This window comes from Channa argus, chromosome 10 (assembly GCF_033026475.1).
Source record: "Channa argus isolate prfri chromosome 10, Channa argus male v1.0, whole genome shotgun sequence".
In the NCBI taxonomy this organism is placed as follows: domain Eukaryota; kingdom Metazoa; phylum Chordata; class Actinopteri; order Anabantiformes; family Channidae; genus Channa; species Channa argus.
In genome coordinates, this window is record NC_090206.1 from 8,683,617 (window position 1) to 8,800,030 (window position 116,414).

Genomic DNA, 116,414 nt, shown 5'->3' on the forward strand with positions numbered 1-116,414 from the left:
GGAGGCGGTTCACGTATGACAATCAGAGATTTTGAGAGATGGGAAATGCTTCGTGTGCACGTGCTTCTCTCTCTGTCCTCCTCGGTTCGAGAAGTGAGCCACCATTGGTCAGTTGTCCTGCAGGGATGCTTGCCAAGCTTATCAGCCTGTTACAAATCAGGCAGAGAAATTGCAGCAGGAACATCTCTGCCTTTTCTCTCTGCTCCTGCTCACCAGGACCACTCAAGGGGATTGAAGCGCTAAGAACACAGCACAAATCTTCACTTCCTTCTTTGCCTTGTATCTACCTCTGATTTTTTTATTCTGCTCAAGCCTAAGAAAAGTCGCACGTCCATTTTCTGTTCAATGCTGAACTTTTTTAAAAACTCTTTTTGTGCATTTTAAGCAGCATGTTATATTATAGTTATTGCAATTTTCAACATGTTATCTAGCATTAGCTATTCCAACTTTTGCATAATCCATTTCTGAAATGGCTCAAAGGTTAAATATCCTTTTGCAGTGCGTCTCCTCTCCCTCATCTACATTTGGAATTTATGGCTGTAGTGAATTTACAGATAACATGCAAACTCAGCGTGGGTGTCGATTTTGGCCGCATTTTCCTAAACACATGATGAAAGTAAACCCAAAACATCTAAGTAGGTTGTGTGAAAACAGCTGTTGGGAATTTAATTTGCATTTGTGGGTCAAATTTGGTATTGATGTATTTTCCTTTTTCATGTAGATAATTGGGCACATGAAGGAGGTGGATAAGATGCAGAGATACTGACAGAAGCCTCATCAGCTAAAAAAATGTTGCATCTTGTGGGATAAAAAGCAAACCAAGGATAGAGTCTTGTCATTGGCTGTAATAATACTGCATTAAAGACAGAAGTTTCTTTTTCATATTGTGCATTGGAAACAGTTTCAAGCTCTGGTTTCACATTTTAGAAAATATTGAGAGATTATACAGAATACTCATATACTGTATAGATCAATATAAAGCTAACCTCACCCCTCTCATACATAATTCACAAGTAAATGGGGTTCAAATCCTTTGAAAGTAATTTTTAGTGATATGGCCACAGATTCACTATGTTCAGAGTGGGGCAGGTTTTATGGTATAGAATTTAGCCACGATTAGGATAATTTTAAATACTACCGCCTTTTTTGACATTTTTGACAAGTGGTTCCTAACCTGAGGTTTGGACCCTAAAGAGTCATGAGATAAGGCTAAACTTCCCCTGGTTAAGGTCAGAGGATCAAAACATCATACAGCTAAGTGTTAAAAGATGTTATAAGTTTTAAATGCAAAAGAATTCTTGCTCAGACAGCTGTAGTATTTCTAAATACTTTTAATTAAGAAATTAAGTAGTCAGATAAGGAACATAACACTACTTGAACTGCTCAATGCTCAGTAGCATTGCAGTGAGCAACATTGCTTCACCATAACTAAACCATAAAGCTTGGCAACCACTGTTTGTATTTTAACTCTGTGACAGTTCGGGGGAGGCATGGAAAAGCCAGTAGCAGTGTTTTTTTTTATGTATTTATTTATTTTATTTTCTCTTTTTATGTGTGAAGGAACTTCACTGCACTGCACAGAGCCCTGACCTCAGCCCCATCCAAGAGCTTTGGGATAAACTGGAACACCAACAGTGAGCCAGGCCTTATCGCTCACATCAGAAGCTGACCTCACTAATGCTCTTGTGGCTGGAGGGGAGCAAATCCCCTCTAAACTGTATTGGTAAGCCTTCTCAGAGGACTGGAGCAGCATATTATAGAGTTTTGGAATGAGATGTTATACCTTACAGCATGCACACTGACTGCACACATTTGGCCAGTCAATTACGTTTTCAGAGTGTTAATGAATACACGCATTGTTCGTCTTCTTGTTCTGGTTCTTAGTCTTCAGAACATGTTTTGCAGCCCCTCTGTGAGAGAGCGTAAGTAAGCACCATTTCCATATTTCTGATTCCACTAATAGACTACCTTGCTATCACCAAATTACCCCATGCTGCACACCCAGCCAACTAGTCTAAGTGAATTACTTAATGCCCAAAAATATTGCCACTCCCTCCATACTCAATGTGTGTGTGTGTGTGTGTGTGTGTGTGTGGAGAGGGAGTTTGTGCATGGAACTTAATGACTTTTTCACCTCTCGCACATGCCTTGAAGACACATTTCAGTTTACATTTGCGGTATTGAATTCATAATTGCTTGTTGGCCATATAACTTCCTGTATAATGAAATGCTTTCATAATAATCAATAAAGGAAATAGAGCAGGTCCATTTAAATGTTGTGGCAATCGGAGAAACCCATCAAGCTGAACCGCTACTTTCAGTGCTGCAGTGTGTTACCATATCAGGGAGTGTTGCATGTAGAGGAGATGGGTAGTGGATTCCATTTTAAAAATCTCCACTTGGGGACCACTATCTTTCTTTCCTGAGTGATGACATGCAAGGGGGGAGGAAGGATGGATGTCTATCTGCAGTGTTGGAACTAGTCTGGGCCCTTAGGTGCCCCCTCGCCCAATCTCTCTAGCCAGCTCACAGTGGATTGTGCTTACTCTCATTTAGTCAGGCCTATTTGTCTTCTGTCTAAAGCCCGACCTGCTCCAAAGATGTAATTCCATAAAAGCATGCAATCAATACGCCAGTAACCGTACAGTCATCTATCATTTTTAATAAAAAAAAAAAAAAAAAAAAAAGGGAAAAGCAAACAGGGAATATTATGTGTGTCTCACTGTGTATGTGTGAGTGCATGCATGTTTCAATAGTTTTGTGTTTAGGCACCAATATTGCAAATGAGCCAAAGTGGGGCAGGTCAAAGATGCTGGCTCAACCATGTGTGCTGGCACATACACAGGTGCACAGGAGAGCTCTGTCCACTGGATGGCACTGTTAAAAGTTCTAAGCTGTGGCAACAATCAATTCATGTATGGTGTACTGTGTCAAAAACGAGGAAATATTAATTTCTTTGCTCCTGGAAATCTTAACATTTCCAGGAAAGATATAAATACAATATCCACACACAGACACACACACCCGCACGTTCGGGCCTCATTAATCTCCTCTGTAACAGGACTCTATCCTCTGGCTCCAATATTACAGTAAATGGTGATGCTTATCTGCAAGCAGCCCTGCCCTTGAAATAGGTGCTGTTCCATTCCCAGCTAATTCCACAGCCATTAAATGGTTGGCACATTTTTCACAGCTATATAAATTGCTTTAAGCTGCAGCTTACTCTCAGCACATTGAAATACAAACACGGATGTTCTCTCTTTTTTATCTCACTCTGCCCTCTGTCTTCTTAATACTTCCAAACCTACCCCACCTCCCATGCACACATACCTTCCCATCCTTCTTCGCACCCCTCCCAGGCTCCCCTCCCGTATCCTTACAAGTGAAATGAGCATGGATTGACTTCTAGCTTGCAGCAAGGTTGAGGTAATAGCTTATTAGCAGCCAATAAACATCAGTCATTTCCATTTAGGGTAACACTCCAGTGTTGTTCATAATCACTAAGACATGGATAAGGCTGAAAATCAATGACACATTTTACAGTGTCCCCGGTGTGGGGTTTGATCTACCAGATCAAGGAAGTGAGGGGATGCTGTTTCTCATCCAAACATACACAGATGCATTAATGAATCAACAACATTAATGGCTAAACCTCATAGACTACATCAACAAGACACAGAAAACATATTACAGTTAAATTTTGTTTAACTTTACTGTGAAATAGTGCTGGACTAATCTACTGTATTCCTCAGACTCTAGTCCAACTCCGCTAATGTGCTCTGAAGCCAGTAAATCTGGATCCAGAAAATGCCTGAAGGCGGCCTGTCCTCCAAAGAATGGGGGTGTAGATCAGACATTCACATCACACCCCTGCCCATCCAGACCTGACAGCAGGACACCTGCAGCCTCACTGATGAGGGGATGAAATACTCCTCCCCTCCGCACTCTCACATTCTCTCATCCATCCATTTTATATTCCTCTCTCCCTGTGTGCCCACAGCCACAGAGCAGCTGGCTAGTTATTTGTGACCTGCCAGTCTGCGGGTGTAACAAGGTTTCGACGCAATTAAGAATACATTTCCCAGGTACCAACACAACAAATCACAAGCTTGAGTCCCTGGATAAACACACACATAAACTTAGCCTCACTAGTCACACAAATCAAACCGCGCACATAAGGCAACATGAAATAACTAATCATTGTTGGAGAAGAAAAGGCAATTATTAATCGATTCCATTTGTGTTTGGCTGAAAGGGGTTCAAACAGTCCCATTCTTTAGAGGAAATATTTGCTGTGGCAGTACGGCTCGGCTGGCGTAATCACCGCCTATTATGTGTGTTGATTTGAAAGTAAGAAGGAAAGTGGTCAAATACATCACAGACACCCATTAATGTGTCAATTCGCTGACAGAGAAACAATCTATTGTACACGATAAATTCTAAACATGCACAGAAGCAACGTGAACTTTTTTCAACGTGTTGATTTTACAGTCTCGGTGGAAGAAGCGAGGCCGAAAGGAGTAAAGAGGTTTTTTTTTTTGGTTTAACGGGGAAATGGTACTCTGTCACACTGGAATTACAACCCAGAGTGTTCTCATCCGGACTGCCCTTTAAAACGAGGAGCAGCAAAATGCAAACAAGCCAAAACACAGGGTAATTCACACTCATCAGATCATTCTTTATAGCTTTACATTTATTCAGGAAAGTTTGACAGCTTTGCTACTCGTGTTATCTGAGTAAGGATCCAAACAGGGCAGGCTTATTTCATGTTGCAGACATAAACATACTATAACGCTTCAGTCCACTCGTGATTTCACTAAGTGAAGCTCCTCTAATAAATGGGCATGAGTATGAGTAAGTAGTATTCATACTTTAGCTCCAGCTGGAAAATAGCTATGTTTATGTAGATTTAAATGATCACACTGGGGAGCATTAATGAATTTTGAGGAAGCATTGTAAATCCATGTAACAGTCAAAGCCAAGAGAACAGTATTGATATCCTAGTCATTTCTTTACATTAAAAACCATTGAGAAGGCAAATCCAAACACTTTCATGCACAGCAAACTTACAGAAGCTGAGATGTGCTGGACAGCATACTTTAAGCACACTCTGTTAAAAAGCCTGCACAAAACATTCAAGCTGAATTCCAGCTGAGATAATGTCTAATACCATTTGGCAACAGTACACTATCAGCAAACATACTGTAATTAACTGAATCACCACCTTGCAGTTGTGTGCCTCCACTAACAAGTCAAGCCGCAGTCAATCCAAAATCATCCATGAGTCCAAATGGACATTTGTGTAATAAAAATCTCTTCAGGTATTCCTGAGATACTGTGCTGATGAGAATAGGAAGGTCACGAGGACACGGTGAGCTTGAAGTCTGACCATTGACCAAAACATCCTAATCAATTCATCCTCGCGTCCAAGTGAATTGTTTTTTACTAACTTTTAGGAAAATTCTCTCGACGTGACAGAATGAGATGGACAGACAAACCAAAAATAAACATATGGGAGAAAGCTTCTAATCACAGCATTACAGCAGTATTACAGCAAGGTATGTGCACCGTTTCATCATTTAATATGTACCAGGTCATTTAAATTTTGATATAGTTCCATGCCCTCTAAATGCAAATTTAAAACCCATTTATTCCCTTGTACCCACCCGTAGGTGCTTGTGTAAGTGTTTCATTGATGCCCCGCATGCTGAAAATAATTACACTTTCATTTCAGAGGTGTAATTTAAAACATTAACACACATTTATTAGTGGTCCATGCCAATAAAAGATGCTAATTTTATGTGGATAATGTGTCATATCCTTTTTTTTCACTCACTCAAATGTGTTTGTCTGGAGCTCATCACTTAGCATATGAACATATCAATATCAAATCTAGCTACTGTCAGCAGAGCGCAATAATTGCTACAAGCACAAATAATGAAGCACAGAAACCCTTGTCAGTTTGCAGAAATACAGAAATCTATAAACATCAATATGATATCCAGCGTACACATCATCCAGATGACAGGTATTATTAACACAGATCATACGTGAATACCTGCTGCACAACAGATTTTTAACAGATGCTGATGTGTCACATCATAATTTGCTTTTGGTTGATTAAACTTTCCATCATTTCTGTTAATTGCAGGAAGGGTGATTTCTTCTTATGCTCGTCTGTTTCCTGGTCAGCAATTTTCTGGAGTCTACTAAATTAAAGTATTAAGAAAATCATAAATTCATTCCTTTATTGTTTTTAAGAAAATGCACACTAAAATGCTTTTAGATTTCACAGCCTGCAGTGAAAGATCCCTCTGATTGCTGATTACACATTGTGCGTCATGCAGTTTGAATAAGCAAGTTTCCTTGGTTTTAAATGTTTTTAGATAGAAGCTAAAAATTCTCCATTCTATAATGTGAGCAATACACCACTTGCACTGTACAGACAAAATGCTGAAGCCCAGGAAAGAGCACATTGGTCATATACACGGACCTGAGAAGGTTTGGGGTGCATCACGCCGAACATTTAGACCTGATGTGGTTTGATACTGTAAGAAACACATAATAAGGAAGCATGCATCATTTGTGTATGCTTTGTAGTTTTATATGTACAAATGTGTCTTTCTCAAAATCGGTGTGGTGGAGGGGGGGGCAAGTTCGACATGTGCAAATTGAATTCTGCCCAAACGTGACAGTGATAAAGTGTTGTTCATAGCAACTGTGATTGCCGCTATCTTCACTCCTGTCCAGGAGTATTACAGCAGGCCTCGCCGCTCCACATGCCTCCACCCCAGCCTCTCTTAGCTCATCTATTAATGACAGCATTGGAAAATCAAATTCATACTGGATACATGTTTTATCTGCTAGAGCTGGCTAAAGATTGAGTTGGTGTTTATGTGTCTCCATCTGTCGCGCTGCGTGTTTTCCTCCCTTTTTGTTTCTCCTTGTAAGATCAGGTCTCCTTAGCCCTCAGGCCAGCTTTTAATAATAGGATAAGGTGCAGAAAATTGATCTGGCTTCACAGGCACAAGCTTTTAGGATTATGTCAATAATAAAAAAAAATTTGGCCTTTCTCTATTCAGCGTTTCTTTTCAGTCTAGCAGAGAACCTCTGTGTTGCACTATAACACTCTTTGTGGCTTATACCTTTTAAAAGTTAAAAAAAATGGAGGAGGAGGACAGTGCTAGGAAAGGAGAAGGAGGTGTGGTTACCTAGGGAGACAAAAAAAAAACATAGCACTGATTTCTCAGCAGAGCTACTTTTCTCCTACAGGGTGTGAAAGAGCGTTAGAGAAGTGAAGTAATTTAGTGTTGGGGGGACAGAAGTCAAAAGTAAAGAGGGATGGAGGGCAGGTCCTGGCGAGAGGAGTGAAATGTTGAATACAGAAGTGATTGATCAAATGGAGAAAGTAGAAAAGTGGAAGCACGGAAAACATGGTTGCAGCTTACATGTGTTGAACAGCAGTGCTGGATGCCCTCCTTAGGTGCTGAAAATAGTGCAGCTGAGGAAACATTTCAATGCCTGCTCTTCAAACAAACACTTGAAAAGGTAACGTGGAAAATATATGGCTCCCCATATCCAGTTCCTTGGAAATCAATGCCCTCTGATGTTTGGGTAACAACAAATAGTACTCTGTCTCCCGTAAAAGGCTATGGGAGATCCTTCTTTTGACGATCTCTGCTGCTTTTTCTTTTCTGTGGGCTTTTTTTTTTTGCTTTTTCGCTTTTGGTATTCTGGACGCAGAAGCACTCAGGCCCAAGCTTCCTCCTGTGATATGTGCTGTACTGCTCTCATTTCTCTTTTCCTCCGCGCCTCCACATCTCACTAAATGGCAGGCAAACACAGTCAAGACTCAGCTGGTTGGCTAACTCCTTCAGTTCACACCAACAATGGCTGGCAGTGGGAGACGGAGCTGCTTCGATGGATATAGGCCCCTATAAACTAGAATCATTTCTCTCCCTTCCTCTCTCTATACGTCTGTTGTTGTTTTTTTTTTTTGTTCTCTCTTAGCACAGAGTGCTGCTGCTTTCAGAGTCAGAGTGATGTAAGAGTGAACTTGTACTGACCTCTCTACTGGTAATAAGGATGGAGTGACAGAGCCTTCATCATGACGCAAGCCGACATTGAGGGAAAGGAAGATAGACTGTGTGGATGTGTTTACGTGTGTGTGGAGGGTGGGTTTACATGGTTTTACTAAAAATTGGTGGCAGCAGCAGTCCCTTCTCGGTTTATGAAGGTTGAGCAAAACGTCTCTAAATTTCATCACTTTCAGCAAAAGGGGACAAAACAAAGAGAAATCAACCTCTTGGCTTCTGGTAACTTGTGAGGCTTAGGGGGAAAGTCACACCAGAGCAGCAAGCATCCTGGGTAATTCTTGATAAATATGGTTGCCATGGTGAAGTCCAGCCAGTCCTTTCCTATCTCTGCAATCTGACATTAGAGCACTCTGAGCTTCAGGGGCCTCTGGTGAGAAAAAAAGCTACTTAACATTAACAGAAGGCCCTTGAATGTGCCACTGTGCTTTTCACCTTAATTTGACTGAGCTGCATTCTGCTGTTTGTTGTAATGCACAGATCAAACATAGTGCACACAGACCTGGCGGCCGAGGGAGCTAAGCCTGCATTTACTTTAGGTCAACAAAGGAAAATATTTTGTGTGTTTACATGTCCTCTCTAAAGGCCTCCTGCCCTTGAGCCATTAGAGTAAAATGGGTGAACACAACAGAAACAGCACTTTCCATTTCCTTAATATGATTACTAGTAACTAAGACTCAGCCATATTCTCAGATGATGAAATGAGATTGAAAATCACAGAGTATCTGTGTTTGGCTGGATACGTTGGAAAAAGCCGGCGGTTGCAGAAGCTTTACTTGGAAACAGCCAACCGCGCACTTCCTATGTGAAATCCTTCCGACTGAGGTCCCGTTATCACTGTAAGGTCGAAGGCACCTGTGGGCAGAGCCACAGCGCACAGTTTCTGCTTGGTCCCTGTGTTTGTGTTAAGACAAAATGACTAACGTTAAGTTAAAGTCAAACTGAGACATTGTCATATAAAATCCATAACAGAGAATGTGAAGATGACGTCACACCTTCTCGCCATGTTGAGCTGGAGATTGTGTTTAGATTTTACTGACTCTGAAAAGTGTTGCCACCGTTGGTCAGCAGGCACATACAAAACGAAAACCTCATCTCTTTCATTCTCCATCAAATATGAACGATTTAAACTATTTTTAAGACAAATCAAATCCAATGTTTATAGGTAATCCACTGTAACCACCTGGCGTGTCCCCACCTCCAAAAGTTAACACAGTTTACATTCTTTATTTAGTAATTTTGGAGTATTTTGCGCTCATATGGAGTCTGACATTTCTTTTATTTGTTTAATTAATATTACAGTAAGATTTTTTAAAATCACTTCAAAAAGAAGCTCCTGACCCTTGGGCCCGTGGTGTGGCTTTAGCTCTATTCATAGTAACATAACATCAATTGAGAAAGACAGAAAAATGAAAACATAAACCGCAATTTATTTGTGAATTAAAATAACATGAGAGCAGCCAAGTTGTGACTAGGACATAACTCTTGTTGTGGTTGAATCAGAGGAATGTAACCTGTCCCTTGCTGCCATTAAAGTACATAAAGAAAACTATTTGAGAATGTCTGGTATGTTGTATCAGCCTCTTCTACAAGAAAGCTCATAAGAATACATTTCAAAACGTCCAAGTCTTCTGTCAACTGTCTGACAGCTAAAGCTTCAGCCAAAAGAAAGACAAGCTCAATGAAAACTGGAATTCTCCATTTGTGGATCAGTGTTTGTTACTCTATGTCGATTTTGACCTGGCCTGGCCTGAGTTTGACCCTCCTCTTACTCCAGTTCCGGTGACAGGAGTCTAAATGGCACACACAGCCATAATCATAAACAGTCACACACGTCTGCATGGCAGGACACGATGAAAGCTTTTATCATACACTCCCAGTGTCCGGCAGTAAAGAAAGTAAATGAGCGGGGCTGACCTTTTCAGAAACACTAAATACCTGAGGCTTGCTTATGCACATGCTTTTGGCCTTATTTGTGTGGGAGTCAGGGAGTAAAAAGTAAAGGAGAGTGAGAGAGTGGACACGGTTTTCACCGGTGTTGCAACCATCAGCGCCAATACACATCAAGCCTAAAGCAGCCGAGTCCTGATGTCATGGATGACCTTTAGACGATCAGACCTGCCACTTTATTTACGGCTCAGCCCAGGAAGAGGCACAGACACACACATCTCTACCGCCCTTTAAAAGAGTCTTTCTTCATTCTTTTGTAGTGTTTTTTCAAAGCAACAAAAGCAACAAAGTTGTTTTATCAGTTTGCAGCATTAATCAAATCTCTACTTTAAGGGTAGCAAAACAAATCAATTTATTGAGGGGGAAAAAAATGAAGGAATAAGAATATCAAAACCTGGATTAATTGCGTGCAGTTTTATTCCGGCATAGGTGATAAGCACACTGTTTTCCAATGCACTTCACTCAAGCAACTCTTTCAGTTCAGTAGCTACAGAGATGCACTGCTATGAGCGAACTTCCAGGGAGCTTTCTGTAATGCTCATAGGAGACACACGATGGGTCTGTTGATGTGAGACTATGGTGCATCTGCAAAAAGTCCATGAACACTACACAGCCTACGGAGAATGAGAGAGTGAAGATGAAAAGAGGCGGAAATCAGTAGGAGGAACAAAATAGTCGTGTTTTTTCCTCCTGAAAATAGCATGTGTTGGGTGAGTGACGCAGTGGCCTTTGAGATCGGGATACATCTCCCCTGAGAATGTGAGGAAACAGAGAAGGAGGTGGATGAGGATCAGAGGAGCTGTGCTCTGCAGCCTAACTTGTTGACAGGTCATTGCTTTGGCAGGCTCAGAGTTGCACATTGTTTCATCCCCATTTCAGCCTAATCACAAACATCCTGACAAGCGATTTCATTTTCTCATTTCCAAAAATCTTGCAAGAGAAACAAAGCCTGATATTCATTTTATCTTCCCTCTTTACATATCCAGAGCCTCAACTAGCCTTGATTGAAAATCCCGTTAGAACTGCTGCAACCAAGAAACTTGTAAAGAGCCATGAAAGTGAGAGAACTCATTAACGATGTGAGATTGCAGTACTATTTAATCACAACCATGAGAGATGAAGACAAAAACAACAGTTTTCTTGCTGCACATACTGCACATACTAAAACATGATAGAAACTACAGCTACTCTTGGAGATCTACACAGTCATAAGAAAGTGTTAATTTGATCCACTTTAAGATCTGAAGCAAATGTCCCTGAGGTCTTGTTGATGCATAGAAATCCATATTCCAATAGTTATTTGTGTACATCACTGATAAAAGTGGTCTACTGTTTAGAGCCTGCTATTGTATGCTAACGTATTTGGCATTTTCCCCCGTTACTCATCACTTAACTAACCACAATAAAGGACGTTACCCACTATGCATCTCTCTCCTGCCCACCCACCTCCTTCTGTCAGTCATTACTATAAGCTATACACAGCAGTGTTTACCGCATATGACATCAGCTGTGATAGCAGTGAAATTGATTGGTATTTCAAGCTCTATAGTAGGTTCCTGTGGGTAATTTATGTGACTTTCCACCAGCCAATTTTGATCAAGTGGATGCTGTCAGGACCAGGGGAGGACAGCTGCAGAATTTAGAGTAGCTAACTGATGACCTGCAAGTGATACACTGTCTTGCATATATATTGTATTGTACTGTATATGTCAACTTTTATTTAATGAAAGTTGCGCGTAGTTCTGGGAACGGGAAACTAAAACTCAGCAGCCTTAGGGTCTGGTGGTGTAGCTACTCGCTGGATGAGAGATTTGGCAATTACACCATATTTACAGGTGGGTGCAAAAGTTTGGATCCCCTTATTTTAAAATGTCAGACTTTTTGTTCCATCAGGTTAGTACTGAAGACACATTCAGCTAGTACAAATGTTCTGTTAGCAAAAATAAATTTTATCAATCCCTTTTTAATCGAATTGTTTCATTATCATTAATTATTTTTAAATGAAATAATTTAATTTAAAGTATTATGTAACGGTACATAACAGAGTGACAAAAATGTACCTATTACTACCATGTGTCAGACCAAACTCTAGACTTGATTCAAACTTTTTTTTAAATAATATGAGACAGACTTCTTTTCAAAGTATAGAGAAAATTATATTTTACAACCAAAAACATAGCATCCCACTTGAACACAATCTTGTGGATAAAGCAGAATAAGAACAGGGTTGGATTAGGGGGTGATACTTAAACCCTGATAAACCAAGAGATTTATCAAAAATTCCACTATAGCACCTGGGAACAGTCAGTGCTGCAGCAACTAGCTTGCAAATGTATTTTTAAAAGCCAATCTGGTGCCTGGTGATGTATGTTGTAGGGTGTGTTCCTTTGTTCACTAACTCCCCCTGGCAAAAAAAAAAAAAACGTGTTGAGATGAAAGTGAAACTCTCAGTGAACTTTTAAGAATTTCCTATTCATTATGTTCCACTGTTCCTCTGAATATTTACTACAGCCAAGAAACATATTGTCAAAATAATATATCACTGACTAATCCTCAGTGTGTTAGGCTACAGTACACAATAAACCTTAATTCTGTGCAAATTAGCTGACAGCAAGTTGAAATTTCAGCAAATGCAAAAAAACAAATAGACAAATAGTATCCATTAACAGTGAGAATAGTGTAAACAGCTTGACAGTGTGAGCCTTACTGTAGTTTTCTATTTTACAACATTACATTTTTTCATGGCCAGTGTATATTCTGCTTAGGTCTGAAATATTAGTGTGGCACTGTGATGGTGGTATTCTGTGTGACCTGTGGTGGTCTGACACACTTTAGTGCCTTTTAGAAATGGTTATCTGAAGTTTAGACAGTTGAGCATGAATAATTTAAGTCAGTAAGTAAACAACCTAATAAATAAATAAAGTAAAATCAAACTTACTCTTGGTTTAACTAAATCCCTACTGATCTGTACCCAGGACAAGGCAGATAGTACAGCTGACGTGCGGCATTGAGGAGCGGAGCCCGACTAGACATTTGAAAGCCCAGGAGTTTTCGCAATGAGTCTAACAGCACGAAAAGTCTGTTTGGTAGTCTTGCCATAGACTGGTCTGCCAGATCCAGTGTGAGTGTGTATGTGGCTGGGACATAAATTCACCACCTCCCACAAGTCCATCTTTTCTTCCTCCACCAGTTCAACTTTTTGCAGTCTAACTTTCACATGCTGAAGACTGTTTTGCACATAAACTAGTTAAGATGACCTGGCAAATAGTGCTGTGCATTACAAACATGAAAACTGTTAAAAAAAAATGTTGTGAATACATGTTTTAAAAAGGGATTTAGGCCAGTAGAAAAAGTCTGAACATACAGTTCAATGATTGGTCACATTGACACATGAGAGGTTACTAATAGTAAAACACTGGAATTTCATCATTTAAAAAAAAAAAAATTGCTAACAGACTGGTCTTTCTCAGTAGTAGGAGGCATGAGATGCAAAGGCACAGTCCCTCAGCAGCTTCCCACCAACAAATACTGTCAAGTGTGATTGCTGGTGTACCAAGCTGGCAAAAATCCAAGCCAAATCCATCCATACATCCATCCATCCATCTGAACCCTTTATCCTGTTTAGGTCGTGTGGGACACGAGCTTATCCCAGCTGTCCTAGGGCGAGAGGCGGGTACAACCTAGACAGGTCTTTCATCCATCTAAGGGCCAACACAGAGTGTGAGACAACCATTCACACTCACATTCATGCCTGGGGGCAATTTTAAGTAACCATTTAAACTAACATGCATGTCTTTAGACTGTGGGAAGAAACCCCAGCACCCGGTAGAAACTCACGCTAGCATGGAAAGAACATGCAAACTCCACACAGAAAGAGTCCAAGTGAGGACCTTCTGTGAAGTGACAGAGCTAACCACTCCATCTCCGTGCTGCACAAATGCCCAAGAGATAAACTCAGATTTAAATAGACTTATTAGAAACTGTCAGGGCACTAAAACTGAAGTCAATGTAAACTTAAAAAAACCTTGCAGTTCCAGAATCAGATTCTTGTGCAGACTTTTTTTTGTCTGTTTTCATCTCTGTGAGGAAAGTTACGGAGCCCCCAAAGGTGTAGAGCACATAGTTTGTTCAAGTTTGCAATTTGACTGTGATTTACATGACTGCATTAGAAAGAGAATTTTTCAGATCCTGAATTCCAGTGGTGGGATTCATTAAGTATCCCAACATTTCCCAGTGTTCTGTATGTAAAATAGCCCCACACTCATATTTAAGTGAGGTGATTTCACATGCAGGTGCACAGCTTTAGCCTTATTTGAAACGTGTGCTTAAATATCACACACACTTCACAAAATCAAAATCATAAACATCATATAAACTGGAGAGTGTTTGCATCAGACGCTGTATGTCTCTCTATCTCTAGTGGAAGACCAACAGTGTCAGTTATGTACATATTGGTGTTTATGGTTTAATGTGCTTTTACAGTATATGTGTGAAGATTCAGGAGGTGAGAGTGAGAGAGTGTGTGTAAACATCCATATGGACAAATGTATGTGGCCATGTGGACCATGGAGAAGGCCTAGGAGCAGGTAATTACTGCACTGTGGTGAAACATCATTATTCACTCATCTGCCCACTAGCACCATCTGTCCTGCTGAGCACCACCTCATACACAATCAGCACCACACCAAGGACAACTCCACCCACACACACCATCCATCTCCTCGAGCACTGGCTTATAGGACAGTGCTCATCACTTCACCTTCCTCTCCATCTCTATCACTCTTAGACACCGTTTTTCCACGCATGACACTAGTAGGTTATTCTATTGCTCATTAAGTAATTGAATTGAGGACTGTTTCCATGTATCATTTAAGAAGCAAAGCCATATTCCAATTTCGCTGTTTCACCCTTTAGTGTGAACAAGTCCAGATGAGATGATGAGCGGTCAGCCTGTAAATCGGCAAGGATATATTACAGTTAGTCTTGGTGGACCCCAAATATTTTCCAAGAAAATATGTGGTTTAATATGTTAACAAAAATGAGACGGGATTAATATAAGTGGGCAGAGGCAGCACAGGCGGCCAAGACAAAGTGGCAACTTTGACTTCAGGAGCAAAGTGGGCAGTAAGAGGAAGACCACAACTCAAAGTCTGCAAAATACTCTTGCATGTAGGGAAAGTTTGCAATTAAAACTGTGAGATGACTAAATACATCCTAATGATGTGCCTTATTATGACTGTCCATTACTCTCCACTTGCTCCCCATGCTCTAGAAGGAAAAGGGAACTTTAATAGCAATTTGCAGTAATGCACCATGTCATAATTCTGACTCTGTCCACTTGCTGCATCGATGGCCGGTGTAATTGCTGTTTTACTCATTGCTGATGGATTAGAACGTAAAGTAACAACAGAGGAACAATCATTTCAAGGAGATGTATGGGTGGGCTCACAGAGTGAGTGAGTCAGTATGTGTGTGTGTGTATGTGGATGGAGGTGGGGGGGTGTAGGCGGATAGATAAAGACAGGAGGCATCAAGCTGCAAATCTTGATTGCTTCTGGGAATTTATCCCATTTCCCGACCTTGTTCACCCAGTGTCATTCTGATGTACTATGTGAACAAACCCACACACACACACACACACACACACACACACACACACACACACACACACACGTGCATGCACGTACACAAGCAGACCCACATAGACATCAGATACAAAAGAATTCTTTACCATCATGAATTGTGTCCTAATTCAAACTCATCTGATCATTTTGCTGGTAATCCAGTCATATGTTGGTATGGTCAGAGGACGGAGATGATACATTTTTAAAGTGTGTTTCCACAAGTACATTTTCCTTGCTCAAAGCCTTGAACTAAAGGCTAGTTGGAGCTTTTAAGTTGCTTCCCTGTCAAATAAATTTGATTACCAAGGCCGTCCTGCTTTGCTGTTTGCCCAACGTCAGAAGTGAAGGGAAAAAAGCATCAGAACAAAAAGCCATTGCAGTCATAAAATGCCATGCATTCAACCATCAAGGCCTCATAAACAGCAATACTATTTTTCAGGATAGTGTAGCTGCACCAACATTGATAAAAGACAGCTATGCAGAGTCTGGTCGTTCATCACTGCCAAACATAAAACAGTAAAGCAGTTCTGTAAGAAAAGACTCCGAAGCCTTAAAGAACATCACAGTGACTCAATTATTACCTTCTTTTTCAATCAACTTTAAATATTCCACCTGAAAAGTGCTGTGCTCGATTAGATTTTATCACAGTACAGGTAATTTCTTCTTACACAATGAAACTGAACAATCCGCAGGTTGTCTTGACCAAGTCTGGACTAATAACCTGGCAATCCATCCCCACTTTGTCCTGACAGACCCAGACGATTAATGCTGCTTTAAAATCTACAGCTAGGTAAATAAATAAGAGGCCAGGGTAAATTAAAACTCTGATGCAATTACACCACCACTTCCAGTTAACCCCCTGGCAATTAACAAGCTGTCAGGAGGGATGGATAGGACTGTGCATGGCAGTGCGGGAATGTGTGTTTGTGAGAGTGTGCGCGTGTTTATGTGAGTGTGTGTGTACCCAGCTGGCCATATAACACCCCACTGCTGCTGATGCAAACTCAATATGCTTAATTAAACTACACAGAAACTCTATCTCCATACTGAGAAGAATCAGTAGGGCGCCAGCACAAGTGAAAAGTATTACTTCTGGAAAGGTTAAAGGTCATGAAACGAACTGGGTTAAGACATGTATAAGAATTTCTGATAGCTGCATGATAAAAATACACAGAGAATGGGACAGTGTGTGCTTTGGAACAACAAGATCACAAGTGCAATTTTAGATCCAACAATGAGTTAAAAATCACAACAATGCCCTGATGTTACAGCAATAGTCTTTTGCAAGACATCAAAGGCTGCGGCCATTTGGCTCAAAAGATGGGGAGAATGAGCAAAAAAGAGTGAAATAAACACAGAGGGGAGATGAGAACAAGGTCTTGGCTTGGTTTCAGAGAGTCTTCAGTTTGTGTGTTTGTATGTGCACGCGCTTGTGTGTGTATGTGTACCTCCATCCCTAGGGCCAAGCTTTAAGGAGCCATTAAAAGCCAGATACGAGCCAGGCTGACCTGCTTGCACTCCTAACGATTTTTGATGCCACTGGAAAGAAAGCAAAACATATCATCCCCCCTCACAGCCATATTGCTATCATAGCACTTTAATGAAAAAAAATGCAGGGTACTGTCCCAGAGGTCCCAGACAGATAGAAAGGTTACAGTCTAGTGTTTACGGGGAATTAGAGAGAGAGAGAGGGGGGGGGGGGGGGGGCTCATAGGACACAAAAGATGACATAGGACAACACTAGCTTCCTTAGGGAAGTCCTACACCATATTTGACCTCCTCAGACCAATGTTTAACACCACCCAAACCAATGTCAAATGCCACTGGACAGACACACTGGGTGTACCATCTGAACACACACTAACATGCAATCAGTCTTGAGTACAGACATGCAGGGCGGAGAAGATAAATCATGAATCAAGTGTAGCACAAGCTATTTGCAAACCTCCTTCCTGCATAGAAGGTGGGCAAACACAAAAAGAAAGCTCTGCTTTGTAATGTGCAAACATTTTAACACATACACACAGACACGCAAACACACACACACACACACATACACACACACACACACACACACACACACACACACACACAAATTCGCTGAACCCAGTCTCCCGTCCAATCAAAGCAAAGCTAATTACTGTGTTTCAGTGGTGTTATTCCAGCGTGGAAGTACCTCGCCTGTTGATGGCGTCTAGGCTTAAATTACTGCTTTAATTACTGATGCTAATGTTTTCCCTGCTATTAAACATTTATGCAAAGTGGCATCCGGAGATGTTCAATCCTTATCTCCACGGATCCCCAGGGGCTAAGGAACTGGAGGGGAGTGGTGAGGAGGACAAGGACTGAGGTGGGAAAGTGCCATCGCTGCAGTTCCGCCTGTGACTCTACGGTGGTGCGCTGTAAAACACCAGGGTCTATATATATATATATATATATATATATATATATATATATATATATATATATATATATATATATATATATATATATATATATATATGTGTGTGTGGTACTAAGGGAATTTGACACAGAGGGTGGAAGAGCACAAACTATCTGTGGGTGTTGGCTTCAGTTGAGGGCAGCGAGAGAAAATGTGGAAGGGAGGCAGGGAAATAGACAAGAAAGAGGAAGTGGAATGGCACTTATTGTACATCATGTTGGTAAAGAAGGGTCACGTGGGACAGACCGAGGGAATAAAAGCACAGAAAACCAGTTAGAGAAACAAAAACATAATTACAGTAAGCCTGTTATTAGCACAGTAAATGCTAATCAGAGTTTCACAGACAACCTATCTTGGCAGTCGGTCTCCCGCAGTGATACTCTGACTAAATCAATAACTCTACGATTCAATTACTATCCCCTACTGTTCGCTATACTCATCAGTGTATCTGTCTTTTTCTTTGCATCTGCATAAGAAATGCAGACAACTAATTTATCGAGGGGACTTTGTTGCTCAGAAAAGCAAGAAAAGTGAGTCCTGTGGCAAGTTTGACAATCTTGATAAAGCCCTCAGACAATTCTCAGGATCCTCTGAGAACAACAAACCAAAAAAATCAGTGTTGTCTTCTGAATAAAATATAAAAACCCTTGGGACAAACTACTTGCATGGATATCTGTATGTAACGGCTGAGTAAAACGGCTAAAACACAACATAAATGCTGAATTTACCAGTGTCCTCTCAATAACCTCTCAATCGTTTCATTTTGTTTGGATCGTTTTTTTAACGAATTCACCTTTTGTTTTTAATTTTTTCTTTTTATTTTTTAGTTCTATGGGTTTAGGGGTGCAGATGTCTCTGCTAACAAAATGTTAACAGCAGGATTATTATCATTTGAAACAAAGCAGGAGAGAGACATTCTGTATTTGAAGATACCTAGGCAACTATGAGCCTTGCAGCTTCTGGCTCTGTAGAGATGCTTATGTTGGTCACCTAAAATGGCAATAACTAACTTATCCATAAGTTTTTCTTGTAACAATCATCCATTCGTAATTTGTAATGCAAAGCTTTGACTTATGATCGTCACTATCCAGTCTGTATTGCCCACATGATTTCTTCTCCGCATGTGAAAAAAGCAATTTGAATGGAACACAACAAATCACAACCAAGCAGTTTGAAGAAATTATATGACGTGACTGTTGCACAAACACCTATATGTTGTTCTTCTTCTTCTACACGTTAGTGCAGATTAACCCTGCAATAATAATACTTCCAATATAAATTCTGGGATAAATTCCCACATTAAAGGTTGATATCTAAACTTAGGAACTTGAGGTAAATGTGTGTTATGATCAGCGGGACACACAGTGGAGAGTACCCTTAGAGTCTAAATACCTGGCTAATGGGAACTACAGTCCCCATGTAAACTACAGCTCTCATGTGAGAGCTACTGTGAGCAGTTTGGACAATATGACTAATAATACAGTGTGACAATGTTATACGGCTGCAGCCAGAAACAGCTGAGGAGCAGAAAAGTGATTTTAGGGTGAGACAGACTTCCATCAGGGAGACCCTTGGCAGTGGCAGCGTCATTCACTACAGAGAGAGTAAAGCGCCGGCCATGTTTCGGCTTCAGTGTGTGGTCAAACAACCAAACAAGAGAAGTTCTCTACATTCCTAAAACTACAGAGTGTTGTTATAAATAAATATGCCAGTGGTTATCATAAAGTAGACAGAATGAGTCAGCTGCCACAAAAAGATCCAAGCTGCAAGTGTTTGGAGAATAACGTAACCAGGGTGGCACCATTTCTTGTTAATAAAAGTGTCAAGCCCGTACAGATGCAGTACACCTTAAATCCCATTTTTTCCTCCTTAATGCTTGCTGTACAAAGTATGGTATTGGTGTTGATGATAACAGCCTGGGTTTTACTTGCTATTGGAAACATCATTAACACGACTATGACTCACAATTTGCTTAAATCTGACCTTAACACCAGGAGTGTATCATCAATACAAAAATCTTAAAATTGAGGCCAGTAATGTGAACATTAGCTGCTAAAAAGCTAAACTGAGTTGGTAAAAAAATTCCGTAAACATCATACAACCTATTCAATATCAAGATGATAGCATGTTTTTTGTGAGTCACTCAAAAATAGGGTCTAATTCGTAATTTTAAGCCCCAGGATATATTCTACAGAGGTAAGAGGGAATTCTTTTTTTTTTTTTTTTTACAATAAATGCATAGCTCTTAATTAAAATATAAACATGCCACACAGCAGTGTATGATTGCACATCACAGATTCTATGTGCTACATTAAAGAATTTATTGTTAATCTGAAGCTGGAGTTAAATGTTGACATTGACATTCAGGGTATGTTAAGATAATTAGAAGTATAACCATATAATTATGAAATCATTTAAACATACCTCCCACTCCCCACAGGGAGTATTCAGACAGGTGCATGCTAAGAAACCTTTCAATTCCTCCATCATCCTCTTCATCACCTCCCTGATCCTTCACTGTTTCTCTGCCCAAACAGCAGAATTCTTCAAATCTTGCTGCTTGTAGTTTCCCAATTGAGAGTGCAGTTTCATTTTGTGGAACACATCTTCACATCAGTCTGTGTGTACACTTACAATGACATGAGCACAAATGTACAGTATGTGGTAGCATGACAGATAATAGAGTTCCACTATCTGTATTTCAGGCCCAATGAAAATGGAAAATTGCACTGACAAAAAGGAAGATGCTTTTGCAGTAAGTACTGAAAACAGAAGAAGCAACAGGACAAGACAAATCCTGTCCAGTCTGGTCCAGTTCCTTCTTTTGTTGTATTGGCACAGAGTCCATTCTATACTCGGCTCTGCACAGCTTGGGAAAAGAACAGCATCTTCTGCTCCCTCTGTCTTAGCAGTGCTGGGTCATAACACAGTATGTTTGCATCAGATGAGAAGAGTTAGATTGTGTGTAAAGGCATGCAAATGTGTGTCTATATGTGCACAACGTAAAGTTAAAAACATGCTTCATAGGTTTATGTTCACTGCCTGCAATATCTTTCTTATCTAGTTTTACTTGTTAGATTGTTTAACCCCCTCTGTATGATTAAATTGGAATATGCTGTGATAATACATTATGGCTTTTTGTTGCTTTGTGTTCTAATGCTTGCTGAGTCCCTGCAGCCTCGTGAATCTAAACGGCCAAGACATGGATCACTGGAAAAGGAGAAAGATGGAAAAATTTAACTTACGCCAATACTACACAATCTGTCTCTTTCCATCAACTAATTCTTAGTGAACCAATGAGGTGGATTTTGCAGACCCTCAATTTTATTAATTAGAATTCCTTGAGGAGGTTCCCAACCCTAGTCTTCAGGGACCTATGACTTGTTTATTTATGAAACTATCCCTAACTAATTAGTGTCCTACCCACTGCATTTTACCTGGATCAGGTGTGTTCAGTCAATCAGAAGTTGGAAGATACCTATTTGCTTTGCCCTCCCCCACCCCACCCTAATCTATTGTAAGATGGTATCTTCCAGCTTCTTCCTGCTGGGATGGTTGGAAAACAAGCAGAGTCAGGGGTATGAATATCTGCACCAGGGCAAACATAAAAGAATCCCAGTCAGTGGGTGCTATAAGTGGACATATTGTGAGAAAGAGTGAATGAAAAAGTGAAAGTGGAATATTAAGTGAGTTATTCTATGTGTAAGGAATATAGTGTGAAAAATAATTATTCAGCCAGGCTTCTGTGCATTGGCCAGCTCTAAATCCCTCCACTGGTACTCATTATCTCTCAGCTATACACACACACACACACACACACACACACACACACACATACGTAGACAAAGACTAAGCGTTTGTATTTTCTATATATTTCTCAGCGCAACACGTAGGTTTTTCTCTGTTATTCTCTAGAGTCATGTTTTCAGTGGGAGTGTAGTCTCTCAGGAGAAAGCAAAAGTTCACAAAACAACACCAAATAAAGGAGCTAAAAATCTGGGATAACAGTTTAAGTACAAACGAGATAACAGAGACACCTCAGGTGCAAGCAAACAGAATCTAAGGCTTCTACAGAGGGAATAGAAGTTAGAATACATTTTCAAATTTCAGTATAAGCATGATTCTGTTAGAGGATAACAGCTGTGTTTCTACAGACATTTTCCTCACAAAGCAAATCAAAATCCGCCAGATGTACTTCAGAGGACATTTTTGTCCAATGCACACACCCACATGGCTATACAGTGCAACAAGCTACAGAATGTGGACTAGTGGATCTGTTATCCCCTCCCCCTCCCTGGTTTACCTTATCTAATGATTTCTGGTAACCCCAGGTAAATGTCACCAGGGGAATGGACTTCTTTTAGTGTAGCTGGATCCATATCTACTGTATCACAAATGTAAGGAAAGATACACACGCGTGTGTGTGTGTGTGAGTGTCAGACAGTGACCTCCTGCAGCCCTGAGCTGAAAGTGCATCCTCAGCAAGAACCACAAGCATGGTGTGAGAAGCCTAGTCTGCAGAATGCCCGTAGTTTACACACACACACACACACACACACACACACACACACACACACACAGGCTCAAGATTTAGAGCATTAAATAACACATAGGCCTGACTGCCTCTACACACACACACACACACGCACAACAAACACATATTGCACTGTTGAAGGGCCTGTGCTTTCACTTTCTCAGCAACATTTACCTCTGCTTTATTTCAGGTGATAAACCCCCCCACCCCCCACGATATAACTCAAAAGAAGGACAGTATGTAAATGCAGCCATGAAAATGAAAACTGGGCTCCTGCAGAATTTCAACTGCCCCCAAAAGAATCGCAGTTCTCAAGGAGATATATAACAACTACTCTTCTATGTCAGCCTCCGCCTGCTTGATTATGCAAAATGCATGCAAATGAGTTTATTTATTGGAGGCTCTTCTAATTGAGCATTAACACTGTGGACAACTGTTGTTGACTCATCATTTTGACTTTGACTATGGCAGAATTTAATGATGCCTGTGTTCATCAAATATTCTTCATGGGAATGCCCCAGCTCCATGATTCAAGATAAGTGTTGCAATGTATGTTCTTTTTAAGAAACTTGGCTGTGCTGTCTCAGCGGAACAAAAAAAGGTCACAGCATTTTGGTATGCACTGACATCACTGGCTCCTCCTTACTTCCATCTGCATTAGGTTTGGGTGTGGGCATCTCGAGGACTCAGTGTTTGTTTCCAGCAGCATATGTCACTTTGCCAACTGGAAAATGTAAAACCATGCAGCCGATGAACTCATAAAAATCCGCTCCCACAGGTGTTCTATAAAGTTGTTGTTGCACAGGCTGAGCGTTTTATACTAGAAGGTAACCTTCCATCAAAACACCAACAGTCCCACTGAGATTCACAAGGACAAGGAGGTCACAAGAGGAGCCAATAAACGATGTCTTATCTTTAGGTGAATGGTCAAATAAAATCTGCTCAGCAGCATAGATTTTGTGATTTCATGCGGTCATGACCTATGTGTTTACACCTTTAAAATTTTATTCTTATCCCTGATTGGTTATATAAGGTCTTATTTTACACTCCAAATTATCTGAGTAGATTATGAGGGGCTTTGTAATATATCTGCCTTTCACTGTAGCCTCCTGTTACAGGATTTATTAAATCAACTACTCAGTCACAAGATGACACAGCCCAATAAAAGTTTTCAGGCCCGTTTAATGCACAGACTACCAGAGGGTGAAACCAGCTGAATCTGTCTTTTCCATCTGACACCCTTCAACCTCCTGGCCTGCTGTCGACATAATAAGAGAAGGATGAGGTCAGAAAACAGCTTAACAACAGGAGCCGGCCCTGCAATGTTTATGGAGACCACATGACATCACTGTCTTAATTTAGATTAATTGAGCACCGTCAAGAGGAAGGAATTAAATGTGACGCTCGTTTTTTTAATTTATAGCTGGAAAGTAGATTGGATGGTCAAGAGGGCAAGGCTGCTCTGTTCTGGATGGGCGTTTGAAAACTGAGTGATGCCAGTAAGTTGTAAGTAACTGAAAATTCTGTATTATAATTAATGTGTTGTTAATTTGTTGAAATATTATGTTTTGTATATTTTGTTGCAATAATATTATATTAACAAAGTGAATAAAAAACTATAACCAGCAATACATAAAATACCTTCAGCAGCTCAGTTTGAGTAATTTCCTGTGACACTGTTCATCATGTGTCTTAATACATTTATTACAGCAATTTAATTTTTTATTAAAAATGCACTGATCTTTTGTTTTTATTTTAGAAATGAAAGAAAATGGTAAAACATTTCACTCATAAAGAGAAATGGCAAGGAAAGAGTTATAACTTAAATCTGTCCATCTCCAAAGTTCTCAACAACTCCAAATTTTTCATCCAACTGAAAGTTGCTTCCCATTTGACTCAAACTCCACTCTCCCATAGGAAAGTTGACCACTTCATTCATCTTATCCTCTTCCTGTAAATGTGTTACATTTGTTACAGCTGTTACACATTGCTGGACAGTAATACATCTCCGTTGGTTGTTTTTCAGTCTCTAAGGTTTATAAAGTCATTTTTTTAGTTTTGGGGCCTGAAACTTCTGACTGTGTGTCACTGCACTCAACCATCCCCAGCAGGCAGCTGTTTTTAGCAAAAATTAGCCCCTAAAAACCGACTGTACTCTAAATACCCCAAAACCTGCAGGAAGGAGCTAGTAGAGTATAGTGGAGCAAACATTTATTTTAAAAACTGATGGATACTAAAATTGACATTACAGTAATGATACAGTAATGTTGCAACATGCGTAACATCCATTTCATATTTTGATATAATCTCTTTATAGCTTGTGGTGCTGGCCCCAAGTGCTCAATTATTAAATTTGTGCAGGTAAATTGAGCATTTGTTGTTGATTGAAATACATTATGTGCTCTAATAATTTTTTTACTGCGTGGGATTTCTTTTGAAGGGGGCTGAATAACAATAAAGATGAATCAGCTAAATCAGGCTTTGGCTTCATAAGCAAGTCTTGGCTTAAACAAGTGTATTATGGCTCTCAGTCAAGATCAGTTGACAGTAAGACAAACAACTGCTGGTCTTACCCTTTAAATTGACTTTTGCATTTAAAGTGTTCGTGCAAAGTTCGATTTCAACAACAATGATGTCCTTGGTTCACTTTGAGAGTTCTGCCATTAAACTATTCAATTACCAAACACTAAAGTTTTAATGTTTCTTCTTCGTATGATATGAAAATAGCCCACCCCCCCATAAATGGATATATGCTTAGGCAGGAGGGATCCATCTCCTGCAGAAAATGGCCTCGTATTCTTTAATTCATCTGTCAGACTAATTGTCTACCAAGACAGCCAAGAGCATAATGCATCAAACAATGTTGTCCCAGCACCACATTAGTTTGGCAAGTCCAACAGAGAAGGCAAAATAAAAGTCACAATTTACATTGATAGTAATATCAATTGTGTCCTTCCCAAATTTTAAAGCTCATTTGCTAGAGATTACACTTGCTGTTTTATCACTGGGTTGTTAAGATGAAAAGCAAGAAGAAAAAAAGGAAAATATTAATTTCTTTGCAATCATCACTTTTACAGTGAAAGCACATTTAATATCATCTGAAGACAAATATCTTTGGAGCCAAACTAGTTAATCCTAAAAACAAGATAAACACAGCTCTATTTTAAAGGTTGACGCTTATCAATTTTGGTCTTCAAACAACAACGACAACAAAAATCTAAGGTTTCTTTCTGTTGATGAGTCCTCCATTCAAGTGTTTCTTTAGCATCTGCATTGCTCCACACCACACACAACGCCACCACATGAATGCACACTAGCACTCACACACACAAATTGCATTCAGAAAATTACATCACTTCCCTGCCGTTGTCTGAAAATTACATCTGTCCCCCACTATTCCACCAATCACTCCCCAGACCTCCTTTTTTCCTCCTCCCTCCACTCTTTCGCCTTGCCTCACTATTTCAGGCTTTTCCCTCCACTTTAACTCTGCTCTAAATTGCCAGGCCTGAATTGCCCTATGAACAGCGTGGGGTGGACAGGCCGGCAGGAGGTGTGTGTGAATGCGTGAGTCTCCGTGTTATCACCATCTCTTTTCATTTTCCTCTCCAAGTGGTGCTGTCAGGAGCCAAACAAGATATCACTCTTTGACCGCCCCCCAACTGGGAGTCACAACACAACGTTGCGGAAATGAAATAAGAGAATAAAGACAAAAGTAAACAAAATGTTTGCCTTCCAGACTCTAGCACCACTAATCCCATGATTCTCTTTGTTTGTTAATCCCATCATCTGCTGGGGCCCTGCGTAGCTCTCTGGGTGCAGATAATGGCACCGTGCCGTGCGTCTTGATGAAGTTCAGGACCTTATTAAAGACAAGCCACACACACATATAAATGCAGGCACAATCATCAGTATCTCAGGATGATGGTACAGAGATTTCTAACCCCTGTTCACATGATTCTGTAATTGTACATTTCATGTTTTGCCAGTAGTTTTTTGCCAAAAACTTTCCTTAATTGCTTGGTTTCACTGCCTGTGCCTGGATAACATATTGCTAAGTTAAAATAACCTGCCTGTTCTCTGTTTCAAGGTAACTTTCCAGATATGACCACCTCTGACTTTTAATAGTTGTGGCGCATTTTTATTGCCTAAATAAACCTGCGGTCAAGGGCAGATGTGACCATCATGGTGCCAACAGTGTGAATTGGTGTGTTTATTCCTCTGTGTCATGTTGTAATATGAGCCTCACACGACACAAACAGCCATTATGCGTGAAAGCCACCAATGCCTTGCGTTTTAATAACTCCCATCAACTGTAAATCTAAAGCCACCTACACTAAGAGGTGGTTCAGGTGCAGCATTTCCTCAATTATAAAGCTTCCCATCGTATTCAGTCTAGTGCGTCAGGGTGGGAAGCTAGGCCATAAAAGTGTGTGATTTAAGCTGAGCAGCTCTCAAGGTTATGTGAATCTCAGCTTGCAACAGCTTCCATTCAGCATCACGGAAGGCTAAATGACGGCACCGTGATGCACAAGCTGATTCACGGAGCAAGCCTCATTTTGGAGCCGACGAAAAGAAGGTGCATTTTGAGCAATCAAGGATTGCCCATTATAAATGCTTCGCAAAGAATATGCACACATTCAGCTGGCAAGATGGCACATTTAATGAATAAACAGCCTCAGACAGACGCTGCTGTAAACTATTCTCTGCTGCCCCTCTCCATGACATTATATAAACCACTGCAAGCAAAGCATGATAACTTTGTAAAAGAGGCAGCAAATGTTGGTTTGCGTATTTTGGGAACAATGGTTTTGGAGACCTGCAAGTGCCACCAGGAGGTTACGAAATCAGAAGCATTCTAGTGCCGTAAACAGCTTGAGTGGTGTCATTTTATGCTCAGAGTAAATAAAAACGTGTCTGAAATCAGCAACACCATCTACTAATGTTTCCAACTTGGCATCTCACTCGCCATTTGCAGATGAGCAAACAGTCTCCATACACCTTCCCTAGAATAGTAAAAGCCACTGAACAAGCTCTTCTGCTCGACTCTGCATTTATGGGCACACAAATAGTCTGCTGCTGGAGTGATAACATAAAGGTCTGGGACATTTGTGATCACCCTGAGAGAATTCTATCCATGCATTCAAATTTAAATCCTACTCTTCGTCCTAGTTCTGTTGCAAAGCCTTAAAAGACACACACGCAGATGCATATGTACAGTACATGCAGTGGATACACACCAAGACGTGTTAACTTCCCGTCCCCAAGCGTCCGTCTCCCAGCATGCAGAGATTACTTAGGGGCACCCTGTTACTCCAAGTGTTATGAGCCGAACTATACACACACCAATTCATCAGCACACACCAATTTGTCAGAGGCACTCACTCCGGCTTGTTAGCGGCGTACTTCACATGAGAGTTTGTTAACTGAAGGGTGTATTCCAGCTTGCTTCACATGTGAATGCACGCATGTCAGTGTAGTGCACGGGCATGCATCCAGTGCCTGCCTGCATTTTCTAATGTACGGGAAGGGGAAAATCAGCAATCTGTGTGTCTGTGTAGGAGCACTTTAGAGCTGCAGCTTGATGCTTGTACCTTTGTCCATCTGTAATTTTGTCCATCTCTGCCTGGCCATTTCCAGCAGCCCACAATCTCCCTGCAGCAGAAGGTGTGTGTGTGTGTGTGCGTGCGTGCGTACGTGCAGACTGCCTAATCTGTTGCAGCAGAGCTATGGCTGGGGGACTGCAGAGGATATCCTTTATCAGACTGATTAGAGAGGAGGACAGGAGCGATGGACGGTAGGAGGGGGAAAAGAAGGATAGGAGGGGGATAGAAGCCTTCTCAGGTAAATACACCCCAGGCGCTGTTCGATCACAACAGTTAAACACACACGTGCTCAAAGCCGCAATCCAATTATTCACAACGAAATGCTGCTTTCAACAAGCGCTAACCCCATTTAAGAGGTCTCCTCACCCAAAGGATTCTTTTTAATAAACAGCAAACAAGTGTTGACCAAAAGGCAGCAAACTATTGCTCTGTGCTTTCTCTTTTAACAAGTTAATTAATCAAGTACTTTGGCTATAATGACCTGAAGTTCATTTTTCAAAGTAACTATTTAGAAGTGAAAGTGTAAAAGGGAGGAATAGTTTGGGAAGCTACAAGAGAGACCTAGGGATTTTCCTTTAGTGGAGGGATAATTATGAAATGGACTATGAAGGATGCTAACATGCTAATGATGGGTTTTTTTTTTTCATTTCCTGCATCTGATAAGATGTAAAAACAATCCTTTCGTAAACTCTCCTTTAAACTCTGTTTTCCATATGAATAAATTGCATCCATTGAGACCAGACCAGAGGGGAGAGTTGCTAGCCAGGCCTCATTTACATAAACACTTAATGTTCGATCCACAGCGCAGGAGCAGATTGACTCTCACGTACCCATCCTATTAAACATTTATTAAAATAGAGACAATAGAGATGCATTGTCATTGCATGAAAAAAAAAACTTACAAACCTAAAGTAAGTCTATATTCGAAAAGTGGAGGGAATTGAATTTCACCGACCTCTGTTTGAATCACACTTGCTGATATGTTGACAAGTGGTAAATGGCAGTAGTGCTTAGACCTCTCCATTTTCCTCTCTATTTTTTTTTCCCTTTTATGCCCTTTGCTTGCCAACAGCTCCTCTGTAAACCATGAAGCCGAGGCCAGAGGCCAGTCATCATCTTGTCATTATCTGATGGGAGCACTGATAACTTCCTCACTGCTTCCTGGTTGAGGTGGGGAGGGTCAAGAAGTCAGCCCGTGTCAGAAATGGAGAAGAATCTGTAGAGCTTGAGCCGTGGTATATTGATGGCATTGACATATGTAGCAGACTGTGATTTGAATTTGCGAATCCTCATTATAGCCTGAGCCTGTCTGAAGACAGCATTATTAACATAGTGAGAGGCGCACATGCCCCCATGAATACTAAAGTCCTGTTTGCCTTCAGCAGAGGATTTGCTCTCAAATCGATTAGGAAAATATGTACTCTGCATCAGTATGAGTTTGAGAACTTGGCATTATTGAAGTTAAGGCGGTGTTTTTCACTTAGTCAGCACATTAGCAAAAACGTTAAACTCAAGGTTAACATATTCATATTAGCCATCCTTTTTGTTAGTCAGTGACTCATCACCTTAATTTTTTTTTTGTGATCTGTCTTTTTTTATTTCAGGCCTGTCAAAGATCACCATATTTTACAGTACATGATGATCTGGAAGTGACTTCAGACTTTGAGTCAGCAGAGTTTTACTCATCACTGTCAAATTTAGAGAGATGTCATTATGCATGCACACGCTTGTGATCTCCTGCTTTGGCTTGCCCTTGCTGTTCTCACTGTTTGCAAACAGAGCTGCCCTGGAAGCCTCCGGCTGGCTTCTCCATCACTAATCAGAGCTCCCACACACTGGTCTTTCTAATGCAGTCTGTCACGAACACAAGTGGGGTATCCAATATTAATGCAGACTATAACCTTCCTGTAAAAGTTGCTGGTCGGTGCTGCCGTTTTGAACAGCTAAGATACTTCTTGAGAGTGAATTAAAGCAATAGTCCAACATTTTGGGAAATGTTGATTAGTCTTTGTATTGATAGTTTGATATTCTCTTGTCAGTTCAATTAAATATGAAGGATAGCACAAAAACTAAGGACTGGGGAAAACAGCTACTTTATCTTTGTGTGGCAACAAACTATATCTTCCAGCATTTTTTAAGTTTTTTACACATGAAGTCACATCAAGGCGCAAACTGCTGACGGCAACAGGAAGATATGTTCTGCATAAGACGAACTATCTCAAAGTGATTTGCATCATTGCTGCTCAACCTGAGCACAAAAGTTAGTTGTTCAATGGGGCAAAAAGTTCAATTAATTAAATAAAAATGGACAAGAAAAGCCACTCAACTTTTCAAAGACAATATGACCAACCAAAAAAATGGTATGACTCTAAAATTGGGTATGGTTTCATTTTTTTTAGAAGCCAAGGTAACGCTTAGTTGCTTATGTCCACTACTAGATGTTCTATTGAAGCCTGAACTGCTTGATTTCACAGAAGTTGGTCTAAAATAATTGTGATGCATGTTGTCATTTTTGTAGCGTTTTCTTTCTGCGGGAACAAGTGAATATTATGAAAATTGCAGTTTTACAGTAGCAATGTCAATTGATGTCTCTCCTTTGCGTTGCACCACATTACAGAATCCTGTAGGGATGATGTTTTTGAACGTTGCATCACTTCAACATCACCACCGCTGAACTTTTAATTTGTAATTTTATTGAGCATAACCTCTTCTACACGAGCCTTGCTTCCTATATCGGCCTGATATAGCTAGTAATTAAGACTTATAAAGTCAAAGAGGCTGTAAAGATGGACTTTTTAAGCATATTGTTAGCAATCGCCCTTTTTGAAACTATGTAAAAGCTCAAAAATAGCCAAAGTGGGGTGTTAACTGAACTGAACTGATCATTTTATATTATAGAATAATACCTCAAAAACTCTTGATCTCCATCAGTAACTTTTGCAGACATCCCAACTCTCCTAAATCTTCCGGGCATCTCCTGCATATTAATAGTAGCTCCCTGATGCCTAGAAATTGTATATAATATCCTAGAATACAAATATTTATTTTGTTATCACTGTCCTTTGTGCGTACCATTTACTCTCAGAAAGTATAATTATAATGCATCATTTCCATCCTCTGCTAAGCAGCAATTGGAAGGTTGTACAGAATTCACGGGGATTGGTTGAAGATGCGGTATTTATTGCACTAATTCCCACAGGGCCTCTGTACTGTAGCAGGCAAGTATTCCAGTTCAGCTAAAAATCGCTCCTTTTCATGGTAATGTCCAACATACACTATATTGCCAAAAGTATTCGCTCACCCATCCAAATAAATGAATTCAGGTGCACAAAGCAAGGTCCATAAAGACATGGATGAGTGAGTTTGGTGTGGAAGAACTTGACGGGCCTGCACAGAGTCCTGACCTCAACCCGATAGAAAACCTTTGGGATGAATTAGAGTGAAGACTCCGAGTACTGTGTATTATGTATTTCATAAACACACTCCTAAACCTCGTGGAAAGCCTTCCCAGAAGAGCTGAAGATGTTATAGCTGCAAAGGGTGGGCCGACGTCATATTAAACCCGATGGATTAAGAATGGGATGTCACTAAAGTTCATATGGGTCTAAAGGCAGGTGAGCGAATACTATGTTGGGATTTTCTCTTTATACCTTTCCCTCGCAAAATCCTCTAAACTTGTACAGTACAGGTCTTCCTCCGTTTTATTCAATCTGTTTTTCACTTCCTGTCCTCCATCTAATTTCTGCGTGTCATAATATTTACACAACTCTCCTCCATATTCACCAAAAAAACTATTAAATTGTTATACTCTATATAAGTTGTTTCATTTGTAGGCTCCGTGGCTGCTGTTAGGAAACATTTTTGCAGTCTTATCTTTTTTTCCGTTTAGAGACTTTGTACTAAGCTAAACTAATTGCGCTGGCTTTTTTCTTACCGGACAGATGCAAGACTGGTCTTGATCTCTAGATCTAACACTCAGCAAAAAAGCAGTTAAGTGTATATATTTACCAAAATGTCAAACTATACTTCAAAGAGCTGCTGTTGGCATTGTGCTGCTCCAATATTTTCATTTTTCTCTGTAGTTGATGAGATATGATATGTGGATATTCTTTCTCAACAGCCATGACAAAACATAACTGACAAAAAGAAATACTAAAATGTTTTAGTGTCACTTCGTTAAAAATTGATAGGAAATGCTTCCCTGTAGGCTCACTATTTTACCCAATGAAAATCATACTGAAAGAAATTCCCATGGATTTCAGAATTGACTCCTGTGTATAAAGCAAACGTGACTCGTGTGGTTTTACATGTGCAAACTCCAGCTCTCTTGCTGTTGCCTGCACATAAAACAGCTGGATGCAACAAGTCCAGGCAAGTGCTCGGGAGATTGTCAAAAGTTATTACATGGAAACGTGGGAAATTTCAAACTGAGGCAACAGGTTGAGGGAAAGTGATACAATATAAGAGGAGGGTACAACATCTCATAAAATATCTCTTGGAAATTATTCAATAGCAGATTGATATGTGCACAGCAGTGTAAGACAATCCAAGGATACAATTTCCCTTGTGCGTGTTTGTGCGTGTGTGTCCGTGTGTGTTAGAAGGTGTTTGCAAATGTGCTAGCTTGTAGGTCTCTGTATGATCTCTTGCCCTCTGGGCTGTAATTAATTAGAGTTGCAACAAGGCCTGATTAGGATTCCTCTGTGATTCACAACCTCAGTGACCTTTCCATCCAGCCTGCAGAACTGATCCCAACCTAATGCAACTGCTCCTATTGCAATGTACTGAATGTGTGGACTGCTCGTTTAGCTGCTTGTCGAACACGCTGTACAACTTATGGTGAATGTGCTTGAGACGGTCTAGGAGGGCAGCGTGATATATGCTGGTAAGAGGAGCTGGATATTCTAAGAATAAATAAAAATGGAATAAAAAAAAAAAAGAAGCATGACTCATCCCTCATATGAGTGTTGCTATGGTTTAATAGGTACATGATTTATTAATGTGATTCAGCAAAAAACACAGAAAATCCCTCTTTGCATTCTGCTGTGAACCCGCCACTGGGGATATCTTGAACACCACTGCCTCGTGTCCTTGGCCACTAAGGATTACTTCCACTAGCCGGCTAGTGAAAGTGTTTCTTTTGATCTCACATTTCCAAATTGGGATTCTAATTCACACTATGAAAAATTAATTACCATTTTCTGGGCTTTCAAAGAGAATGAGTCTGATTAGATCCACACAGGGTTGGTATTAACTGGGTTAAACAGAGGCTCTCTTTTCTTTCTTCTGGACAATTTTGTTGTTTGGTCTGGGTGCTGACTGTTGAATTAGTGATGACCTTCATGCTGTGACTCTCTTAAAGCAGCTGTCTAAAAGTCAGAGCCTAGGTTTAGGAGGGCACTCTCCACTGCTAATACAAATGGTACTTCAGCAATTATTCAACACTCTCACTCCTGAACTAGGTTTCACCAGATTTGTAGAATTTCCATCCTTGCTGTTACACTTGAGGAGGGTTTTATATATAAAAATGCACAACATTTTGTCAGGCAAGACAGAAAAAAAAAACAGCCATAGTATCTGTCATAATTTTTTTTTTCTCCTTACAGAAGAAAGGATAAACTCAGCAGCCCATGTTACTCACAGAATCTTAACATCTCTATATCATCCCATTCTGACAGGAGGTAAAAGAAGCACATAACAGAAACAGCCGTTGGTGTACTTTAGGGCTGCTAACATCTAATGAAAGAATAAAAAAAAAAAAAACTATTTATGCAGCATTTACGAGTCAACACGATTTAAACAACTTGACTGACAGGCTGATTAACACCTGCTAACTCATAAACACATCCACAAACACAGTGTGCCTATCTGTGTGGCAGTGTCCTGCTAACAACTGCATGCGAATGGCAATAATTGTCCTCTTTATCCATTATAGATGGAACATTTAAAAGTGTTTTCGTTTCATCCGAAAAACCAAAGACTCATTCAAATCAAGTACTTTGATCACTAGCCTATGTCTTTACCCTTCACTGTATCCTTCAAACAACTATTCTTATTGTTCCTATTTAATTAATGATGTTTCATTCAGGATTTCATTTATATGACAAATTAAGAGCCGTTCTTTCTCGACTGATTGCCAAGTGTTTAACTTCTTTGTCTATTTCAATAAGCGATATTTAGGTATGTAATTAATTTCTTTTACTGGAAACACAATTGATTCATTAAAAACAGAGGATTCTCCTTATCATTTTCCCAGAAGGTTTGCACCCACAATTTGCTGTTCTATTTCAAGCATATAAACTGTTCAGTCAAGGCCAATCCCAATCAGGACACATTTAATGATAATGGTGGACTCTCACTAAGCTATTCAAAGTTAGCTGACCTTACAAAAGTGAAATGAAAGGAAATTAATTTTCATTGAAATTAACAATATGCTTAACAACCAATGGCAATTTAGCAAAGCTTGAAAGGTTTTCCATCACCTCCTGTATGAATATTCGGAAGACAATAGACTTTTGTAACGCCAGCATGTGTATTCATCGATTATTATAGACAGCTAAGAAGCTTTGATTTGACTTTTTAATGGATAATAACACACTACTCTGTATATTGTGAATTTTCCTTCCCAAAAAATGATCCATTCCAGGGTGTGTGACAGTGTAAAATACAGGGGTGAGGTGGTGGATAGTTTAAAATAAGGGAAAAGAGAGAGATTTTTTTTTTTCCTGAAGCTATTACTGGACAATAGATATTGATTCCTGCTGCACCACACATTGGAATACTCTGTGGTGATCCAGTTATCTGTTAATCTGTCTGCAATCAGAGGTTGAGAGCCAAAGCGGACAAGAGCCAATACACCAAAGTCTACACAACATTCTATAAACTAATTAATCAATGCTGGGCCTTAGCAGAAGCCAAGAAACAGGCCTGACAACTGCAAAAGAGCAACACTGCCACCTACTGACTCCTGTAAAAGAAGCTGTTGGCACCCATAGTTGCATTAAAATGAGAAAACAGGCCCTGCCAAATGCTGTCATATTGTGTTTTCTGGTTAAAAGAGATGACCACTGATTCAGCTGTTGTGAAGCTGAGGGAGATGAGCATATGGCCACAATAACTAATACAGAACATGCCGGCAATGTTAATTATAATTCACAGATTTAATGGAGATGGAAAGTTTGGCTTGAGCAACATTCAAGGTTAGCGTATGATTAATGCAGGATACAGGGATTAAATGTTGCTGTTGGCAATACTGAACTCAGTTGCCAGCAACTTTTATAGCAAATCTGTTGGCACAATTTGAAATCAGTTTTATAATTCTCCTCATAAAAAACTCCACATACACATATTTCAGACAGTCCTCATTAGTCAGTGTAAGGTGTACACAAAACAGATTTCTATGTATTAACTATGTATTAACTTATTATAACCAATTATCACTTTTTAAAAAAATATCTAATTCTATAGTGACCGTTACTTTTAATGGTCATGGACTACAAATGCAAGTGCTAGTTAGCTATTTCGTATCCGTATTTCAATTTTTTTCACGTTTTTTTCTTGAATCATAAGTATTTTTTATTAAACCTCGTATAAAGAAAAACAAATCTGTTTAGTAACCCTTATGGGATAAATCCATAATTACCGGAAATTGAGGTTGAATATTCTAATATACAAAATCAAACAAAATTGAAATTCCCACAAGGTTTTGGTTTTACACAAAATAATGGCATATTAATGTTTCACATGTCATAAGGAAACACATGAACACACATAAGTTACTTATAATTCCATGAAAAGAAATTCAAATAGACCCATTCAGGATTTGTGAGAAGTAGCTGTGTACAAGGTTCTGTCACGACTAATCACAAATATAAAACATGTAAAAACTTGTCAGCATGGAGTCTGTAAAATTGCATATGGATTTCATAAATGTAAAATCATATTTATAAGCAGTTCTTATAAAATAGGGTAAAAGCTGTGCAGCAAGCTGAATTAATGTTGCTGTGGGCGTTCCTATCCCCTTTAAAAAGGGGGTGGGTATCTCTAGGACCCTAAACAGAACATTCAAGTTAATCAAACAATAGCTCACTTTTGTCTGTATGGTATCCGCTCACTATTCTCCTACATATTTCCAGGAACTATATGGCAGGGAATCCCAATAAAAGAATCGTTCAAAGGAGTCCATTTTCAAAGGTAACTATGTCAGCCATTAAAAAGGCTCTTTTGAAGTAAAATGGAACAGAATTTTAATGCAGCTCCATCCTTCACCTATTTCTGCAGCTTATTGCAGAATAAATTGAATAAAGAGCAGTGGGAACTTGATATGTACTTTATGTGCCTCTTGAGGCTTGAGAGAACTTCAGCAAATGTCATGCATCTTTATCTACAATAATGGTATGATTACCTCCAGATCTTCAAAGCATTTGTTGGTGTTTACATCGGTGTGTCATCATAACGGTAACAAACCACAAAAATATGTTTAGTTTATCCTCAGTCCTGGCACAGGTTCATGAATCTCTATCATAACAAGCAGGCCACTGGAAGGAGTTTATGTCCCAGAGCATCTGTAGCAATGAATAAATGCAAGTCACTTGCAGTTAATTAATCAAGGACACTTTAGCTTATATATTTATATATAGCATATAAAAATAAAAACTTTGACTGGGGGACCTGGTGGCTTAATAGCTAGAGCTTTGGGTTGGGGTATAGAAGGCCACGGGATCTAATCCCACCAGTTGTGGCCCCGCCCAGCTCCCAAGGGGCCACCTTGGTGCCGGTCCTGAGGCCAGACAATATCTAGAGGGTCATGGCAGGAAGGGCATCCGGCGTAAAAACTCATGCCAAAACAATATGAGGAACACATTCCGCTGTGGCGACCCCTGAAGGGACAAGCCGAAAGCCGTTTCTCATACCACCCTTTGTTAAGCTTTCCTTTTTTTTTTTAATCTTTGGTTATTTTCAGCCCTTTCAATTAAGTAACACCCTCCACCGGATATGTTGAGAATAAAATGTCTGTAAGTTCAATATATGTTCAAAATATTTAAAACTTTTAAAACATCTTTTGTTCTTAGCCTAAATAAAACCTTTACACATTATTTCTGAATCTTATGTTTCAGCTGTCCTCTTCACTCATTAAAAAACTTATTTAAAAACTACCAAGTGAAATCTTTTATTATTATTATTATTATTATTATAAATAAAACAAAAACTTAGAGACTTATAAAATGACTTATTCTCACCAGTCAGGTTCTGGGACATTTTCTGTTTCTCTCAGAATAACAGCAGCAATGTTTCATAGTAATCATTGTCCTACTGCCCTGTAGGTGAGACTGAAACCTCAAGCCAGTCCATACATTTCATTTCCTTTGGCTTCGGGCGCTGGTGTGTATAAGTGGTGTATAAACGATTTGTCTGACACAGTGGTTTATAAATCTTTGCCCAGGAGAGAGCTGAAGTTCATCTGACCAAAATGTCCATTGTGTCTAGATGGTTGATGCTTCTATCTGCTTACTGCTGGCTCCCGAAACTCCACTGGCTTAGCAAATACAGCAATGGCTTCCAGTCTTGCTGGGAAACTGACCGACACCTACCGTACACTCTACCAGAGTTAAGTGTCATGTATTTGCATTTACATGTGAACAAAGGTTATGTGGTCAAAACATGACCTGTTTTGATATTTTACATGAGTGTGATTAACACAAATGAGTTTGTCCATTTTCCAATTTTATATACTGCAATTACTTGTCAGGGTCAAGAGAGAGTGACAGGGTGAGTAGGGAAGCAAGAAATTAGCCACTGCTTGAAAGAAAATTACTCCCGTGGCAGTTCAAATCTATAAAAGGTCACAACAGTTGAATATTCAGCATCTATAGACAAACTAATGCTTTTCTATGGATGCCTGTTGTGCCTTGAATTACACTTCCTTGTGCAAATGAATGGAGGCATTGACCAGTGGAAAAAAGTTCACCATTCCTGCAGTTCAGCATTTTTTGCATTTTTTTTCTACACACAGAAAAATATTGTTGAACTATTTTACAAATTTAGGGGGAGGTAGGCATACATGATAGGCTTTTCCTCTAAAACGATCAAAGTGAAATATTAGAGTGAATTTGTAGACCGACCAACCAACTTACATATAGGCGTTTATGTGAATTTTAAGTCTCATGTGTCGGATTGTGATTTTAGATGGGATGGTGGTGAAGTCTTAATAAACTTTGACTGAGGAAAGTCATTTTTGGAGGGGAGGCTACATGGAGGATCTGTCTTTGGTACTGATAATTTGCTCAGCTGCTCCACATTGGAAGAAGGTAACAGCAACAGTCCTTCTGACATTTCCCAACAGCAAGTCTGCTTTACCAATAATCTTACAGTGGCTACTGATCAAATACTCTCTAGGCCCTTGCACTTTTCAAAGGTATGTGGAATTTTAGTTTCATGACCCACTTGAACGAACGGGCCATGTCTAAATATAGAGGGTCTTGTGTGTTGTACAGATTGAAAAGCTTGAAGGCAAATGTGTGATTTGGAGAGACTCAATAAATTGACTTTGTTGTCTCTCCTATTTTGAACGGCATAGATTTCATCTACCTGGGACTCTACAAAGGATAGCTGCTTAAAGGCGATGGATGGAAAGATCCAACATGTACTTACAGCATGTGCTGTCTATTTAACACAGCACCTGACAAAGACAGTGTTCACAATTTAACGACAAGATGACCATCTTTAGCAGACAATGGGAGCTGTAATAGGCCTTCAGAGATCAGATACGTGACGTTTTGGAGCATGGAACTTATAAAGGATTACCACAACCTACTGAACATGGTGACAGTAGTTTTAGACTTGCAACACATTTTTTGCAAGCACATGTTAGTGCAGAGGGGCAACTTGACCATGACTACCTTAACATGCTTCCCAGCAGAGTATCAGACAAAAAAGTTGGTTGGTAGCTAGGGAAAAAAAGTAGAAAATCTATCAAACAAGGGCCCAGATTTCTCTCTCAGAGGCTAAACTTGGGAATATTGGACTTAAAACATAACTCCAACACAATAATCCTACTACTACTAACCCCACATGGTCAACAAATAATAAATTCCACTTTTCTTCCATTATTACAATTCTAGTTATATAGTAATGGTTATAATGTATAGTCTATAGTCACACATCAGGGAGCAGCAGACACACGGGGTATTTAAGCAATTGAATGATGGTTTAAGATTATAAATGTATTAAGTTAAAGAGGTTTGAATATCAATGCTACAGGAGCACAGATGGATTACAGAATGGGCCCAGTGGACACAGGCCCAGACTGAAGAGGTTATTGGGATCTGGCCAGAGCCTTTGTATGAAGGTATAATATTTCTTTTCTGGAAGTCACAGAGCTCAGTTAAACTCACAAAGTGACTCCAAAAAGACAGACATCTACTAATGCGAGAATACAAATGACTTCAGTGAGACAGAAAAATAAAAAATTTAAAAAGCTAAATTGCCTCAAAGAAATGCAAATACTATATGCATAACAACCATAAAGAGGCGCTTGCGTTGCTCATACAGCAGTTGTTTTGAGTCTCATATGGTCTAAGGGGCCTTTTTAAGAGGGGTGGTGGGACTTTTCCATTGTGCATGCAAACTACATGCTCTGTTTACACCTTCCTTAATTATGATAGATAGGATAACGTGGCTCGCACCTGGGCTTTGGGAGGTAATTACAGAAAAGATTTACTGCACTTCATAGGCTTGTAGTCCATACACATCCAAGAATACAAAGGTTACATTTAGTTACCCATGGAGTTATTTGCTGACGACAGTGGAAAGTAACCAGATCTAATGGCTTTCTGGACAAATTGATGAGTTGTAAATACATTTTTTTGACTATAGGTCACAATGTGTCACCATCAATTCAAATTTTTCTGTTGTCTTTCCGGAGGGAAATGGATTAGCGATGTTAATATGAGGTTAACAGTCTCAGAGTGAACTGTACACCTTCCACCAGCAAGCTCACCTGGTAAACATCCAAACGTTATAATAGTATAAGATGCTTTTGTGCTAGTTTCCATCAAACAGCATTTGTTAAAGGCCTGGTACACAGCAGCCAAAGTAAATATTAGAAAGAAACTGCAGTTCGGAGAAATTAAGCTGCAGCTTTGGCAGGTTACCAGAAATGTCAGTGTATGTATGGGTGTATTCTCCCATTTTCGCGTGTGGTGGGTGTAATGAATCGGATGCCATTTTGAGAGATGCTGTTTATGAGTGTCTGGTTTGACGTTGGAGGCGACAAGGGAATGTGAGGATTTTAAGGAGTGTGAGCTACACTTAACAAAAAGTGACAGGCGCAAAATGACAGGGTTTGGCCTGGGAATCAGGATGCCATGTTGTGTACAAGACATACTCGTGCACACACATAGACATGAACACACTCAGAACACACACATACTTTCTCTGCCATGGAAAAGTGGGTACAAGCAAGAAGGGACAATTTGATCTGTTCCGCCAAACACAAATCAACGTCTATGCAGCTCTATTTCCAACACACACACACACACACACACAGACACAAAGTCCCAATCAGCTGGGCTTTCTGAGACAGGGACAAAACAAAGTCATCTGAGCCTGCAAGTGGCTGTCCCAGCCTGGTTGTGACAGCCAGGATAGTTGCTATTAGACAGATTAACCTGAGGGATTTCTGCACAACCCCCAATGTGGAGCAAGGACATCGCATTCTCTGTCCTTTACATATTTTACTTGCCTTTGCCTTTTGCCTTTACTAAGAGTGAAGGACACATGCTCCCAGTATTTGAACATGGTTAGATTTTCTTTAATCAAATTGGACTCATTTACAAGTTTACAGTGTTTGAAGTTTCACTACATGTGAAATGTTATTAAAAAGGAAAAGGGCTAAAGTTTTTTGTGTTATGGCTAAACCTCGGTTTTTAAATTTGTTTTTTAACTGCACCACATCCACGTGTTTAGGTTCAAATAACTACCTGGAATCTACTGTTTTCCATCATCTTGTGTCGAGATTAAGTATGTAGACAGAAAAGGGTTTTGTGCTCTAGCATAACATAGAAAATACTTACCTAAAATCTGCCACAAGCACCAGGAAAACTCAAGACTGCATCCACAGCACACATAACCCTTCAGCCAGTTACTATTAACTAGGTTAAGGGTCAAGGAATAAGACCAACTTAAGGTTCAGGACATCCCTACTTACATATGTTAAATCCTCTAATCAGCACAAATCTACATGTATCAACATATACGACCACCAGGACACCAAGACTTGAAAATCCTATCAACATCTCTCTAGCTTAATGTCAACTTTCTCTACTGCTGCATGGCCACCTGTAACCACTGATCAACATGTTTAGAAATTGTATTCCAGCATGCAACGTTGTTTCTTCTATGAACACAAGGCTACTTTTGTTTGGCAAATAGCGGACGTTCCATCCCTAACGGAAAGTTGCAATTGAAAAGCCTCCATCTCTGTCTGCTGCCCTGACTGTCGAAATGAATGGCTGCAGCTGTGAGTCATTTCTCATGAGCTGAGCATCCTTACTGTGCAAAGCAATGTATTTAAAGAAGAGGCTCAAAGTAAAGTGAAGAAATCTTTACCAGGCAATAAAAGCTGTGTGCGAAGGGACTTGGTATTGATGTATAGATGTGCGCAAGTTACACAAAAAGTAAAATAGGATAGATGTAGGAAACAGGTGGACAAAAAGATGATGCAGAGAAGTGAAGTAAATGAGAAATAAGAGCAGGAGAAGGAGAAAAGGGTGAAATGCAGAAGGAGGACAGTGACAGACGAGAGCCAGAGCTGACAGACTGCTCAGTGATGGCACTTTATCAGCATCTGGTCCGCAGGGTCACTTCAGCTTCTGGACTCCCTTTCCTATCTGTCTCCATCTCTCTCCCATATCTCCTGACGTGACTCCCTCTCCCTCCCTCAGAGACTGACAGTTCTGACAGAGCACCCAAAAGGTGCAGGCAATGTTCCCTTTTTTTCCATGCTCTCCACAGACTTACACAATGCGAACAGTGTCCATAGATGACCACCTACACACCCAATTAGGACACATCTAACAATAGGTGTCAATATTGTGGGAGACAGATTAACCAACGACTTTATTGCTTTGGCATTAACATATTTGAAGTGGCAGCATCCTTGGTGAGGACTGGTGGATTTATGCTGACATACTGCTGCTGATTAAAAGTGATGTTTTCAGATTAAATACAGCCTTGGTAAAAGGAAGATGAGAGAGTCGGGGGAGGAACCTTAATTGCATCGATGATTATCCCTACGTATTAAGCTATTGCTGCTCATATTTATAGTTGTGTCCAATTTTCATTATGCTCTTCATTATAGAGCATAAATAACCTGTGTAAATGTGCCGGCACGCCACGACACACCCCATAATATTGCCAAGTGATATCCATCTTGTCACCCTGTGATCCGACATTACCTGCCTGAATTATTTCTATTAGCTGTACGTGGCCCCTCCCACTCCATCAGGACAGCAGTCTGCAGATGACAGCATTAACTTTTAGGGCTTTATAGCATCTTCTTTACCCAACATATACCATTAATCCACTTAATGGCCACCATGACCCCTTTCATCGTGTTTCATAAAATAAAAATATGAATAAAGCCCATTACAGTCTCTATTGTGGAGAGTCTCAGTGATAAATCAGAGTGGCTCTATTAGAAGGATTGCTTCTGTGACAAGTCAGGTTGCCTGCACTAAATCACTGTTGCTGTTTGGTTTTTTGCCCCTTTTTAATACTTAAAGCTGAAATCTTTAACTTTCCACACACTCTGAGTCATATTTCAATTCCTTTTCCTTCCTTCAGACAGTTGTTAGAATATTAATAATATTTACCCTTGCCTTCGAGTGGGTTGATTCTCTCTTGCTTTTGGGATCCCTTGCTTGCCTTACATGGGTATTTTGTCGTGTTTACATCTGTTCCAGCAGAGTGTGTGGAATTCTGCAGCTGTTACAAATGTTGAAATACACAACACCCTCCAATTTTTATTATTTCTTTTACTCACTTTATGCTACAAGATCACTTCTTATGTAATTTTCTTGGGTTTGAACACACTTTATTAGTGCTGTCAGCTGAAAAGGTCACCACACACACAGGAGCGAGACTCACAGACACCAAGTCCAAACACAGTAAATGTGCAAGTCTAGCGAGCACGACCACGCAATGGAAAGTCACACATTTAACTGAAGCTTAAGGAAGCTTAAACCAATATTTTTAAAGCATCAATAGATCTAAAGTAAAAACAGTGCACAAATAAAACAAGTCACTCATAGTGATGAACCTATAATGTATTACAGTATAACCTCTCATATCTCTTTCATTCATTGTTGTTGTTTTGTGGCCTGCAAGGGACATTTTCTGCCAGGTAGTATTTTATCTCGTCTAAAAAAGGTGTAAAAAGCCCTCTATACCCTACTGTTCAGCACTACAAAGTTATTGGAATGAGCTTGTGAGCATCATGGATTATTTAGGCAAAGAGCTCACAAGTTAGTGGAGGCCAAAACTAAACAAGAGTAGATTTTAAAATAAGAAAAACATGTTTTGACATTTTATCACAGATCAGTGTTGCATTTATGCCTTAAATGAGTTTCTGAGCAGGTATCAATGATCTGGAGCAGCATTTCAGACCTATACAGCATCCCAAAATAAATGGGAAGTAATGAGTAGATACTGGAAAAGTTGTTTTTGTGGGTAAAACTGCAGGAATCACAAGCGTAATGACTATAAAATCTTGACTGTCGCAAGAAGGAAATCTGCCTGTTGGCTCCATGAGTTTAGTCAGAGCTGTGGTTGATTTACACTGACACGGCAGGAATAAACTACCATCCTGAGGTAGGAAAGCTTTTTAAGGCTTTGTGCATGATATGCATTTAGAGTTTTCTCTTTGTAATTAGTGATGAAAGAGGAGCAGATAGTTTTGAGTGGAAAAGTTTATTTATTATTATTATTTATTTATACATTTTCAGAGGAAAAAATCAAATTGGTGTAAGTTTTCTGTATTCCTTGTCAGATTAATGATACTAATTAAATGCTGACAGTTTGACAGGAGGGAAGCTTTGCATTAATATAGGATTTGTGACATGCCATATAATTCAGAAAGAGCAGAATTCATTCAGCCTTATTCCGCCTTTAATACAAAAGGGGGAATAAAGCTGTAGAGTTCAGACCTTGTGCAGCATGAAGTTTGTAAGGTGGCATCTGTGCTTGTAGGTGTGTAAGTGTAAGGGTAATACCACGTGTTATTGTAAGTTATTGTTTTGGACATAGGTCATTTTTCTTTACCTGTGGTGCCAACGTTGTTTATAGACTCCTTGATAATTAATGTGGCCTGCGTCTCAGTGGCAATAATCAATAGCTAACTTAGCTGCCAGAAAGGTCTATCAAAGTTGGATTGCAGATATAAATATTGGCCACATGATGTATGTTGTAAACAAATTGCCTCTTAATAGTTTTATTATGGATGTTCAGCAATCTTGTTTATTTTACAATAGTAAAAATGCCAGCAACGTATTTACTGGTTTTCTGCCCCCTAAATGTGTGCACATCCTCAGCGGTTTGTTAACGGGAAGCCCATTTGTTGTGCTTTTGCCATTTGTCCATAGTGGCCAAACTGCATTACTTCAACCTCTGTGAAAATCTCATGTGATTCACAGTGGTCCAAAGAGAATTTTCCCCATAGACACTTGATGGTCAGATGGTGCTTGTGATCATCACAAACCCTGCAAAATAAAATGATTCATTATTACTGGTACATTTAATATGTTGGCTTTCTGTATCACTCAGAAAATCTGGAAGATTTCTGTAAACAGGAAGGCACCATTGAGTCAGCCAACACAGTGCTACTGAGAATTACCCTAATGAAGAGAAAAATTGCCAAAGTGTAAGGAACATCCACTTTATTTCTATGCCTGCCAACAACATGGAGGTCTTTCAACATTGTTGTTGTTATGAATTTGTTTCCAAATGCAATGTTGAGATGTTACAGGTCTCATCATCTTGACCTTGCCTACAGTAACTACTTCACTTTATTTCCTAACTGGTCCATTTGTCAAGTAAACAACATATGGCTAATATGACCAAATCCTTCCAATGGTTGTAGTCGGCCATCTTTTTCTGCAACTGGGTCCTCCTAACTTTCATGGGTCCCAAATGGGCACCGTCTTGTGATCTAGTTCACCAGAAAACGGCTATCGTTTTTTTTTTTTTTATGTCCATCTTTGTTGAGGACAAGCTATACAAACAGAAAATCTGTAGCACTTTCATTTCAGCCAGTTTTTGAAAACTTTTACTTTGACAATCCCAACAATGAACTATTGCCTTAATCACAAGAGGTGCGTCAAATTTGATAAAGAGTTGAAAAGGAAGCCCTTTTAACCTCCTCAAAGGCACAGCTGCCAAACTGTATTAGCCATGTCTACATTTGTAGATTAAATAAAGACCGCTATGCAGAATCTGCATTCACAGTGATTCACAACCCAAGGCAGCCATCTACTGAACCAGGGCAAAGGCCAATCACACAGTGTACAGGGGGAATGTGTGCTTGCTTATACATGTATGTGTGTGCACAGTGGAAATATTGCGTGAATGAGAAGCTCAGGTCCAGATGCTGTTAAATTATGGAGCAAGGCCTACCTGGAAAGCATTAAGTATTCTTGAGCAGTTTTAAGGGAAAAAAAAAACTCTGAGTCCTATGTTTTCACCTTTTTCCATTCCCACTCTGTCTGCTCCTCTGTTCTGGAGGTTCTTCTTTGTGTTGACTCAGGGGGAAGTCATCTTCTTTCACTTCAAAGAATTACCTTCTTCTTTCTTCTTCTGTAACACTGAACAAGTTTCTTTTTCCCTTAATGGGTCCTTGTGAGTGAGCGTCACATATAGTTTGTTGTTTGGGGTATTCAACCAGACTGTGCTAGGACCCAGTAATGATAAATGCAATTATGCTTAACAAAAATGTTATCACTGGCTGCGGTTCAAAGGCCTTTCAGTAAATTCTCAATTTAAGGATTCAACATTGCCCTTGAATTGTTTAGGTGCAACTGGGACGGGCGGAGGAATTAATTTCAGATATTACCAAACAGCGGGGTACACAGCTCCCCAGGCGCCACAGACAAAATCTTTCACCCATGTTAAAAAATTGAATGGGGATTTAAGGAGAACACAGATAATTTAATCTTTATCTGTGGCAAGCCACAATGAAACGTTGGTTTCCATGGGATCCTCTTACCTCAAAAGAGGACTGTGAAATAAAAGGACAAAACACCTGAAGCATCTCCTCGCTTGCTTTTGAGAAAATATACGCACGCACACATTCTTTCGCAGACACACACCATAAAAGGTTCTCATCAACATATCAAAGCTGTCGTTCCTCCTGTTCAACATGCTATACGCGAAGCCAGTGGAAGCCAACAAGGCAATGTACAGCCTCTCTCCCAAACTACACACCACTTATATACAATGCACTGACAGCTCCTGCAGATAACAGACACTTACAGATCGAGATAAGGCTCAGGTGTCAAGTATACATGCACGCAAGCACAAGCACAGATGTGCTTGGCATTCTGCTCCACAACCACCACCACCACCACCACCATCTCTCCCTTTCACATTTACACCGACACAATATATAAGAGAAAGTTTTAGAGTAAGAGATAGCACAGGATAGGGTGAGATGAACCACCCTGGCTTAGTAACATCACCTCTAACTCCCTGAGATACCCAATAACAGCACACAGACACTTCTCCAGAAAAGCTCTAGTTGAGCATTAGAGTTGTCAACATGCATCTAATCCACAAGTTTGGAGACTGTTACGCTGAGTCAATATGCAATTTGAAGCAGGCTGGCAGAGAGCATTGGATTGATTGATTCTGACCTTTTCCCTGACAGTACCTGCTGTATGCATTCTCCAAAAATAATGAAAAGTGTTCAAATCCCTCTATCTTTAGCTTTTGCCTCTTTACTTCTCCCAAATAAGGGCCCTGTTGTTAATCCCACTCATATGTCTGGCTGTAGGTCTGCTTTCTCTACTTTATCTCTAAGAGCACGGGGACACAGACTCAGGGGGGTGATACCAGCCGTATCGATTTGTGCAAACATGTGCAGAGACACACAAACAAACACACACACAAACACCACTGGCTGTAGAAGGTGGCTGTGCACAGCTTTGTTATAATCTTCAAGATTTAACTCCATCTCTTTTATACCACAGCTACAAGACTAAAACTGATAACTCTTTATCATTAATAATCTTTATACACACTAATACCACAAGCATTGTTATGATACTATTATATGGAAAGATAACAGTTTTAGCTGTACCAGCAACATCGTTCATGTCAGTGGCTCAGTGCACAACTTTGGTACAAACTGAAATATGTCAACTCATTGGATTGTATAGACATTCATACTCAGGCTGTAGACTATTTAATTCCATCACTTTGGTGATGCCTTAACTTTTCATCTTCCTCCAAAAACAGTTCAATAAATATTTTATAGGTTAAGAGCAGAAAGCGATTTGACGATTAGAACCGATTGCATGTGTGAAGGTATTACACCAAAGAAGATAGGAGATAGAAAGAATCCCCCAGGGTGTACGCGCAGGTGGTGGTGGAGTAAAACCAGCTAATGGAAGATGGAATTTTCCAGCTGCAACACCTGGATCATCCTGCGTGATAAGGTGGTGATGGGGCTCAAAGGCGCAGGCCGGGAGATAATAGGCCAGGAATGGTGACATCTGAATGTCTGAGAGAGGAAAAGGAAGTGATGTAGCGGATGCAAATAGAAATGTGAAATTCCTGATTAGAGAAGTGAGAGGAAAGAAGGTCTTCTTATTGAACTTTTGCCAAAGCCTTATGTCTAATTTTCACTTTGGGTAACGTGGTTTGTGAGAAAATACTATTGTGTTCTGCTTAAAAAACTGAAATGGAAAGCATTATAAGCATTAGTACAAAGGTATGGCATCACACTCACCTAGCCTCTGCTCCACCCTCTTGCCTAATAATAATCTAATGCAACTAAACTGCAAACACAAATATTTTTGTAAACTGAATTGTAACATATTTTAACAGATTATGCTGCTGAAGATATCAATTTTTCCCAGATTACATAATTTTTCAGTCAGTAAAAATGATGCCCTTTGTCTGATTATAGCATCACTAACCTTTCTTTTAGTTGTCTTTAGTTTACAGCACATTTTGGCCAGAACAAAACCGTAACAGTCACTTTTGACTTTTAAACCCACTCAGCTCAGTGATCCCACAGTGGTGGGTTAGCGAGCTACCAAACTGCACGCTCAGCAGCCTCACTACCAATATTTATAACTTATCAGAACTCTTCTGCACCTTCCTATGCACTTTAATCTACTAAAACAAATGGCACTTGCATCTCATGAAAGGGAAACACTTAATCTGATAGCACTTTACTTTAATGTTTTCTCCTTGACTTAGACTAATGCTTGCCTTGTACCTCACTTGTGCGTCGCCTTGGATAAAGGCATCTGCCAAATGACTAAATGTAAATGTAAACATGACCGCAATCATTAACTAACCTTAACTAAAGTGCTTTTGTTGCCAAAACTTAATTATATGTGGGGCTTTTGAGTGTTCGTTCATTCAAATTCATGTCATATCATCATTTTTCCATATTAATTATTAATTTTTAGGACACAGGGTTGCTTTGCTCCATTATCTATTGTAACTCAACCCAAACTTTAATTTCCCATTTGAGAAGGTTTGATAAGCTTAGGATTGGAAGTTTAGAGGTTGAATCCCCAGACCAGCAGGATTAAATCTGGTTGGACAAGTTCAACAGAAGCAGCACCTCACTCATTTACATCCTCGAAGAAGTAACTCTTAGTGTCCTTGAGCAAGGCCCTGCAAGGCTCCTGTGGAGCTGCTCAGTAGCCACGTATGTTTGAACCTGACTAGGATCAGAGCCTTCCTGAATGAAGGTGGCCTCTCTCTGTAAAATTCACCAAAGTTGAGTCCAGTCATCTTGTTTTTGATCTGGAAGCCTAAGCATAAACATATGAAGCAGGCCCACATCACACAGAAGAATTGCTTTGTTCCAAAGCTGGATTGTGAGTTATTAGTGTTGGTAGGGGTTTTCTTACCGCTGAAGTCAAACTCAGACGTTCAGGTTTCACTTTGGCAGCCTCACACAGCAGCATGGCTGAAGATGGATGAAACCGTAAAGCTGATTTCAAAGGCTGTCAGCATGAACGAGACAAAGACCGCATCACATCAATCCCAAGTGAATCAACACCCTCCTTCAGTGGAAAATGTACAAGATCAAGCACATATCAAACTGATACTAATTCTCATTGGTGAATTGAAGGGTCATAATACCCAGTTGGGAGGGTCACAATACGAAGAGACACAACATCCTTCTTTCTTCAGATGTGGTGTGAAAAAATGTCCATTCAAAGAGGAAGCGAGCCACTCTCATATCAATCCATCAAACTAAAGGACGCCTAACACAAACTAGAAAAATGCCAGTTCTAAATGAAATTCTCTCATCTCGCGCTGAGCACAACTTGAACAGGGCGGTCACACGAGGGTTTAAATAGAAATCTATTTTCTGGCCTGAAAATCAAACTGGCCATCATTCTGTCCTGCCTCACTCCTCTCTTGGGGACTTGTCACATTTATAACATGTAGTCATTTTCTCAGCTGTCAAACCACACTCTTACCAAGCTCTGTTACCCAACCCAACCTGTCAGCTTCTAATTCCAATCTGCTCAAATGTCTCTCTCTCTGTGCATTTGTGTGCCATTATTCAAGTGCTGTTTAAAAAGAAATAAAAGCTTCTGGAATTAAAAGGAGATTGTTCTATTCATATTGTGTGTGTGTTCTGTGACGGCCTGGACAAAAGTGGTTTAGCAAAGTAGGTCATGACAGGGGTTAGTACTGCATTAGCGACTGTCACTTGCAGGACAGGAGAGTCCAGACACCAGGGCAGACCCCCCTCTACCCCCCTCTACCTCCCTCTCACTCACAGTCTCAAACACATAGACACAGTAGCATCTTCTGAAACTCTGCAGCATTCTGTCATGGAGCTGAGCCAGAAGGGCATGACACACATAGAGGGCAATGTCTGGAACAGTCTGTCTTCTGTGTGTATGCACACACATGCATGAGACTATGTTTGCATATGACAAGGCCGCTTGACCTGCAGGAATCCAAACTGTTTGCCCTTGCCAAAAAATTTTACGAAAAAAGTTATTGTCTTTTTCGACACTTTGATGTCTCCTCGTTTCAGCCTAGGATGGATTTTAGTGGCAGTTCTTCAGTATTCAAAGATTTGCTTCATCTAAGCACAGGAGAATCTTCATGGAGCCTTAGTATCAGTATCCAGTTTTCAGCATTGACTTATGGAAACCTATCTCATTACTTCTGCCTTCTTACGGATCAAATTTTCACCAAAAAAAAAAAAAAAAAGAAAAAGAAAAAAACATAATGCTTCAAGCTGCTTCTGTTGTCTGCTGCATCAGTCAATGATTTTTTTTTTCTCTTTGGTTTCCATCCTCAGAAAATCTAGGATAATTATGGGAGTAAAAAGGCTCACTCTCAGAGCAGATTAACAACATCTCACTAGGCTGAACTCCTCACTCCCTTTTATCTCCTCAAATGTGGAAGAGAAGACGAGTTACGTAACTTCCCACCTTAGGGACCCAGCCGACTTTCCACCGAATTTCTGTCTGTCTCTCCATGTCTGGGGTGTCTGCTAGTCCTCTGCTATTTGATGTGCATGTTTGAAGCAGCCATGCGACCGGGGCGAGAAGGATGTGCCTGTTGTTCACAGCTCTCGCCGCTTTGCTCTGTTCCCCCGAGGAATGACTTTCAAAGCACGCCAAAGTTGGACCTTTTCCTGGTTCTACATTTAACACCTTCTCAAATCGCAGTGTCAAGGTGTTGGATAGCTTTCTTCCCACCTTTCTCTTTTATCGTTGCTTTAAAAGCCCTCCTTTCATTAGCAAGGGTTTTGAAAGACTTGCCCTCATTGTACTGTTATTTAGCTGAAATATGTCCTTTGAAAGACATGAACATGTGCCTGCAATCATTTTTTTTTAGTGCCCACATATTACTTTAACACACATGGGTCCTAATGACGTGCCAAGTCATAGCCTAAAATATTTGATCATGTCAGATCGATACACGAGAGCAACATGCTTTTATTGTGTTTTCAATAGAAATACATTTTATTCCTCTGTAGAAAAGAAATGAACAAGTTAACAGGTCTCTTGCAAGTTCTGAATAAAATGGCCACATACCAAACCTCTAGCTCTGGACTTTAGGTATACATCTGCGTCAGATGTCCACTGAGGGACCACGTAATTTTCGAACCTCTCAACCTTTTAGCATTTAGAACAATATTCATGTTGTCATGATTTCCATAAGCTTCCTCTGTAACCCAGGAGGCAAATGAACATTGCTGCAAACATTGAGAGCAAACTGAACACAAACAATGGATTACTAATAAATTTATGTGCCTTCTTTATTCGGCGTTACATTTAAACTGCTTTGTTGGGTCTTGGGTGACATTTCAGAACCAACATAACACATTAAATTTTAATAGTTGGATATTTTATGAACATCTTTAAAAAAGTTAGTGAGGATACAAGTGTACTGTATTAAATTTACATTTTCAAAAGACAGTTTAAAGAATTAGAAAACACAGACTACTGTTATGTAAAGTTAAAAGACAAAAACACAGTAACATGCAGCACAAGAAAGACTGTGCTACCCATGAAATTGAGACACTAGATAATTTATTTTGGTCCAGTTGTGTTTCAAAAGGTACACAACCTACTTGACACTTGCAGTAAAAATGACAGAAATATATGGCTCCACAAAAAAAAATAATAATGCTACAACTGTCAAAAGGCACCGACCATATCTCATCTCAACTACCACAATTCCCTGCTGACAGAGCTACCAGCAGCACAATGAAACTCCTCCAGATGATCCAAAATGCAGCAGCATGTCTCACTTTTGATCAGCCAAAAAAAAACCACACGTCACTCCACTGTTCTCTGCACTGGCTTCCTGTAGCCACCTGCATCAGCTTCAAAGCTCCGACTCTCACCCATAGAGTGGTCACTCACCAGCACCCTCCTACCTAAACACTGTGATCCAGCTCTACCATCATTCCCACCACCAACAAACAATGCCTGGTGGTCTCTATACCCCATAGTAAAATTTCCAAAGCAAGCCGCTGCAGCTAAGTGGTCCTTTGATGGTGGAATGAGATAAAAACTCTGCATGCTCAGCAGACTCACTCACAATATTCAAAAACTAATAAAAAAGAAGTACCTCTTCTGCAACTTCTGTTTTAACCTAAACAAAAAACACTTCCCTGTCCTGCTTGATCTTGCATCTCATGAAACGGAAATATTTCTTCTTATAGCACTTTGCTTTAATGCTTTCCACTTGGCTTTGCACCTCAGTTGTAAGTCACTTTGGATAAAAATATTTTGCCAAATGACTAAATAAAATAAAATGTAAAAAAAAATTCATAAATACATACATAGATGAATAAATAAAGAGACCAATTGGATTGAAAAAATTTACTTATTAATTTATTATCCAGTTTCAATGTGAGTGTGCAGCTGGTTATTTAATAATTATAATAACCATAATAATGAGATATACTGTAATATTTTTAATTTAATATGGAAAGGGAACAAAGAGTAGAAGGGGCAACTGGTGATGAGCAGGAAGTAGCAATGATTAGTAAGAGTGAAGTGAGGAGGACATTGAAGAGAATGAAGATTGGAAAGGCAGTTGGTCCTGATGACATACCTGTGGAGGTATGGAAGTGTCTAGGAGAGGTGGCAGTAGAGTTTCTGACTAGTTTATTTAACAAGATCTTAGAGAGTGAGAGGATGCAGAGGAATGGACGAGAAGGGGACTGGTGCACATTTTTATGAACAAGGGAGATGTGCAGGGCTGTGGCAACTACAGAGGAATAAAGCTGATGAGCCAAACAATGAAGTTGTGGGAAAGAGTAGAGGAAGCTAGGCTAAGGGCAGAGGTGAGCATTTGTTAGCAGCAATATGGTTTTATGCCTAGAAAGAGAACAACAGATGCAGTATTTGCTTGGAGCATGCATATAGAAGTACAGAGAAGGTCAGAGGGAGTTGCATTGTGTCTTCGTAGATTTAGAGAAAGCGTATGACAGGGTGCAGAGAGAGGAGCTGTGGTATTGTATGAAGTCTGGAGTGGCAGAGAAGTATGTTAGAGTGGTGCAGGACATGTACCGTGGTGAGGTGCTGTAGGTGTGACAGAGGAGTTCAAGGTGGAGGTGGGTCTGCATCAAGGATCGGCTCTGAGCCCCTACTTGTTTGGTCTGGTGATGGACAGCCTGACAGATGAGTTTAGACAGGAATGTCCGTGGATTATGACATTTGCAGATGACATTGTGATTTGTAGTGAGAGCAGAGAGGGGGTGGAGGAAAATCTAGAGAGGTGGAGGTCTGCTCTGGAAAACAGAGGAATGAATCTTAGCTGCAGTAAGAAAGAGTATGTGTGTGAATGAGAGGGACCCAAGTAGAACGGTGAGGTTACAGGGAGCAGATGTGAAGAAGGTGCAGGACTTTAAGTACTTAGGGTCAACAGTTCAGAGCAACGGAGAGTGTGGAAAAGAGGTGAAGAGGCGAGTGCAGGCAGGTTGGAACTAGTGGAGAAAAGTGTCAGGTGTGTTGTGTGATAAAAGAGTATCAGCAAGAAGGAAAGGTGTTCAAGACGGGGGTGAGACCAGAGACGTTGTTCGGCTTAGAGACAGCGGCACTGAAGAAAAGACAGGAGGCAGAGCTGGAGGTAGCAGAGCTTAAGATATTGAGGTTCTCTTGGGAGTGACGAGGATGGACAGGATCAGGAATGAGGACATCAGAGGGACAGCTCATGTTAGATGTTTTGGAGATAAAGTCAAAGAGGCAAAATTGAGGCGGTTTGGACATGTTCAGAGGAGAAACTGTGAATATATCGGTAGAAAGATGCTGAGGTTGGAGCTGCCAGGCAGGAGGTCTAGAGGAAGACCAAAGAGGAGACTTATGGATGTAGTGAGGGAGGACATGAAATTAGTTGGTGTGAGAGAAGAGGATGCAGAGGACAGGGTTAGATGGAGGTACACGATTCGCTGTGGCGACCCCTGAAAGGGAACAGCCGAAAGGAAAAGAAGAATTATTAATTTAATATTGCATCGGGGCAATGTGAAACATTTTTGTAATGGTCTTATTCCTGGGAACCAAACTCTGAAACCTATCTACCATTGTTTCATACAAAACAATTAAAAATAAATAAATAAATACACAATAAAACACACACAGTTTCTTCATTTTGCCACCTTTTCAATAAACTTACAAGTTGTGGCTGTAAATTAGAATATACTTCCTGGTACAATGGGTTTACACATTACAGTCCACTAATATTGGGACAATTACACGTTTGTTTAACTTCAAGCTCTTTGCTTTCCAAATAAAATCAGTTATGGAGACTTCATGAAAGAGTCTTGCTTCTCCTTTCAATTGTAAGTCTGATTATTGAAAGCAGTGTGTGTGTGTGATACGTAAGGCACAACCTGCAAGGCTTCCAAAGAAATTAGACCGCTGTGTTACCTTTTTGGTTTCATTGGATTGAGAGCTGGCATCTATAGAGATTGAGTGAAGAAAATGATACGGTTCAATAAGGCTTAGAAAAGCATTTCTACCTAATTGTCATAAGTCATTTTACTTTTTATTTGTAAGACAGATTGACGTAGACAGAAAAGTCCATCTTAACCACTAGTGATCACCAATAAGCCTGAGTCCTCTAATCGACACTGTGATCTGAATGTGGCATATGGTGTTTGTCAACCTGTGAACAGTGCCAGTCAGGCCACCACACGGCAGGGGGTGAATTGGGTATCACTTTGGGTGACTGCCTTCTTAACTTTGTTCAAGCGCTGCCTCTAGTTCGCACTCTGTTAAATGACTTAGTGCCACTCAGGAGCAGATCAACATGCTTACAGGTCAGGGTGTTAATGAGAGGACCTTTGCGTTTTCTGCTGAGGCTGGCAGGTGGAGGTGGGGAGATATAGAGGGGAAAGGTAGCCAAGTAGAGATGTTCTCTGTGCTTCTATAGTCCTATAGGGCTTGGCCCTTTGTCATCCGTAACCACCTGCTGCTCTGCTGCTCGGAGGCCGCAAACACAGGTAAGCAAGTTTCTCTGTATTCCCTCAAGATTTCAGCTTTAAAAATTGATATGTATAACAACCAGGAAGAAAGTAAAGACTAGCACAGGCAGGGATCTATAATTCAACCAGTCTACTGTGCCAAGGAGCCTGGCATGCAGCCAAGAGGAGTGGCAGGCCAGAAGGAGCGCTCTGCCAATGCCTGGCACAGGTGCATTGTTAAAGACACTGTTAAAATGATTCATTTTCTATCCAATAATCTACAGTACACTGTAAGATGTCCACAAAAGGTCTATATAGCTTCTAAATTACTGCTAAATATGTTTTTCACCTTGAAACAGGAGTTGAACTTCAAACCCAGGAGAATATCCATCAAAATGGGATTTGACTAATAAGAATCCTGTGATTTTGGACACATCGTTCCCACTCTCGAGCATTATAGCTGTTGAGCTGGACTGCTAGGTTGGGACTGACCTTGAGGATACGCTGATGAGGATTTGGGGACATAGACAGTCCTATCTAGCTTGTAATAGATGGTGTTAAGATAAAATAAGGATCACCTGGGGCATGAAAGTATATTAAAAGGTATTCTATAGAAAATCTATTTCCTTTAATAGGAGCTCTGTAGAAAAAAATATTAAGCGTAACCTTGAATGGCTGAGCTCTAAAACGTTGTTTGCCAATATAAATTGTGAAATGCCAAACATTAAAAACAGAAATTCTGAGGGTTGATTTTCACTTTAACAGCGTCCAATTCATTCAGGAATTTTGATATATTATTGAAATATCTCCCCAGTGAAGATGAGCTTGAAGAGCACAAAGGTCATCAAGATGTAATTTTTGAGCTCATCACTCTTCTTAATCTTTGACTTTGACTGCTCAGACTCACGCTAATTTGTAACATTTAGAGATTTTGAGTTAGATACCATCCAGTGGCTTTTCCCAGACCTTGTTTCATCCTGGCCTTTTATTTCAAATGAAAGACTGAATTATTCAGTTTTCTACTCACTTCAAAGCCTTTATTTTGAGTTAGGGTATTGCAGTATGCTTTCAATGTTGTCTCTGGGCTATTATACTCTTCAGAGCTGAAGTTATCTAGTAGACTTTCACAAAAACATCACAAAATATCTATCTAAACTTATTAGCTTTCAACCATCTGGCCTCTCCGCATTAAATATTAATAGGTGAATTAACTTTTATTCTTTATCTTTGACATCTAATATAAAAATTTGATCAGATGTGTACCATTTTAGTACTCCAAGAAGACTCCTTCCTATGGCCAGGGTACCATGGGTGATGTCTGTGATGTTACTGCTGATGGTCTACTCCCAAGGGGTGTCCACAGCCCCTGCCCAGCACCTGTGTGGCTCCCACCTGGTGGACGCCTTGTACTTCGTATGTGGAGAACGGGGATTTTTCTACAGCCAAACCCGACCCCACAAGAGGGATCTGGAACATGTGCTTGGTAAGGCCATATTAGTTCTGGGAATAGTTGTGACTTCTTTTGTTTGACGTGCGTAAAGTAAGTTTTAATTGTGCCCTTGATGCTGGGAGATCAGAAAATAACAGTATGATATGGCCCCAAAAACCCAGGCTGGCTTTGTATCCCAGCAGCTGCCTACCGTGTTCAAAGTTCAGAGCCTAATGAGAAAGTCAATTTGGCTAGTTGGAGAAAAAGTGATTAGGAAACATGCTGTAAACTTTACTGAACTAAATCTACGCGTTTGGTTGAACCAGTGCACAGAGACTCTCGCTGTATCTTTTGACGTGGCGTGGCCAGGCTTTTACCATCCATGATTTCACAAACCCATTATTCTCAAATCATGTTAAATTCCCAAATTTCTCATTACGTTATTCCCAAGATGCACTGTTTGGATCTTCCGCCTCAAACATTCTACTGATGTTTGCAAGTAAACTTTAGAGGAGTAAGTTATCCAACTCCCATTTTCCCTCTTGCAGTACAGAAAAGACTCAATTGATTGTGGAGATCAGATTACTTAGTCATTAGGTCCCATTAAAAACATGAACAGTCTAAATGGTAGTTTGATTTTGAGCAGGAACTGACACAGGGTTATGGAAACTTTCTCCACTTCAAAGGGTTCCTGTCCAAAATAGCCAGACAGGAGCAGCGGATGTCGGAAGCTCTGTCTGGGCACGATGAGCCCAAGGTGAAGAGAGGCATCGTGGAGCAGTGCTGCCATAAACCATGCAGCATTTACCACCTGGAAGGCTACTGCAATTGACAACTCACCACTCCACAACTAGCACCACTCATAGCTTGTAAAAAGGTCCCAAAGTCAATTTCTGGACTGACACTGGCTATGTCTTATCAACTGATGGAAATAAAGCTTCATGGCCCATAACCCAAGGCCCCTCTGCACAAAGATGTGAATTTGTGTTCTTTGTAGCTGGTGTATAGTGTGGGTGAAACATGGGTTGCAAAAGGTTTTGTTGTTGCGCTCTAACCTGTGGCTGCAGTCCTAGAGTGCTCTCTACTGGTTGACAACAGACATTGCCAAGAAGAGCCAAAGCTTTGTGCACATCACTTTTACACTTAAGGAAAAATATGTCAGTGAGTACTTTCTTTTAAGAATTCTATTAAAATCTGTCTTTATTTACAAAAAAAAGAAATGATGCTGTGTCACAGAATATTTACTGGCTCGCTTGAAAGAACTGCTAAAAACATACAAACTGATTCAGCAATAAATCATGCGTGCTTTAGTTCTCTGAAAGGTGAGCACTTGTTCCTATTGTTCTTCTTATTTTTTTTAACACACTAATCCCATACACTGATAAAAGTTCCTAAAATAAGCAAAAAAAAAAAAAAAGATAAAGTTCCAAAGACTCCTACCTAAATATAATTAACATTTATAAAGAAGTTAAGTATTCAGCATAGCAAACATTAGAAGTTAATTGAAACTAAATATACCAGTTCATTATCCATTCTTGAATGGCAGAAGATCTCCATTATGCATAATAATTTCCTGACAAAACAGAATTAAAAAATGAATTAGGATTTCACATAAGCTGAAGGTCAACAAACTTATAAAAGCCAGTCCTATAACATTTTGCTTTAAACGCAGGATGTTGCGATGAGGTCAGTTTAATTCTTACCTTCTTTAAGGGCGTCAGTTGTTTCACTTTGTCTGTTCTCCTTATTGTGTTGGAAAGCTTTGCTGGGATCAAACCTGCGGCGAGCAGCACCTGGGAGCTTTGACTTCAGCTGCTCCAGATCACTCTTCTGTCGGTTCACCTGGGACCGAAGCTTGGTCACCTCCTACGCACGCACGCACAGACACAAACATAAGCTCTTGTACTGTGTGTGTTTGTGTGTGTGTGTGTGTGTGTGTGTGTCGTGGAAAGCGGACAGGGGTGTTCTCATGCATTACCTGTTTCAGGGAAATGTTCTCATCTTTCAGTTTCACCACATGTTTGATTTTCTGCTTCTGGTTCTGGTGGCCCAGCAGGCGAGCATAAGCATCAGCCAACTTGTTTAACTCTTCCTGGTTTGTCCCATTCTCGTTGAGCAATGCATCTCGCTCGGCTGCAAATGCATTCAGCTGTTCCTGTGGGCACCGAACAAGAAGTTGTAAGTATTCTTGCATTTATAAAAATGATCCATTTATACATCCAGGAGGAATGGAACAACAACAACATTCATTTGGGGTTGTTGTTACAGAGCCAGAACTAAAATTCTCCATCTCCTAAGGGAAAACTTCAGCTAGGTGCTACACTTGTCATCTGTTTGGTGCTGGGCCAATAATGCACAGCACATTTTTTTGCAGAACTTTTTTGTTTGGTCTGAAATAGCAACACTAGGGGTTGAAAATAAGATGGATGGGAGTGGAATTATTAAATCAAAACAGTAAAAGTTATTTTTAAATCTAGAATAACTTTCACTTTTGTACACCATTATCCTTTCTCTTGTTATAAATATTGATAAGGACAGCTTTAATGAATGAGTATCTAGGCTATTGTAAAATTTCCTATGTGGACATGACTGACCTGGAAGGGGCTGACTTTGGCAAATAGCTCATCATACTGTTGTCTCCAGTGTTCAGCCTCTGAAGTCGGGGAGCTTAGAAGAAATTAATAATACAATCAAAAAACAATTCAGCATTTTATAAAAACACACAATAAATAAATATATAAATAAATAAATTCTCTCACCTTTTCTCTTGTGCTTCAGTTATTTTTCTTTGGAGGTCCAGTCGCTGCTCCTCCATCTCCCACTGCAGAGTGACCTTCTCATGAGTCAGTACTTCTACCTGCTTCTCCAGAGCTTGTCTGTCTTGTATCTGTTGTTCAACCTGCTGCTGCAGGGCCTGTTTTGTCTCTTCCATTAGGTCTATTTGAGTCTGTAAGCTCACACCCTCTTTCTCCACCTCATCCAGACGAGACTGAAGCAGATTTCTTTCCCGTTCTGCTAGGTTTAGTTGATTTTCAAGAGCAAGCCTGGACTGCTCTCCAAATTCTACTTGAGAGAGAAGATTCTTCTTTTCCTCGTTCACTCTCTGAAGCTCAGCTTGTAGTCTGAACACCTCTGACCTTAGCTGCTGGTGGGCTTTCCTTTCAGCCTCCAGTGTTTCCCCTAACTCATGAAATGCTGTCTGAATTCTAACTTTCTCCCCTCGCTCTTTTTCAAGCTGTTCCATTATTTTCTCTCTTTCCTGGCTGACCTCCTCTAGCAGTTTCTGGGCTTTTTCCTTTTCATCCTGGAGCTTAGTAAAACTCAGACCTCTGTGTTCCTCCAGTTGCCCCAGTGCCTCCTGTTTCTCCTTTTTCTGCAACTCTAGCTCGTGGTGTAACTGACTTATCAAGGCAGCGTGGCTCATCTTCATAGCCCTCAGCTCCTCATCTTTTTGTGCAAGGCGAGTCTGCACCTCCAGCAAAATTCTGTCAAGTCAAGGAACAAGGGAATGTAAAAAGATGGGAAAATGACAGTTGTTAGAACACAGAGTGAAAGTGAATATGAAGCACACCTTGCATCCTCCTCTCTGGATTTCACTTCAGCTAACAGCCTCTCTTGCTGCTCCTCTAACCTCTCCTGCACTCTCTTGATCTCTTCCTCTTTCTGTTTTACAGCTTTGTCCATCTCGTCCTTCATCTGCTGGGTCACTCTCTCCACCTCCACTTCCAGGTCTTTCTGTCTCTCCTCTGCTACTTTCAGAGCCTCTTTGGTGCTGAGAAATTCAACAAGCAGTGTGTAAGGCTTACAAGTTTAAAAGCATTTTATACAGACGCATATTAAACAGACATTTCAGCAGTGCTTTAATCAACACAGACACTGCAGCTCTCACCTTTCCAGCTCTGTGACAATGAATCCCATCTTGCCCTGTGAGTTTGTGTGGGCCTCTTGGAGTTCTCTCATGGCTGCTAAGTGATCGTCTTTCAAAGTTGCTAGATCGTTGTTCTTACTAAAAAAAGAAAAGACAAGCACACAATTAGTGTTTTACTTTACTGCCCGAAATTCACTACATAGTATAGAACCTATACAAATACTTTGCAGTATTCCATAAGCTAAGTCAGTGATCAGGATTACAGTATGTGTACAGTTAAACCCAAATGTTTGTCAACTACAGTTGTTTAATAAAAATATATTTAAATATGTGTTTAAAGTATAAATAAAAACACAGCCACACCCATATACTATTTTACAGGTGTGAACTTGTTGTCATTACATTGGTTGAACTGTTAGCTAAAAGTAATAAACTACTAAATTAGTTTGCTAAAACTATGAAAAAACACTTAAAAGATTTTGTTGAATGCAATGAACAGTTGAAACAGCTAAAAGTAATGCAGAGGTAAAATTATTTAGGCCCAGCTGAACATACATTAAGGAAGCAGCCTATTGCATAATGGGTAAAGCATCAGGCTGGGATGCAGAGGTCTCCCAACCCACGCATCAGGTGTGTCCTTAAGCAAGACACTCAGCACTAGCTCCCTGGGGCCACCTGTGGATGCCCTCTGCTCCCCACAGGGGGATGGGTTAAATGAAGAGCACAAATTTCAGTGCACATGTGAATGTGCTCAATGATGAAAATAAAACTTCTATTATATTCTATATTGGATAAATGGATAGTCTACCTCCAACTTTTGTCACTTAGTGAAGTACACATGTAGATTTGAACAATATAACCTAATAACCATTTTATTAAAAAACTTTATTAATAAGCTCAAATAACATGTATTTTTTCAGTTTATAAGCAAATCTTTGAAATCAGATGGGTAGTCATCTAACAGGACTGAGAAGGAGTCAGATCGAAGAGGTCAGGAATGACAGCACTAAACAACTTCCAAAAAAAAGGGGGAAAAAAAAGCAACTGACAAATTAATTGATAATGAAATAATTGTTAGTTGCAGCCCTTGTAATTTCTACATCAAAGACTGCCATTCTCTATTCAAATCGGGAAAATTATGTTTGAGTGTCATGTCTATTTTTTCTCACCACTATTTTTCCATCCATCTCTATTCTCAAGTGTCTAAATAGAAGCCCTCCCAAGTGCCCTGGTTGCCCTCAGATTCAATAAGGTAGTGAGGCAAATTGAAGCTGCTCATAAACAGAAATAAACAGTGACCTCCACTGTCTATGCCATGGACTGGCAACCCGTCAATCATTTTTCTCAGCTCAGTGTAGGCTAGGAGAAGCTCCCAGCTGCCTGTGACTCTAAATAGCAACACACAGGCAATGGAAAGAAATAAATAAAATTAAAAAAACAACAACGAAAAAGATGTTTTCAAGTGAAGCAAATATATTTTCCATTACAATATAATTTTATCTTTATAGATGTGCTGAAAATTTTTGGACATACAATGTCTTTTGCATTTCTGGCAACACTTTATGTGTTTGGCCCCTGGTGGCTTACCTTTCCACTAGTGTCCTGGTATCCCTCAGTTGTCTCTCTAGCTCACTGTTTTCTTCCTGCAGCTTCTGGACATCCTCCTGACTCTTCTCCACCATCTCTTGTCTCTTCTTATCCTGGTCCTCCAGTATAGCAAGCTCTCCGAGCACCTCCTCCATCTCCTCTGTTAACTGTCTCATCTTCTCTTCAGACTCCTCCCTCTCTTGCTTCACCAGCACAGACAAGGAGTCTACAAGTGCCTGTAAAAATAGGAAAGATTAAGTTACAGCTTAGGTGTCAATGCACCAAATTAAAAAAAAAAAAAAAAAAGAGTGCAACATGTGAAACAAAACCTTGTGTTACCTTTTCTTTGATCAGTTCCTCAGTAAGAGCAGCATGTTCTTGCTGGAGCTGAATCTGTCTCTTTTTCTCATCTCTTTTAGCCTCCTTAAGCAGGTTGAGCTCGGTCTTCAACTCCTGCACTCTCCTCAATCCCTCTTCCTGAGTCTTGCCTAAAACAAAATGTATACAATAAATAATAACTCACTGTTTCATTAAAAAAAATGAACATAGCAATAGGATCTTTGTGAACGTACATCTCTCTTCCTCAGAGTAAAGACACCGTTGTTCGAGGTGTGCCACCCTCTCATCCAGCTCCTTCTCTGTCCGTCTAAGCACTTCCCTAAGTCTAGCAAGCTCTGCCTCTTGCTGATGCACTGTTGCTTGAGAATCAAGAACATCTTGGTGGGCCAATTTCATTTGCTCCTCCATTTCCATCATTGCATTTTGCGAAGACTTAAGCTCCAGCTCTACATTCTCCAACCTCGTCTCTGCTTCCCATAAAGCATCCTTTGACACCCTCAGCTCTTGATCGAATTTCAATGCTTCCTCCTCTTTTTGTCTCAGCCCATCTTGAGCGGCTCCTAGGTCAGTCATGCACTGCTTTAGCTCAGTTTGTAGTTGCCTGTGAAGAAGTGACAAAGGAGTGTCACAGCATACAGTCAATATCTAGCTTGCTTTGAAACGGTGCATAGGGGTTAACATACTTTACTTCCTCAAGCTTAGAACTTGCAACAGTGTTGTCCTGCATCTTCTCTTGGAGTTTCAAGCGAAGATCCTACAAATGCACGAATCCAGTGTGGATTTTACAAAAGCACAATAAAAAGATAACGATTTTCACTTTTGTAAATTGGACTTGTGGACCTAGTTTATACCTGGATCTCATCATTGGCTGTGTCCAGATATTCCTGCACCACTCGGATCTCCTCCTTTAGCTCTCGTATCACAGCTAGAAACACAGAATTGTGTGTGACTGTACAACAAGTGTTAATTCTTATCTTTATTTTGTACATTGTACAAGGGAAATGACGGGAGACCTTTATTTGCAGGAGACAGGCTAAGAAATCTGACATAAGTAGAATCGTTCACTGTATTTAACCGTTTTTATGGATAAGTACAAGTAAATGAGTAGAAATGACAGCTGATAAACAGAACTCACCACGTAACCTTGAATTTTCATTTTCTAGCTCTTCACTCTGGATTTTCATCACTTGATGGAGTTCCTCTAAAGGTAAAAACCTTGTTTAGTTCATATACACATGTTGGCAAATACATTTGTCACACTGTATATTCACAAATCTTACCCAAGTCTCTGTTCCTCTCTTTTAAAGCAGTGACAGTAGCCCTGGAAGTTTGGAGGTCAGTTTCTAGCACCTTCAATTGTCCTTCACTGTTAATCTGCAGGACACTTAACTCCTGATCTCACACACAAAAACACGTTGTACAAAAGAGCAATTTAACTAAAATATGTTCTAAACTGTTGGACTATTGTTTAGCTTCAAACTAACCAGGAAAAAGGGTCTTATAGAGAAAGGAAATATGCTTATACAAGTCATACCTTGTTTTTAACATCCAAAGTGTTTCGGGCCTCCATCAACTCCATTGTTAATGAATTGACTCTCTTTTTTGTAGTGTCACTAGACACCTACAAACAAAAAACATACTCAGTGATTTTCCACACAGAACTGCTAAAAAATAGGAAAAGGATTTCTAAAGGCACCTTGCTTTTTAGGAACTCATTGATTTTCTTGAGCTCAGCTCGTTGTCTCTCAAGAGTGGTAACATTGGCAGCAAGGCCTGTTTTCTCTCGGACTGCAGCCAGCAACTTGGCCTCAACCTTCTTCATCTCCTCTTCCATGGCCAGCAAGTGACGGTCCTGCTCCCCTCGCTGCTGAACCAGGGACCGGATCTATTTAAATGCAAAGCTATAGTTATGACCCGCAGAATCACAAAAGAAATTTAAACGTCAACGTCATATTCTAGATACCTAATGACTGACTATTTCTTCTATGAAGAGTACCTCTCTCTCCAAGAGCTTCTGCTGTTTCCTTTCCATGGTCATGCCAGTCTTCTTTGCACTTAGCCCTTCAGCCTAATTTCGATGAGACAGAAACACAGTTTTGTAACAGAAGCAGATCTGCTAACGTTATTAATGAAAAACGTGAGTGGTGTTATTTCATGCTGAAGGAAAAGAAACTTACAAGGCCATCAACTGACAAAGTCCTACGCACAGGGGACACCAAGACATTTCTGGAAGGCGATGGTGGCGGCATAAGAGCCCCAGCCCCTGAAAAAACAAAGTAGCAAAAGTCACAGAACATTGTGGTTTAAGACCTATAAGTTGTTTTTCCCTTTCTGCATTGTGCATTTAGCATTTACCCACCTGCTTTAACAGGTCTGAATCGATCCGATTTGTCGAAGGATGCGGCTCCCCTCAGTTCTCCGGGTTTAATCTCATAAGACCCCGGTGCAGGGGTAGAGCCTTGAGCCAAAGCACAAGTTAGCTAACATGGTAAGGCTTTAAGAAAACATCGATGAATTGAATTATCTAAATTGCGTTACTTAGGTGAACCTAACAGTTTATCATACAAATAAACGGCAACGTTAACGTGTGCAAGTCAATCAGCTAACAAGCTACTTAACGTCACTTCTGAATATCTTGACCTTTCTTCGCTATTACATTTAGCTATTTTTTTTAACCAAAAACTCACTTGCATTTGCTACTCTATTGTACTTACCAACACATTCATTGAATCTTTTCAATGGAGCTCTTGAAAAAGACATTTTCAATTCAGTGTATCTTGCTTTTATTATTTCGATAGCGCCACAGCGCAGCTCCCGATGACACAACAACAAGCGCTCCACCGGTGAAATTTCAAAATAACGTAATACGTACGTTTACGTAGGTCTGACCAATAGGCATCCGGTTATGGGCGACGTCACCCTACTCCTCCGCATACTGAAAAAAAAGCAGGCCGGGCAAAAAAAAAACACATCTCCCCACCAACAGTATTTTTTTTTAACATCAAGAAATAATCACTCAAAATAAACCGACGTAGCTATCGGTACACTTTTAATAACTTACTGAGAGCAGATGAACTATACAGCGGTGCATTGCATGCACACGTAGTGTTTTTTTCCCTCATCAGTTTAGTGTCTGTAGAAGTCTGCTGCTTGTCATTATCCTGCTTAAAGGGCAATATCTGTGACTGAGTTACCTGACATCGAGCTATGGTTCTCAAAGCAGCCATATAAGGGGTTGGTGTTCCTCTCAATTTAAAGTATTTTCATCTTGTAAAAACTGGCCCCTTTCTAAGACTTCAGTGGAAACCAATTTCTTTTAGTGCGACTTGAAACTGCTGTAGCTTGATCTTGGAGGCATATGATAAAAAACATTACATTTATTCACAATGTTAATTAAGAATAGAACTGTTTCAGTAAGGTGTAAGGGTATATCAGGTGCATACTCTGCATCAGTCAGTCAAAAAACCTGTCCAGACATTGCTGCTACTAACACTATAGTGAAAGGCAGAAGCCACTGAAAACCAATTTCTGAAATACAACTTTTTTTTTTTCAGTTAAACATTTTTTATTTCATGGAAATACAACATAAGTTCAACTCCTTTGCAAGACAATTGTTGTACATATTATACTCTTTTCTCCATTTTTTTGTACTTGAAAACATGGTCACTTGTACAACAATATCATAAACAAAGCCTCATGTCACAAATGGAGCCATTGATGACAATAAATTACACTTGCCATGCTAAGGTTTTGAGATGATACATTGGTACCTTCAATTTTACTAGATTAACCTTTAAATGAACAAGAATTCAGAGTTGAATAAATATGATAAAAAGACACTGGAGTTACAAAAGAAATTTTGTTCATTCAAAACAGAGCAGAAAAAGATCACAGGCTTGTTTGGGGAAAATTCTAAATATTTTTTCCTTCATATGAAAAAGATAGGGACAATTTTTGCATATTTTGATAACACTGCTAAATCTAAAGCAAAAACCCAACAATAGTAAATACTGACTATATTTAGGAAACTGCCCTTTGATATAACTGACATTTTAGTTATGATTTTTGTCCTTATTTGCAGAGTTTGTTTCATCATCGTCCATTTACACTTAAAACAGGTAATCTAGTACAGCACTGTCTTTATACAACCTAGAGGTATTTTTCTAGCCTTGTTTCTTTTGTTTTTATTACTCTTGAAAAGCAAACACATTTACCCAGACAGTGATGCATTTTTCTGAATGTAAATAATATCACTGTATTCATATACAGAATATAAAAATCTTTCCAAGAGACAAACAAGAGAGAAAAGAAAACTAGCTCATGAGGTTTCCAGTCAAGTAAATTAAAATATTAATAATTAAAAACAAGAACAATTACAACACTCAACACTTCACTTTGTTCAACAGTGAAATTTACAGTGGAACTGGTACCAAATGCAAATGTGTCAGGAGGAGAAAAGATAAATAAAAGCTAAATGAAAAATGTGATGTACCTTCATTCCTTTGAATCCAAGCAGGTGTAGAAGTAAAGAAGTAATTATTCATCCTGATAGACATTTTGTGCCATGAATATGGCAAGCCAGATTATTATACAATTGAATGAATAAGAGCCTGAACATGCGAGTCTGATAGCACAGTTGTGCGGGCGCTGTGCTAGTACTGTTCGTACAGTAGGAGCACTTAAAAGCACCATGTTGCATTGAAGTAACTTTATAATTATGTAAAGCAATTCATTTAAATCTTCTCCGATTTACTTTTGTCTCAGCTTTTGATTGCAAATTGTAAAAGGTGTTCATGACTCTGTATGGTTGCATACCTAAGCCAGTGGAACCAAATAAATGGTTCAGATTTTAGGGCAGAGATGCTTTTTTGGCATTAGAGTCAGTGGTCCCACAGGTGTGCAACTGAAGGTATAAGAGAAGGCATGCATGAGAGTAAGCGCCACAGAGACTGTTAAATAAAAAGAGACGTTTGCAAATATACACTTCTACCTCTGCTCTGGTCCATTTTGTGTTCCAAGAATCCAAAGACAGTCACACTGCAGTGAGAGATACAGTTTAAGAGGATTTGTCTTTGGATCCTTACAGCCAGTGTGGAGCTATCGGGGTAAACTATACCTCTACAAGACCAGCAAGAGGCAGAAATTAGTATCACAGCTATGGGATAATGTGTGCATGTTTGAGTGAATGAGTGTGCATTTATAATAAATGTGAGAGGTCTTTTTCAACAGGTGGTAGCCAGGGACTGGTGTATAGGAGGCTGGAAACAGCGAACGTGCTCCACAGTGGAACTGTCCGTCTCCACTGCCTTCATGTACTTGTTAAGAATGGCAAAGATCTCGTTATTGAGGATCTGGTACTTCCTAATGCGGTCTGCCATCTTCTTAAGGGGCTATTAACAAAAACAGAGTAATCATAGAACTGCAGATTAAAAAAGAACAGGTAAAATATCAACAAGTCTGTTAATACTTTGATACACAAGATATAATATACCCACCACATTTTTGATGATCTCATCCTTGCCATCCTGTCTCTGGACTTTGAGCAGGTGGTAGCAAAAGTCAAAAAGGTCAAAACGACGCTGCTGTCCCAACAGCACAATGATAGCACAGCCAGCCCAGTTCAGTCCATCTCCAAAACATTGCCTGCAAGGACACACAACAGACACACAGGCGTTATGTTTTTATTAAAAAATGTCAGAAGTCTTAAATCCTGTAAAATAAAACAAATAAAAGCAAATAAATTAGAATTTAGTGCACATCATCAGCACGGACACCAATCTGCCATAACATTTATATCCCCAACAGCTTTAGTGAATAACACTGATTATCTCATTACAATTGCACAATAGAATTACAATTACAATAGAAATTGATGTGTTGGAAGCAAAAAACATGGCCAAGGATTCGAGCAACTTTTACAAGGACCAAACTGTGATTGTTATAAGACTGTCAGAGCAACTCTTCCAGGATGTTCTCAGTGAGTAGAGGTCAGGACCTAGCAAAAGTGGTCCAAGAAAAAAAAAAAACCAAAAAAAAAAAAACAGTAAACTGGTGACAGGGTCATGGGCAGCATGTGGGGCGTAAAGGCTGGCCCATCTAGTGTGACAGTGAAAGAGCTACTGTAGCTCTGATTGCTTTGACAAGTACAAAAATTGCTGACTAAGTATACCCCTTCATGGAAGTGGTATTCCCTGATGCCAGTAGTCACTTTCAGCAAGATAATGCACCCTGCTAAATATTTCAAGACTTGTTTGAGGAAGTTTGACCTAGTTGAGTAAAGCTATGTACTAATGAATCTACGCTTTTAAATCGCATATTTTCTTTGTGTTTTCTTTTTAGACATGCAATCATCTCTTTACCTTCAACCATGGCTAAAAAAAAAAAAAGTTTTTAATATTTTGCCTGGTGTTACCAATTTTTTACCAAAAATGCGATCATTGCAGAGCACGTGACTAATGTAACAAGTTTAAAATTTCACATGATCAGCTTTGGTTTCAAACGCATTGATAAGTGAAAAAACAAAGAATATACAAATGCACAGCAGTAGCGCACACTGTCCATATACTTTTCGTTAGCCAGTTTTTACTCACTCTGCTGTAAACTCATGTGTGCCCACAGGGATGCAGTACACAAACTGCATGGCACTCCAGAGGCGATGGAACTCCATACACTCATCAACATGCATCACACCATTGGTGGGTGGAGGCCCACGCCACACGGCGTCCTGCAGGAAGCTGCGGATGCGTGTCAGGATGACCTCAAACATAGAAAGTCCACAGCACAGACGCTCTTTGGTCAGCAGGTCTCCCTCGCGGGCAATGGCTATTTGCTAGTGGAAAGAACAGGCACAGTATTGGATGATACAATAGACGACACTAAACAGAATACATCTGTATAATTTCCTTTGTAAAGACAAGGTGGCATTAAACTCACCTGTGGGGTTCCTAACCTCTCAATTAGAGGCACAAGATGGAGAGGGGCGTACTTTGCTTCCAGCCTTTTCATTCTCACCTCTAGACGCTCTCCCTCTGTACAACAAACAAATACACCAAGAGACATTAACTCACTCTACAATACCAAATCTAGAAACACTTGACTAAACCTGAGTAATTTGATTTCCCTTTACTCATCTACTTTTAATTTTCTGCTTCTGATATTTTTGTATACCTTTGATGTAGACTCTGGGCAGAATATTTTGGAAGGGGGCAGCATGAAGCAGGTCACACACTTCTTCCTGGGACTAAGATTTGGGGACAAAACAAAAATAGATCATTTTAAATCAAGAATACCAACCACTTTGGTTTATGAACACCTTAAGAAAGGATGAAGGTAAGTGAATGAATGTGTGTATGTTTATTAAGCCAAGATGACAGGTCCATACCACTAGAATTATAATTTAACTTACTCTAGGTACAGCATTCTGTCTAATCTGGTTTAGCAGCAAGAGGAAATCAGCCATTGTAATAAAAACTTATCCATCTATTTAAAATGTCAGCGTGTCAGTGTATTTTCACTTTGCAAAGTTGCAGGATAACTCTCACTCGTCTGGCTTACTTAGCATGATGGTTGTCATGGTAATTGTTAGTCAAGACAACAAGCCATAAATCAAACTAAATGCAAAGTAGCTGCATGTTGAAACCTCAGCTAAAGGGTGATGGATGAGAAGTGAGACTTGTGCAATGATAAGTGCAAGACACACAAATGCACACATTCAGGCACATGCACACACATCTACAGGCAGTCCAGACTAACAGCCAATACACACAAATCAGTGTAGTCAGACGGAAATGGTAGAGAAAAATGACAGCTGAGCGGTGTTATGCAGACAGGCATTGCAAGCTCCCACACTCAGAAGAGTTCTACAGAGGGTAGAGGCAGAAGCGCAGAGTTCAGCACAAAACTGTTAAATGACTAACCAGAAATGATTTATCACCTCCTCCATGGAAGATAAGGACCCTTCTAATGACAGAAGCCATTTTTGGACTTGAATGTCTCAAATACATTTTCTCAGGCCTTTGAGTTCTGAGTCTAATGACATGTACTTAGTCCTTGACTTTTTTGATGGAGGTGAAACCAACAGATACTAACATGGTGAAAAAAAGAACAGAAATACAGCAGTCCAAACCAAAAAAGAGATAAGAGAAGAAGATATATTTGGTGTTATTGTGATACCACCAACAAGACCTAAATCCTTACCACCTGTTGTAGTTGCCAGCGTGTAATGAAAAATAGAGTTGTATTGAGAAAAAAAAAAACATTAAAGACCAAGTAAACACAGAGCAATTTGAAATGGGGGCCTGAGTAAATCAGCAATATACATTGGGCAGAATAAAGATATGGCAGTAAAGACAGCTAGGAGCATGGAAAACTAATGCAAGAATGTTTAAACACAATAAAGAAAAGAGGGAGATAAGAGGGTTAATTATAACATGTAAGTAAAATGAGACAGACACGTAAAAGAAAAGGTCTTACCAGAGCTTGCTCGATGAGCAGGCAGAAGAGGATGGCATTTCCCACCTCCCTTAAACTCTGGAAGACATCGGTCTTCAGCTCAGCATACTCAATGATATCCTTAAGCTGATGGTGGAAGAACTCCAGGATACCTGAAATGTCCGAAGTTAAGAATATACCTTGTAAAATCAACAGTTTTGTTTTTTGTTTTGTTTTTTTATGAAGAAGGCCAAAGAATATTCTCAATTAAGCCAAACACGTCGCTAAGCGGTTTGTGCCTACTACTCATTATATCATCGATTAGCCACTGCTACCGGAATGATTCAGGATGATGTCAGTAGTTCTGTCTAGCTGCCCTGACCCACATTTGGTCTGAGCATCAGGCCCCTCGCAGGAGAGGACAGAGGATCATTAACTGCTGACAGTAAGATCACAGGCAATAAGCCAGGTCTAGAACTCAGGGCACAGAACATCTGTAATCTACAGATTACTAAACCCTCCTCATAGGGATATTCTATCTGACTGGCCTTTATACAGCAGCAGCCAAAATGCACAGGGGGCAATCAGAGAATACACAAACATGTAATCTAAGTAGTTAAGAGGTAAGGTTTCTTACTGCTTCTTCGATTTTTGTATAATACATTTGAATTTTGAAGGGTTTTGCTGTTTAAGTATCGCACCGTAGATAATAAATAAAGAATTTATCATATTTACTGTCTTTTCATAAAAGTAAGGACAATATATCAATTAGATTTCTATAGCAACAGAGGGGCCGTTTCTTCCACTGTCTCCCCAGCTAGGTCATTTACAGCCCTAGTAACTGTTTTTACAATACTGGCTGTTTGACTCTCCATGTAGTGGTTTGAATGTGTTCAGCATTTTCGTATGCTGCCTACATGCTGCAAAGGTTTTACTGCTGCTGCAAGTTATAGCCAAAAAGTATTACTTTTACTGCAGTAAGTCAGAGTCGTAATTTGTGAAGAAAACACTGCAGTGGCTGGGAATGAAACTGCATAGCATCCACAGAAGTGTAATGAATTTGTTCAATACTGGGGGGGGAAAAGGCCATTCAAATTGATATAGTTATGCATGATATGGCGTGTTTCCTTTGTAGTTTTTCCAAATGGTTTATTTTATTTACTTTTATATTTACGATTGATCCGATTAATTAATCAAATAAGCTTTGGAAAACAATATAATTTTTTCCTGGAATTAAAAAAAACAGAGGATATTCTCAAAGCATAAAAAAGTATTTTCAGTTTGAATTAAGGAAACACTGTAAATATCGCAAATAAAAATCTGCTTCTAACATTTAGTTTGATCTAAAACAACTTGTTGTGGTGGGAAAGAGACAGGATCATTCAGCATCCAAAAATAGTAATCACTTACAGAGATAAACGTTCAAGCTGTGCAGCATATTAAGTTGCTCTCAACAAAAACAGCTTTAGTTTCCCTTCCCTAAAATGGACTTTAAAGAATAGCACATTAAATAGCAATAAAACACCTTAAAGGGGCTGTTGGATTTATCATAGGGTTATATTTCCTTCACACAAGCACTTTGTGTTTAGCTTATACATATATTATCACAGATTTGTAGTTGTTTGTTTGTGACAACACTCCATTAAGAAAACATTCAGATGAGCTGCTCCTGTGTTGTCATTTCTTACAAAGTAACTGCTCTGGCACTTACTGTTAGAAAATATAAATTCTAAATATTTGAAAAAGATTTATTATTATTTTCTGCAGTATTGATACAATGCTAGCAGGTGCACTTTCTCTTCTCTCTTACTGAAAGTTCAGCACACTTTACAAGCCATATTTGAATAACAAAGATGAAGTATGATGCAAATTAGCTAAGAAAGTTAAGGAACTGAATGGGGCTGTAGCAGAGTACATACGCATGGATCAGGTACTTTTGTAGCCTTGAAATATCAGTCTTAAAGTTTTGAAGTTTCATATTTTTCAATGTGCCTTATAGAAATTCCAGAATGGGGAATTATGGTAAATAATTCCCCATTCTGGAATTAGGTAAATGTATCATTTCTGATATTTTCCACTCTATTCCATGCAACTACACATAATAATGATAATGTAAAGATTACAGTTTAAAAGGTGTAAAAATTGACAGACAAATGCATTAGATATACCTCCACATGCACTCACCTGGGGAGCCATACTCATGGCGGGGTAGGCGGCAGATCTTAGGCATGACTTCTATCAGTGTTTTTACATACTGCAGGATGGTGCCCTGTAGCTACAAAGCAACAATGAAGCCAGATAAAGCATAGCAGGCAAAAGGAGGAGCGGGAATTAGTATCCAGCAACCTAAGGGAAGGTGGGGTACATGTTTAAGGCATGTGATGGAAAATAAAGATGTATACCAGGCTCTTGACAATCTTAAGAAGCTCTTCCATCACTACAGCAATGCCTTGGTAACCAAGCAGACGGCAGATGGTCTTGAAGTGAGGCGGGCCAACAAAGTTTCTGTAGGAGCTGTATATGTGAGAGTAGGCAATGTTCAAGGGCTAAGAAGAGAGAAAAAAAACAGAAACAGTATAAGAAGATGGCTTTCCTTTACACATACTGCAATGAAATGTTACTTTAAGAAATATTAAATCCTAGATAGCGCCATACCTTGGACCCATACAGGTAGTAAGGCTGCACATTGGCTGGCTTGTCTCTTTGAGGCTCCTGGGTGAAAGGAATGGCTGTACGTACAAAGCTGAAGAGAGATGACAAAAAAACAGTAAACTGGAAGACAAAATAACAGATTTAGAAGAAGATGTATTTGTGCAAAAATGCATCAACAGACTGACCGGTTTGTGGATCCGTTGTAGCAGTAGTTAGGAAGAAAATCAAAATTGAGCTCCCAGAAGACGTGGAGGGTTATTCTTCCATAGGGAGCAGAGACATTGTGGTTAGCCTCGCGAAACATGGCGTCAAAGCTGTCCAGTGTCATGTGCTTGGACAGGAGCCGGTGGGTTAGTCTATTGATCTCCAGCAGCCACTCCAACTCCTGACCAGGAGACATTCAGAGGTAGGAAAATCGAAAACAGTGTTGTTTGTGTGAGGAGCTAGTGTATGATCTTACCACTATGGAAGTGAGATCCTCACTCTCAAAGCGGCTGATGGCATGGTCCAGGGACTTGTACATTGCTGCAGAGATCCTCTGGGTGATCAGCCGGTTCAGGTCGATAGAGCGACCTAGCAGCTTTGTGACAATGGTTTAGAAAATAAATAAGTAAATTGCAGAAATATTACCTAGGCATTCCAAACGTGTTGTGTCTTAATATAAGTAAAGAGAAGGGTACAGACAGAAAGCTTTGAATTTTGCAGTACCTGTACGTGTCTCTGTTTGAGCAGCGTCTCATAGCGGTTTGACGGAGGGTAAGGGATGATCACACCATAGTTTTTACACTCTGCTCTGAAGCGCTTGTCTAGGAGGACACTGTGGATCCAAGAGCACGTGATTTATGTCTCTTAGTTTGTAGGCATTACTAGAACAAATGGCAATAATGCAAACACTTGTCTTACCTTCCAGCCATTGCTTTATAGTAGGCAAATATCTGATCTGCTAACTTGTAGACAAACTGATCAAAGCAGAGGTTTACCTGAAAACAAGAAGAATATCATGACGGTGCTGTTTTAAAAGGGTTACACACTGCAAACTGTTTTATTTATCTTCGAACTAATCCAAGTGCCATTACCTCAGCTTCAATTTCATCGTAAAGGAATTGTTTCTTAAACTTAGTGAGAGCGTAGTAGCCGCTGTCATTGTACAAGTCTAGAGGATACAGAACATATCTGGGGGGGGGAGAAAGGCAGTTACAATACAACATCAAATGTTTTCTCAAGGCACAAACATAGTTTCACAGTAGAGTTTGTGTCATACTCCATCATGGAGGGCTCCTTAGTCTCCAAGATGTGATCAGTGAGGATCCAGGGCATGGACATCTCAATGGGGAATTGGATTCTGCGGCCCATGGTCAGCTCCAGGAAGAACTCTCTGAACCACAACTGAGACAGGTCACAGCACTGCTGCAGGGCCTCTGGATGGAGAATGGATGCAGAAGAGGAAGGAATAACTTTGAATATCACACATCTACCAGGATTCATTTGAAAACAGTGTATATTTAAGTGTAGCTTATCTCGGACTACGCACCACTGAAGTTGAGCAGGTGTGTGAAGAAAAAGGAGTGTTTGTGGAAGTCTTCTATGGCAACCACTATGGGTCCATCTAAACTGCTGCGGAGGGTCTTCTTAGACCCACTCTTATCTGCTATCAGTGACTCCAGCATGGTGCGCACCATGTACAGCTGCAAAGGGCAGACAAAGGTAAAAGGTTCACAATGTGTAAACCCTCACTGGTTACTCAGCAGCTGTTCGGAGGTAAACGCTCACATGTCTATCCAATCACTTTCTACCACATCATTGAACATACTTTAACTCAAGAAAATAATTATCAATATTTTGGGAGGAAAGAACTAAAACCATGATGTACTGTACTTTTAAGTATTTCCATTTGGCACTATTTTAAATTTTTATGCAAACACGTTTCACAAGAAAACACTGCAAAATATTACTCTTTTACACACATTTAACTTATTTTGCTACTACTTATATTAATTACACATGCAAGACATATCATCAATGCTTCGTGTAGTCCACACCCCACCCAATTTATTGTGGCTTGGATTCTCAGATTGGAGCTGTGCCCAGATATGAATGTAGGAGTGGATTTGAAGTTACCAAATATCATTTACTTCCCAAAAAATAAAGATATAACAGAACTGACAAGCCAGTTCGCATAATGACTACTTTTGACTACTTTTATTTGGACCGTTTAAGTACATTCTGCAGAAACTTCTGTACAGTAGCATTGTTAGTGGTAATGGTATTTTATTTAATAAATTATTTTGTTTTTTAAAATCGTCTTTAAATCTTAAAATAATATGGGAAATGTGTCTATGGTCTATTGTATGCCCTACCTGAGTGCTGGAGGGTCCCACAGCCCTGCGGGGCACTTTGATGTCAAATCCACCTTTCGGATCCTTCTCTCCCCTAAGACAGGGGTCATTTGGAGGTTCTCTCCCACCCTCCCAGTCACAGACAGTCTTTCGAATGGCCTGGAGAACACTACAAAGAAAGCATTGTTATACAAGTAAATTAGGCCTTTAAGAACTAAAAAACACAACCGCAATAAAATTAAAGTTTAATGTAGATCAGATCATCATTGTACCTAATAAGCACATTCTTCTTCTTGCGTACAGCCTGGCGTAGAGGCTCTCGAAGGGTCACCTGGGCAAAGTCCTGCAGCGCTGCATAGATGGTATTCCTAATGGCTTGATTAAACACTGACTCCATTCGGCCCATTAGAACCTACACAGCACATTACAGAGCACCATTATCATCACCATCCACTTGTTTGTAAAGTTTGTAAACACACACAAAAAAAAAAACACATATTCATTCTTCATCATTAAAAATTTTGAATCTATGATTTATCTTTCTTTTATTATATTATAAAACACTCTTACAGGATTTTTCATATTTTACTCAAAAATGTCACTATCAACGAGTGTATTCTAGAGGTTTCATGTTTCCAAATCATTTGTGTGATTTATATACGGTGCATTCAGACAGTATTTAGACCCTCTTACCATTTTTGTTATGTTGTAGCCTGATACTACAGTTGGTTAAATATTTTTTTTCCTCATGAACACTTGGTAACACATATTGACAAAGTAAAAACTGAATTTTAAAAATGAATGTAAATTTTTTTTAAAGAAAAAATTTAAATATCACTCGTACATAATTATTCAGACCCAGTACTTTGTTAAGAAGAAGAAGAACAACCTTTATTGTCAATGAACACATACATGTTATAATGAAATTCTTTCTCTGCATTTGGGGGGGAGTGATGGGAAACCATGTGGGGGGGGGTTAAGTGTCTTGCTCAGGACCACACCTGGTGGGTAGGCTGAGATTTGATTCTGCTGTCTTCTGCATCTCGTCCTGCTGCTCTACCCATTGAGCTAACAGGCCACCTCATCCTTTGGCAGCAATTACAGCCTTGAGTATAATGAGACAAGCTTTGCACAGCTGGATTGGGGAATTTTCTGCCATTCTTCTTTGTAAATCCAACCGTGCTCAGTCATGTTGGGTGGGGACCATCAGCTAACAGCCTTTTTTAGGTCTTCTAGAGATGATTAATTTGATTCAAGTCAGGTCTCTGGCTGGGCCACTCTATATCATTCACAGAGTTGTTCCTAAGCCACTCCCATGAGGATATATCTGTACTTTACTCCATTAAGCTTTCCCTCCACCCTGACCAGTCTCCTCTGCTGAAAACCACACCCACGGCATGATGCTGTCACTACCACACCTTACTGTTGGGATAGTATTGTGCAGATGAAAGCACTGCCTGGTTTCCTCCAGACATAATGTTTTGCCCAGACATCAAGGGCATAAAGTTCAATCTTGGCTTCATTAGATCTGAGAATCTTGTTGCTCACAGCAAAACTCCAAGCAACTTTTATGTGTTTGGACTGAGGAGGGGCTTCCGTATAGCCACTCTGCCAAAAAAGCTCAAATTGGTGGAGGGGTGCAGTGATGATTGTCCTTTTGGAACTCTTTATTGTGGTCACTTCTCCTACTAAGGTCCTTCTCAGTTTAGATGGGCAACCAGGTATTGCAAGAGACTATTTAAGAATTATGAAGCCCACTATGCTATTGGGTGCAGCAGAATGTTTTTGCAATAATCCTGTCTCTGAGTTCTGCAGACAGTTCCTTTGACCTCATAGCTTTTGCTCTGATACAGTGCATTATCAGCTATGATAGGTTAGCTTTTCAAATCATGTCCAATCAATTTAATTTACAACAGGTGGAATCTATTTCAGCAAGGATCAAGAAAAATGGGAGGCACCCTTGACAAATTGTAAGTGTTGATGTAAATGGTCTGAACACTTAGACCAATGTGATATTTCAGATTTTTCTTTTTAATAAATGAGAAATATTTATAACATTTCGTTTTATTATCATTTTAAATAAGTCGCTAATCTGTATTCATGTATATGTTATAAAATGTTCTTGGACCATCAGCTGTCATGAACATCACAAGTACTTATCTATTTAAAAGAAATGCTTCAACAGCTGCCAGGGTCACCAGTGCTTTACCTGCAGCCCTTTAATCATGGCGATGACCTCCACCAGGGCAAATTTCTCTTCGCTGGTGTAATTGTATCGCGTGGCACGTTCATACTCTTCTGCTGTGCCTGGACAGTCCTTGTTGCAGAATTTATCTGTGGGATGCACCAGCTTCCACGAGTACTAAGAGAGGCGAAGAGAGCTACAGATAGATCAAAAGCTAAAATGATCAATTGCAAAACCACTACCTTTACATACCTAAACCCACATATATTAGTTTCTGCACAAACATTTTCCGTGTCCACACACAGACACTCACAACTTCCATGACGTGTGTGCTCCACTTGGACAGCAGCTGCAGACCCCTCAGAGCCAGGTCGAACAGCTCTCTGTACTCCTCGTCAGACTTCTGGCTGTCCAGTCCCGAGCCCGTCACCACTTCGCTGTTGCTGTAGCGCGCAAGCTCCGAGATAAAACGGATGTGATCCTCCCTGATCTGCACCATCTGCTCACACAGGTTGTATTGAGGCGAGATGCTGCTCTGGGTGCACGTCCACCTGGCCAAAGAAGAGAGTAGATTGAGTGCTGCTTGGTGTGTGGGAGCAGACAGCACAATGGTCCAGAGTTTCTGAATTTGCTTCTTTTGACAGCATTTCTGTTAACTTGGTACAGAGAGCTGGATGGTTTCTCTTACTTGGACTTGTTTTCTTCATAGTGAGCACTTGTCTCAATGTAGCGTGACAACTCTATCTGCATATCTCCAAACAGTGGAACCACTTGAAGCTGAAAAACATAAAAATCATTGGCTCACACTGATCATACACGTTTCTTTTTTCTTTTTTTTAAAAAAAGGGAGTCCGAAATAGCAAAAGCCTTACTTTGAAGAACTTGTCAATCTTGCTTAGGTTGATTCTCTTTTTGGCATCCAGTTTGTAGATATTGCTCACGTTCCCATCCATCAGGTAGAGACCAAAGCCCATCACCTGACACACATTGAGAGATTTGTTTTGTGATGACAAGGGACACTATTCATAACACTGTTGATTGTTATATGTTGACATGTTAATTTGTCAGACATATGTACCTTGAGCAGCATGTGTTTCTCACTGGGTGTCAAGTACATCTTGTTTTCGTAATAGTCTACACAGATGTTTACAATGTCAGCCAAAAGTTCCTCATAGCCAGGAATCACTTCCAACTGTTGGTGCAGGCACTACACAGAGAGACAGAGATAGGACAACAGGTCACCTTTAGGACAACAGTAATTATGTCCATAAATAGCTCACTCCATCCAGCATACACAATAATTACGAACACTGGCAGTACAGTAGGAGGACACTTTCACTAAAGGCATTGTTTAATATTTCATTTTAAATTACCTTCTATGGTCATTAAAAGGTTATATCAATGGGGAACTTTGAAATAATACAAACAATAAAAAAACTGCAATATGCAAGCTAAGCCCTGTCCATGCTATCCAGCTTGTTCAACAGCTCAAACATTTGTTTAGGTTGGGTTACGTGGATCAGTTGCTTATTTGCCTTTTCATTCATCCTGCATAAGATGTTCTTGCAGATAGACCAGTCACACAGCACCTTATGTACTGCACAGAGTTCAAATCCTCATTGGATCCTCAATCCCCAAGTAAGTTTCTGATGTGATAAGCTAGAAGGTGTACGATTACAGATTAAACCAAATATTTAGTTCTATTTTTAGAAATATTAACTAAAGAAAAGGTTTTGAACCAACTAACAACTTCTGTACAGCAGAAAAAACACACTTTTAAAAGGTCAGCCCATTATCCTATGTCCTCTCAAAGTTAGACATTTTTACACCACATGCTTTAAAAAGTCTCCACACCAACCTGAGTGATCCTATTGTGATTGGCTAAAAACATGGAGAGATTTTGAGACTCCTGGATGGACTGAGGATCAGCCATCTTTCTCAGGAATTGAGCTGCCCTGCAGACAGATGAGGAGAGAAGTGTCCACGTAACTTTTCTGAGAAAGAACAAAAACATTCCTTTGGATTTCTTTATTTGTAGCACACTACCTTTTGTAGGCAGAGTGATCATTCTTGACGCTACATTTCATGTTCTTGAGTTCATCGAGCACTGCAAACATGTTGATGAACTTGCCCAGGGTGAGCAGGTAGGCCTCAGACACAAAATCCTTCCTTCTCTCTGCATGGCACAGACGCTTCACTTCACTACAGAACCGTTCTATGGCTTTTCGCTGCAATGAGAGGTAATTTCATAAAGTCATTTGTGGAAAACATGGTTTAGTAACAATTTCTTCAATACAGCAGACTTTTAAAATCCCTGTTAAGAGTTTTGATCAGCATGTCTCTCGATGTTTTCCAGTTTAATTAGGTTTAAAACATACCTGGAAGTACATGAACTTCATGAGTTTGGTCACTTCTGGTTCTAACACCTCCACTGTTTTCTCATAGATCTCCACTCTGTTGGGCTGTTCATTGCATTTCACCTAGCAAACACAAGAGGGTACCGTCATACAGTTTCTAGTTAAGTGAGACGTCACCACATCCGTTTGTTTGCAGGACATCATCATTAAAATACAATTCTTAAGGTATTTTTTCCTCTCTCCCACTACCGAGGATTTTTGGATGGATGATAATGGAAATAATATTATGACCAATAATGGACAGTAAAAACCAATGACGTTATCAGAAGTCAATTTATTTTGATCTTTAATTTATCCTAAATATAACAAAAAAGAAAATATTGAGTAGACGCAAAATGCTGACAGTTTCTTTAGTGGTAATCCAGCACCTCCCTATATATAAACTGAAGGATGCATTCATCTGAACAGATCGCTAGGTAAGGAATGCAAGAATTTGTGTGTCTGTGTGTGTGTGTATCACCTGGGGAATGGCTCTAGAGCAGCTTCTCCAGGTGTAAAGCATCACAGCATACTCATGTCCTTCCTCCAGCATCTCATTCTGCACAAATGAACAATATTCACATAGTTATTCATTCTTAAGGCACAGTTACAGCAAAATTACAAGAAAACCTTAAGTTATGCCCAAATTCCTAATTGTGTGTGTTACTAATGAAAATTTTGCAAACTTAATTATATATGAAACATTTAAGACAAATCTTGTTTTTCAGGACAATTGGGGCTTAATAAATATTTGAACAGGGGAACATTTCCTGCATTCAAAAGGAGGTGAGTCAGATGTCTCTATCACTCAGCCTTAAAGGAGGAGCATCCTCAAATAGACCAGCTTGAACCTCAATGGGACTTCCTGAAAACAAGGTTAAATGAAGAGCTACTTCCCTCTTTACCAGTCAAATCACACTCTCCATTCATTCACCATCAGGGAAAAGAGGTTTAGTAGTCTATTGCCTGCCTGATTCACCAGTGTGTGAGAGGAATGTGTGTGTGTGTCCTGCCACAGGCCTAGCCAAATCCTCACAAAGGAGCCAAATGATAATCAATTCACAAAAAACAAGGCTCTCTTTAAGGCCGTGAGGCTGCTTCCCACAGCTGCCTTTGTGTTCACTGAAAAGGGAACAGCAACTATTGAAAACAGATAATACAACATTGATTCAACCATTCAGATGTAAAAACCAATATCATGCCATGATGACGTGGTTGTAGAAACATGAACACAGGTCTCACCATACTGGAGTGGACTGTGGCTTGCTCTATGTAACGAGCGATGCCGGTCACAAAGGCATTCCTGTCTTCAAAGTTGGTGTCAAAATTAGCCTGCAGAAATGGAAAAGAAATGAGTGAAAAGGACAACGGCTAAACAAGTGGGGAAGATGGTGATAATGGTCACAGTGTGTGTGTGTGTGTGTGTGTGTGTGTGTGTGTGTGTGTGTGTGTGTGTGATTGATTGTCTGTATGGTACCTGGTACATGATAGATGAGGGAGGAGGTTCAATGCATGGCTGCTGATCAGGGAGGGGCAGCTCCTCCAGTAAGTCCACATTGGACAAAGCATCCTCTAGGGTCACGTGGGTCGTCATGGTAACAAGGCGTCACTCACACAACACCCCTGTCTGTCAGAAAGAGAAGAAAGACAGAAGGCAGAAGAAGCTTTATCCTGAGAAATCAAAAGACCTAAGATGGGACTGGATATATTTACAATACCAACAACAATATATTCTGCAGTCCCAAGGGGTTATGTGGAAACATTATTGACCCTATATTGATATCTATATATCCATCTGGCCACATGTACATGACCTGAATCACACACGATTCAACTGTGTGAAAAGTAAATAACAAGCAAGCACAGAAGCTAAACACAAAAGTCATTGATAGATTGAAAAAGAATTTACCCAAAGCTGTTGATTGAGAAAAGTGCTGGATCAAAAGCAGAAATAACTTAAAGAATATATAGGGTTCAAACTGTTTAAACAGCTTAAAGTAATGGACATACAGTTGTAATGTAATTAAAATTACAGAAAATAGCGGAGATTAACAAACCTTTCGACTAGTTAGATTAAAAGGTTTAAATAGCTACTGTGTAAAGAATTTTAAAAATATACACAAAAAAAATCAATCCAAATATTATATCATTAGTCATATTATCTGCTGTTTAATATAATATCAAGTGAACAAATTTAGAATATACTCTAATGGCCAGTCCGGATAAAAGGGTAGCTGCGTTAGTCTCACAGGGCTGCGGAGGTATGGCTAGCTCACAAATTTAGGAACAATTACTTTAGCACGTACAAATTAAAGATTAAAGGGAAATTTCAATTATATGCTACAGCTAATATAACATAACATTTTAAAAAATAAAGCAATGTAGAAGATATTCTCTTTATAAGTCTAGACAGGGACGGAGTGATTACCTCTTATGAAACCTGGTTTGGTTACAGTGCATCTGTATCCTCACCCCTTTTACAACATAGTTCCCTTTAACTAGAACAGACTGATGTTCAGGGGAAGTAAAGGGCAGAGGTCCCTCACTCTTTCCTGTTAAACTTTATTTGACTAAAGTAATATCTGATGCGTAAAATTCTTGAAATACCATCACCTGTTAATCCTACTGAGCTGTGAAAGGCAGAGAATGCAATGTGACTGAGAAACCACCATTTTAAAATCCACAGTATGTGCTATTTGGTAAAGACAGTGAACCCAGTGTCAATGCCGAAAGTTGTAAGTGGACTGTCAAACGTGAAGGTTATGGAGACAACATTTTCATATAAACTAGATTAACTTTGGGTGGTTGACAGTTATTTCTTGTAGATCCATCTACTCAGAGCCTTTCTAATGAGGGTACTCTATCTGCTTTGTCTTTGTAATAAATACTGTAGGTAGCTGCTCTTGAAACTTCACAGTCCCAGAAATTCTCTCTCTTCATAAAACACAACTTCAGCCAAAGTGGTGTGTAGCACCCCTGTAAGTAATGTGCCCTTCAGAAATGTGTATTTTATGTTTGACCTGGAAAAGTGGGCTGACAGCACTGATAATCAGCTTAGTATTCACAGCCAGAGAGCACAACTAGAACTGAGAAGGCAAGGGACCAAACAGCAAAAAGAAAAGAGGCAGATTAAAACTAAACATGGCTGCCCCTCCTCTCCCTGTAACAGGTGGACAAAGAGCATACAGGAACAGATGGTTAAATGTTGCATCACGTTGTAAAATTGTCCATGTTCCATAGCATTGTTTATTATTTACTGCATGAAGTCCGGTTGTATTATATGATGTAGTCAAACTGCTTTGTATTTATCTTGCCCATCAGCCATAAACTGAACACACAGATGAATGTACCTTGCCCTAAATACAGAAATACAACAGACAAACACCTACATTTGCAACTTCTGCTTTTAGCCAGTGTGGATACAGATTAAACACAACAAAAGAATACAGAAGTCCAAACTAGAAATACACTAAGTCACAATGTTGCTGGTCAGAAATATGCATTCGCTAATATGATCATATGTGAACACGAGATGGGAGGGGTTTCCTGTGACTTAAAAACTGTCAAAGTTAACTTACATTTTGCTGCATGAGGTAAACCACCAGCCTTGGGGCCAAACCTAGACAAATATGAGTCAATAATTCAAAATCATGCTCAAGTGACACTTCAGTGCGTCTACACATCCATGCACAGATGGTAAAATGTTAAACTAAAATAAATAGAAATCTGTAGAGATGATCCACACGATGAAAGCTTGGGATAAAATGTCAGCAACCAGCTTCACTTCCTTGCACTGTGCAAACCTTTGATTGTTAGTGGTCTGTGTTTCCTGTATTCTTTGTACTGCTGTGACATCCTGGATTCACACATTTTCTCATTCCGTCAACTTATAGAAAATGAAAAGTGAACATAGCTAGAAAACAGTTTTGCCAGACACACACACACCTACTAAAATCCCATCTGTGCTTGGGGATACAGGCACAGATTGATGACCGGGTTGGCTGAATAAACTTTCCCACCCTATTTCAGACTCTGTTCAGCTGTTGGTATGAGCGTCTGTGTGTGTTTGTGTCCATCTTTACAAAGCAAAAGGCCTTTTAATTCTTTCCTGGAAACTCTCTAATACAGTTATAGGCCTGTATTACACTGGAACAATCCAGGAGACAACACAGGGAAATTCTTTTTTTTTTTTTTACATCTCATACTGTAGTTTCCCCCGGCAGTACCTGACAGTACGACTAAAGCTTCTGTGCATCAGGAGCTTAGGTCAAATCTCCTCATGACAGCACTAAAACAAATTAAGCAGAGCTGACACACAATTTCACATAAAAAAAACTACGACTAGTATGTGCCGATAGGCGTTTGTGTAATACATTATCTTGCCTTAGAGAAAGACACAGTGAGAGAAACGGTGTCAACTAGCTCTGTAATATATATATATATATTCATCCACACAATGACATGAGATACTATCATTATGAAAGTAAGGGAACTCTTGAGCATTGTGAGACACACCTGACCAGTTAGGATGCACTCATTAATAGCTCAAACAGACAATTGTAAATGTGTGTTTGAGTAGCATTTGTGCCGACTACAGAGGCATCATCTGCAGGACACAGGCTGGCTGAGGTTTTTGATAAACTGACCACCACAAGACTTCCTTCGTCTCATCACCCCATGTCATGCTCTCCCTTTATACTGAAAACAATAAGACTCACATGAATATGTAACTGTGCACAAAAAATAAATTAAAAAAATAACACGAGCTTAATGTGACCAGACTTGAAAGATAGAGAAGGCTAAATAAAGGATAAACAAAGACTACTGGATTTGTCATTTGCATCTTTTTTAAGGCTTTTAAAATCATTCTATTGGAGGTGTATAGTAGTAAGTAGTACCTCAATGCAATGGTACGAACTGGCTACCACATTAAATCCATGAGGTGGTGAACAGGGGTCAGCCACGATGGACAGGTGGCTGAACAGGAAGTGCACCACAGTGTACTGCGTTTGGGGTCACTGTGGGACTGCAGAACAGACCCCTGGTTGCCCTGTGTTCACTATAACATTAAAACCACAAGGTAAATTAAAGATACTTCCTCTATCTGCAGAGGGTTCCTTTTTTATTTATTTCCAAAGACATATGTCTCTAAATTGCTCAATAGTTTTTATAAACAATAAGACATAAAATGACATGGCTATAAACATGTCAAAACAATATCCACATTATAAGGATATAAGGTTTCTAGGCATCCAACAAGATTTCCATTGGAAGTTTGCCTATAATTCTTTGGATTCAATAATTGATCACAAACACAGCTTAAAATGCTATAAAAACACTTCCCAGTTTCTCATAACCAGCTGGTCAAAAATTATATAAATTCGACAAAAAAGTTCAGCAAAAAAGACAAAAGAGAAAAACCTTGCATTTGGAAACTTCATAGTAGATAGAGAGATAATCAGCTGAAGCCAAGTTGGTTAAGTCAGTCCTCAAGAGGCCACAGGGTCATGGGTACGATCCCCAAGTTACTCCCGATTGGTTAGGTCAGCAGCTGGCTCGGTAGCCACAGCCATGGGTGTGAGTGTAAGTGTGAAATGGTATAAAAGTATAAAAAGGTTGGCTAAGGCCATATTACCATATACTGTAGATATATGTATGAGGTAAATCTATGGAGAGTAAATTAGTTGAGAGGAAGTGTGGCATTGTTATTTTGCACGCATCTCTACCAACAGCTTTAAATCTCCAGCCTATCATTACATCACTGCTGGTGATGCTGGTGATGGGGCTGGCACACTGGCATACAGATTTACAACTCGGTGACTCTGCAATAGTACATTTCTTTTTCTACCAAGTGAAAACATGGACAGAGTGGAAGGCATGGAAGACGTTGGCAAAAAAAAAATGAAACGTGTGAAACGGAAGTAGGTGAACCTGTCATTTGTGCAACGGTAACACAGGCCTGACTGACTGCCGGCCTGGCGCTAGAAGAGCTGTAAAAACCTCAAACGCTGATCGCATTTACACGCTGGGTGGATCAAGGCGATCAATACAGGGGAGAAAAAAAAGTCCAAAAAAATGATGAAAGAGAGAGAAAGCAATGATCTTACATCCAACCATCTAAAACATCACTTTCACTCTTTTCTTTATCATAGCAGACATCTGCCTTGTTCGCACGGACAAAAGACTCTTATCGGGTCAGAAAATCGTATAGCTTTACGCGATCCATCATTCATCAGTGCACTTGCTACACAGGAACCCTCTCCTCACCCCACCCATCTCAGTGTGAGCTACGATGCCGATGTAAGCTAACGGGGATCCCGTTCATGTGTCAGAATAATCCGCGAAAACCGGAGCGAGCTCAATCCGCCGGTTCATGCTCGGCAATTTCTCGGTAATCAACCGCAAAATCTATCTTGTTTGTGCGAGAACTTATAAGTAACTGGATAGACGCACAGTCTAAGGATGGAAATGAAGAAGAAGAAAAAAAGCTCCCCAGTCTCCAGCCATCATCACTACCCAGCGCACATCACCAGCCCTGCTCATCTTTAGGGCTGCGGCTCCATCCACCGCTACGTTTGCAACATACCTGTAAATTGCATGTCCGTCCGGCGATATACAAAGGCGGGCGGACAGTGTCGCGGTTTGCGACAGAGATCCAACGTTTCCAGGCTTTTTTCCTCGTCTTCCGTGCGGAATGATGCTCTAGTTTCGCCCAGTACCTACCCAGTGCTAATCCACCCCACACAAAGAGCAGAAAATGGCTGCAAGTGCATGTTCTTAAAGAGACAGTCACAGCCGGGTAATGGGTAATGATCAGTGGTTGATTCTGCTCATTACACCTTTTACTAAACACATGATGATTTAGCTATGAACATAGACCTACTGCTTCCCACATTTCAAGTCATTCATATAAAGATAGTTTGTTTGTAGGAGTAGTACATTTGTGGTCAGGTGAACTTTAAACCTTGCACAAAAATAGGACAGAGGAAAATCAACATAGACTATTTACTCTGGCTATTACTGGCATGAATCTCTGGTTCTCATAGTGACAAGGTGTCTCACATATACAGTACAGTTATGTGAAACATATTAGATGATTAATAATTTAAAACAAATAACTATCTTAATGATACCGTGCACATGTTTTAATATATTTCCGTCATAAAATACTTGATCAAATGCTTTTTTAGGTGTGTGTCATCCTTTACTGATGGACACTTTTCTCTCTTACAACAGACTAAAAAGTTAAACACTAAGCAAAACAAAGATAAAACAACGAATGAAACCAGTGGTAAACAGCAACTGCAGCATTTGACAAAACCAATATCAACAGAAAGTTGGCTAACATGAAGTAAATTTAGGTTAATATACATAAAAACAAACTAGAATATCTTTAAAAATGTACGTTTCACAAACCTTGTTGCCACTTGTTGTCTCGTCCCTTCTGTCCCTGTATTATTTTTACCGTTGGCTATGAGCTATTGTTACTATACATATTAAAATGCCCTTTACATAAATATCACATGTAAAGCGCTTAGGATAAAAGTGCTACAGAAGTAGACCATTTATGAGCAGAGCATATACTTGTGTTAGTACCAATAAGCTGCCATTATCGTTACACTGAAATTCTGTGGACAATATGTAGAACTTTTTAAGACCATTTAGATCCAATAAGATCCATTTAGGTTACAGTGGGCTAAAGGACACCTTTACTGGTTTTAGACTGGCTTCTTTCGGTTCTAGTTGGGTTAGTCCATATACTGTACATAAATGCCAGTAAATTTCCTTTTGACTTCTCTATGTCAAAGTATCTCTCTACATCTAGCTGAAAAATGCCTCCAGATGACAGCAACTGGAGGAACCTTCAGTTTAAATTATGTTATCTTGTTGTGTTGAAATCATGGTCCGCCTGCTTTTCCAGAGCTCCCCCAGATGACATAATTTGAACTTCGAAATACAAAAAAAAAACTCTGCCGTGTGATGTCATCTGGAGGAGTTTTTAGCTAGAAACAGAGAAATATTTTAATATAGTGAAGTCCGGGGGAAGTTTATAAGCATTAATGTACATTTACATTAAACTAAAGCCATAGAAAGCAATTTGAAAATTGGTGAAGTCAGCCTTTAAACAACAGTACAGTCTCACCTGTTTAATGTTCAGAAATTATATAGAAAAATTAAAACCTGGAGTAAGCTTACCATAAGACAAGTTATAGCCAATTTTATTTACAGCACATTTCCTGCCAAGAGGTGACGCAAAGAGCTTCAGTGTATACATGCACAAAGAAAATAAAAAGAGAATAATAAGCAAAGACAAATAATAAGAAACAAACAAGCCAATGTACCAAGAACAGATATGCATATTTTAACAGCAGTCTTCTTTGGGAAAGACTATGAACCCTTTTTTTTTTCTTTTTTTTTTGGCCTATCCCGTGAGTTCAGGGTCTCCACAGCGGATCATGGTCCGGATCATGTTGTTTTGGCACAGTTTTTACACTGGATGCCCTTCCTTACGCAACCCTCCACAGTTTCTACCGGGCTTGGACCGGCACTGCAAAGCTGGGGAGGAGAATGGGCTGTTAGGGGTCAGTGTCTTGCTATATGACACTTTGACATATAGCCAGGGCTGGGGATTAAACCACTGACCCTGTGGTCCGTGGACGACTGCCTTTACCAACTGAGCTACAGCCGCCCCTACTATGAACCCTACCCTGCTGTAAGTAATGGGACCACCTTGTATGGAAGCCGATGTCATTGGTGAGTGTGTGGGTGGGTTTGTAAAGCGCTTTAGATAAAAGTGATGGGTTCAGCCATAATCAGCTATGCAGGTATAAACTGTAGATCAAGCCGTACAATATTACAGAGCATTTAATTCAAAGCAATGACAAACATACAGATATTTAGTTTTAGTAGTCAACATTGTCTCAGGCCTGAGCTCCTCACACATCCTCCTTCCACATTTAAGCTGCAGAAGCTAAGGACAACTTCAATTCTCAGAACGAAGTATTCCAGTACCCACCAAACTGAGGTCTGCAGGTCAGGATATCTGCTATGTATCTGCCTAAATGGACTGCATGAGACTTCGGAAGAACTCTTTACAGAGATGTGAAACAGATAAAGTGCAAACTCCAAGGATTTAAAAATGGTCTTGTGATATCATGATAATAGGCACCTTCTCAGAAACGTGAAAAACATTTCAATCAATAAATAAAATAAATAAAGCAGTTTTTACAATTATCTGCCTCGAATGGGACATCAGTTTACAGGTCTGAGAGGTAGCCCAGTTCATGTAAGATGAGAGCAAATGATGGACGGTCTTCTGGTTTCTGGGAATGAGAACATCTCATCATTACAAAATACTTTCCTGTGTGCCTGTTTTAAGATTCAGCAGTTCAAACAGAAATATGTTAAACTGTAAAATGTTAAACTCTGTACCTCCTTCCAGCACCATTCCATGAGTTTGTGGATGGCGTCTGGTGCCATGCGTGGCTTCAGAAGCCTCAGGCCCGCATTCAGTGACTCCACCACCTCAGCGTTGGAGAGGTTCTCATAGGGAAGACGGCCCTCATTGTACACCTCCCACATAAGTACACCTGAGCAGGGGTCAACAGGAAAATGGAAAATTAACCAAAATCCAAACCAAATCCGTTCATGTGGCTCTGGTTATGAACGTGTATGTCTGCATGGTCATTTCATGTTTAGAGTATTTTAATTTTAATAATGCTTTCAGCAGCAACATGGATCCTTTTAACAATAAAGTTACCATATTTAACCATATTAACTTGCAGCGTATGAAAAACATGAAAATCCTCCATAGTATTTTAAAAACAGATTTTACATTAAAGAAATATTATTAATATCCACAAATTTTTATAATGTGGGTGTCTCATGCTATTATTTATAATCATATATTTTGTACTTAGTACAGACCTGATCCTTTTTAATTAGAATTAATAGACATTGTAATTAGCAGTAATTGGTTACCATATGACACTGCATCCAGAAAATACTAGGAAGTTACAACTTCTGAAAACAGAGTATTGGTCAGAGAAAATATCAATGCCAAATTAATATTTTTCAATATACTTATATATTCTTGGGCCTTTCCGTAGTTTAACTCTTTTGCTTTTCCACCTTAAAAATAGATACTGTTATGGCAACTGTATAAACAAATACATAAAGCAATTAAATTCTAAAGCCCCCTGTGAGAAGTTGCTGCATATCAGAACTTAGAAAAAAAATGTCTTAAAATTTCTTCTATAACTGTGGTCCCTACAACATAACATTGAACTTCATCCTTTACCTCTCAGTGGACATGGAAGTGGGCTTCCCTAAGCTATAAAAGGTACAGACGTATAAACAAAAAGCACAGAGGGATACAGACGGACTAACACACCGAATGACCAGACGTCGGATTTGCTGCTGAACTTGCAATATCTGATGACCTCTGGGGCTGACCACTTGACAGGGAACTTGGAGCACTGGGAGCTTGTGTACTGATCATCTAGAACAAATCTACAGCACAGACAGTGGACCATCACACAGTGGGACATGTAGATTGGCACACAACTGACTTTTAACTGTTGCAAAAACACAACAGTGCGATTTGAAATTTTTGATTCACAATATGATGGGCATATTCAAATCTTTGCCTAAGAATATTTAAACTTCTTGTTAAGAAGGTACCTGGTCATGCCAAAATCAGATACTTTCACCTCATTGTTCTGTGAAACAAGGCAGTTCCTGGCAGCCTGCAGAATAAAAGATGAAGAAAGGAAAGATTGACTTCTTTGAACAGTGAACATGCAAAAGCGGTTTATATAAAAATATTGATTTGGGTTGGATTACTAGATCTCTGTGGATGAAGTTGGAGCTCTCCAGGTAAGCCATTCCATCGCTGACATCCAGACACATCTTCAACATCACGTCCTGAGACAAACACCCTTTCTTGGCTCGCAGGTAATCTGACAGACAACCATTTTCCATGAACTCAAACACCAGGCACATGGGAGAGCGTTGGGTGCACACACCATGGAGCTTGACCAGCTTACAGTGAGATAGTCTCCTGTGAAAACACAAACACACACACACAGATAGTCAGTTAGTCAGTTGTTCTTTGAGCAGCAGGAACCATCATCATGTATAACACTTACATCATGACTCTTGCCTCTTCTTTAAATTCCTCATCTGACATGCACTCTTCTCTTATCATCTTCACTGCCACCTTCATGTCCTTCCACCTGCCCTCAAGGACGAGCCCAAACTGACCACAGCCTAACTCCTCACCCAAGGTCAGCTCTTCAGGGTCCACTTCCCAATGATCTGTTGATGGGTGAAGGACAAACAACAGCAGTTAAGTGAAAGTATAATAACCACAAAGGCAGGTCGTATTAGAGAATGTCCAGGCTTAGGCTTCGTACGATTTTTACACTTCAGCAACAACCTCACTTCAAATCAAAAAATAATGAGAGACTTCATTGAAAACCACTAGAGGTCACAAAAAACAAAATGTTCAGAGTGTTTTGAGCTCCACTTCACTTAGCTCAGCCATTTAATGGGCTGTTTCTGGACATCTTGTTGTCATAGGTGAAACCTCCTCTTGATTTATTTTGTAATACTTAAAATAAATGTAACTTTATTCAGCTTACAGTATTTTTACTGATGTCAATATCATCTGTCAATTATTATCTTTTCTTATAAACATTACAGTTATAAATGAACTGATCACATGTCATTCATATACAGTATATGTGGAGTTATTAGTAACCCAATTATTTATATTTCAGTATGATGCTAACGTTACCAGGTTTTCCCTTAAGTCTTTGATGCCTCTGCATCATACAATGCAATACTAGGTACCTATGGTGACTACTAGGTCACATGGTGGTACTAGGTGAAACAGAAATAACGCTTAAACAATTAAAACATTTCTAAATTGGTAATAAAATTAAAATTATAAAATTAAATAAAATGAAACTAAAACTAAAATAAAATGAAAATGAATATGTTTTTTTTTTCAAAGCAAACTAAAATAAAATAAATAAACAAATGGAATAAGAATAAGTCGAAGTGGGAAAAAAATTTACAAAAAAGCTAAAACTATTGTATAACAGCACTGACATCACAGGGCTTTACCTATGTATGTCCTGATGACATTTGAAATAATATAATTAATTAGATAATTAATTATATTAATTAGATAAGTTAGGTAATTAATTCGACCATTACTGTGTACAGGAATGTGCTTTTTCTTGTCGATGATGAAATGATGAAATGATGATGATGGCACTATGAATCTTAACTGGCAAAAAGGTCTGAATGATATAAATATATATATGTATATATATATACATATATATATATACACACACAGACTAATTAGGCTCAGGCTGAACAAACAAGCTAAGAGCAGCACCTTAGAGGTGTGTTTCTACTAATTCTCAGTGTAACCAGCCATCACTTTGTTTGGTGCTGTTACATTATATTGAGCATTATGTTAATGTCATGGCAACCTAGGTTTTCTTTTGTTATATCTGTAGTCTAATGTTTGCATAGAAGACACTCATATGGGATTATTATATACCAGTGTGAGGTCAGCAAAGTGGAAATTCAGAAATGCCTGCTTGTATTCTGTTCCCAGGTGTTTACAGGGCTTTAAAAAAATATGAGGCCTGACTTTTAAAGGTATTTCTTCCTCCTATTCTGGCACCTCTTCAGCTGGTGGCCTATGCCAAAATAAAGAAAACAAAAAAGCAAACAAAGAAACAAAACAAAACAAAACAAAAAAAAACAAAGCAGTTCATCCTCAAACCTTTTCCGGGTTCCAAAATGTTCTGGAAGCTGCTTCCGTCTTTAGAGATAGGGTGTCTAAGACGAGTTATCAGGCCTGCCAAGCAAACAGATACATGTAAACTTACATGTAATGTAACTAACACTAACCAGTCAGAGCAGCACATTCTCTTCCGCATTGTCTCAATAAAATACAAAGCATGTTTTATTCTCATAACCTTTTGGGTTTTGTTATTAATGTTGTTGCCAATACACCTACCAGCAGCATTGTGTTGGTGGTAAAGTATGAGCTCAGGAATGGTGCTGAACAGGTACTTTTCTGCCAGGTAAAAGAGGGCGTCTTCTGTTTCTGTCTGTCTTATCTGGTAATGTTTCACTCTTGGATTCTTCTCCCCATTAGATCTATTGGTAATGAACACATGCTTTTATGTAAACAAATGGCGTACATGTCCAAAGTGAGCACTGAACTGTGAAATGTTCCCAGTATAAAAGGAAAATGTAAAATCACCCTGGTGCTTTGGTGAAGACTGACACAGTGTAGACCCCAGGCTGCCTTGAATCACGCACCATGAATGAACCTTCTTTTCCCTAAAGAGTTAAGCAGCGAAATGGCATAAAATCATCACACATTTGTTAAACATATACAGTACATTGCTGTTTTAATGTGCAGCTGATACCAGTGTAACACTCATTTTTAGTAACAGAGAACAAATGATGGCTGTTCAAGCCCCCCTGTTTATAAAATGGAGCAAAGTAGTTCAAAGCAGGAAATTCAGCTTTGGAGGAAATCTTGTGGTTGTGAAACATTGTTCGAGTCCTATGTCACGTCAGATTCTAGCTTTGCAGGTGTGTTTGCATAAATTTTGCAAATGCAACAGAGTTGTAGGTGGCACAGTCACAGCAAAACTGTACTGCGTCATCCTGCTAATTATAATAAGGATAAATTTTGGAGCAGGGTCTGTGTGTCAAAGCACAATTGGAATTAAAAAACGGAAAATAAATTGAATAATTACTGGGTGCTTAAATGTCGACATTATTTTTACCTCTTTCATTAACAAATCCTCTGCTTCCCCTCTGGTTATGTTTTTGTTGTACCATCTGTGAGATGACATATTAAATAACAATGAAATTCTACAGATTTTTCAAATAACCACATGTTAACAATTAGAAAAATAAATTAATTTAAACTCACTCAAATCGTTCAAAGTTTTTGCCAGATTTTTCAGCTACGTATATACTGGGCACAAAGCCTGCGTTCCTGGGAAACGATCAGAAAAAATAAACATAAATGGACATTTTTATATATACAACTCATCCTGCAATGAAATAAAGTGCTATAGTTTCGGGGTAACCGAGGAAATAAAGAATGTATGCATCTTACCCCTGGTCATCCTGTACAGTCCACCAGTCAGGATGGGAGCTTGTAATTAGGATATACTGATGGTCTTTCTGAAGCGGTAAGTCGTTGTCTCCCTGCGGTACATAGTCTTTAAGAGCAATGACCAACCTCTGCCCTGCACCATTCTGTTCTATCTGCCAGAGATAAAAGGAAGAAAACTGGTTTGTTTGAGGCATTACATAACTAGAAATAACACATAAAAGCCGCCAGAAAAAATAAACAAAATATTATTTGGTTTATTTTCTTTTAGCAATTTAAGATAGCAAACCAGGCTGCAAAGGCTTAAAATAATCTGTGCTCAGACTGCAGGTACATTTGGAAGAATAAAAAATACTAATATTAATATAAATACATTAAATCCAATGCACACACTTACAGCCAAACAAGCAAAAACTATATTAAATTATTATTATTAATTAATTAATTATCAACATTTATTCATGTTATTTTTTTTAATTCCCTGCAAGGGTGTCCACTACTACATAAACAATTTTTTAATAGTAATTTTTGCTTTTCCCTGTCCGCTAAAAGTACCTCTGAATCCGGGAGTTGAGGGAGTGGCTTTTTAGAAGCTGTGGAGAAATCAAGAATGTAAAATACGAAATTGAAGGATACAAATACAAAGAAACAAAATTGTGATTGTTATCAAGATCAATATCGTGATTTGCCCTATTCCCATGTTCAGAGAGCGTAGGAAAATTGTGTTAAACATTTTCACTGAATCACTGAATTTGTTATTTTACTTGAGGCTACGTCAAATACACAAATCAGGGAAAGGCTATTAATTAAAATAAATATGAATGATAGGATACAAACCATAACCCACTGGGTTGTATACATGGCAACCTGCCGCAAGTTTCTCTGTTTGTTGGCAACATCTCCACTTTCCATCAATCCAGAAGTTTGGGTGGTATTTTGTAACTAATTTGTTAGTCTTTGTCTCTGTATCAGACAAAATTAAAGTAAAAAGATTTGAAATATCAAATAACTATCATGTATCATAAAAAGGTCACACGTTTCTTGTTGCACTGCAGTGTTCTGATGCTGCTTACCTTCTTTGAGAGCTCTGACCCATCTCTGGCGGCAATCATTATCTGGTGCAAAAATGTAGAGGTAATGGTTGTCATGAAAAATCTGTGGAGACATTTTAGAATGTGCAAGTTTCGTGCTTTGGTTATTACATTACTGAATCATCCCACTAATAACTGTGTTTTTTAAAGTCTGTTTTCCTTGAGCAGCAGTGAATCTCACCTGAAAAGGGTACTTATAGTCACATGGTATTGGCACATCACTGCACACAATCTCCACACACTTAATTCTGGACAGCTCGATGCAACCCTTAACCATGGGCTTTTTCTGAAAAACAGGATCTTTAAATTATATTATCTTTACACAATGTGGATCTGTTTTACACTGCTGTATTATTAGCTCCCAGGAGGCTACGGTTTCAGACCAAACCTTGTGAATAGCTTTTTAATTGCAAATAAAAAACACAAGCATGCTCACTGAATATGTACACACTTACCCCTGGACGGCGTTCTGAATACTTCAGTTCTTGGGTGTCCAAAACAAAAAATCTCTCCTTGTAGTTACAAGGTGATGTTCTTTTCTTTTGTTGAGATTTTTTGATCATAGTTCCCTTCAAAATTACCCTGGGGAACATGGTGATAGCTACGAACAACAGTGAAACACAATGGAAGGTTTTGACTTACAGAGAGAAACTGATTACCTCAGTAATATGACAGAAAAAAAAGAAAAAAAACTGGATGATAACTTGATAGAAGCTGTGGAGCTTCCGGCATAGCGTTGTTGCACTCGCTAAACCACATCCTTACGACAAAAAATGGGGTTGAGCAAGCAAGCATGCACACATGCCCACACATGCGCACACACAGAGACTCATACACACACAGACACACACACACTGTACAGACGGTACACATCACTTTCTCTGAATGTGTTGCAATAAGGCAGACTGTAAAGTGTGCACTAGTAGGAGGATGACTCTTTAATCTCAATACCCTTGAACATTTTCCACCAAAATATGGACCTTGAAGTAATCTAAAAATTGAACAAGGGCTTCAACTTAACAAGAAATTATAATGTCAAACCAAACGTTACTGTCATTTACGAAATACATCAAACTCATTTCAAAACAAATTCACTTAATTATACGCTTGTTGTCTATTAAAACTGAATTGACAGGCATTTCGAATATTGTTTGTTATAGTTTTGCCTCTAGATTTGTATGATTTGCCTTGTTGTTTATTTGATCATTCCTGCAACTATTTCTGTCTCTGCGTATTAAATTTCCCATTGCCCTATAAAGACAGATTCTGTTCTCGTACCTATAAGCAACAGTGGAGTTGGGCTTCAATAATCAGGAAGGCAAAGTGTGATTAAAAAGCTTTAAAACTTGTTCAGAAATACCAATTTAAGTGATGAATTCAAAACTGAAACAATAATATACTACTAATACTACAATACTCCCAAAACTATATTTATTGGATGCTTTAGCACCACCATCAGGAAAATTGTTCCCAGAGGTTTATTTGCAAAAATTAAAGTTAAATGAGACTGTACTCCTCCCTGTTTCCGGTGAATTTTTCTTTTGACATTACTACTACAGTAATGATTTTAAGAAATTAGTACAAAACCCATGCTTTCTAAATAAATTACAAAATCAACTTTAGGATGTTTTATGAGACAGTCATTTTGCTTTTGTCCAATATAAGTATGATCTATGCATACGCATATGTGTACAATATTACATGTAATATTCTACGAGATCAATTGAAATATAATACAGAATAGTGTCATCTATGTAAATGTAAATTATTAGAACGTATATCAATCAAAGCGCATTTTTTTAAATAACACTTTTAATGGCCATTAGACTGAGGTGTCTAATAAAATCCTCTAAGCTTGTTCTAGATGTTGGTAAAAATGGAAAGCTATCATATGTGGCTATTCAAAAAAGAAAATACATTTTAAAAGGTAAAGATGAGTTCTTCAGTTTTTATTTTAGGATATCAAACCTTCTCCGTTTTGCGTAACTGTGCATTAATATTTTTCCAATGTCTACACAATGTTGTGCAGTGGCTTGCTGCTTTTTTGTTTTTGTTTTTTTTTCTTTTTTCCTATGTTTTTACTGCTGCTTATATATTGCCATCATCTCTAGAGAAAAACATTTTAAAATGACTTAATATGTTTACTATAGAGTATTGTTTATTATACAGCAAGGGTCTTCTACGTAGCATAAAGGTGCTGTGTTATAATAGAAACAAGTGTTGGAGGTGGCTTGGTGTATAAAATGTTTTGTGATGGCCAAGCTACAAATTATGGTGTACATTACCTTTTTGTGTTGTATCACTAAATGCTAATTTGTCTAAGGATTTAAGATACGTTTTAATCAATAATGTCATAAACAAACCATTAAGAATACTTTCCAGAAATTACGACCAATCAACGTGAGGGTGTCCATCGGATATTGACCAATCTGTACAAGGTAAAAAAACGTCACCAGCACAATTTAGCCAATGGAAGACGTACGGAAACGATCGTTTATGTCGATGCATGTAAGAAGGAGCTAAGCTAGCCATGAGCTAACCGCTCGATTATTGTTTATACCTTTGACATTACATATCTAGGATTTCAGTCCAGCAACTGGATAGGGATTGAAGAGGTTTGTAGAACCATATATAATCATCTACTTGTGCTAAGAGGTACTTTGAGATAAGATGTACCGACGTAACGCGACGTAAAGTAGATAGTTAGCACAGGTTAGCAGCAACCCAGCAGTAGCCATGTAAGCTAGCTAGTTAGCTTTAGCCACGTTTATCTTGAAAGCACCGAAAACCTAAGATTCTACAGTGTTAATAAAGGTTTTAGATTGCAGACGACACCATCAGCTAATTAACTGTGAGGCAGGCGGTTGCTAAATAAAACCAGTGTCATTACTTGCACTTAGCCTTTACCCGTACATGTTTATATGGGAAACATCGTGTGCTTCCTGTGAAACGCATTAGCAGCCAGTTGTCGCCGTTTATCATCCACAAAAACACAAGACACAGATCTACAGATAGAAACTAAGTACTTTTAATGTTTTTATGCACAAAACCTTACCCTACAAAAAACTCTTAGAAATGGATCAGGTTATTACAAATTAAAATTCTCAGGTGTATATGGAGTTGATAGTAGTAGGTAGGCGTAGCAGAGAACAGTTACCGTTGTAAGTAATATTAACATCTTTGTAAAGGATTCTGAGATGTAATTGTGTTACTATTTGTTAACATACAATTGCTAACTTTAACTGTATAACTACTAACTATTCAGTATTGAAAAAAAGAAACGGAGCATATTATTTGTTTTGCACAGCTGTTAAGTAAAACAAAACTTTTTATTACTGTTTCAGGTCAGCAACATGGGTGAACCACAGCAGGTTAGTGCCCTTCCTCCTCCGCCTATGCAGTACATTAAAGAGTACACAGATGAAAATATTCGCAAGGGCCTGGCTCCTAAGCCCCCTCCACTCATCAGAGACAGTTACATGATGTTTGGCAACCAGTTCCAGTGTGATGACCTCATCATTCGACCTCTGGAGAGCCAAGGCATTGAGAGGCTCCATCCTATGCAGTTTGACCACAAACGGGAGCTTAAGAAGCTCAACATGTCTATACTCGTCAACTTCCTAGACCTGTTGGACATCCTTATCAAAAGCCCCGGCAGTATAAAGCGGGAGGAAAAGTTGGAGGACTTAAAACTTCTGTTTGTTCATATGCACCATCTGATAAACGAGTACAGGCCACACCAAGCCAGGGAGACCCTGAGGGTTATGATGGAGGTGCAGAAAAGACAAAGGCTAGAGACAGCAGAGAGATTCCAAAAACATCTGGAAAGAGTGGTAGAGATGATTCAGGGATGTCTGGCTTCCCTTCCTGATGACTTACCACAGATTGGGGCTCTGGATAGTGCTAGTGATGGGACAAGAAGTGTGTCTGCAGCAGCTATTGTTGGCCCTTCACCTGGGCAGGCTCCAAGACTTAAAACTGAACCCATGGATGTAGAAGAAGCAGGTGCCAGCTGCATGGCAGTAGGTCACCAGGACAAGAGCAGCTCTTCTTCAAAGAGAGACAAAATGTGGGACAAGGATGCTGCTATGTGCAGTATTATTGATGAAATTGCATAAAGTTTATGTGTAAAAATAGTCTTTCCTTTTTGTCCATCTAAATTGTAGTTGTGTTTACTATGCTGTTCCTATTGTAGAAATATGATGGCTTCACTGGGGCTAAAATTAAATCAGCTTTTTTTTAAGATATAATTTTGATATTATCCCTGATTCTTGTGATGGTATTGGAAGAACTTAAGAATTACACTGACTAACAGGTGCTACCTTTCACTTAATAAAATAATAAATAAGTTCCTAATATCTATAGGGGTTCAGTTTTGTCACAATGTTACAATGGAGTTTATTTAAAAACTCAGTGTTTGTAGGGAAACTGCATAAAATCACAAAGAAGGCTATGTTTTCTAAATCATATGCATTGACATTGTCATGCAAGTCTCGCTCTGTGACTTGCACACTGTCCAGCATGAGTGGACATGCAAAGGTCAGTACGTAGGCTATAGACTGTGGATACACAGTCGTAACTTTGATCTTAAGTTTTCATTAAAGCGCTGAACATTTTGTTGTTTTTGCATGGTGTATGTAAGTTTCTTCCAGCTGTGTTTTTTTTCCAGTTATTGCAAGACAAAATCCAACTAGATGTCCAACTTTCACTAGAAGTCAATTCAGTGTATATATAGCACCAATTCACAACAAAGTCATCTCAAGGCACTCTACATAATAAAGTCTATAAAGATATATTGAGAAAACTCAACAAATACACTTATGTGGTACTATAATTTAAAAATGTGAGGGCCAAGTCTAATTATTTGATTTGAAATAATGAACTGATCCTATGGGGAAATTGTTCATGACAGCTGACATTGAAGCCACTGCTACTTGGGATATTTTTTGTCTTGCCCAAGGACACTTCTGCATGTAGCTAGTCGGAACCAGAGATCAAACCAGCAACTCTGTGGCTAACCCCTGGTCTAATGCCACCCCATGTTGCAGTTTCTGCAGTATCTTTGAAAAAACAAAACTTACTTAAGAGCATTTTAAATAGATCTTTACCTAAAATCTAATCAAGTGTTTGTTGAGGAATTATGGAAGACTATGTTACACAAAGCTAATATTTATCCAGAGGGGTTTGTCCTAAGCTGTTATAGTCATGCTAGGTCCTACAGGGCCACATCCATTCTTGTTTTCCAACTATTCCTGCCTTACTACTGATTACCTGGATCAGGTGTGTCAGTCAGCTGTGGAGCTAGTTGGAAAAGGAGCAGGGCTGTGGCTCTGTAGGACGTGAAAAGACTACCACTGCTCCGAGGCATAGAATCTAAGAAATGTTTGTGTGTGGGCCAGCCACAGTCTCCAGCTTCATTTCAGTGATTATCATGAGTGAGATAGAGTTGCCACCTGACTTAACCTGTATAAGACATTTTTATGTACAGAGGTTTTTTCCTTCCACATCTAAAACTCACAGAACTCTTGTCTCATTTTTCTGTCATGAACAACAACAGCAACAACTTAACGCTTGTTATGTAGTTTTGCAACCCCACAAAAACTTGTTAGGCCCTTTAGCATTACATGTGCATCTCCATGTTCCCTCCCTCCTTCTCAGTCCTTTGGAGTGAAAGTGTAGGGACATTATGTATGTCGTATGTGGGTATCGCCTCTCTCCCGTTTATTATCCTGCTTGGATTCACTACAATGTGTAATTTGTGCTCTCTTCAGTTACCATAACTACACAGACAAGACACACGAGGTCTGCAAAATATGTGCCCCCACATGATTTACATGCTTTAACTTAAACAAACATATATAACAAGAACTTTTCGTAGGAAATATGTTATGAAACTGCTCATCCTTGCGTTTCACAACAGAGCGGAAAGCCATTCTTTCGTCCAATCGGATTGCGCGCTGCGTCGTCACGTGGTCTTTATTTATATAACGTAATGGTGTTACACAGTAACCCAGTTTTGAGGCTGTAGATGCGTCGCTACAGGGGTTAAAAGCGGACACAGGTTATCAAACAGAAGGAACATTAATGTGCAAATATTCAGGTAGGGTTGGTGTTGGCGTTGGGAGTTTGGAGCGGTGAGGAAAGCCGGACATGAGGCTTGAAACTGCGCTTTCTATTCAACCTGCTCGAAAGGGGAAGGTGTTATGTGTCCCAAACCCAAGACAAGGCAGTGAATAGATAAGTCCGTTTTATAGGAATGGGGCATTGGTGAGGTGAGCATATGATAGCTCAGGTTAGCATTAGCTTAGCTGTACAGAGAGCTGTTAGATACACTTAGTTTGTCTTATGTGGTTCAGGCAGATGTGATCAAAGAGGGGGCGCATGTACTGTAGCTCTAGCTGTGTTATTTAAATGGTCCATGCAGTGCTACTACACAGAAAAGCATCTGCGGCCGAATTGCTTTGACGAACGAAAGCAGCACTTTCCTCCGTGCCTCATTGTTCTGGTGACATAAGCTCCTCCACCATGGATATGCTGGAGTGTCCGCTCTGTCTCTTCCTGATGTGCGAACCGGTGACCATGTCGTGCGGTCACACCTTCTGCCGAAGGTGTGTGGGGGGCTACCTGCCGACCAAATGCCCAGGGTGCAAGGAGAGGTTCAAACAAAGAGACGTGAAAAACACGAAGAACAACGTTTTGCTCATCAGTGTCGTTGAAAAGTGCTGCCCCGATGAGACAAGACTGAATTGTCACATACAAGAGAAACTCAGAGCCATGGACTTCACTGAAGCTTTACGCATCGTCAGTGAGGGGCTGGACTTAGGTAAGAGACACATGCGAGACGTTGTCCCAGCTGCAGATAAGTATACAGAAGACAGCCTGATTTATACTTAGGCTCAGTGGTGAAAAGATGCCTGCAGGTGCTGCTAGTGTGAGAGCAGACTGCAATTAAAAGTGGATGACAGACCAGTTTGAATGCCCACATTTAGACATTGCAACAGTCCTGGCTCGGGCCCTTTGATGGTGACGGATAGTGCACCATTTTCTGTTTCAGAACACGGCTGATGTGCAAAAGTGAGATGCAGATGCACTGACAAAATGAAGGAAAGTTCGTGGATTGTAGTGACTTCAAAATACTGTGTATTGGGTCAGTCGTTAGTATCAAAATGCCCCTTTTCCCTTTTAGGTTTGACAGCTATGATAGTTGTTGCATGGAAAATAATATCAGTAACTGATGGAGTCAGTTTTTTTTTTACATTTTAGCAATCAGAAGCTGTGTACAGCAAACAGGGTAAAGTGAAGAGGATGTTGCATTATTTTCATAACTTCAAAAATGCATTGGATTCCAAGAAACATGCTTGCAAACAGGTCCTTTCTGCTACCTTATCTGCTCATACATATTCTCTACACTTGACTTTGCTGGTGCAACTGACCTTATTTTCTTCATGCAGTAGGCAAGGAGGTAAATGAGACTTGTGCCCTAGATCAGTATTGGGATTGCAGGAGTGTTTGTGCTACTGTAAATCAGCATTGTGTTGTATTACCAACAGTACATGTTTGACATGTGTTAATCTAATTAAACACAACCACTCCCTTTTTTTTTTAATCTTATTGTGATTTTGTGTACGCAAGTTTTTTCATTATTTTCTCGGTATTATTACAATATGGGTCAGGTTGTCTCTGTATATTGTCCATTTGTGTATTTTACCGTATATTGTATGAGATCTATGTATTGTATAAGATACATAAACATGCCTTGACTAGAGAAACAGGTTTAGGTCATTCTTAGGTAATAGGTAATCTTTGAGCCTTGAATGTACTGTCTCACACATCAGCTTATGGTAGTGGTGTATAAGGACAGAATATTGTTTATTTCTACTACAAAATGTACATGTCACATTGTTTTAACCTTGAATAAATATCAGTTATATATTTACGAAACACCAATAGCAATGTTATAATGTTATGCATTTCATGGGGATCAGTCACATCTTACTGATGCATCTCTTGTAAGGTCATGATCCCTACCAAAAGCAAGCCAGCACATTAGATTTTTGGATGGATTTCCACCTAGTTTGGAGGAAATCCCAACCGCTTATTATAAAAGTTGTCATAAACCTGTCAGTACTTGTTTCTTGTTTGTATGTAGGAAAATATGTTTAAAAAAGTCTCCACTCTAAGGCTTTGCATTATATATTTCTTTTGTCTCTTTTCTCTTCTTTCTTTCCTCACTCTCGCTGCTGTTTTTCCATTCTTAGTCTCAGATGACCAGAGTTTACAGTTGTACAGAGCTGAAGCTAACTGTGGCCTGATGCATTTTACTGAAGCTCTGACAGACCTCGACTACCTCTGCTGCCTTCGTCCCAACTGGACAGAGGTGAGAGACCTTTCCTTCTATTTCTACACAGCATGGAATAATATTTTTGGGCTTACTGTATCTGTGAATAATACCAAATGTAAAGCCGCCCTTTCACGTAATTTCAACTCTGTGCTCACCTTTGCTTTTGTAACGTACTGTAATTGCATGCAATTGCACACAGAAAACAGTGCTGTCTTTTTATTTATATTTTTAGTCTATGTTAGCATGCAAAACTGCTGTTATTGATGTTATGTCATTCAAAAAGTTATGCAAACTGCTACTTCTGTCATTTAATTGCTTAGTGCCAGTGGGTGGCTCACTGCTAATGCAACTACGCCTTCTTTATATAATGCCTAATTTTGTTTTGAGAGAAGGGTTATATCACCTCAGCTGATACATAACAGGCAAACTAATGGGATAAAAAGAAAAGAAAAGCTATACTAATATATTGCAACATAATTTGGATAAACAGGCAGTGATGTTGTTATTGCACTATTCTATATTTGCAGGGCTTCTTTCGTAAAGGGAATGTACTGCAGGAAATGGGTCAGCAGACAGAAGCTCTCATCCAGTTCCATCGTTGCCTGAAACTCCAAGCTGACTTTGCTCCTGCAAGAGGCCAGATCAAGAAGGTTTGTTGTTCATCAGAGGGTAATTTACTTTACATTTAGACAAACACTACAACCAAATCATATCCATTTTAATATCTAAAACTGAAGATTTAAAGTTCGTACAATTATTGAGATCTACATCTCATTTACAAGGGCGACCTGGCCAAGAGGTCCGCAGCACACATCATAATAAATTTATAACATTTTAAAATAGAAAAAATAAATAAAAAACAAAAACGAAGTTTAGGTATTGCATATAATTTAGCATAACAAAGTGCAGTAGATGAGGACAAGGTAACAAATTAAAAACACAAGCCCTGTCTAATGGCCTCTTGTTTGGTGATTAAGAAAGAATGGAAGGCTTCAAGTGAAATGAGTTCTGATATCTTCAGCTCTTCTGTTTGGAGAGTATTACAAGCTGAGGGGGCAGCAAAACTGAATGCCCGGTTTTTTTAGTCTGCACATGAGGAAAAATGAGTTGATAAATATCACACGGAAATAAAGAATAATGGCTTTTAGTTCTTTGTAGAAGAGAGCATAAATATAACAGAACTAAGCCAAGAAGAGCCTTAAAATCAGCATCATCCAGTGAGTATACCTTTGTAGGCTCAAAGAAAGCCACTCAGCTTTGGCAAACAATTCAGTTATACAACCAGTAAAAAACCTCAAGGCACTGTGATAGACAGTATTCAGAAACTTAAGACATTTGGTGGAGGCACTCATGTATAGCACATCGCCATAGCCGAGCAAAGGTGAATAGGTTGCCGTTACATTATGGTACATTATGGCTTTGAATTTGCATTTATAACCAATTTCAGTGTCTACTGTGTCATCAGCATAAACCCAATACATTTGAGGCATTTGAGAGGTTGTCACGCAGAATAATATAAATGGAGAATAAAACGGGTCCTAAGACCGTTGTGTGTGGTTGTTTGCAGAAGTGCAGACTGATAAGTGAAACATTAAAAAGGGTGAAAGATTTATACAGTAGGTCCCATCTTGATTCAAAAGGCCAAAAGCACAACTTAAACCTTATCTATCTTGTACCTTATGCCGATTAAAGTTGGTTTCCAGTGTATGTGGGTACAGTTATGATTTAACAAATAGTTTTTAACATGTTATCCTTTGTAGTTGTATTTGGTTGTAATACATTTTTAAGAAATTACCAGTTAAACAGTATGTAAATTTAACCAATAGCTATATATTTAATTCATTTTAAATTAACATTCATTCAATTTTCTTCCACAATGTCTTCATCTATCTATTCATCTTTTTTCATACAATTTAATGTCAGTACATTTATAGTATTTGACTAATTTATGTCATTAAATCAAATTCAAATGACAGATCCTGGAGGCAGAGGGCATAGCAGTGCCAGAGGAGGTGTCCTCCATCTTACAGTTGGTGTCCGAGTATGTGAAAGAACCCTGCCCCATAACCAGCCTCAGTGGCTTCCAGGTGCCAACTCACCCTGAAGGCCTCATTCGTCCAGGTGGAGATGAAAGGGAGGCTAATGGAAGAAAAGAGCCGTACCAGGTCAGCTGGCTTGGAGGACACACTTTGATGTTTGATGTTAGAGGTGTTTGTATGTAAATATAAAACTGTAAAAATGTGTTTAGGGCTCCAAGGTGAAGCATGATACAGGTACTGAGTGCTGCCTCAGCCTCTGCCAGGCTGTTTCCTTCCTTCCTGCTGCTGAAGAGGACGAAGAGATGATGATGAGAAAGGAAGTTGGGCATGGCAGGGGTATGATGGCAACAGCTTTACATTAATCACATGGTTTGAATAGAATCCGTAATCCTTTTTCTTCTTCAGAACTCTCCCTAAAGCACTAAAGCGTTTTGTCTCCACTTTTCTTTCAGAAGAAATTATTCACCGCAGACAGAAATCTCTGGGTGTTCTCAGTGTGTCAGACTTTGAGTGCCCTCTCTGCATAAGGTCAGTGTCCTGGAGGACTTGCTTGAATCAATAACGCCTTTCTGTCCGTTTGGTGCAGACTCATATATCAGGCTGAGTCTATTCTTGCCCTTCTCTCTGGTTAATGTTTACCACACGCACCGTATGCAGACAGACACTCACAAGACTTTACAAAAAAAACTAAAATCCTTTCTCTCTTTAGCTCTCATTAAGCTTTTCTCTGTTCTCTGAAGGTTGTTTTTTGAGCCAGTCACAACTCCCTGTGGTCACACCTTCTGTAAAAACTGCATAGAGAGGAGTCTGGATCACAACCTCCGCTGTCCACTCTGCAAACAGCCACTACAAGAGGTAACCACCCACCGACACTTTCACACACCTGTTTGAAGCCAAATGGAGACAAAGGCGCTAGATGCTGTTTCTAGCTCATGAGCATCTCCAGTTTAATTATTAGAGCTCTGTTATTGCCACTGCACTGTGGTACAAAATTTAGTTTAAACAATGTGGGACAGATGCCTCCTCGGTTTTTATTTAATTACAATTTGTAAAAGGAATATTCTTCTAATCATAGTATTATTTTTATAGGGAACTTGTGGTTTCTCATTTGTTTCTTTTGCTTGAGATAAAAGTCACACTTGGTGTCAACACTGCATCAGCTACTGTATGTGTTTGAAATTATATGTAACATCTGCAAGTACAAAAAGCAGTGACCTCACTTTAATAAAATACCAAATAAATGAATAAGTATATTTACAAATGCATGGGATGTAGTAGGTCTTTCTGTTGAATTAGTTTTTGAGTATTTACAGTATTGCATACAATCATGCTCTCTCACCTTTTTCTTCCCAGTACTTTAAAACCAGGAAGTACAACCCCACAGTTCTGCTTCAGGACATCACGGCTCGCCTTTTTCCTACACAGTTGGATGAGAGGAAACAGATCCATGAAACTGAGATTGCCGAACTGTCCAAGTAGGCACTTTTCAGTAAAACATACTCTCAGGATTTATTGTAGCAACTCGGCAGACTCGCTCACTGACTTCAATTGTGTCTCTTCCTTTGCAGTCTTACTAAAGACATCCCTATCTTTGTTTGCACGGTGGCCTACCCTGGAGTGCCCTGCCCACTGCACATCTTTGAACCCCGATATCGGCTGATGATGCGGCGCTGCATGGAGACTGGCACCAAGAAGTTTGGCATGTGCAGCTATGAGCATGGCAAAGGGTATTCAAGGCACACAATCATACATAGTCATTATTATATTTTTTTAAACAATGGTAAGACGGCGCTTTTCTGCTGACCCACTATAGCATCAGCACTGACCTACCGCAGCAATGCTTTTCAGAATTATGACAGAAATGAAGAGGAGGTGGAAAAATAGCAGCATGGTCACCAGTCTGCCATGATATCTGGTGTTTATTTTCATCTTCCAAAAAATCGAATTAGTTGCTAGTCCCACAATATTTTGTCCTGGTATTGAATAGCTCAGTCGATTTATTAATTTTGATTTTTGTATTTTGATCTTTTATCAAAATAATGCTAAAATGTTCAAATATGTGTACTATATGTATGTCTACTAAGCTTCTTCCCTTATTTACAGCATTACAGTATATCCCTCACCCCAAAAAATGTTTCATTACAACCTAGGGGATGTTTTCCCCCTTAAACTTCAATATAAACAGGAATGACAAGACTTTTTGGACAGTTTAACAAAAAATGTCTTGTCTTATGCGTTGCAGGTTTGCAGACCATGGTTGCATGCTGGAGATTCTTGGCCTGGAGCTGCTGCCTGATGGACGGTCCTATGTGGACACTGTGGGTGGAAACAGATTCAAGGTTCTAAAGAGAGGTCAGAGAGACGGGTACCACACTGCAGATATAGAATATCTGGAGGACTTCAAGGTCAGGATCTCTGTAGTCTCAAACTTCAATGCTGAAGGAAAACCAGATAAAAATATTGAAACCTTTCTCTTTCCTCTGTCTGCATTCTCTCTCTTTCTCTTGCAGGTTGATGGTAGTGAGTTGGAGGTTTTGCAACATCTCCATGACAGTGTGTATCAGCAAGCTGAGGACTGGTACCAGCGTCTTGGCAGCCACATCCGGGAGCAGATCAACAGACAATACGGGACCATGCCAGATAAGGAAAATGACATTCAGGTTGGGGTCTCAAAGTACCTGTGTATGCATAGCGCTAATCCGTGATCAGAACAAGTCATTTATCTGTGTCCAGGACAGTGTGTGGACACTGTGGACAGTATGTGTGCAGACATTTCCAAATCATACTACTCTCAGAACTCCATCATAGCCAGTAGTAGCATTCGCTTTGCCAAGAACAAAAACAGACATTAGGATCATTTGCAGACTGAGTTTCAGTGGAATGGTTGGAAGCTAAGAAAACACTATTTATGTTATAACTGTAAAGTCAAGTAATTTTGTAATAAAAGGCGCCAGTGGTACTACATGGTATGTTTTTATTTTTGATCTTGAATTTAGAAAGAACTAAAACATGACTAAGAACAGAGACATGTATATTTATTGAATAGAAACACATCACTGTCTGAAAAAGGTCTCTTTAATTTTCCTCCAGGCCTCATCGAATGGTCCAGCCTGGTGCTGGTGGCTGCTGTCTGTTCTCCAGCTGGACCCTGCCTATCAAACCACTGTGTTGTCCCTGACCTCACTCAAAGACCGCCTGGGACACCTCCGCCTCGTCCTTGAATACTTCTCTCAGAGCTAGACCCCACAGCGCTGTCGTACTGTGACCACAGCTAGATGAGAGATGTGTGAGTGTTGCACTCACAACCGGAGGAACTTGTTAAAGTCACAACCTAATAGTAACTCATGTTGTCATTTCTGTTCATAACAGAAAAAAATGCTATGAAGCAGTGCAGGTTTTGGCAGTTTTGGTTTGCATATGGTTTATTTTTGCATCATATTGTTCCTTTGGAATTAATATTTTTAGAATAGTTTCTGCATTCACACTGTACTTGATGTACCAAGAAGAACTGCAGGGTTGACCAAAGATGCTTCTTATTTAGATTCATTAAGAGTCAAATATTTGTACCTGAGGAAAAGCTAGATCAGCTCATTTTCTAAATAATCTTGCTTAAAAATCAACACTAGGTGTCACTGCTTTTCACCAATTCTGAACATAAAGAAGAGGCAGCAAAATCAGCTAAACTGTGGGAGTGTACTGTGCTGTAATGGGTTGCCTATTCAAATCTAGTAGAGTTTGGAGTGGGAATAAACATTAACATACAAGGTTTGTAGACAGATGTTTAGGACTATGCACAGCAGAGAATTAAACAATATCTATTGGATCCTGAATGATTCACGTAGCTGAAGGGGGCACTACTTGTAATGTTTGCATTTAATGGCCTTGGTATCCACAGTCTATGGACATATACGACTTTTATACAACTAAGTACTCTTGAAAGATCCTTGTTTAATATAATTAAATGTTGCTATAATAATTTATAGGATTTTTTTAAAATCATGAAAGTTGCTGGCTCTGAATGCTGTTTGTCATCATCCAGTGGAAATTTAAAAAAAAAAAAAAAAAGGGCATTTGGTCAGTGAATAGGCAGATGAGGTAAACTCGCTTTGTCCAGGTTTGTTTGATCGTATGAACTAGTATGATAATATATGTTGTGGGTCATGTGTGGATGCAGCACTATATGTACTGTAACTACAGTATGTTAGCTGTAAATGCAAAGTCATTTGCTGTCAAACTCATAGCTGGCTTAATTTTATAGAGAACGTCTGGTTCCTGGCACGGTGCCAGCACTAATAACAGTTGCTGTCTGTTCCTCAAGATGCAGGACACAGTTTTGGTAGGGTCTGATTTGGGCCAAGAACCCCTCTGGTGTCTCTGTGTAGGCTGTAGCACCCACCTCTGGCCCCTGCTCTGTCTGTATCTGGCGCCTCTTTCACTGGTCATTGTGCATCTGAGTGCCTGTACTACTCACCCGAACATCTGCAAACCTTAAGCTGCTTTCCCACGTGTAATGCCTGAACCTCCGCAGTGATTACTCAGAGGAACTGCATGTGAGAACTCAACAGTCTGAGTCAGACGGCCTGGAGTTCACCTAGACTCTATCCTACAAGCCCCCCGGTACAAAGTCTGTGTAATGTCACGAGAGCCCATGAGCAAATTCAGCATAAAATTCTTACAAATTACAGTGAGTGAGTGGGTGTTTTAAATGATGTTTTGATCAGATGACTGGTAAGGCTTTTTAATTTTCACTTTTTTTATTAAATTTAAATTTTGTTTGTGTGTGACTGGCATGCTGCCATAGATATTTCTGAAGTGGTAAGTCAAATAGTCATGTTTTTATGTTTATGTCTTCATCATGAACCTCCCTCATGCCTTTCTTTTGGTGCACTGTGAAAAACTGTACCATCTTGTTATTGCCAAAATATCTTAAAATACTTTAACCTGTCAAAATTAGCCCGGCTAACCCATCTAGAGATGCAGCACCGTTTTCTGTGATGCTGTAGATGTAGCTTAGAATAAACAGGAAATAAAGGAGTTATCAGGAGACAGAACATGTACACGTACAAATGTCCCAGTAAAGGACACATTAGTGTACAGATGGATTTTGGGGAACCATTGGCTGTGTGGTTAACAGGTTTATTTAACCGTTGACCTTTAAATAACATGATTGGAGGCAACAGATAGTCTTTTACCATTTGTTAACACAGTCTTGATTCTGATGTTTTTGAATCCATCTTGGAATAACCTCAGAGTAAAAGACTTTACTGTGCCAGTTATCATAATGTCTCCAAAGCTATTGATTGTACTATGGGAAATGCATTACAAAGGCCTGTTTCAACTGCTGCCATACTACAGTGTCATATAAACTCTCTAAAAACAAAAGGGATTGAAATGTGTATGAAACGTTTGGAACGACCAGGCGCACAAACACATGATAGCAATACTAACTAGTTAGATTTTTGCTCCCATACCAGTATTTTTGCTAATAACTTTGTGTGTTTCGTTTTCTCACACTCAGCTGCAGGTTCTCACATGCTTTCTCGTATTTGTAAATTGTGCATATTGCTGAGTGTATTTTTATTTCTTTAAATGCCGCCTTCTCACTGAATAAAATGGTGACGTATGATGATCACTGCATTTGTTCTTTGTGTTGGTTATTTTGATTTAATTAACAATAAAATGCTGTACATATTTGGATAAAGTATACATTTCAAGTCCATATTGTTGATAAAACTATTAACATTTCACAATAACATAACAGAAGCCAAATTGCATTGTGCTGCTGATGCATGCAGATAAAGTTGAGTTTTCAACTCTTGCCCCTAATGTACTAATGTATGCAGGCATGATATCAAAAATGTCCTCCAGTAAAAACAACTTGCACTACAGCCACATGGTCCCTAACACAGAAGACGTAGAATAATGAATGACCCGTTCTTGGCAGCTCGTTGGTCTTACAATTGTGTACTTGGAAAAGGCTGTGAAAAGCGCCATGGTGACATGTTTGTGCTAAGTGCTTTAGCTTTGCAGGAAATGTTGGTTGATGTGGTCTGGTCAGTGGTTTGTGGGCTGTGTGAGCTGCAGACATGCCTGTTATGTTCTGCACAAATCACACACCCCCATGTTCATATATCAACCCCTTGAAACTGAAGCACATTCATTCTGTCATTTCCTCCGCCTTCAAGCTAAGAGCAGTAAATGATCCGAACCTGATTATTTTTGATTTGCTTGCCCAGTGGAAGCATTATTTCTATTTTTTTTCCAATAACATTTTTTTAAATGTTATTAGAAATAAATAATTTCGAAACTAATTCTGTTATCTTCATTGAATGTGCCTGATATGCGTCAGAGTGATTTGAATTTTATGCAATCAATTTTTTTTTGTCAGTAAGCTGATATTACAAGCCAAATAGAAGCGGTGAAATCTATTGCAGTTCACAGCTTGACAGAAATTGGTGGGGAGAATTGGTGCTGGGAGTGAGTCATGACTCACAAACTGATAGAAAAACACTTTTGTATTGAAAACAGTTATAATTACAGAGGACTGTGAAGTGCTGCAGCTGCAGTGGGATGAAAGAAGCCTCAGGTTTGCTCTGGATAGCAGATGAAACAGATAGAATGGGTTTTCCTATTGGGATGATACATTACAATTTACTGCAAAACCTGGTAAAACCACTCAGAAGTTGCACTATGGTAGTAATATAAGTTATATACCTTTTAGCCATAATATCTGTTATGTATATTTTTTATCTTCTGTCAGGGGCTGCATGAATGAAAAATGATCTTTATTATGTGCAGTTATTGAGATTTAAAGCGTTATCACTTTTTATTCAATCCACGCCAATGTGTAAAGTGAGAGGAAGACACCCGAAAGTGTGATCTTCACAGTGACACAAGCATGAAAAACGGGAACAAACCTTCCCAGGGAACCCTACAAAACACATGCTATGAACAAAATGTTCCACGCGGGGGCAGTGTGTGGCTGTGGAAGGATACAAGAGTGTATCAAAGGTGGAATCATTTCTAATAAACAAGAAGAATCTCAGAATAATACAGTTTTTTTGTGTTATACAATAAGAGTCAGAAATAGGGTCAAAAGTGTTACTTTGGCTGGAGGATTCAATCATTGAAACACACGGCAAAAAAAGGAACCTAACTTCATAAAAGAAAAGGAAATGTGTGAGGTCAGGTGATGTGCACTGCTCCATGAACAAGAAAGAAAAAAAAACAACAACAACAACAACAAAAAAACAGTGTGGGAGAATTGAGGCACGTTTCCTGCCAACATCCTCAGCATAGGAAGCAGGCAGATGAAAAGAGGTTTCACTGGCTTCAGTTGGGTTCTGTAATGCAGCTCAGCGTCTACATCAAAGCCCATTACATTTGAAGAATGCCACAGCTTCTCTGTATTAAATTGATCCATCGGCTTGCGCTAACTCCCTGCTTGTGTATGACTGAGTAAGGATGACAGGCGTTTTGTAGGAGTTATCGCAAAGGAGTAACCGGCTGTGGCTGTGTGTGTTTTTGGATGTGTGTGCGTGTGTGTACTTGTATTTTCTGCTGTTAAGAGGAAAGATGAAGTAAATCCTCTACAGACACAGAGGCTAGTTTAGAGTTAGGATTTAGATTTGGGATCAAAATTTGAATTCATGTTGGGTTGAGGGTCAAGGTGAGAAATGCAACAAGATCAGTCCCGAAAAGTGCAATATATTAAAACAAAGAAGTGTGTGCACATGAGTGAATCCTTAATAATTATCCTCCATAATAATGGAACAAGTCCCTAGGGTCTCCACTGAAATGGAGAAGCCTGCTCCCTGTGCAACGTACTGTAGATCAACACAGAGAGAGTCCCAGAGAGCATCAGAGGATAATTGCAGCTCTTTTGTCAGGAACAAAACCCAGCCTGGCAGACCTCAATGTCAAGAGCAAGATTATGAATTAGGAAATTAGCGAACTCAGTCTTTGATGTGAAAAGCGTTGTGTTTACCTTTACACAGCCTGAAAGACAACACACAGAAAGCTAATTCCCAATGATAAGTGTGGAGAATGGAAACAGAGTGAAGGAGAATTTTAGAGTAAAAGCTCAATTTGCCAAATCTTTGTGTATTTTCTGTAGTACTCAATGCCCATCTTCTTTGGTGGGATTAAAGCTTTTTTCCTGTGTGTGTGTGTGTGTGTGTGTGTGTGTGTGTTCTGCAGTGGGTTCAAGGGTTGATAAACCTTGCTTGTTTCTGACTTTGTATAATCCCCCTTGAGTGTCGGTGCCACGATAAACCCACGAGTATGCTCTTGTGTGACAGTGCTTTTCAGAGCCAAGGTAAACATACTGGTGACCTGCCCCCCGTTAGCACGATGGATCATGTCGTGTCAAGACTTTGATAGGAAGAAACACAAGAAGACAAAAGAAAGAGATATGACTTTGTCTAAGAAATGAGAAGTATTGTACAGGATCAGGCAACAGAACTTCTTCTAAAACGTTGACTTTTTCTCTGCAAGAAGAAAAATGATGAGTCCGTCCTTAAATGTCTGATTTGTGAGGTGAACAAATCAATTTTACCTTTCATGTTGTATGATTGACAGTGTTAAATGTCAAACAAGGTAACGCAGCTGTCCCTTTGCCCCCTGTGCACAGTAAATATCTGAGGCAATGCTGGCACAGATTTAGTCCTTTTATATTGTGGTGGTTCCTTGCAGGAACAAATACAAAAATGAATGAAGCAGAGCGGTATTACCTGCTGGCAGATGAAGGACAGGAGAAACAGAGAGCAGGGGATGCACGGCAGGAGATATGATGTCATGCAACTGGCTCACTGATTCACAGAGTCGCCGCCTGCTGAGACACACACCTGGTTATGATGCGGCTTCTTGAATGGTCCTCACACTTGTATAAAGTGCTCTGTGGTGCACGATGTGCCGTTTCTTTGCATTAACGTACCTGAAGGACAGAGAGACGGAGAGAACCAAATTTAATAATGGCAGGTCACATTCAAAGATAATTTGTAACATCCATGTGTGTGTGTGATACTTCAATATGATGGCCAGCTGTGTGTGTGTGTGTGTATAGATCTAACAGGTTTCTGAGTGACCAAAAAATTGGCACCAGTTTTGGCTTCATCCACAATAGTTAAATTTAGCACCACCTTCATTTACCAGCAACTATTAAACAATGTCGTTTGACTAATTTAATGCTATCATTTTTATTGATTTGTGATTTCTTTCTTTCCATTTTTTCCTCTGTGACAAGGGTTTGAGTCAGTTTGAAATTCTAACAGAGAAGTTAATGGCCAACAATAGCAACACTTCATATGTCAGGTTAACTTTTGAAGAATTGTGCATAATATGATGCACAAACTGTCTAGAGGATAATCATATATTATTATAAGATTTTATTTGTTTGTTTGTTTTTAAGCACACACTTTATACAAAAACAGAAAATAAAGGAGGTAAAAGAAAACCGATGTTTCCATCCCTGTGTTTTCCAAAAGATTTGATCTGAAACAGTTGGTACTTGTGTGCATTTAAACCGTTACAGCAGAGAGTGCAGCAAGGTGATGTAGGTGAAATAGTACCAGTCAAACTCATGGCGTGACAACACATTAAAAACACGATTGGTTTATTGTTACAGTCCTGTTATTCCTCAGTGGCGCAACAGCACATGTTTCATGACACATGATTTAAACTTTCAAGCTAGAAGATTGTCACTAAACTAAGCTAGCAAGCTAAAGGGGTTTAAGCAAAGTGTGGTCAGAAAAATGACTCCAAATGCTCGACGATGTTTCTTTGTGTCTGAATATATAATTTCAGATTTTGATTTTCTATCCCTCGTGTCTTCTAAAGCCGTTCGGCCAGCCAGTCGGCACAGAACACGTCAGACCTGGCTGTAAAAGTCTGGCACATTGTCGAGATGGCGAATGATTGAAATTTCTGCTTCAAAAGGTTTGTCGGGACGCTTTGGGCTATATGCACATGGAAAGAGAAGTTTTGAATAACAACCATCTGAATAATGAAAAACTGTGTGAGATCACATCTACAACAAGTTCCAAGACAACAGAGAGAATCATGAGCTGAATAGAAATGATGAAAGAATAAAATAATCAGTTGGGGGAAAGTAAGATGATGCAGA

The 116,414-nt window shown here is 39.5% G+C and overlaps 6 protein-coding genes across 9 annotated transcripts; 3 read left to right on the top strand and 3 right to left on the bottom strand.

Annotated features, from left to right (window-relative positions):
• The first annotated feature begins 56,721 nt into the window (after positions 1–56,721).
• On the top strand, positions 56,722–57,695 carry insb (preproinsulin b). The gene is made up of 2 exons (XM_067519184.1): positions 56,722–56,917; positions 57,550–57,695. The coding sequence occupies exons 1-2, from the start codon at positions 56,728–56,730 to the stop codon at positions 57,693–57,695; spliced, it is 336 nt and encodes a 111-aa protein (XP_067375285.1). The 5' UTR covers positions 56,722–56,727.
• Positions 57,696–58,045: 350 nt separating this feature from the next.
• hmmr (hyaluronan-mediated motility receptor (RHAMM)) lies at positions 58,046–65,495 on the bottom strand. The gene is made up of 20 exons (XM_067519183.1): positions 65,372–65,495; positions 65,017–65,115; positions 64,835–64,920; positions 64,654–64,725; positions 64,354–64,542; positions 64,192–64,278; positions 63,938–64,049; positions 63,793–63,858; positions 63,509–63,582; positions 63,341–63,411; positions 62,891–63,258; positions 62,658–62,806; positions 62,319–62,554; positions 60,753–60,869; positions 60,435–60,635; positions 59,623–60,348; positions 59,458–59,530; positions 58,842–59,018; positions 58,567–58,729; positions 58,046–58,436 (listed from the first exon to the last, which is right to left on the bottom strand). Exons 1-20 carry the CDS (start codon positions 65,415–65,417, stop codon positions 58,420–58,422), a joined length of 3,129 nt encoding a protein of 1,042 aa, XP_067375284.1. The 5' UTR covers positions 65,418–65,495; the 3' UTR covers positions 58,046–58,419.
• A 702-nt stretch (positions 65,496–66,197) lies between these two features.
• cyfip2 (cytoplasmic FMR1 interacting protein 2) lies at positions 66,198–87,431 on the bottom strand. Of its 3 annotated transcripts, none has more exons than XM_067517781.1 (30): positions 87,243–87,430; positions 82,134–82,283; positions 81,899–81,988; positions 81,138–81,215; positions 80,639–80,740; positions 80,307–80,488; positions 80,119–80,215; positions 79,339–79,467; positions 79,133–79,237; positions 78,949–79,037; positions 78,574–78,811; positions 78,285–78,437; positions 76,348–76,487; positions 76,097–76,244; positions 75,271–75,424; positions 75,001–75,157; positions 74,816–74,912; positions 74,643–74,719; positions 74,448–74,556; positions 74,200–74,319; positions 73,925–74,124; positions 73,743–73,830; positions 73,490–73,633; positions 73,272–73,362; positions 71,130–71,260; positions 69,825–69,897; positions 69,591–69,685; positions 69,248–69,486; positions 68,153–68,300; positions 66,198–68,047 (listed from the first exon to the last, which is right to left on the bottom strand). In XM_067517781.1, the coding sequence occupies exons 2-30, from the start codon at positions 82,248–82,250 to the stop codon at positions 67,880–67,882; spliced, it is 3,759 nt and encodes a 1,252-aa protein (XP_067373882.1). In that variant the 5' UTR covers positions 82,251–82,283; positions 87,243–87,430; the 3' UTR covers positions 66,198–67,879. The 3 variants fall into 3 exon arrangements, 2 of the variants coding, with proteins under 2 accessions (XP_067373882.1, XP_067373881.1); XM_067517780.1 differs by lacking the exon at positions 87,243–87,430 and adding an exon at positions 86,078–86,291 and having other exon boundaries at positions 69,825–69,898; positions 71,128–71,260; XR_010915294.1 differs by lacking the exons at positions 66,198–68,047; positions 68,153–68,300; positions 69,248–69,486; positions 69,591–69,685 and adding an exon at positions 70,574–70,856 and having other exon boundaries at positions 69,835–69,897; positions 87,243–87,431.
• Positions 87,432–88,859: 1,428 nt separating this feature from the next.
• Positions 88,860–96,649, bottom strand: itk (IL2 inducible T cell kinase). The gene is made up of 17 exons (XM_067517782.1): positions 96,367–96,649; positions 96,093–96,197; positions 95,894–95,975; positions 95,658–95,783; positions 95,376–95,413; positions 94,824–94,975; positions 94,635–94,700; positions 94,486–94,540; positions 93,951–94,030; positions 93,702–93,844; positions 93,465–93,539; positions 91,807–91,975; positions 91,502–91,718; positions 91,340–91,404; positions 91,050–91,168; positions 90,089–90,246; positions 88,860–89,979 (listed from the first exon to the last, which is right to left on the bottom strand). The coding sequence occupies exons 1-17, from the start codon at positions 96,502–96,504 to the stop codon at positions 89,914–89,916; spliced, it is 1,854 nt and encodes a 617-aa protein (XP_067373883.1). The 5' UTR covers positions 96,505–96,649; the 3' UTR covers positions 88,860–89,913.
• Positions 96,650–98,372: 1,723 nt separating this feature from the next.
• Positions 98,373–100,527, top strand: med7 (mediator complex subunit 7). Its single transcript, XM_067517785.1, has 2 exons — positions 98,373–98,526; positions 99,256–100,527. Exon 2 carries the CDS (start codon positions 99,265–99,267, stop codon positions 100,027–100,029), a length of 765 nt encoding a protein of 254 aa, XP_067373886.1. The 5' UTR covers positions 98,373–98,526; positions 99,256–99,264; the 3' UTR covers positions 100,030–100,527.
• Positions 100,528–101,890: 1,363 nt separating this feature from the next.
• lonrf4 (LON peptidase N-terminal domain and ring finger 4) lies at positions 101,891–111,928 on the top strand. Of its 2 annotated transcripts, none has more exons than XM_067517784.1 (12): positions 101,891–102,011; positions 104,170–104,288; positions 104,780–104,902; positions 106,229–106,417; positions 106,501–106,627; positions 106,744–106,819; positions 107,032–107,146; positions 107,645–107,766; positions 107,860–108,018; positions 108,534–108,696; positions 108,802–108,951; positions 109,382–111,928. In XM_067517784.1, exons 1-12 carry the CDS (start codon positions 101,996–101,998, stop codon positions 109,529–109,531), a joined length of 1,509 nt encoding a protein of 502 aa, XP_067373885.1. In that variant the 5' UTR covers positions 101,891–101,995; the 3' UTR covers positions 109,532–111,928. The 2 variants fall into 2 exon arrangements, with proteins under 2 accessions (XP_067373885.1, XP_067373884.1); XM_067517783.1 differs by having other exon boundaries at positions 101,894–102,734.
• Positions 111,929–116,414: the final 4,486 nt, after the last annotated feature.

Bases quoted from the DNA above. Each gene is read 5' to 3' on its own strand.
- insb (XM_067519184.1), top strand. From the start codon at position 56,728: ATGGCCAGGGTACCATGGGTGATGTCTGTGATGTTACTGCTGATGGTC. The intron at 56,918-57,549 runs GTAAGGCCATAT...TCCACTTCAAAG, and splicing joins GGATCTGGAACATGTGCTTG to GGTTCCTGTCCAAAATAGCC.
- hmmr (XM_067519183.1), bottom strand. From the start codon at position 65,417: ATGTCTTTTTCAAGAGCTCCATTGAAAAGATTCAATGAATGTGTTG. The intron at 64,050-64,191 runs GTATGACTTGTA...GTGTGAGATCAG, and splicing joins CTTTGGATGTTAAAAACAAG to GAGTTAAGTGTCCTGCAGAT. The intron at 63,583-63,792 runs GTGAGTTCTGTT...CTGTGTTTCTAG, and splicing joins TGAAAATTCAAGGTTACGTG to CTGTGATACGAGAGCTAAAG.
- cyfip2 (XM_067517780.1), bottom strand. From the start codon at position 82,250: ATGACGACCCACGTGACCCTAGAGGATGCTTTGTCCAATGTGGACTTA. The intron at 75,425-76,096 runs GTAGGGCATACA...TGCCCTTTGCAG, and splicing joins TGGGACCCTCCAGCACTCAG to CTGTACATGGTGCGCACCAT. The intron at 74,913-75,000 runs GTATGACACAAA...TCCCCCCCCCAG, and splicing joins AAGGAGCCCTCCATGATGGA to ATATGTTCTGTATCCTCTAG.
- itk (XM_067517782.1), bottom strand. From the start codon at position 96,504: ATGTTCCCCAGGGTAATTTTGAAGGGAACTATGATCAAAAAATCTCAA. The intron at 91,405-91,501 runs GTAATCCAACCC...TTTATTCTGCAG, and splicing joins ACTTCATCCACAGAGATCTA to GCTGCCAGGAACTGCCTTGT. The intron at 89,980-90,088 runs GTACAGAGTTTA...TCTCATTCCCAG, and splicing joins TGGAATGGTGCTGGAAGGAG to AAACCAGAAGACCGTCCATC.
- med7 (XM_067517785.1), top strand. From the start codon at position 99,265: ATGGGTGAACCACAGCAGGTTAGTGCCCTTCCTCCTCCGCCTATGCAG.
- lonrf4 (XM_067517783.1), top strand. From the start codon at position 102,437: ATGGATATGCTGGAGTGTCCGCTCTGTCTCTTCCTGATGTGCGAACCG. The intron at 102,735-104,169 runs GTAAGAGACACA...TTCCATTCTTAG, and splicing joins CAGTGAGGGGCTGGACTTAG to TCTCAGATGACCAGAGTTTA. The intron at 106,820-107,031 runs GTCAGTGTCCTG...TGTTCTCTGAAG, and splicing joins GAGTGCCCTCTCTGCATAAG to GTTGTTTTTTGAGCCAGTCA.